The sequence below is a fragment of the Mytilus californianus genome, unplaced genomic scaffold (genome assembly GCF_021869535.1).
Source record: "Mytilus californianus isolate M0D057914Y unplaced genomic scaffold, xbMytCali1.0.p SCAF_7, whole genome shotgun sequence".
NCBI lineage: Eukaryota > Metazoa > Mollusca > Bivalvia > Mytilida > Mytilidae > Mytilus > Mytilus californianus.
The window spans coordinates 35194294-35338472 of record NW_026262723.1 but is presented as its reverse complement, the minus strand read 5'-3'; the positions used below and the strand labels follow the sequence as shown (position 1 = coordinate 35338472).

The following is a 144179-nucleotide window of genomic DNA, read 5'->3' as shown; positions in this document are numbered from 1 at the left end:
CTTAACTTAATAAAGATGTTGTGAATTAAAAAAAAAACTAATCAAAATTGAGGCTTGTATTGAATGTTAATACCGTTTTAATTTTTCATTCCAATTTTTGCACCCACATGATGCTTTCAGATTTACGAGACTGGTAATTGCAAATTCTAAATACATACATCTGATTGATAAAGGTTCCTTTATCTAAGAACAAAGATAAAGGATTAAGGATGTCGAAAATGTTTGCAAAATAACAAAATATATAACAACATAACTTATGATACTATAGGCAGCGGAGTAGGAGATACAAATGTTCCCCTATCAAAGGAGTGAGGAAAACTCTGTTTGAAAACTGTATTTTAAGTCTTAAATGGAAAATAGTTGTCTTAGAATTCCCAAATTATGACAATAATATAAATTTTTTACACTACACATTTAATTATTCTTCCCTACCCCACTCATATTTATTTTCTACCTTTGAACATTGTATGACTCAAGTACCATACGATCCGGGATTACAATGAGCCACAGATCGTAATATTTCATCTAATGTACACCTATCAAACGATTATGTGCAGGATAAACTATTTGGTTGCTAGTGGAATGTATGCTAGGTCCTCTTATGCACTATATACTCGAAGGCTTGGGAAGATTTAGTGTTTGATATATTGTTGAAGACTGTATTGTATATTGCACTATTTTTGTCTTTTGGTTATTTTTGTCGTTGAGCTAAGATGTATACCTCACATCTTCTTTCATTTATATTTTTTAAAGACATAAGTGAAACAATATCGACTTATTATGTATCCACTTGACGATCCATTTCTTATTGCACAAATATACAGTGTAATTTCACAGTTATAGACGTTATGATTACAGTACAATTGCAGGAACTTAATAATTACACAGCGACTTGTAATTTGCACTAATTTTAATAATTGTCTAAAAAAATCTATATGCATTTCCGAATACCATAGAAGAGTAACTAATTCGTGTGATTTACAATTCGGAAATTCCAGAATACAGTTAAATATCAAACACAACCAACACGTTATTATATAACAAAAATTGCATTAAACAAAATCGCTTAATCTTTTGATCATTTCAGATAGACATCTTTTGCAATTGATATTACGTGAACCCATCTATCGGGAGAATGTTTCTCATTGCTTTGATTTCATTTGTAAAGAATGGAAGTTTTGTAGTAAAATGGATTCAGATTGAATATACAGTAAAAGTATATATAAACAAGTAAAATATATGTATTTGCGTTTCTTAAATGAATTATGAGAGACTTTTTAAAAGCATATCTAAACCAATTTATATATAAAATACTACAACGAGCAAATGTATAATGGACGAAATTGGTTGGTTGTGAGATGGGGATTTAGAGTTTATGACCATTTAACAATCTGCATTTTATTTTTATCTGATTTTTTTATTAAATCTCTGGATTTAAAATGATTTTTATTAACACAATGTAAAGTATTTTATACACAGTAAATCTTGTGATAATTGAGAGAGTTAGTTTTAATTGGACTCAAAATTCCAATGCAGTACGAATATGTTTTACATTTATTCAAATGAATCTTTATAATTGGGCATAAAATTCTACTTCTTCAACTCATTTTAATTCATCTTTTCATGTAGAATGTTCTTAATATTCAGAATGTCGTATCCTTGGCTTTTGATTTATCGTCACCACAATATTATAGCTCTCTGTGCTCTCTTGTACTTGGTGACAACGAACACCATCATCATCGACATCATCATTACAGAACTATATGACAAAACTAGATGACTTCTCAATCTTTGCTTCTTTTTTTTTTTAGTCTTTTCTTTCCTTCTTATCTATAGCTTGTATAACATGTATAATATTCAATAAACTGTTTGCTTTACATGCATGCTCATTATATTATTATTGTATATATTCATATTGTATTATAAAGAAGACTTCATAAGTAAGATTTCTTGTGTCTAATCCATTTTGATTTAATTTAGCAAATACAGTATGTTTAAAATAAACTAAAACCACAACATTCTAGATCTTTGTGCTCTTGGTACATGGTCACCATATTATTCTTGATCTCTATGCTCTTTATATTTGGTCAACACAACATTCTAGATCTCTGTGGTCTTGTTTTTTGAATTTGGAATTAGTCTTTTTCAACAAATTTGTCAACATTCCTATTGGAACGAACTGTGCGCCTCTCCTTGTCGACCTCTTATTTTCATATGAGTCGGAGTTCCTTCAGACACCTGTCAAAAACAAGAAGATCAAAGAAGCTAGATCATTTGATTTCACATTTAAATATATTAATGATGTTCTTTCCATTTACAATCCAAACTTTTCTGATTGGGTTCCATTAATATATCCTCCAGAATTAGAAATTAAAGAAACAACTGACACGGCTTCCTCCGCCTCATTTTTAGACTTATATCTCGAATTGATGATAAGCAGTCAACTTATTCAATATCCAAGAATTTGCTCAGACTTCATTAAACGTTGCGAGTGTCTGAGCAGAAAGTTGATGAGCCAGGGTTATGTCAAAGAATGTCTCGTCCTTTTTGTAAAAAAAAATTCATCGGAAGATACCAATACCTTGTTGATAGATATTCCGTATCAACTTCACAAATTATATATGATGGTCTTGAAGTATAGATTCTAGGTACTGATGTTGTTTATCATCTGAATTACGTGTTATAGTGTTCTTTTTATTTGTCTGTGTGTGTTTTTAACCTTTACTGTATAGTCCATTTTTGATAATATCTTTTTATACATGCCGCCATTGTGTTATTGTGCTATGGTCATTTTTTTATATTCTTGTCTTTCATTTTTGCTTATGAGCTTTGTCTATAGAGTGGCTACATTTCATTTTATTTTTCTTTGTGGGCACAGTTGTTTGTTTTTATAGTGATTAAGATTATAACACAATGTTGACTGCTATACTCCAATTTTTTACATTTAACCTCTAATGTCTGTTTGTTTTGCTCACACATTGTTGTCAATATAATGGAATTCTATGCGACTGTCAAACAAGTTAGTGGTTTTGCAAGCTATAAAACCATTTATACTCCACCATTTCCTACATAAGGAAATGCATTGTACCAAGTCAAGAATATGACAATTGTTTTCCATTCGTTTGATGTGTTTGGGATTTTGACTTTGTCGTTTGATAAGGGACTTTTCGTTTTAAATCTTCCTTGGTGTTCGGTATTTTTTGTTTTTTTACTTTTTTGGGGATACATGGTCACCACAATATTCTATATATCTGTGCTCTTGACACTTGGTCACCACAGCATTCTATATCTCTGTGCTCTTGATATATGGTCACCACAGCATTTTAGATAATCGTGCTCTTAATACATGGTCAAAACAGCATTCTTGATCTCTGTGATCTTTAAATATGCACCTGTACCTACTACAATTTCCTAGATAGTCTTGTAATAAATATTAAATCAAGTACAACATATTTCAATATATGTTGATAATCTAACTTTATCAAATTCTCAAAGACAAGGCTTTTAGATATAGACGAATTATAATGCTTCGCTTTATCTACTGTAAAATTAGCCTTATCCTGGCATGTAAATTTCAGTCACAGGCTCCAATCCAAAAATAAAGTAATATATTGTTTCATTTTAAAACTTGCAAGAAGGTATATATAGGAATAAACTAATTTTAAATACAATCTTTATTTGTGAATGAATTTTATTTCTCATTAACTAAAAATTACATAGTTAGAGAGAATATATCTATATATGAACGATTGCATTATATATTAAAGCACATTTGAACAATACAGAGATTACATGTAAGTATTACAATACAGACTAACCTGGAGGAATAACCCTCACGTTTACAATTTTTATAAATCTACACAGTTTTCAAGAACTAATGATTTGTTGAAATTTATATATATTTGGACTGAAAGTACAATAGTGTGGTAACAACTTCTTTCTGTCTTGATCTAGAGCATTGTATGCCATTTTATCTTACCTCCTATACATTTCTAGGAATATGATTGGTTAAAAGCGTCCGCGTGGAGACCGTGTATATTCCATATTAGGTTAGTAGGGAGGCGTGGCTTATGTTATACACGGTTAGTAGTGGTGTTACGTCCCTTTATAAAAACAAAACGGTACTGAGAAAAAATTTTAAAGGTTTCAACAGACGAAGAAATTGATGATGAAGATTGAAATAAATTCATAAAACACATTTAAACCTAAGAAGTTGTTATTGTTGGCATCTGTTTTTGTAGGATCAATGGAAGTAGTTTCTTAATGCTAACGGTATTGAAGACTGGCTCATTTTGATAGGTCACTACTCTAAATTTTACACGTTAAGATTGTCGGTAAGATAAATTCGTTACATAGCGTGCTAGTGACGTAATACGGCTACGTATACGGCTTCGCTCTCACCCCATATGGAATTTACTGACCCCATATATACCGTATTAGGTCACTAGCACACTATGTAACTAATAATATTCATCAGCGACATCACTTGGTAGGCAAAGACGGCGCAGCCTATCATTTCTAGATAATTATGTTGTTCCACTTTCCCGTATCAATAGGTTATCAGTGACTTCCACATCTGAATCAAAAATTGTTTATCAAAAGACAACTTGGAAAAAATAAATTTCTAATTTAACATTAATTTAACATCAATTTTATACCGAAACACCACATGCAACAACAAACCGGATAAAACAAAGATAGTTCGAAATGTGATAGAATAATATAGAATATCACCTGTAATGCATTCGCAATTCTCAGACGTTGTACATGTAACTACTTTCCCCTTTCCATCCAAAAAGAGGGGAATACGGATACAATGTACGTGAGGTCAGCTATTGTATCTTCAAGAAGATGCATGTAAATAGACAATCAACAATAATAATACAACTGATTAATTGTTTATTTGGACTTTAATGCCCCTTTCAGCAACATTGTCTATTTCATGGCGGTCAGCTTTTATTAGCGGAAGACATCGGAGTGCCTGGAGAGAACCACCGACCTTCGTCAGAAAAAAACGGGCAATCTTAGTCAATAGGGATTCGAGTCAAACGCACCAGCAACGTGCGGGTTTCGAACTCACAACATCAGTGTTGACAGGCTAGTGATACAGTACATGAACTACTAAGGCCACTTAATGTGATTTTTTAATTGCTATATATATATGAGACTGGCCACGACTATACATGTAATGGGTATACTGATTGTGATGTGAACATTATTCATAAAAACATATTTGACTTGAAGTGGAATGCAGTGTGATTGGATGGGTTATTATTGTCCAGAGGATATATTACATGCATATCAGAACGAGAACGTGTTAATGTGATATGAATATGAACTTTGATCTAGACCGACACACTGTGTCGGATTTTTAACGTGTTTGTTCACAAGGTGACAGTCCACAGGAAGACACGTCAACCTACAAGGATACATTATTCTGATTTTGATTTCACCGTCATATCCAACTATAGCAGTCATCACGTGACATTGGCGACGTCACACATCACCCGTATCATGCCCAAGTAAAATGTATAGAAATGCACAGGGGCTTTCAGGAATCGATAAAATAAATTACTTTAAGTTCATGATAAAAAAAGTGTGGAAATAAATAGTAATTCCTCATAAATTTAGAAATATATTTATGCCTTTTGGAAAAGTTTAAATTTTGGTCTTCTCCCTTCCAAATGCTTTTGAAAATTTGTCTTGTTGCCTCGATAATTCACACTGTTAAATCATCCAACTCCGATAAATATTGGATTTTCTGTCGTGTTAAACCTAAAATTGCGATTTAAACAAAACAGATGGAAAAATTGTGGAAATATGTGCTTATTACTATATTCATAAATATTTGAAATATCGTACATGCAATAGTTTAATTTTTTATTACGTCCCTTCCAAATTGATTTGAAAATTAGCTATTTTCAGAAAATCCGGTATTATTTTTCAAGATGGCGACCACATTGACAGCGTGGGCCGACTTGGTAAAAATATATTTTGGAAGATTGTTACAATGAAAATCAAATAACTGTTGGATGCTCGCGTTTTCAGTCATTGTCTTACCTTAAAGCAGCATAGAATCAAACATTGGTTCCTTTTGATAAAGCTGATACATGCTGTTGTTTTTTTATAAAAATTTTAAAAAATGGCGACCAAATAATTTTCAAACGTAGACGATGTTCGACACTTATTTTGTCCATGCAAATAATTCAATTTAATTTCACTGTTTATACTGCAATTAAATATGACACGTTATTGTCACTATAATGATAGCCAAGGACATAGCTAGACTAAGGAGATATTAAGTCATAACATCAACATAATCAAAGAAAACAACATGGCACCTAATCACGATGTAAGTTTTGACAATACCTATGTAGATGTATGTTTTGACAATACCTATGTTGATAAGTGTTGTCAGATTCTCAATGAAATTCATTACGATATTATTTTATATTTATAAAAGAAGACCTCGAATGGATATTAACCGAGGTGAAATAACTATATTTTTCAATTTTCTTTAAACCATTCATCGGGTAACTAGTAAAATTTACATAATCCTAATTAAACCAGTAACATGCAGAGTTATCGAACGTAATTATGACTGGAATAGTTGCATATGCTACTCTAACTCCTAAATGCCACGTGTTTAGCGGCGAAGAAGCAAATACCAATTTTGAATTATTTGGCTAGACCCAGGATCAAACCAAGGATCTCCCTCACTCGAGACGAGCACGCTATCACAAGACAGTTCTGGTATGCAAGAATTCGTAGTTATTCTTTTCTGAGTTGAATTTATTTTCCATAATTTGAAGTATTATAATTATGACAGATTAGATAAGATTAGACTTCGTCTCCAAATAGTTATTCATGGCAATATACAGTGTCATGTTTTTCTTTGGTACAATGTATTGATAGAAAATGCAGCTATTTTCTAAACATGTAATGTTAAGCTCAATTACAAAGTGCTCTCAGTTTGCTATTTAAATAATTACCTGACCTATTGTTTCGGGAAAATTAAACGTTAATTTTACCAATTCTATTGTACAGTTTTCTTTGATTGTAACATGCTGAAAGTTGTGTTTGTTTTAGTATTCCTGTTGTAAATAAGTAGAATTGTCTGCATTGGCACTGCAATTTGAATCAGAAAACAATAACAATTGGTTGTTTTGAGGAGAATTTAATTACAAAGTCTGAGCACGCTATTAAACAATCTAATAAAACAGTTGAAAGTATTCCTCAAAAGAACAGTTTGTCTAATTTTCATTTGCATTTGCCGATATTGCACTAGAAAGTCATCAACAAAATTATAGTAGGAAAATGGAATTTATAGTATATATGTACTCCTCGTACATATCTAAAGTAATGTTGCACGAGTTTTAATTTGGAATGAATTGAATTCATTCATCCGGACTACAGAAACAAAGTAAAACAAATCATGGTTTGACGACTAAGTATACTGTATACTAGTATAGGGAAAGACTATAATATCTTCTACACTGAATGGATGGTCATTTCAATCTTCACCAATCTACTGTTTTGGGAAAAGTAACCAATATAACGGTTATTCTATTATTATACATCTATAAACTTCTCATGTAACATGCCTAATGTTCAGTTTTATGATTATTCTCACTGTAAATGAGAAGAAATTGCTACTCTGACATTGCATTTTGGATAAGAAAACAAGAACGATTTAATAACATTGTACAAAAACTAGTTTTACAATAGAACTTAAATTAACTTTATCCCTCAAAAGAGTAGTTTTACCACACACCCTTCCTAACTAAACTTAACTTAATATATCTGTCTTATATTATATAATTATTATATCTTAACTTAATTACCATCAGTTTAAACTTAATATTTCAAACTTGTGAACATCTTTAAGAATAACCTAAGGAAAATCATGTATCATGGGAAGGAAAGGATGGTATAATGACAAAAACTCCTCACATGCACTTTGACAAAGTAAAAAAGCAAAGGAACAGCTCTATAGTGTTGTTCCTCATCGCAAATTCACAACGAGGCTTTTGATGTCAGCTTGACAATGTATCTTTATAGATGAATTAGAAACCACAAAAATCACGATTTCAATATTTTGAACTTATCTTAATTGCTTTTCAATAATAATCTTTAAAAAACGAATTTCTACGGAGTCTTGTTGATCTCATACAGATAAAGAGTCGTTTTTTTTTTTAAGTCATGCGCTGTATATTTAATGTCAAGCTGGAAATGTCTAGCGCTGGAGATGTAAAGTCGATGTAGATCTTAAAGTCCAGCGCTTTACATGTAAAGTCCATCTCTGAAGATTTAAATTCCACTCACTCCTGTTAACGCATACAAAAAGTCGTAAAGTTGTGAAAAATGTGTATAAAATGAAGAAATTGAACTAAACAAACCAAAATAAGCTGTACTTCTGATCAACTTGTTTGGACTTTTAACACGGAGTCAAGTGATATTATTAACTCCATAAACATTTTCATCAGGCTACTTACGCATGCTTTTAAATATTTATTGTCAGGCAAATTGACCTAAACATGTAAATCTTTACAAGCTAATCAACCTTGTATGATTAATATTGAATCTTTACAGAGAACCGAAAAACAATATTTTACTCGAAGCTATAAGTATGAAATTGACTGAATTTTATTACGGTCTGATAATAATTTATAAATTTCCTATTTAACGCCTAGGTGCTTTCGTGGAAATTATTCATTAGGCTTATAGACATTAAATGTGATTTCAGTAGAATTTTTCAAGCATTGCTATGCAGTATGAATATGTCATTTGTCAAGGCAATGAATGTCGAGTATAATAGAAAAAGGTCAGAGAGATTTACAAAAATTTTCCAATCTATATATTTCTAAATATTGTCATCTGTTTTTAAAAAAAGTTAATTTTCGATAACATCCAAATACGTAGATTTATTTGCAAAACTATGAACCGCTACGAGACTGGACAAACAAACTTACACACACACACACATATATATATATGTATATATATACAAGTCTAAATTGAAAACAACGTTCAAACCTATGATTGCGTTGGATAAAAACCGCAATTTTTATACGTGTGCATGCAAAACAAATTTCTTGGTAGAGGGGTCTAAATACAGCACAAACAACATTTTCCAAAAGACCAAATGAGTGAAAAGGTATATTTTAACAAAACGCATTTGACTAGCAGGTCGAACAACTGATGTTCTTAAACCCTGCTGACTGCCATTGGCGATTGCCAAATAAACGGATCACAAGATGTAACACAATAGATCTTACTATTAATTTATTACCAAACAGAAAACAATAAACTTGCGGAAAAGATGGTATCCCGCAAACATGAGGTGCAAAAATTTGTACACCATATCCGGATTTCGACAATTAATGTCTCTTCAGTGATGTCAGGAATCGAAACGGTATTTGGAATATATATATATTACAAGGGAAGATCTAACATTGTTTGGCTGACGTTTAGACGAGTTGTATATATATATTACATATACATTAAGTATATAATATGTATAAATATGCAGGTTTTAAGTTGGGAAGACATCAACCCCTTCATCACCCGACTGTATTTTGTGTGCGCATTGTGCCGATTTGTAAAACCATTTCCAACTGTTTTTAGTCTGTTCTTATGTTGTACTGTTGCACCGCTGTCCCGGGTTAGAGGAGGGTTGAGCGCCCACAAACATGTTTAACCCCGCCAAGTTCTATATGTGCCTGTCCCAAGTCAGGATCCTATAATTCAGTGTCGTTAGTTGCTGTTTGTCATATTTGTTATTAGTTTATTACCGGTATTTTATCATAAATCAGGTCGTTGTATTGTTTTTCAAGACTTTTATAGCTGACTAAACGTTATAGATTCTGCTCATTGTTGAAGACTGTACGGTGACCTATAACTAAACAAATCCTCTTCATTTCGACTCTGTTGGATAGTTGTCTCATTGGCAACTTTACATGTAAATTTAACACAAATTGTATTTCAAACTGCGTGACAATCAATCTTATCGCGAAAATAAACAAGTTTTAACTAGAGCAAAGCAACATTTATCAATTATGAACGGAACTGTGTTGAAGTATCTACTGCATTTGCAAGATTTGTTAAAAGACAAAAGCAAAAACGAAATATGCATTCGACATAAAACTAGCTCAAACATCGCATTCAAAACACGGATGATTGATTCTGAATGTAATATATTGGTAACATTCAGCCTGAATGTACTGAACCGAAACGCTTTCGCACAGGAATTGAATATTATTTCCAGAATGCAAATAATTACAGTGTTATTTGGTGGCCTAGATAAACGCAATATTTATAGAATTAATTTTAGTTAACGACCCGTTAAGCAACATTTCATTAGTATTTCAAAAGAGAGGTTCGAACACTGTGATGTTCAGTTATTGCATGGCGTAAGATTAATAGAGTACGCCCTAATGAACACATTTATCAATTATTAAGTTAGTGATTTCGTTACTATAAATTCCTTAAAAACCTCTAGTCAATTCTTTCATAGATACGCTGATTTGGAACAAAGACCTGTAGAAGATCATTACAATCGGGATATCCCATCCTCATTTGCACGGTGATATTGTTTATAGGACCCTTAAATTTAGTTGCGATACATGTAAACTTACTGATTCTTTGAATTAACATATTTTAAAAGATTATCAATATACTGAAAGAGAGGCGAAGTATACCAAAGGGACACTCAAACTCACAAGTCGAAAACAAACCGACAACGCCATGGCTAAAAAGGACAAACGACAAACAGACAAACAACAGCACACAAAACAACATAGAAACCCAAAGACTGAGCAACACGAACCCCACCAAAAACTTGGTAAAATAATAAAATCTTTAAATATTTCTTTTTATTGTTACTAACATTTCATTTGATATTAACAAATTACAAAAAAAACTAAATATGTATTCTTAAACAGTTATGAAGGTCAATTTTTCTCAGACTGTGTTGACGTCTTTACACTCAATCTATTGGATTTGTACTAATTGATATTTTGGTCAGGGCAGCAGCATCATTCATTTATTATTTATAATTGGCTTTGAACTAACTATCATGCAATAATTGCGAGTATTCTAAGATCAATTATTCTTTGTGTCTGTCTTTTTATTAATTGTGTTTTGTTTCGTTTTTTTTTTTTGTGTATTAATCTGATGTCAAGACTTTTTCAATTGATTTTTTTCAGACAGTTTTTATATTATGTGATATTACTCCATTGTCCCAAGTAAAAGGGATGGTCGAAAACAGGTTAAGCCCCGACACATTCTGTATACATGTATGTCTGTCCCCAGTCAAGATTCTGTAATACAGTGTCGTTGGTTGCTATCTATCATATTTGTTTTTCGTTTATAGTTTTGTACAGAAATCAGGCTGTTGGCTCTTATTGTTGTAGGACTTCAGATGACCTTAAAGGGATTCGATCTACGTCATTTCGGTCTCTTGTTGATAGTTGTTTCATTATCATTCATACATTATAGTCTCTTTTACACAATTACCATTGGCATTCATACATAATAGTCTTTTTTCACAATTACCATTGACATTCATACATCATAGTCTCTTTTACACAATTTCCATAGGCATTCATACATTATAGTCTCTTTTACACAATTACCATTGGCATTCATACATCATAGTCTCATACCATTGGCATTCATACATCATATTGTGTCAGAAAAAGGGTGAAGGTTTGGTACCATTAAAACGTTTACACCCGCTGCAATTGTTTGCACCTGTCCTAAGTCAGGAATCTGATGTTCAGTAGTTGTCGTTTGTTGATGTGGTTCATAAGTGTTTTTCGTTTTTCGTTTTTTATATAGATTAGACCGTTGGTTTTCCCGTTTGAATGGTTTTACACTAGTAATTTTGGGGCCCTTTATAGCTTGTTGTTCGGTGTGAGCCAAGGCTCCGTGTTGAAGATCGTACTTTGACCTATAATGGTTTACTTTTATAAATTTTGACTTGGATGGAGAGTTGTCTCATTGGCACTCATACCACATCTTCTTATATCTATCATAGTCTTTTTTACACAATTACCATTGGCATTCATACATCATAGTCTCTTTTACACAATTACTATTGACATTCATACATTATTGTCTCTTTTACACAATTACCATTTGCATTCATACATCATAGTCTCTTTTACACAATTACCATTGGCATTCATACACCAAAGTCTCTTTTACACAATTACCATTGACATTCATACATTCATTCACATCCACGTTTATTTTCTATTTAGAAATTGCTTTATCTATATATAACATGATACTTATTTATTATAATCATAGTCTCTTTTACACAATTACTATTGACATACATACATTCCATTCTCGATTTTATTATTGTCTCTTTTACACAATTACAATGTACCATTGACATTCATACATCATAGTCTCTTTTACACATATACCATTGGCATTCATACATCATAGTCTCATACTATTGGCATTCATACATCATGGTCTCTTTTACATAATTACTATTGACATTCATACATTATAGTCTCAATTCCCATTGGCATTCATACATTATAGTATATTTTACACAATTACCATTTCCATTCATACATCATAGTCTCCTTTACACAATTACTATTGGCATTCATACATCATATTCTCTTTTACACAATTACCATTGGCATTCATACATCATAGTCTTTTTTACACAATTACCATTGGCATTCATACATTGTAGTTCCTTTTACACATTTACCATTGGCATTCATACATTACAGTTTCTCTTACACAAATACCATTGGCATTCATACATTACAGTTTCTTTTACACAATTACCATTGGCATTCATACATTATAGTCTCTTTTACATATTTATCATTGGTATTCATACATTATAGTCTCTTTTACACATTTACCATTAGCATTCATACATCATAGTCGCTTTTACATATTTATCATTGGCATTCATACATTGTAGTCTCTTTTACACATTTACCATTGGCATTTATACATCATAGTCTCCTTTACACATTTACCATTGGCATTCATACATTACAGTTTCTTTTACACAATTACCATTGGCATTCATACATTACAGTTTCTTTTACACAATTACCATTGGCATTCATACATTATAGTCTCTTTTACATATTTATCATTGGTATTCATACATTATAGTCTCTTTTACACATTTACCATTAGCATTCATACATCATAGTCGCTTTTACATATTTATCATTGGCATTCATACATTGTAGTCTCTTTTACACATTTACCATTGGCATTTATACATCATAGTCTCCTTTACACAATTACCATTGGCATTCATACATCATAGTCTCTTTTACACATTTACTATGGTAAGAGAGTTGAACAGATCTGTGTAGTAGAAAAGAACGATTGGTGGATTACATTCAAAAGTATTTTAAATTGATGGATATAGATTCTAAACATGATCTCTATTACTGAGTTAAGGTGTATCAACCACTGGGTTGATGCTACTGCTTGTGGACGTTTAGTCCTCAATATTATCACCAGCCCATTCCATTAGTCAGCACTTGTTTGTTGTAATGACACATCTTTCTGTAAATTCAATGTTTACATAATACTGAATTATTCGAAAAACTAAGGACTCAATTGTATATATAGCATAAGCCGTATTAGCACAATTTTTCGGAAATGTTGGTTTTCAATACTCACCAACTTCGTATTTGATTTGGCCCTACAATTGTTTTTGTTCGAGTGCCACTTATGAGTCTTATTTAGACGGAACGCCCGCCTGGCTAACCAAATTATAAACTTATCTTGGTGAGTTTTTCGAGGATATACATATGATATAAATCAATATTGCTCCATATAAATGGATAGCACTGTGTATTCATTATTATAGAACTAACTTATCATTTTGTGATTAAAGATTCAATACATCATAGAAAACTGGTGAATAAAAGAACAAATTTCAAAGACTTACAGGCCTTGAAGTACCTTCTATGTACAATCGTATACAGCGTATGTGACTTTTCGGGGCCAATCATATTAAAAAGCATCTGCCTTCTTGCATGAACACATAAAATGTGAACATGATAATGACGATTATATTAAAAAGAAATTCTTATTGTCGTATTAAAATAACATGCTAAACCAAAATAATAATCTTTCTGTCATCACAGAACTGTCACCAATATTTAAGTTTAACTTAGTTGTTTGACTACTACGCGTATTTAACGTAGAAGTCGACGTGTTATCCAATCTTTTTTACTTAAAGTCAGTTTTTCTATCATATTTGTTATTCGTTTATTGTTTTGCACATGAATCGGGCCATTGGTTTTTCTCATTTGAATTGTTTTACATTTTGACATGTTGGGGCCTTTTATAACTTACTATAAGAAATGACTGTAAGCATTATATATAGATCACCTTTCAACAAGGAGTAAAACCCATAGCGTAAAGCAAGCTATAAATATACATTATAAATATATTTTATGGAAGCCATCACGAGTTGGTTGGCCGTTATGGAATATCCGTTTCACAGTTGACAACGGATTGTCAGAACTACAATCCCTTCCCCTTTTCCCCGAATTAGACTTATCACCGGGTTTGTACTAACATGAGCAACACGACGGATGCCACATGTGGGACAGGATCTGCTTACCCTTCCGGAGCACCTGAGATCACCCCATTTTTTGTGTTGTCAGTTTATTTACAGTTGAATTACAGGCTCCTGAATTATGATTGGCACATTCAAAATAAGGATGGGTTATACATGTATTCCCAAAAACATATCGAAGAACTGATCTTATTGTTATAAGTATAGAACCACTAGTTCGGGCTCCTTCAGAAAGAACATAGAAGAAAATAGTGACTATTTTAAATATAGTTCATACGAATTGCTGTAACTTTGTGAATAAATAAAATATTCTGTTAATTTTTGTATCAAATGAAAACTTAAGAACTTGGGATCACTGTAAAACCCTTGTTGAAAGTTTCTCTTGAATAATGAAACACACATATGAAGAGAAAATAGGACATATTTGCCTGTGGCTTGAATCAGATTTACCTGTTTGTACTATCAATCGTCCATTTACCATTATGTTCTAATATGCAATTAATGGTAGCTATGTTGAAATTTTCAGCACAAGTCAGGATATGGTATAGTTTGACATGAAATGGCTTTATATGATCTTTGAACTATGAATGCCTGACATTGCAAACATTGAAAGCAATGGTGCAGTGTTTTTTTTCTTTTATACATATTTTTACTATATTAGGAACCCTTCGCCGGCTTACACTAATGCCCATGCATAAACTAAAGATTTAAATGCAGTCTGACGTAGCATGATACATTAAACCCTAAGATTTCTGTACTCTTAACAGATACATATATAGATTACATAACCAGCATGTTTTTCTCTTGCTACATCCTAACAATTACACCAACAGATAATAACTTTTAAGTTCTTTCAAATATTTGTATAACCTATTAATTTAATTAAACCAGAGGAGCGGATTTCATGGAAAAGATAGCATCAACAAATAGTGTGATAAATTAGAATAGTCAGATGTCAAAACTGATTAACCGCATAGACAAGTACATGTCAATATGGTTCCAGTGTATTCATAAAACGGTGAATTCGATTAGTATACAGTATGACAATGTCGGGGAAATTACAGAACGAAGGTCGACTTGATCATACTCTTGAGAAAAATGGTACTAAGCGACACTGTTCAAAACGTAACAGAAACATTAACTTTCATTCCACTCATTTTAGACCGTTTAGGCATCGTTTAGACTTTATGTCAACAAAACATCAATCTAACTCCCCGAAGACTGTGTTTGCATAATATTATGTCTCAAATATTTAAACTAGTTTATTTTTTTACAGAGGACATACATCTGGATGGAAACAGCTATCCCACACTACAAAAGCTATATAATTTATTGTCCTGTCCTGTATTTTATTCTACTATTCATCAATGTAACAAGCAGACATAACAATCATTAAATAAACAGCAAACTTTTAAGTTTAAAATGACTACAGACATCCACGCAAAAAAATACTTTAAAAAAGTGACACCAAACAACTACGCATCTCAATTGTTAATGTTTCGACAGCTTTTATATAATTTTCAAGGGAACATCAAGGTTTATTTTATGTCGCTACTTTTTATCAAAGTTTCCCTGTATAGAGAATAAGGACATGTAGTATGATTGCCAATGGGACAACTAACCATCAAAGACCAAATCAAGTGGATGTAAGCAACTATAGACAACCGTACGACCTTCAATAATGAACGAATGAATGTTTCGGCAGCTTTTATATAATTTTCAAGGGAACTTCAAGGTTTATAGGGTTCCTGAATTTTGGAAAGCACTATAACATGTAAAAGCGTCAAACTAGAGGAAGTTATTTTAAAACCAAACCCCATTAAATCTCAAACAGCGGAATAACAGAAGATACTCAAAAGAAAAATTACAACAAAAGTAAGAATAGGAAAAACATTTACAGCGTTATGGAATAAAACTGCTAATTCATAGACCTAGTGATTTCAATATTAAATTCTGCAATTGCAAGCATTCATAGCTATTTTGTCTTTAAGTTAGAATAAAGTGACAGTAATTGTATAGTAAAAACTATACATCATATTCTTTGCTTGTGCTAAGTATCACAATATGACTATATAAGACATGTATAATATATAAAATGAAACAACTAAGAGTACATTATTAAATAATAGCTTATGAAAGATAGTCGCCGTTAATGCAAAACCGAAAGGACATTTACCTGCTGCACGAAAAAGTTCTGTACAGTTTTTTATATATATATATATATATATATATATATAAGTCTAAATTGAAAACAACGTTCAAACCTATGATTGCGTTGGATAAAAACTACAATTTTTATACGTGTGCATTCAAAACAATTTCTTGTTAGAGGGGTCTTAATACAGCACAAACAACATTTTCCAAAAGACCAAAAAAGTGAAAAAGAATATTTTAACAAAACGCATTTGACTAACAGGTCGAACAACAAATGTTCTTAAACCCTGCTGACTGCCATTGGCGATTGCCAAATAAACGGATCACCGATGTAATAAATGGATCTTAATTATAAATTTAATACTAAACAGAAAACAATAAATTTGCGGAAAAGATGGTATACCGCAAACAAAAGGTGCAAAGGTTTTTGTACACCATATCCGGATTCTCTCTCTATATATATATATAAATATCAGAATTTATTGACTTTCATCTGAGAACACATGTGGAAAATGTACCATCCTATATACAAGACACAACACATTATCTTAAGAAAATGGAATCTTTGAACCCTCTCCCACCTGAAACGATCCTTGTCTCGCTTGATGTTACCTCCCTCTATACTAACATCCCCCATGACGATGGTATTGAAGCCTGTAGGGAAGTCTGGAACTCTCGTAACACCTGACATCCACCGACTGAATGTCTCATCCAGCTTCTAACTTTGGTATTACAATGCAATAACTTCACATTCAATGGTGAACACTTTCTCCAAGTTAATGGAACAGCAATGGGAACAAAGATGGCCCCGTCTTATGCCAATATTTTTATGGGGAAATTAGAACAGAGAATTCTCAATTCTTCTCTTTATCAACCCCTCTCTTGGTTCCGATTTATCGATGATATTGACATGAAGTGGGATAATACTGAACAAGAACCAAATTTGTTCATTCAACATGCCAACGATGCCCATCCCTCAATAAAATTCACATATGAAATATCTGACTCTAAGATCACATTTCTTGACACTACAACGCAAGTGAGGGATGGAAACATATTTACAGATCTGTATTGCAAGCCCACAGACAAACATCAATATCTATCTCCTTTGAGTTGTCACCCTAAACATTGCACCAAGAGCATTCCCTACAGCCAGGCCATACGAATAAAAAGGATTTGCTCCACCAACGATATTGCAAAAAAAACGACTACAAGAACTTCGTGGTCACCTAAAACATCGGGGCTACAAAAGAAAAGGCATTGATAAAGGTTTTTCTCGTGCTAACAACATCAGCCGAGATGAACTTTTACAATATAAAGTCAAAAAGGTCAACAGGAGGGTGCCTTTTGTGTTGACTTACCATCCAAAATTTGACAATTTATCTCACCTAATCCGCGAAAATTGGAAAGAAATCGAAAAACATCCTAAACTATCCAAGATCTTTCCCGAGCCACCTGTACTGGCTTTCCGTAGGCCCAAAAGCCTTAAAGACTTGCTTGTGAGAGCTGATTTATCCTCTCAAGCAGGCTCTTCGTCTGTGGGCTCTTGCAAGGGTTGCGGAAACAAACGATGTCTGACTTGCAAACAAATACTGGTTACCCAGACTTTTAACAGTCACTCCACTGGTACAGAATACACCATATTGTGCAATGTTAATTGCAAGACTACTAATGTTGTGCATCTCCTACAGTGTAAATGTGGTAAACAGTAAGTTGGCGGGTCAGAACAGCCGTTTCACAAACGAATGAACGGTCATCGTAGCGACTACCAATGCAAGCCAGACCTCCCTCTCAGTCGACATTTGAGATCCCCTGGCCACACTAAGGCAGATCTCAATCGACTGACCATTACAATCATTGACCACAACTCTGCTTGGTCTAGGGAGGATAGACTCACTCGGGAAAGATTTTGGATAAGAAAATTAATAACTTTGGCACCAAATGGGATAAATGAAAAGATGTAGTTCGACTCCATGCAGTGCTTCACATTTGGGTTATATTACTTATTATTACAGTCTCTGTTTCTATTTCTTTACCTTACTCATCTCTAAAATAAATCTGTTGAATATACCAATTTAAATTGCTTAATTTTTTGAGGGATGTAAAAGTACCAAGCCACGTTCAACTATTTAACCTTAGTCAAAATTTATTATTATATTTTAACGGCCGTTTGTTTGCGATGTTTAAATACGCAGACTCTGTTGTAACTACTCTATCGTTGTCAAATTTTAAATATTTACAAATTTAGATCGTTCAGTGCTGTTTATTTGGAATTCTTATTGACGCAATCGTTCTTGTAACATCATAACTGTCGTCATCGTTAAAGCTTTAGAATTGTGCTAGTTCATATCGCACATTGTTATTTTTATTTAAAGCATATATTTGAACTCTCTGTTGTAATTAGTCATATAACCTATGTCGTGTTTAACACATATTTAGAATTGTGCAAGCGTCTTACCTGATGTTCGGTTTGACTTTTTTATTGTATAAATTTCAAGATTGTTATAGTTTAATCTAAGTCGACTGATATATGATTCATTCAACATCACAATCATATTTACTGATGAAGGATATCTGTTATCCGAAATATTTATAAATAATTACATTTATAGTTCCTTTTTTTTTTGTTATTGGTGTTGTTGTGTACACTTTTTAGGCGTTTATATAATTTATTTATTGTGTACATGTATCGTTACTCGTAACGACCCAGCGCCCTCGTGGGAAAAATCGTTGACTATTATTCAGACGTTTTATATATATATTTATATATATGTATAAAAAAACATATATAAGAAAAAAAAACATTAAAAAAAAAACAACAAGAAAATAAACAAACATACAAATACAACAAAGAACATACATTTTGAAGAAAAGGTCGTGTTCAATTGTTCTTCTATGTTTAATTCATAAAACGATGGACTTTGGCTTGTAGCAGCATGTTTCCTTAAGTCAGCGTTAGATGTACCAACAAACAGTGATAAATATGTTCGATAAAAGCCAAGCGACTTCAGAAGATTTTAAGGACAGGTCGATTATTGATGCAATGGTGTTGAATTCAAATGATGTCAATATTTCACATACTAGCATACTTGCTATTCGACCTAAATGAACGACCTTTCTATCCAAGAAGAATAGGAATAGACAGACTAAGTATCGGAATGGGAAACCTGATATTGTTTGCGGACTAAAAGAGGTCCGAAAGATACCAAAGGGACAGTCAAACTCATAGATCGAAAACAAACTGACAACGCCATGGCCAAAAATAAAAAGACAAACAGACAAATAATAGTACAGATGACACAACATAGAAAACTAAAGACTAAGCAACACAAACCCCACCAAAAACTGGGGGTGATCTCAGGTGCTCCGGAAGGGTAAGCAGATCCTGCTCCACATGTGGCATCCTAACTGGCTTTCTTATTTTCGAAACTTATGTGTGCATTTATTTTAGAACAAAATAAATCACTTTAAGCATATGCATTAAATTTTTTGTGGGGTATACTTTAATGAGACAGACACCCAACAATTTAACAGAATTGATAAAGACATCTAGAGGTGTACTGCGTAAAACATGTGACATTATATCCGATGTCATTGGTATAGTAAGTAAGATAATTATTATTTCGACATGTCCACTTCTTGAAGATTCTGTAACTTTTGATTATTATCCTTGTTTAATTATTTGCAATAAATCAATTTAATTAACATACATCCATTTCGCTTGATCACGTCAACGCCCCCAACATATTGAGAGGCCATGACAATATATTACTATTGTAATGTAAAATATTAAGGCGGTAGTGAATGAATATTAAAACAATAGAACGTAGAAAAAAAACTTAACCTAGCATCATCAAAACCGACGCATTCAATCAAAATGACAGATTAAAATATATCTCGTGCTTAATTCAGACATCCATGGACGAGGAATTTCAGAAATTGTACATAATTGGTCTGTACTTTAAGTGAAACAAATTAATAGTATCCTTTTTTTTGTAATAATACGGAAAGATCAGGAGTGTCTTGTATAGATATAAGAGTTGGAATTAAATGTCACATTTAGCTATTAATCACGTGTTAATGATGGACTGTCCGGTATCGTCCACGCAAATTCATACTGATATCTTCACATTGATAGACTATCTTTGCACTGCCCGATATCTTCCTCGCTTCATCATTCTGTTATTATCTAGAGTTATAATTAAATTTTATCATGCCTGTGAAATTGTTTGTTTCCTATTGTCTCGCATGCAGTTCTGCAAGGAAAATCTAAGATGTTGAAAATGATAGAACAATAAGTTCCAGCAGGACAACTCAGAACTATTTTCAAAGATTCTTTTCCCAGAAAGAGACATTGACTGAATCGATTGCTGTAAGACAAATTCTGCCTTAACATTTATTATGGTTTTTTTTCTTTGTGACATTGACATATTTAAATTTTCAATAAACTTTGAGTTCACAGTTGCAGATATAATTGAAACGTCATCGTTTTTGGTGATTACAAGATCGGCTGAAAAACACGAAGATGATGCTCGTAACCAAACGTTTAAAAACAAAATAAACAAAAGGTTTTTGAAGCATGAAACCGGAAATGACATAAACTAAACAGCCAAAAGCAGTCTAAAGTCAAGATAACTTTTATAATTCATAAACTGATTAGCCATCTTATATCGTTTAAAGCATACGAATACCGAATCATTAACTAATGGGCGGATGGTAATTTAGGGGAGGGACAGTTCATCAGCTGCAGTACCGACTTAGTGTAATTAAACATACCTATTATATTGCGCATCACATGTATGTCTCGAACAACCTAAATCATGTGACCTCTGGAATAACCTTCATCAGGCGACCTCTGGAATACCTTCATCGGGAGACCTCGAGGTCAAGCTTATGCAACTGACCCAAATACATTAAATATTAGAGCTTCAAACCAAGATGTTCATATACAAAACAACTAAAACTGGCTACGGTTAGCTTTGCTTTAGAATAGTTTCAAAATTGGCTTTCAGAACGAGGAAAAAAACTATACACATCAATTTAACATTTCAAAATATGATGTTATTAATTAATAATTTCGGGTCAAGAAATTATAGTCTTTTTTGGTTTTCAGTATAAAAGTACTAAAGTAAAAAAACAGTTGACATTTTTTATATAGATTAGACCGTTGGTTTTCCTGTTTGAAAGATTTTACACTAGTCATTTTTGGGGCCCTTTATAGCTTTCTGTTCGGTGTGAGCCAATGCTCCGTGTTCAAGGCCTTACTTTGGCCTATAATGGTTTACTTTTACAAATTGTGACTTGGATGGAGAGTTGTCTCATTGGCACTCATACCACATCTTCTTATATCTATAGCAAGTGTTTTCGCAGTTGTCAGAATGTCTTTTATAGTGGCATTTTGTTCTCAAATTGTCCTTTTTTTGTACTTAAGAAACTAACTTAATCATGACAGGCATGAACTATAACTAATAATATCACAACACTGTTTCCTATGATTATACTTCCCAAACTAATGACTGTTCTGAGTTATTGTTTAAATTTCACATGGCATAGTGAGTTAATTTCATATTTTGTTGAAGGTTTGGTATTTCATATATTTTCAATACAAATTCACTTTCAGTCAACTAAATTGCATAACGTGTGTGTGGTTCGTTCAATATTTGCCAGAATAATATGATTTGCTGATGAGAATTCACAAAACGTTAAAGCTGGAAACTATGAAGATTAAATAGGTTCTCGTAATAAAAATGAAAGATCAGGATAGACGCGGTAATGGCTAATAAATAGCAGACGACTTACACTTAAAAAATTTAGTTAAAAATAGCTTAGCTCTTACACTAAGAAAAGTCGTACAACAAAAATCCGTTTGATTGTTCAACAATCTGATTAAAATTCATATATATAATCAAACTCGGGTGCTCGTATAGCTCATATGAGGTAACGAAATCAGAGATCTATATTTCAATTGATTGATAATATATATCTAACAAGTATTGCAGCAATGGTCTATCCTTCTCTTGTCCTATAGTTAAGTTATTCACGCAACAAGGTACTGAAACATTGAGCTGCATTGATTAAAGGAGACGTGAAGCTGTATTTTTTTTAAAGGCGACGTGAAGCTGCATCGTATTAAGGAGACTTGAAGCTGCATCGTTTAAGGAGACGTGAAGCTGCATCGTTTAAAGGAGACGCGAAGCTGTATCGTTTAAAGAAGACGTGCCGCTGTATCGTTTAAAGGAGACGTGAAGCTGCATCGTTTAAAGGAGACGTGGAGCTGCATCGTTTAAAGGACACGAGAAGCTGCATCGTTTAAAAGAGGCGTGAAGCTGTATCGTGTAAAGGAGATGTGAAACTGCATAGTTTAAAGGAGACGTGAAGCTGCATCGTGTAAAGGAGATGTGAAGCTGCATAGTTTAAAGGAGACGTGAGTCTGTATTGTATAAAGGACACGTCAAAGAAATAGTCAATGAGATATTAACCTAACAACACAAAAACAAAGAGTTCATCATGCGGTTTGGTATTAACAGTTGAATGTTCCACTAATAATTTATTATTTCTGTGTAATAACGTAATTGAAACTCATGAAAATTTTCACTTACCGATATAGGCATATTTTTGTCTTTTTTCCGGAATGCAATTCAACTCATAATGCATTATAAACACCACAGGGCAACAAGATGGGCACAATATCACAGAAAGACACATGGAATGTCCGTTACATTGATTTTTAGCAATCTTTTTTTCTTTTAACATCGTTTAATCCCTGAGGATGTGTTGCTAATTTCATCTTTTTCAGACAGGTTTTGTACGAACACAACTTATGCTGGGATTAAACCAGTCAAACAAATACACAACCCCCTTATTTGCATGTTTAGATCATACATTTTTATATCGTAAAATTAAAACACAATAAAACATGCCAACATGATGACCACCAACTTGAAAACTGAAATGAAAGTCGACACATAATTCGGGAAGCATGGTCAAAATGTTCTTTCTACTACTTTATATATCTAAAAAGTGCCATAATATACATAATAGTTAGACATATTGTGATTATTTACATGATCAGCTACTTTCTAAAACAAATATTCGCAAACGGAAAAAAGTTTCACCATTAATAACTAAGGTATTCTGGTTATAGGGCTATTTTAGATAACCAGTATCAAATAGTTGGTTTCATAAAAAGGTAACACAGAAAAAGACTAACAGAAAACGCCAAAAGATATTGGATAGTACAGCAGACGACACCAACCACCAGCAACCGACTCCTCTGACAAAAAAAGACGAACAAAGACAGACAACAACGAACAACACAACGGTCCAGAAAATTGTAAGTCTCAGGCTTCAGAAGGAATGGTATGGAAGTTTGTGGTAAACCGCACCACTACAGGATCTACAATTAGTTTGATTCTATGAAGATATATATCTTATCTTATCTATATGTCAATAAAGAGTAAACAATTTCCAGATTCCCAGTATTAAGGTATGAAGATTTGAATCTTTTTGGTTCCGGTTGAAATCCTTATATGTAATAACCGATTTATGAATTTAGTGCTTCCGAAGCACATTTCCGGATTTACCTACATCAGGAACGCTCAATCTTTAACATTTAAAAGTCAAGGAGGCGTAAATACGCTACAACTTTATGAGAAGGAGAAATATGATCAAAAAGGGCCTAAACAGATTAACCGAATTCATCTAACGTAACGGTCAACTTATCCCGTGAGAGTTTCTTAATTTTGGTTCAAATTTGCATGTAGAATAACTAATGTGAGTAGAAATTTCAGATTGTATGATAACGATATAATTCTGATATAGTTAGCCATTTTGTGAATATTTACATAATCAGCTACTTTCTAAAACAAATATATTCGCAAACGGAAAAAATTTCACCATTAATAACTAAGGTATTCTGGTTAAAGGGCTATCTGGTTATAGGGCTATTTTAGATAACCAGTATCAAATAGTTGGTTTCATAAATAGGTAACACAGAAAAAGACTAACAGAAAACGCCAAAAGATATTGGATAGTACAGCAGACGACACCAACCACCAGCAACCGACTCCTCTGACAAAAAAAGACGAACAAAGACAGACAACAACGAACAACACAACGGTCCAGAAAATTGTAAGTCTCAGGCTTCAGAAGGAATGGTATGGAAGTTTGTGGTAACCGCACCACTACAGGATCTACAATTAGTTTGATTCTATGAAGATATATATCTTATCTTATCTATATGTCAATAAAGAGTAAACAATTTCCAGATTCCCAGTATTAAGGTATGAAGATTTGAATCTTTTTGGTTCCGGTTGAAATCCTTATATGTAATAACCGATTTATGAATTTAGTGCGTCCGAAGCACATTTCCGGATTTACCTACATCAGGAACGCTCAATCTTTAACATTTAAAAGTCAAGGAGGCGTAAATACGCTACAACTTTATGAGAAGGAGAAATATGATCAAAAAGGGCTTAAACAGATTAACCGAATTCATCTAACGTAATGGTCAACTTATCCCGTGAGAGTTTCTTAATTTTGATTCAAATTTGCATGTAGAATATCTAATGTGAGTAGAAATTTCAGATTGTATCATAATGGTATAATTCTGATATGTTTTGCATATTTATAAATACTTGGATGTGATTACTCCATGAGAAATGTTTTCCTTGGTATTCTCTCCGATAGACCATGTTGCCAAAACTACCTTTGTTTCCTATTCAACACTCAATCACTGTGATATATACATGCGCAATCCTGGGAATCCGCGAAAGATGAAATTTGAAAAAATAAAATTATAAATGTTTTGGTCGAGAGCTATAAAGATCATTGAAACCATTTTGTCTAGAGGTTATTGATGTGTAAACTGTCGTTCGGACTTTTTTCTGTTTGTGAGTGCATTGGTCCAGTCTACAACTAATAAATCTAGGAAAAGATTTGTTTCATCTTATGATAATTGAAATTTTGTATGCTCTAAATCAATTACAACAAGCATGCTATGGAGTTTTTCTGTAAACATCATTACTGAACAGATGGTAAAAAGAAAAAAAGTGGAAGAGAACATACATCAGAAGTTATTATAAAGGCAGTTAAATCCTTCTACATCGATAAAAAAAACTAGTCTACACTGGTTGTATCATTAAATATGTAATTTTATTTCGCTTAAAAACAAATATTATATCAAGTTAATGATTCACTATTTTGTTGAAAGAAATTCGGTTGGTAAATGTGATAAAAAAATGTACTTTTACATTTGATTGTCATTACCCCGAAGTTTCGTAAACTTGTAGATTTTCATTGTAATTTGACAAAAGAGAAAACCATGGATTCTTCTAATATAGGCCGAAAGGTTTTATTTAACAATCGAAAGAGAAAGTGGTTTGATACAGTTTTTTCCTCAGCTACTTGTGTTTTTCAAAGTTAAAGTGACATTAGTTACCAAATGCATGCCCACCGAATTGACTCAAACTCTAAAACATATTATTTTGTATAATAATATCAGGATGAAAAAGTTCCATAGAAAACACTTAACAATACAGAGACCCGTTGTATAGAATTTTGGACTGGATGCTGTCTATCAACCATCGACATGACATCCGAAGAATGCCGATGGGCATCTGACCCCGATTTAATATAAGTACATAAATATAAGTATCGCGTGCAATAGGATAAATTGAATGACGATGTTCCTATTTCTGTTTCATTTTATATCATATATAACATAATCATGTACATCATCGATTAACTCATGTATCTGTAACGCAATACAGGATAATTTTTTTTTGGCGTGCCGAATCTGTTAACGAAATCGGTCTTCCTTTTTTTTCAACTGACATACTTTTCAATAACTGAACATGCTAAGCACATGCGCAATAGATATTAAATTGAGTTCGTAGCATAGTTCGCATGCATATGGATCCAATTAAGGCGATTTATTGTCTTGCAAGACAATAATGGTTTTTTTTACAAAATCTAACCATACTGCCTGTTTGTACGGTATTATTAAATGTTCTGGTCTTTTTGTAAAAGTTTGGAAAAAATAAAAACACCTCCTTTTGCCACGTATACTGTAGAAATTAAAGCTAATGTCACTTTAATCAAAACTTTTAGATCAATTACCACCACAATTTATAAAACAGTAGGATTGATGCTTTGTATAAACGCCAAAAAGTAAATATTTATTGCATAAATATGACGAGCATAATTTAATCTGATATAGCACTGCTTGATACTCATGATCAACTGCCTAGGTAAGATTTCAAAATGCTCACTACCAAACAAATGTTACAGTCCGTAGGAAGATTGCTGAAACTTTACTTAACTCAATGTTACCATTCTGAACTGAATGCGGAAGTCTCCCTTTATCATAAACACGGTGTACTTATCGGAAAAGCAACTGTTACAAATTCTTTGGTTTGAAATACATGACATGTTTCCCTCGAGGAAAAGCACACTACCAAGAGATCACTGAGGAGGGTAAACAAACAAATATTACCTACATTTTGCCATTTGAAAATTGAAAATCGGTTTATTCAAAATTTAAACGTATTTCACTTTATCCCTGAATAGTCTGTGCTTACTTCACTTGCAAATTCGATACAACATTTAAAAATTCTACAACATATATGAACTTAGTGTAAATGGGCGATTCAAAGGTGTTTTAAGAGTATATAGGTACAAAGTTTTGCAATAAGAATAATTAGATAAAATGTTTGATTAAACTTCAAACAGAAGGAGGCCTATTTCAATATTGGCAAAACACGTGTTTTCGTGAATGAAACGTTGATATAAATAAAACTTCAAATATAAGCACATAAATAACAAAAGTATCAGTATCAATATGTTCACATTTATCTAATTAGAAGTAAGCATTACAGCCAAAAAACTAAACATTAAAATAGAAAAATTAAAACAAATTTTCCAGAAATAAAGTACGCAGATATATTGTATGTAGATTCTACCATTGCACTGAGTTGCTTCAAGATAGAATATCTAAAAATATATTGACGAGAGTGTAGGTATATCGTATCGTCTTTACGATTATTTTTTAAAAATAACATTATGTTGAGTTTTCGTTTTCAGATATATATATTTTGACCGCCAAGGTTCCTCAAGATGATGTTCAACAAACATAAAATTTGCTGTTAATATACAACTCAAGTTGAGCAAAAAGTCATTTATTCAAAAATTTGCTCTATTTAAAACTATATTAGTAAGTATTCAACTATGTCGCAAGCAAACGATGTTAATGGATATTTGTTTTGATGAAAAAAAAACGCATACAAGCTTTAAAATTTTTTTTTTATTTGAAATATATATCGTGTCATTACATTAGTCTGGACACAGTTGGTTGACTTGTGTGGTCATTGACTTTCCTTAATTCGCTCAATCCGTCTGCAATTAAAGACTGACAAATGGTAACCGCGCAGTCCAATGTTTTACAATAATTAGAAAATTTAATGTTGATCAAAACCGTCATGAAATAATAATAGAGGATACAGTGTCTAGACTATTGCGTGATTTTAAACTTTTAAAACGGGGAAATATGACACTTCTAATCCAAAGCCAATTCTGTATGTCTCTTTTATTTTTGAAAATTACAATACATATTGAAATTTGATCCCAAGTTGAAAGCAGACGTAATTGCAAATGGCTATTTTGTCGTCCCACATTTGTATTATTTTGTACCATGCCGATTTTTGCATATGATTTTAAATGATGGTTATTAAGTGCTTTTTGAATGCTGATGAAATATGAATAAATCAAAGCTATAAGAATGTTACGTAGTTTTACCAAAATTTCCCTAACAGAATCAAAATTGGGAAGTTGACGAAACCGTTGAATGTGATAAACTCTTCTGAAATCGAATATTTGTAGGTATACATAAATATCTCAAAAGACTTTTCAACAATTTTGTATATGACCTTAAAATCAAAATGTTTTTAACACTAAACATACTTAGCTTTTGTCAGTTTCGAATACAGCTGTGAATTTGAAAATTGTATTTTATTTTGTAAGAATTTGAACTATTACTAAGGAAAAGAATTAATTTGTGGCTGAAGGAAAATACATAGAAAATTTGTGGCTGAAGGAAAATACATAGAAAATGGCGAGGGTTTAGATCTCATTAAAATATTTTAACCCGAGACTATTCATAGTAATGAACCTTGTGGAAAGTTATCTTATAATAAAATGTCATTTCTCATTTTTGCTATTTAGATTGATTGATTGGTGTTAACTTAACGTCCAGTGGCAAATATTTCCTGGTTGTTCAGGACGAATACAAATTAACAATAAATAAAATAGGTAGGTCTTATAATAAGGGTCGACCGGGATAAAACTTGGACTGCCACTGGAAAATGAAACTATATTGAATAAGGACAGAAAATAAGCCTTGCGACAGACCACCTAAGGACCCCTTGAGTTGATGCAATGGTTCTTAGCGTGCAGAGAGCGTGGCAATCTCTCTTCAAGAGGCATCGGATTTAACTTCCACATTCTGATCAGATGTGGCTGCGTATTTATGCATCCCGCACAGTCAAACGGATGCAACACTCTCTAGAGGGTTTGATAAGACTGGTCGGAAGAAGACCAAAAGTGACCATATTTCTATCCTCAATCACCCTTATGTTCTTTTATTAAGATAATTTGGTGTTAGATGGTGGCAGTTCTTTTATAGTATCTGTGTATTTTTGTTTTTTTTTAAATTAGTGGCAGTTCGATAGTCTCTGTTTATTTTTTAGCTCACCTGACCCGAAGGGCCAAGTGAGCTTTTCTCATCACTTGGCGTCCGTCGTCCGTCGTCGTCGTCCGTCGTCGTTAGCTTTTACAAAAATCTTCTCCTCTGAAACCACTAGGCCAAATTTAACCAAACTTGGCCACAATCATCATTAGGGTATCTAGTTTAAAAAATGTGTCCGATGACCCCGCCAACTAACCAAGATGGCCGCCATGGCTAAAAATAGAACATAGGGGTAAAATGTAGATTTTGGCTTATATCTCTGAAACCAGAGTAAATCTGACATATGGTAAAACTGATTATCAGGTCAAGATCTATCTGCCCTGAAATTTTCAGACAAATCTGACCACCCGTTGTTGGGTTGCTGCCCCTGAATTGGCAATTTTAAGGAAACTTTGCAGTTTTTGGTTATTATCTTGAATATTATTATAGATAGAGATAAACTGTAAACAGCAATAATGTTCAGCAAAGTAAGATCTACAAATAAGTCGTCATGACCAAAATTGTCAGTCGACTCCTTTAGGAGTTATTGCCCTCTATAGTAAATTTTTAACTATTTTTCGTAAATTTTTGTAATCTTTTACAAAAATCTTCTTCTCTGAAACTACTGAGACAAATTTAACCATACTTGGCCATAATCATTATTAGGGTATCTAGTTTAAAAAATTTGTCCGATGACCACGCCTTCCAACCATCATGGCCAACATGGTTAAACATAGAACATAGGGGTAAAATGCAGTTTTTGGTTTATTTCTCTGAAACTAAAGCATTTAGAGCAAATCTGACAGGTGGCAAAAATGTTCATCAGAATTAGATTTATCTGCCCTGAAATTTTCAGACGAATCCGACAACCTGTTGTTGGGTTGCTGCCCCTGAGTTAGTTATTTTACAGAAATTTTGCAGTTTTTTGTTATTATCTTAGATATCATTATAATATCTAATATCTAATAATATTAATTATGATTTTAACCTTATTTTACATGATTTCCAAAGCATCAGTAAATACAGGTGAGCGACACAGGCTCTTGAGAGCCTCTGGTTTTATTTGTGGCAGTTCTTTTATTATTTTATTCACAACTCTTTATGATTTATATTTAGAGACATATTGTTCAGATATTTGTCTATTATCTAAGGACATTATGATACAGTAACAGGGGAGGTTATAACGTCACTGACGTAAAATGTTATTTTTCGTGATGTAAAAATGTGACATATTGAAAAAATATGGGCTTGTTTACCACTAATTTTTAACATAAGCTACATTAAAAAGATCAACTATGAATTAAAAAAAACAAAAAAACACGTTTTGTTGCTTCTAAAATCATAAAAATTTAATTAATAGAAATGCATTGCATATTCTTCGTCCAAAAATTACGGTATGATCAAAGCTGTATCATATGCTCTAAAGACTCTAGATGACATTTGGTAATGAACCGTCGTGGTGGTCTCGTGGGCAGCGTGCTCTCCTCGAGTGCGGGAGGTCATGTGTTCTATCTCGTGCCGGTACATATTTGAAAAAGGTCCACTAAACACACGGCATTTATAAGTAAGAGTAGAGACTGATCGACTCCGAATCAGATTGATGTGTCTTTGTAGGATGACTTGTCTTTCTACACACGTTAACCTTGCCCAATGTTACGTTCAAATTCCGATTAAGCGTGTTGGTCTAGTACAGGATATGATAGTTCATATTCATATCACATGTTCCGCCCTGATGAATTTAATATTTTCCTCAGTTGAACACCAATCAATCACCGCCATCATCATTATCATCATCTCTTTCGGTTATTTGAGTCGTTCAGTTGCTGTCTCATTGCAATATACACTTTTTTCATAAGACAAAAATACTGAACTAGGCATTAATTATTTCCATTCTCAATTTTATAAATATAAAGTCCCAAAAATACTGAGGGTTATTTCAGGTACTCAAGAAGGATCAGTATGCATTTTTTGTAAGTATCTTGCATTGTTGTCTATTGTTGATGCTACACTTCCCTTTTTTCTACAACAATAAAAAGAATAATGATATATATCATTCTGCAGCATGAATTTATATCATCTCACTTAACATTTTGTTTGTATACGATCAAAGCAAAAGACTGTTATGAGATTAAACATCATTACAAGATTCAACTTGTATCATTGGCATATACATTGATTTAGAAACAATTTTCTCAATTGAAATTTCAGTTCTTTGAATTTATTGTAAATTTATTTCAACGAAATGAATGAAAGTGTCTTAATGGCTTCTTTGAATGTCTGTCTAGGATTAACCCTAGTAACACATATACGAAATGCAATTAAGTACAGTTACAATATAATTTCATTTTGAATTAGTTAGTGCACTTCACTTTTACTATTTAAATGTTTTACAATATGACATGTTACTTTGATTTAAAAAATAATACACCTTAAATACTTTTGAATGTATGAAATACTTGTTACAGGAAATGACGTTCCCAGTTGATTAAATTATTTGATTAATTTGGAAAGGAGAAGTTATAAGAGGCATCTAGAGGGTACATTTCTGTTGCTTTAAAATGTGCAGATGAATTAATAGTCACTTGGTTAATAAAACGGGGTCCACAGTTCCCTTGTAGCACGCAGCTCTCGTATCTTGAGCACGGATCTGTTCCTCCGGAGCTCGAAGCACAATCAGTGGAACCGGGAGTCCAAGTACTAAACCAGGCACCAATTCAGGGGAGCCTGAGCTAAAAAAAATCGCTCAAATGAACCCCAAAGTCCAAAATGTGGAGCCTGAAGACCAACAAATGAAATGAGACCAAATCTAGTGGTATCCCCAAAGTAACACTCAACTCTCAGAACTGTAGGACATTCCACTGACAAGATGTAGATTCAATTTATTTAAATATCAACTATAGATTTGCAATAAAGATTGTTGTCTCATTGACGTACACCTCACATCTCCTTTTAACCATTAGAGAAAAATAACTATAAATCTTTTTTGTTGCTTTATCCCAACTATGAAATGATTTTTGTTTTTTGATTCAATACCACTGTTTGACGTTAATTCAACAGCTTAACTGATAGACCTATCTGGTTAACAGTGTATACGAAGCGCGGATCCAGATATTGTTCATTTTCACTGTGTTTGTTTTCGTTTTGAAAATACAAAATAATTAATTAGAAGGTGTGTCTAAACAGAATTTCAATAGAATATGACTTTTCAATGTACAATAACATGATTAAAGTCCAAATATGTATTATTGAAGCAACATAATATAGAATATCGATTATTGAAAGCGATTCATGTTAAGGTCAGTCTTTGTAAGAATAAGGCAATTTAGAAGAATTTCAAAACATGACCGAAAAAAACCGACCTAACCATCCTATTTTGAAGTAACCTTCGTCCTGAATTAGAAATGGTAGGTCTTTCGTTTCTGCGTGTCTGGTAATTTGAGAAATCTCTAGATAACTTTTGGTTAGAATGTTAGCAAATTACGGAGTTAGCTCCCCTCAATTGTTAATTTCTAGTTCATTTCAACCAAATTATATCTTGAATTACCAGAACCAGAAAAGGAAACGAACGTTATATTCGTGCACAATTTTACATTTTGAACTGAAATTAATGTATACGCGAGTTAGTTTTTATTTGTTATGTTTTCACCACTGCCTGAATCTTAGACAGATTAATTAGCACTTATAATAAATGCGATCATTATTAATGTAAGTGCGATTATTTCTGATGTGGGATTTTGTGGGGTGCAATGAATGTTCTTTGTGGATGAATGTAAATATTTGACATCCAAGACCTGAAATATTCATTTGATGGCTTTGACATTGATGATACTTAAAATTTAAAAATGCAATCTTAACATACATGCTAAATTGTTTTAAAAAACCCATAAAAACTTGTTAAACTAAACTAAGTTGTATTTTTTAAGATTAGGTATTTGCTTATTTGTAAAAACAATTTATAAGACATTGAAACATAAATTAAGGTGACTCTCATAATATGGAACGCCACAGCTGTCTTATGTGGAACTCTGATATTACGTTATGTTGTTTTATCATTACTTGATGATATTTTGTCTGTACATAATATGGTTTTGACATTACGTAATGATGTTTTGATATAACTCAATATGGAATAGTCATTACTTAATGATATTTCGTCATTACACGATATGGTTTCGTATTGACTTGATAAAGTTTTGTCATTACTTCATATGGTTTTGTCATTACTTGATGTGGTTTCACCATTATTTAATGTGGTTGTGTCATTAGGCAACGTGGTTTTAACAATTTACTTGATGTGTATGTGACTTAACGTAATGTAGTTGTTTCATTACATGATGTGGTTTTGTTATTTCGTAATGATGATTTGCCAATTCTTTAAATGGCTTTAACATTACGTAATGATGTTTCAAAATTTGACGATTTTACACTACATGATGTGTTTGTTTCAGTATTTGATGTGGTCCTGTCATTCTTTGATGTGGTTATCACATTACTTGATGATGTAAAACCACGTGACCAATTCGGAAAAACTAGTTCTATTTTTAAATAGATTTCCATGTTTTATGTGGCCATCCATCGAGTTGGAGTTCAAGTTAAAGTTCGGATTACTGTTCGAGTTAAACTTTGAGTTAGTCTTCGATTTCGAGTTAGAATTCAAGCCATTATTAGAATCAAAGTTCTAGTTAGCATTGAGTTTCGTGTTGAACTTCGAGTTTGAGTCACATTTAAAGGTAGAGTTCGAGTTACAATACGACTTCAACTTTGAATTTGAGTCACCTTTTGAGGTAGAGTTCGAGTTAGACTCGAATTTGAGTCTCATTTAGATTAAGATTTCGAGTTGAAATTAGAGTTATCTAATATGAGTTCGTATTTAAATTTTCTATCGCGGATCAAGGGCTTTTGCTCGGACTTTCGAAAAGAGGGCTCAGGGGTATGCGTACAAAAGATAAACAATGTTACAGTATACAAAACACAACATAGAAATTGAACTAAAGTTAGATGTGATGTGATTGCCAATGAGACAACTATCCACCAGAGTTTAAATGCAGTGGATGAAAGCAATCATAGGCAACCGTACAGCCTTCAACACACCGTATAGTCGGCTACAAAAGGCCACCACGTGAAAATTTAAAACAATTCAAACGAGAAAACTAACGATCTAATTTATAACTAAACAATCTACGAAATACAAATATGACACACATGAAACAACGACAACCGTTGAACTACAGGCACCTGACTTGGGACAGGCACATAAAGAAAGTGCACGTGGCGGAGTTTAACATGTATGTGAGCGCTAAACCCTAACCTAACCTCGGACTGTAGTGTAATAGCACAACATAAGAAAAAATGTAAAAAACAGTTTTAATTGGCTTAACTCAATAGATCGGTATGACTGCGTAATATAAATCCATCGGGAGTAATCTCTGGTGCTCCGGAAGGGTAAGCAGATTCTGCTCAACGTGTGGCACCCGTCGTGTTATTCGTGAAAGTACAAACCCAGTGATTTGGTTTTATTTGGTAGTTCACATTCGAGGAAAAGATGACGGGATTGTGGTTACGACAACTGGAACATATCCGTCGTCACCTGTGAAACAGATATTCCAAAAAGTTTGTTTTTTCAATTAGTGCGAGGTATATCAGAGAATGCAATTTATAAAAATAAAAGATTGATATTCGTACTAGTATATGTTCAAATGATCATTCACGCTAAAAAAAAAAATCGGAGAATTCTTATTTTATAGAATTGATGCTTTGTTGCTTAGTTCGATCCCCCCATTTCCCTGTAACTTTAGTGTGAGTTGATTTAAAGCATCTCATTTGTTGACAATAAAGTACAAGTCTTTTGATTTGTGTCGAGCCTGCGACATTAATGTAGCAGCAGTGAGACACAACAAACCTATAATCCGTCGTCGGTAGTGGCGTCGGCGTCTTCATCATTTAGATCGTTAGGTTTCTCGTTTGAATTGTTTTTACATTTTTCATTTCGGGACCTTTTATAGCTTTTGGGTGGTATGGGTTTTGCTCATACAGTCACATATAGTTGTTAACTTCTACTACGTCATTTGGTATGTGGCTGAGAGTTGTCCCATTGGCAATCATACCACATTTTCTTATTTTTATATAAGGTTTATTTTTGCATTAAATATTACCGAATTAAACTGTTTTGACATCATAAATTTGTAAACCTCCATGAATTGTTATAAAACTTGTATAGGAGTTATTCTTGAAGATCAAGATAAAGCATCTAGAGAAAAACTTATTTTTTTAAATTTTGTTTTTACCGATAAATGTACCGATAAATGTACAGTCAACATTACGCTTTTACACTGACAGCAGCAATATCAGGCGAGACACAGGGTTCCGTGGAATCTTTTACGAATTTATGATAATACTGCTTCCATTTGAGAACTAAAGGAAAAAAACGGCAGGACCAAGTGGTTTGGGGATATCCCCCTTATGTCCGAAATACTGTTAATGTTTTAGTACTTTTTTCTTATTTTTGTCTGCCGTTCCCCGTTTTCATACCAAATAGCTCTGAACAACAACTCGAACTTTAATTTAAACTTTAACTCAATGGATAGCGATACTCATCCAAAACACATTAAACAAACGACATATGGAAATAGGTTTAATAATAGAACATATTTTTTCCGAAATGGTCACGTGGTTTTACCTCATCAAGTAATGTGATAACCACATCAAAGAATGACAGGACCACATCAAATACTGAAACAAACACATCATGTAGTGCAAAATCGTCAAATTTTGAAACATCATTACGTAATGTTAAAGCCATATAAAGAATTGGCAAATCATCATTATGAAATAACAAAACTACATCTTGTCATAAAACAACTACATTACGTTAAGTCACATACACATCAAGTAATGTTAAAACTACATTGCCTAATGACACAACCACATTAAATAATGGTGAAACCACATCGAGTAATGACAAAACCATATTAAGTAATGACAAAACTATATCAAGTCAACACGAAACCATATCATGTAAAATCGGAATATCATTAAGTAATGACTATTCTATATTGAGTTATATCAAAACATCATTACGTAATGTCAAAACCATATTATGTAAAGACAAACTATCATCAAGTAATAATAGAACAACATATCGTAATATCAGAGTTCCACATAAGACAGCTGTGGCATTCTATGTATGCACTGGTAAAGATTCAACGGCCTGTGACATACAAATTATCCAAAGTCATTTACTTACTGATGAAATAGCATCGGTACGTGATGTATGTCACCTTGGATATAAAGAAAAGCTAAAAACGTAACCAGAGACTATAAGAGAGAAATGTAGGATGTTTTGTAAATGCTCTTTATTATCTATGATGCATCCACTAGTGACGTTTCATCAGCATGTGATGTATAGTACCCTAGGTATTTACCGAACCGAAAACTGACTTGGATGTGCTTAACTGTCCAAGATGGATGTATGCAATGATGAAGTGTCATTTGAATGGATTATATTACCCTACATATATATCCGGACGACATTATACAGAAATAGAATTGAATATTAAGTTTCTAAACATAATAGGATAAAGCAAGTACATAATCTTTGATTTGTTCCTGACGTATTTACAAGAATATACATGCTACAAACCTTCATACCTAACACGTCTACTACATGTTTTTATAAAGATATTTATAGGTTGTGGACAACCCGCCAAATGGGGAATAAAGTTACCCAAATGAGTAACTCCCTGAAATGAGGGATACTTTTCCAGTGTTAATACTATTTCTTTAATACATATTTTAAACTTGAAATGGCACATATTCATGAAAAATGCAGCAAATTTTCAAAAAGATTAATAGCCCTAACCTGAAGTTAAAGGCTATGAAAAATTCGAAAAATTTACAGTTTTAAGGCTTCTAACTTACATTGTAAAAATTTTTTGTAAAAAGTTTTTCTATTTCCTATAATTTTGTGCCATGTAGGTAAAATTTGTTTTAGTACTATCAAATGATCATTACTCAATTGAGGGATTGTTACTCATTTGGGGAATAGCTCCCCATTTGGCGGGTTTTCCCCAATCTGTTTAAGGATATGTTTACAGCTATAAGTAAAACAATGCAAAAAGAATCTATTTGAAACTTAGTCTGCATAGAAACTGAATCATCTGAATAGCATTCCATGTCACATAACTAACCCCACTAAGGGAGAAGGCCACAAGGACAAATGTATTCAAAAGCATGTGAAGCAACATAGAATTATGTCTCCAGGACTTGATTACTAGTATTATAAAAAATAAAATAACAAAAATACCGAACTCCAAGGAAAATTAAAATCGGAAAGTCCCTTAAATTATCAAATGGCAAAATCAAAAGCTCAAACACATCAAACGAATGGAAAACAACTGTCATATTCCTGACTTGGTACAGGCATTTCCTTATGTAGAAAATGGTGGATTAAACCTGGTTTTATAGATAGCTAAAACTGGTTTTATAGCTAGCTAGAACTGGTTGTAAAGCTAGCTCAACCTCTCACATGTATGACAGTCGCATAAAATTCCATTATATTGACAACAATATGTGAACAAAACAAACAGACATAATAGGTAAAAATGTCAAAAATAGGGGTACAGGTATTCTTATTAAATTTAGATATTACACATTTGATTCTCGTACAGTAGTTGAAGACATTTCAGCTACGGAATGGATTGGAAGAATTTGTAATTGCAATGGTTTTGCTTCTTAAGTTATCTTGATACATGTACCTGGTATCTTTTTAATTAAATACATTCTGTATAAAAAGTCATTGGTTTTTCAATTAATACGTGTAATTTGTCTGTACTATATCATAAGAGTTGAGAGAGGTTATGAATATACGTCACTTGCAATAAGATAGACGTCACAAACTAGGTGAACCAAATTGATTTTGTCTGGTAACGTCGTTCAGCGTTATTTGTGATACCTGTTAATGCTAATTATCCATTTACTGGTTGACTGTTTATAAACTTACAGCGTACCACAAATAATTAACAGATTATATAACGCCAGAAATCAATAGTTTTAGTAGAAATTGCCAACATCAAATGCCAATATTAACGAAACCTTCATTACTTATCTTTCCAAATGATACTAGATATATCAAATATAAGGTACTGTAACAATCTCCTTCTTGAAATTAAATGCCATAGAGTTTTTTTCTTGAGTTAGAATGTAAATATTTAGTACATGTGCACGTCCTTGTGGTACCTCCACGTAAGGAAATGCCTGTACCAAGTCAGGAATATGACAGTTGTTTTCCATTCGTTAGATTTGTTTGAGCTTTTTATTTTGACATTTGATAAGGAACTTTCCGTTTTGAATTTTCCTTGGAGTTCGATATTTTTGTTATTTTACTTCTTTTTCTTTTGATCTACAAACTTAATGTATAGATGACTGCTAGATTTAAGAATGATGCTAGCTACATGTAGTTGTTTAGGAGTTGACTGCTTTCTCCTCCTTGTTCTCTCGCATAGATGTGGGTTACTTTGCTACGTATTATACCAAGGGTCGATTTTCAATAGCCATGTTTAAGCATAGAAACATGCATAGACATGAACCATTTTCACATTATTTTTTAGCAGGGATTCCCCGGAAATTCCGTTTGGGCATGACATCAAGTAATTAGACACCTATGACAAATACGTACTATTTAATCAATAAAGTTTCCATACAATTTAAGTACGTTTTCCATTATAACTGACAGTACTTCATGGAGGACAAACATGCTTATGAAGATATGATTCGTAGGTCTACAAACTCCGACGCAGACATTGGTCAAAATACCCATTCTTCCAAAATTGTCCCTTTTGTTAAAATGTACGCTCTCGATTACCATTGACTTCTGGTTAAATTCTCAGGACATGGTATGATAAGGGGCTTTTATAAGCCCCCATCTCCATAAGTTAAATTTCATATCTTGGATAGCCTTGTATAGAAACTAGAAAACACTGATTTTTTTTTTATGTTCCGGTGAAAGGAAGGTTGCCTTGCAACGGATTATATTAAGTAGTAAAATAACCACGTATGATTTGCTGTATCTGTACATATAAGTGCAATTGCAAATACAATTTCTATTTTAAAAGAAAACATTGAAGTTACACGTGAAATACCAGCTCAAATTTATTTTATTTTAAAATGCTAACCAACAACCTTGCAACAGACATATTGCCTAGCAACGGTTCAGACATTTGTTCTTTTTTCAATATCTGAATATTGAGTAATCTTTGAACTATATGTCTATATCTATGCTGTTACACTCTAAATATATATACGTAGTCGTCATTGTTTTATTTCGAAGTTCATATTAGACCTACATTGTAGCAACACAAGGGCCTACAGCCAAAAAAGTTTAAATTAAAGATAACTACAAGTGAATTTGTAATATTATTGTACACATAAAAAACAAATTTGGGAAACCCAGATTGTCTGTTAAAGAATAACTAGCTACAAAAAATGAAAAGTCAGTCCAATTTTAGACAACTAAATGCTTTTGAACAACATAGCGACAAGGTTTTTACTTAGCAATGGTTCATTTGGTACTTTTTGTTAAACTTTGTCTTTTATTTTGCTTATTGTACGACATAAAAAATTAGGGAATTCCGTTGTTTATACTACCCATTTTATTTTATTTTTATTGTGTGTTAAACATTATATTTGTCATTAGTATTGTTATTTTTCATTGATGTGCGCACATATACACACATATGCTTGCGCGTATACACTTGGTCTTATCAGGTGAAAAAAGGAAAGACGAAAATAAAAGCAATTGAGCTACATGACTCCGGTTAGAAAGAGTTATACATTTGATAGAAGTATGTTGTTAGATTAGATTTGACAATGTTTTGGTCGAGACCTTTCTACCATCCGTTTTTTTTTTATATAAGATAACAAGTGAGTATTCTCTTTTCGGTAACGGTGCCATATAGGTAATATTTCAACAATTACAACTACTAACGTTCCATGGGTTCAATTTTTAATTTGAAGCTGTTATAAAAGTAGGAACATCAGAAATCTGAAATAGAGATTGGAAAATTAAGACATTCATCAATTTTTGATTGTGTTATTTGACTAATCAGCTTATATTTAGATAAGAGTAACACAACGGATGTTACGAGTGGATCACGAACAACTGACATTACCCCGGTTAATTTCTGGCAGGGTTTGTATTATTCGAATTCTCAGTGTTCTGAGCTGTATTTTCTTGAATGGTGTGCTTTTCATTTTTAGTTATTCTTTTTGGTCATGGTGAATTGTGATTTTCTTTAACTTACTATTTTTGATAATATCCATGTGTCAAGTCTTCTCAATCTCCATGATGCGTATGCAGATCTGTCTAAAACACTTTTTTAAATATATTATAGTTGGACGCAGTTATTTAACTTTTAACACTGGATAGGAATGAACCTTTCTAATATCAAAACTGTTTTACCTTAATCTCTTTATTCAAATTATACTTTTCATGAATTATTAACTGATTTTGTTTACTTTTTGTGCTGAAGTTACCTGCAAAATTAGGCCAATATTGATAAATGTAGATATAGGATATATCTCCAAATAAACATCAACAACAGAAAATAGCTAAAATAAGACAAATGTACAAGTAAACGATAGACATCACTAAGGACTGCAATCCTAAACTGTATATGGTATTATTTTGTCCGTTAATCTTAATAATGGATACCAGTTCTACAAAACATTAGTATGCGTCCGCAGGGCCAATAACAACAATACACAAATCTTATTACGTTAGATCATCTGAGAAAATAAATTTTGTCTCCTATGTAATATGTCATCTCATAAACATAGTCTTTATCGTTGTATATAGTTAGTGTCTATAAAGATATAATATAGTCTATATTGCCTTGAAAATCTCGTTTATAATTAAATATTATACCATATAACTCAGACGCACATGATGTAATATTATGATTTGGAAATTCGTTTATTCCCCTACATTTTGCTCACCCGTCTTTTCTGTGAATTTGTGCAAAATATTTCTAAACTGACCATATACAGACTGGCTAAGAGATGAAGGAAAAGTCAACCAAAAAGAAACCCCTAATCACAATGTTGACGATAAAACGTGTCAAATATCACCATCAAATACACTCTTATTAGAACACTATGTATAGAGCATAACAAAATGTACCAACACCTGTCTCTAGTTTAAGAATGTATGTTAAACTGGCTCTAGATGTATTTTGGTAAGTTTTATTACTAAAAAGGAATCAAATGACTTCATCATCTACACCAACAATAGTTAATTCCACGATATATGCAGAAGCTTTGTCACAACATTGAATCAATACTTCCTTAACGGCAGTAAGAGCCGTAGTCAGAAAAACCGAAATATATGTTGCTAAACATTTACAGGATAAAGAAAAAATAGTCAAAACTTAAGTTTTCTTATGTAATTTGGTAAGCCAATACATAATTGGAGCCCGGAAACAGCTTTAAGTTAAGTCTTACCGACCGAAAAAGCAGCCAACAAGGTTTGAAGCTGCACATTTTCTGCTTGACAACGCTAATCTTAATATGTACATTTCGGCAATACATTTATCGACAAGTTATAGGCACTCTTATAGGCACCAATTGCGCCCCTTTAACAACAGACTTGTTCCTGCATTGTAATGAATGACAGTTTATGGCTAAACTCAGTAAAGATTTAAAAACACTTTCCGTTGAATTGATAATAATTTTGCTTTAAATGATCAATAATTTTCTGCGGAAATTTACCAATGGGAACTTATTCTAAACAAATATAATGCTAACAGCAATATTTGTCCTTTTCTGAATTTGGATATTTCAAAACTATATACAATCATTTATGACAAGCGTTTCCTATCGTCATTTGGGGGGGGGGAGGGGGGGGGGGGAGGGGAAGATAATGCTCCTTTGGCCCTTTTGACCACAAATTGATTATAACTTTTACTAAATTCTTTCATAGAAACAAAGATTTGGTATGAAAATTTGGCTGTATCTGTAAACTTTGATAAAAAAAACGGGATATCACATCCTTAATTTTACGGTGATATTGTTTATAGAGCCCGTTAATTTTGATACGATCCATTTTAACTCGTTGATCCTTTGATACACTTATTCTTAAAGGTAATCAAGTAAACACCGTAATAAAATCTTTTTAAATATTGTTTTTATCGGTACTTCTATGGATTTTGTGTTTGAAGAAACAAAACAAAATTAAAAATATATATGTTAAGTTGTGAACACTCATTATCCTACATCAAGTCGATACTGTATACTCGTATTTACTGTACCATACTAGATATACCAAACATACTCAAAATATTCAATTTGACTGACCAGTATACCAAATACAAATTGACTATACTTCAAAAATAACTCAACTAATTTATGTTGCATTTGCCGTGCGGACAAACTAGCCGACATTTAACATGGTATAATCTGACATTATGTGACGATACATATTTAAACAATACATCAATAGAAAATTATAAATCAGGCTTACAGTTATGCTAATCTAGTAAGATGTAACAAAACAAATGTTAAAGATTCTATTACTTGAATTTTTTTTTACCTTTGTCATTAGTGATGAATGCCACCCAGGAAAAACCATAAAAAATAATTTCATGGAAACCTGTAACTCGGGGTAATGCCGACACCACTAAAAGGAAAAGCATCGAGTCCTGCGCTAAATATCCAAACACAAAAATAATCAGTCACTGGTTAAAACATAAGTATGTATATATATACACTTGAAATATGTGGTTTACTATCGAACGTCCACGACGGCTAGAATGAAGACATTAATATAAATACTTTTGGCGCCAAACCATAAAAAGCTTGACCATTGGTCATTCTAAAACACATGACTACACTTAGTCTTGATGAACCGTGCAATACAATACTTTTTATGCTTTACTACGAAACGCAGAAAAAAATACGTATTAACTGTACCATACTAGATATATACCAAACATACTCAAAATGTTGACTGACCAGTATACCAAATACAAATTGGACTATACTTCAAAATATTTAAATCTAATAATTAACTCAACTAATTTATGTTGCATTTTCTGTGCGGACGAAATCCACAAAGAACGGGCACAGAATAAATAGAAAAATACAGCCTAGAAAAAACTTCCCCAAAAGTGTCAAATACCTAAATGTTTGGTCACTTCTAATCTATGTTCTAATGAGTCTGTGACATATCCGTCCTTGGCCGAGTCACTTTTCCAACGACCATGACGTTTCCAACGCCTGTCGCTGACATTAGAATTAGCTGCTTTTGTAGCACCACTAGCACTCAGTGAATGCAAACCAATATTCAAATTTAAAAAATACTTTTTAAGTAAAAGAAAAGGACATGCTGCGGATTGACCTTTAGCAATAACTACAGTCACCTAATCTGTATTGATCGGTTTTACTCTTTTCTTGACTTATATTTATATGTGAAACAAAACATTTAACATCTTTGTATTTTATATCACTGATTTCACTAAACCGTAAAAAAACAGAGTAACCAAGCTCTATCATAACAAAATCTCTTATTACTCATTGAATGTCCTCACTATTAGTATATTTTTCACATAGCTTAACTATATCAGCTGAGTCAATAATATCTTTCTTTACTTTTGGATTATGCTCTTGTCTTTTTGAGGATTCTAATAAATTTTGTGCTAAATTATCATTTGTTGGATCAAATAAATTGTTTATATTATGCGCCCATTTAATAGCATAAAAAGCAGTTTGTAAAATACTGTGCGAAGAAACATTATCCAAAAGTTTGGTTAAATACAATGCCACGTGAATAGGTTCTGCTGGAATTGCCACACCGCCTTTATAAATGATGAATTTCTCGAATCTCCGAAAAGCACCATGATATAATTTAATTGTATTGTCACTTCTAGAATGTAAAAGAAAATGTACCATTCGATTGGCTAAAGTTGAAATGTTATCTGACGTTACACCAGCAGCTAAAATTTCATCTTCTATTTTTTGTCCTCGTTGAATCCTTGTCAAAATAAATTAAATCGATAAATATCTATTTCAATTCATAAAATAATTTTATTGTTGTAAGTATTTGCATTTGTTTCAGTAGTTATATGTCCTATGCGCATGTGTTTTTAAACATAAAAACTGATTTTTAATGCGATCATGTCAAATTCCAAAAATTCCGTTTTTTCCCTCTTCCTCGCAAAATATGATTTGTGGAAAAGCTTTCCGACTCTAAAATAAAAGTGTTCAGTTTTTCCCAATCAGTCACTAACAATGGCCAAAAGGCTGCTGAGGTCCATTTGGGAATAACTAATGTACATGCAACATGTTCTTGTTTTATCTTTAAAATGCATTTTGCAATCAAACTAGCTAGGAAGTGGAACTATCCAATTGTTCTCTCCTGCCCATGCATATTTAAACGCATCAATTCCTGCGGTGCCTGTGCACCAATGTTTTAAATTAAAACATTTGCATTTTTATTGTAATCTGACGCAAATCTGTCTATTGAATATCTACCCCACTTTTTATCAAAATGGTTAAAAATATATTCTCTGATCTCCCAGTCATCACAATCTGATTTTTTACTGAATAAATCAACCTTTACGTTATCGTTTCTGGGTATCCATTGTAGGCTTAACTGAATGTCTACCCTAGTACATATTTCTGCAATATTTATTGCAATTTTTTGTAGATCTGACTTAACACTGCCTTTATGCAATATGTGTACGACGTTCTGATTGTCAGTTCTCCATAGAACTTTTTGACCTCTCAAGTGATTCAATTTCGACATAAGCATTCTAAAAACTGCCGCAAGTTCACGCCATGTTGAACTTTTCACGCCATGTTGAACTTTTCCCTTGTTCCTGAGGTTTCCATGAACCTATAACTTTGCTTTTTTCGTAATCTACTATATACCCACAGAAGCCTTGTACCAGAGGCATCTGTGTACACCAGACTGGTGCAGATTTTTTCATCTGACAGTTCCTTTCCATTGAGGAACTCTACGTTTTCCTTCCAGAAAACAACTTCATTAAATGCCATTTCTTGAATTAAAACAGGCGAATCCCAACTAGGTTTTTGCATTATGCATTCAGAAAGACTCCTAGTTCTTAATCTGACCAAACAACCCATAGGTGCTTGCATAGAAATTATATGACCTACTAATGAAGCCACTTACCTAGCTTTAAATAAACAGTTTCCTGATGATATTTTCTCGAAGAAGAGTTTTAAAAGATTTCTCAGTTTATCTAAATGTTCTGGAGACGCATAAATCTTACCAACACACATATCCCATATTAACCCTAACCATTTAACTGTCTGAGAAGGTTGCCAGTTGCATTTTTGTTCTGCTATAAGAAAACCAAACATTTGCAATTATGTGTGCACTTGATTACTTATCTCTAATGCATTCTCATAACTTTACGCTCCACCTATGCCATCATTAGAATGACCATTGGTCATTCTAAAACACATGACTACACTTAATCTTGATGAACCGTGCAATGCAATATTTTTCTGCTATACTACGAAACGCAGAAAAAGATACATATTTAGCATTGCACTAGGTCATGCGTTTCTCATACTGTTTATTAGGCTTTTACACTTAATCCGTTGGATGCATACTGATTGATACTTTAGTCTGAGAGAACACGATTTATTTATTAGTTGTAATTGGCTTTGAACTACTAGCTTTCAGTAATTGCGAGAACTCTTACATCGGTGCTTTGTGTCTATTGTTTTAACGACAGTTGTTTGTTGTGAACCTACACTATTTTTTTCTTTAGAAGTTGTACATGTAGGTACATGTATTAATGTATTTTGTTCTGAGAATATCAGTATGCTACTTACGTTAAACAACGAAAACGCTTTTGGTTGTATTGTGATTAATTTTGGTAAAAACTAAATAAAACAAAAAAACGTTTATGAAAGTATTCTAAAGTTACATGAAACAAGTTTCTTGCCTGAAATTATAATGCTAAGGAAAGTATTGAACCAATTTATGTATATATATACTAAACTAAATCCTTTCTACACGAGTTTTGTTTTCATTTATTACGAATCTATAACGTAAAATCGACAACAATGTTTCATTCAGTGAAAAATGTGCGTCCTATATGTAATTACCTTTCGTGTTTTAGTACCGAAGTTTGCCGATCGTGACCTTTTATTAAACATTGAACACAGAATCATGGAGAACGTGAAAAAGCAGTGAGGTAATAGACATTTTCAACTGATTTTTATAGTTTGTTCTTATGTTGTACTGGTACACCATTGTGATTGTGCCAGGTGAGGGGGGGCGCCTTCAAACTAGTATAACCCCGCAAAATTCTGTATGTTCCTTGTCTGTGTAGCATATATGTTTTTCGTTCATTATTTTGTACCTAAATTATGCCGTTAGTTTTATCGTTTGAATTGTTTTATATGTCATTTTGGGGCCTTTTATGGATGATTATGTGGTATAGGCTTTGCTCATTGTCGAAGGCCGTACGTTGACCTATAGTTGTTAATTTCTTTGTCATTTGGTATCTTGAGTAGAGTTCTCTCAGCGGCAATCATACCACATCTTCTTATTTTTATATGCAATAGAGCGATGTTTTTATTTAATATATTTTCAATGCGTTTCCATTAGTACACTTTGTCATTACATTTGTTAAATGATTTGGTGTATTAAAATGTTTCTTTTATAATCAATTAACACTATCTTACCTCCACGTTTGTTCGCCTTTTCTTCTATCCTGGTTTTACCCTAGCACTTGCGCTGTGTAGTTGTTTAAGTACTAACGAGAGGTTTCGTGGTTAAGGTCAGTGCATACGGAAAAGCTATCGGCGAATTAGAGTACGGGAAGACAATAATTCAATAGCAGTACCTTTCTGAAGATTTTGATAAAATGAATGATTTTCCTTTTAAAGAAAGTGTTTTGCAGTTAAACTTAGCCATTCAAAAGTATAACTTATATTTATCTTATTTTTTAATTTGAAGTATCAAATGACTTTGATTTTTTTATGTCATTTTTACAAGATTCCATTAGTATTCTAATAAATTGCAAGTATTTTTTTCTGAGTTTATAACAAACGAAGTAATACGAACGTGTATTACACGCATAAGTAAAAGCAAATAGTTCATCTCATGATAAAAACAGGATGAGAAAAATAAATGCATGTACATATGTCAAAAACAAGGAAAGTACTAGACTAAGTTGTGACTTGGATGGAGAGTTGTCTCAATTGCACTCATACCACATCTTCTTATATCTAAGTAAATACCCAAATATTGAAAAATAAACAGCGATTTCAACAAGATTACTGATCTTTGAAGAGGGAGACTCTGTCGCCAAGTGGTCTAAGTAGTTCAACTACTGAATCACTAACCTGCCAACACTGAGTTTGTGAGTTCGAGTTCCGCACGCGGCCTGACTTCATTGACTAAGATTGTAAGTTTTCCTACCGAAGGTCGATGATTCTCTCCGGGCACTCCGGCATCCTCCACCAATAAAAACTGGCCGCCACAAAATAGCCATCAGTGCTTAAACATGTTAAAGTGGGGTTAAACAGCAATCAATCAATCAATCAATCATCTTTGCAGTTACGAGGAGTTCTTTAACGGCTGTCTTTGAATGTCAATCAATGAATTGTTTAAACAATAAGTTTTTGCCGAATGACTAAAAAAGCTACATCACCATCAAGGCAGCTACTATTCACTGATCATAGTTCTGTATAACATCTAAGCTTGTATTACCTCTTCCTTTTAAACCGAAGATTAACCTTAAATGAATATCCTTTCATTTAAATGTTAACGCTTATCCTATTTATTTTCACAGCTTTTCGTTGTATAGTTTCATGAATTCTAATTATTTCTCGCCATGTTAATATCAGTTAACAGACGCATTTCCGTTTTCGTATATAAACACATAATTGTTCTTGTTTTGATAAAATTGTAGATGCAGGCAAATTAGAGGTTGTAATGTTGTATAGCCTTACACGTATGGATGGTGTTGGCTACCCGTCAACGACAGTAATGCAGTTATTGAATCCATACTGAAATATAGTCTTATACTGAATATTTATATACAAGTTATGTCGTCTTAAAAAATGAACACTCTTAAGTTTGTTTAACTCTATATTATTGCTTATTTTTAATATAACAAGAAAAGTTCTGAAAAATGCTTCATTGTGTAATGACTGAAGTAAACATGTGTACATAATACTAAAATTACGTTTATGATCATGCTGAAAATGTTACGGATGGACATAATTGATTGATTGATTGGTGTATAACGCCACTTTCATCACTATTGGCTATTTCGTTGTGGTCAGTTTTTTATTGATGGAGGAAGCCGGAGAGAACCACCAACTTTCGGCAGAAAAACTAACAAACCATGTCAATTAAGATTGGAGTCGACAACACCTGCCACGTACGTGTGGGGTTCGAACTAAGAACACTATTGATATGTCGTCCTTTGATTTGACAGTGCACTCTATATAATTTACATCTGCTACGAAAATGTCTAAAGGAGAAGAAAGTCGACCTTATGTTCTGCAATAAACTTACAGATAGAATGAATAAAAGAATGAATAATACAATTTATAGAATAAAATAAAGGAATGAAAGAATGCATAAAAGAATGAATAATAAAATTTATAGAATAAAATGAATGAATAAGAGAATGAATAATAAGATTTAAAGAACAAAATAAATGAATAGATCAAAAAAGTTTAGGCTCTCCAGACGTGTTCACCTACCACATAGTTATGATTTTAATTAGCATGGAAACGGTTGAAAAGTTATTTATCATCTCTGAATAATTAAAGACTCTAAGCAGTAATTAACAATCCTGAATATTGCATGAATGAAAAAGTCAATGAAACTATTGCTGTCAAAATAAGACAATGAAAAATAATAATAACATGTGAACGTAAATCCATCACAAAGACAAGAAAATTGACTTAATTAATCTATAATGATGGATAGGTCAGACTATTTGTCTTTCGTGTTATGGTGACATATTTTCTTTCGAAACTCCTCTATATTTTACATTTTGAAAAAATCAAGCACAGGACACGGCATTGTCACATGATATCGACAATAAGCCTTCACATTATATGTACACATGGTATTTTTAAGAAACGTTAGTGGTCTCATCCAACCTCTCCTTCCTGCATTTCACACTAAGAATAATCTTTACTTGCTTGTCCGTTTTAGACGTTTACCATTATTTTTAAAGTCTGGATGCGACTTTACATTCAGATTTGCGATTTTCATTTTTGAATATTTGTCATAAATTTCTTTGTAAAATACAGTGCCGAACTTTAAAGTCCTGGTCATCGGGCAGTATTTTCTTTATCTAAGGAAATGGCCCCTCAATCAACATATATAGAGTGACTCCCCGTGCTTAAAGTGTATGCTCTTATAATATAAAAGATAATGAGTGTGTGTCCGAGCGAGAACTTACTGGGCTGTTTTCTGCTCTTTGGTTGGGTTGTTGTCTCTGTGACATATTCCCCGTTTCCATTCTCTATTCTATTTTTCACAGAGTTTGTCTTTTGTGCTGTTTGGAGACAGTAGAGTGTATCACTGTGCTTAAGGCGTATGGTTTTACAATGTGCAAGATGATGAAGTGTGTGTCCGGGCGAGAACTTCTCTATTGGACTGTTTTCTGCTCTTTGGTTGAGTTGTCTCTTTGACAGATTCCCCGTTTCCATTCTCTATTCTATAAATATGGTTTATTGGTTATAAAGTAATAAATATTTTTACAAATTTCATTCTTTCTTATGTGTTTATTACTACCAATAACTAGATGTGGTATGATTGCGAATGAGACGACTGTCCACCAGAGACTAGTATCTAAAAAAAAAAATCCCAACTGCAAAAATTAGAAAAACCCTTTTGTTGCAAAGTTTCGTTCTTAGATTTTACTTACAATCAATTCTAGCTCCATATCAATCTATGACGAAGGCAAACATCAATCTACTGAACATGTTAGGGGTTAACGTTTAGTGGTATATCCAGTACAGACAATGTAGACATGTATTATTGTCTTTGAAGTTAACATGACCCAGTAATTCGCAGATACTTTCAACAAATTTGAAATCATAAATTAAACCATAATAATATTTCTTATTTATTTTGAAATGACAATGTGATATTGAAAGACAAGTGTATAATAAATAATAAATGTATAAATACGACCTATCACATAATTAGCAAGTACTGTTTACACTGCTATAAATGTCAAAACATCAATAAGATATATACACATACATGGAACTCCCTTTTTGAGTCATAGTTATGTGTTCAGAAAGTGCAAAGTGTAAAACTTTCAAATGATTGTAAAATTAAAGTTACGCAAACATATAATTGACTTCTTATGATTTTAAAACAAATCATTAACTCATTACTATTACATATGTTGCCCTACATTTCATATTGGATTAAACTACAATCATAACAGTTCATTTCAATAAACTACAACGAGAAAATACTTCAGCAAATTCGACAGTGAGTGTTAAAAAATGGGAGGTTTGAGATATTAAAAAAAATAGTTTAACCCCGTTCACGACCTTGTACCAAGTCAAGTGTGACGTAGTGTGTATTCGTTGTTCAATGCATCTGGTCATATTATGTAAAAATGTACACAAATAGGAAATATTGGAACAAAACAAAAGGAAAATAATGTAATCGGAAGCAACGAACAATCCCCTAGACCCTGTGAGATGTTAAAATTACATGTAGTTTCAATGCATTATAGATTACAAATATGTGAACAGATCGCGTTTTGAGTACAGTTTAGGTGTGAAAATTTCTTACCTAAAATAATTGAAACAAAGAGTTAAAATGGCCGACAAATTTGCAAAGTGAATTTCAGGTTAATTCACTATCAACCATATGAAAGCAGAACATTCCCAATTAAGTACAGTATTTATAACCAGTTCAAGCTTTTTTTTTTTTTATAGCAATCAATTAAAATTGAAAAAGAAAGTGGTTTCCTACTCTGTTTTTGAGAATGCCTTAAATTTCGAATTACATGTAATGATACGGAAACCAGTTTAGATAACACCCTATGTATTTTTTTGCACCACTGACTCAAAATTGTACTGTCGAATATATACCTCTATATATGAATAAAACCAAGTTAGGGAAACGAGACAGAAGTTCAAATCAGCACAATACACAAAATAGACAGTTGGAGGTCACCATATAGTATTTAACGACAGGCAACGTATGGGACGCTTGAAAATATCTAAAACTATGTTTTCATGACTAGTTTTGGTGTAATACAAGACGTCTTAAACATTATAAGATACATAGAAATATACAAAACATTACGTTTTTGCTTTTGAAAATTCCTGTCCTAACATATTGGAACTTTATTGGCACTGTATCTCTTATTGATATTCTGACATCTTTTTATTACGATACACACACATAACACTAATACATACATATATAGAAGCAAATAGGTTAATCTTTCAGACGCATCTTCTCTAAATTTTCAATTTGTGTTTCTTCTGAAACAGCTGTATAAGTTGTATTGTTCAGTTCATACCCACCGACAGTGCCTCGTCTTGATTGAGAAGATCGGGAAATTTCGGAAAACGAAGATCCACGGAACACTCTTGAGAAAAATTTCATAAGGTTCTTTCGGAATTTTCGACCAACGGCAGTGTAGATCAAAAAGTTCACAGATGAATTTGTAACGAAAAGAAAGTTGCTGACAGCTAAATATTTAATCATCACAATTGGATCAAACAAAGTATCAAATTGTGCTAACAAGCCAGGCGTCTGACAAAGCAAAAAGACAACAACAATTAATACAAGAACTAGACTAAGGTTTGCTTCATTATCTTCCTGTATATTTAAACCAGCACGACGTCTGCGCATACGCATGAGTTCATTAATAATCAACAGATTCAAGACAAGCAGTGAACACAGAGGTATCACATATATAAGAAAAGTATACAGATATAGTTGGTAAAAGTGATAAAAATTACTGCCACCAAATTCAGTTGTCATGAGAACAAAACACTCGCCATTTGACTGACCCTCCACACACGGAGTTTTTGTTTTGAATGCTAAACAGCGTGGAATGTTATAAATAATCGAAACAATTGTTATGATGGATAATGATATTTTCGTTTTCTTTTTTGAAATCCACTTTGATGCTTTGAATGGATGACAAATTGAAACATACCGTTCTACGGATGTTGCTACTGTTATCCACACGTTACATTGTTGTATCGTCATGACTAGAAATGTACAAGGCATATATATATTGGGATAAATGACGTTTTTAAAATACTTTAGTTCCGGATGATAGAACGCAAGTGTATATGGTGTCATTGCTACACACGCTACAATTATAATTCCAGTATCTGTCACTACCAACCCTCTCATTAAAATTATTGTCGATGAATGCATCTCACGACGCCATAGAACCACCATTGTTAAGGCATTACCCAGAATTCCAACCACGGCTAAGATGGGCAACAATATTCCATTAAACACATACTGAAGATATATGGCGTCCCAACAAGCAGAAGTGTTACACGAATCTTGTAAGTATTCACCATTGTTATATGACAAATTCAATGCAAAGTTTATCTCATGGACTCCCATATTGAAAGTACCTTGACCTTGTCGATCATTTCATTTTTCTCTCCTTATTCTTCATCTCTATATCCTGAAAAGGAAGACATATTAGTACTTTAAATTTCAAAAATTTTCAAACAATTCTTAACTATGAAATGAAAATAACACTATATTTTGATGCGTCTGAAGGGCTTTCCAGGATGTACCTCCATCACAAATTTGAAAGCCGAGGTCGAATAAATACCAAATACACAAGGAGCTATATGATAAAACGGACTTAAGGATGTACTTAGGTCAGGTTTAGGAATTTTTGTCAGATGTCGGACTCCTTGGTTTTTTTCCCACAATACAAGGTAAAATATTTTGCCCAATAACACCCATTTTTCTTTTCATATAAGACTTCAATAGCTCATAAAAGGTCATTTACCAAAATTTAAGCAGATTTTAGATTTCTTTTCTTTCGATTTGAGATCCAAATGATACCAATGCAAATATAAGGTAAAAGCCCGAGTCAGCCTTTTCCCGCCATTTTTTAAAGATTAAATATCGCGAAAAGGAGCTCCATAGCCTATCGATATTTATAGCTTATTTTGTTTGTTCCTTAACTAATGCGTATCAATTTTAAATTCTAGATTTTTTTAATTTCACCTAAGTACAGCCTTAAATATAACTCATCGTAAATAAAATATAGCCAAATTAATACAAGATCAACTTTGTCTGAGGGAGCTGAACCTTATTTTTACACTAATTTCATTAACGAAGAATGTTAAAACAGTATTTCTTAATCATGTCAGTACTGAATGGACATGTGTAACGACTTACAAATATGAACCAAACTAAACAGGTTTCAATTTAAATAATTGAAAACATCGATTTATAGCTCGGTTTTGTACACAATATAAAACTATGTATACAAAATATTCCGTTATTGTCGATCAATTTCCGTAGAATTTCAAGGAAATCAATTTATATATGTGTTTTTTAAAAAGAAAATTGAGATATCATTAAAAGTGAAAGAAGAATATAATATTTTCAACTTGACAATTAAGTTCATTAAAACCGGTATCTGTAACATGTTTATTAAAAAAGTATATATTGTACTTTAATCTCACTGGAACCCTTAATCTAAGAACTTCCGTGGTCTAGTTGCAATACATTGCTCTATAGATATAATCTAATGGAGATGTAAATTGTGCGTCAATAAGACAGCAATTCATGGACACCAGTATCTAGATCACATCTATCTATAGGTCAACATATAGTCTTAAAAATAAGCCTCTTTAACATTGTCAAGCTCTAAATGGCCACGAATTTAGACAAGAAGTTAAAAATATAACAGACACCGCCAAAAATATGCCAACAACTTAAACTTCTTAAATGCATAAGAGCATTAACAGATGTGACAAAAACCAACCACTGACGAGGTTCCTGACTTACAGATTGATGTAATTTTCTCCACCTTTCATAACCTAATGCGTTACCTAATAAGATTACAGATGCTATCCTATTGCATCGTTTAAAAGTACATATGATATACAACACGTTGTGGGGTTAAACAATTTTCAGTGTTTTTAATAAAGTTATATTACTTATGTTGGTGTATATATTTCCGAGTAGAATTAACTTTGCTAGTGCAGTCAAAGTCCTACGAAGGGTAACATTCAGGGATATTACTCCTCAACTTTAAGACAAAACTTTGAACATGGCAAAACACCGATGTTTACCCACAGTCGAGGTAGTCATTTTGGGTCCTTGATGCTTTTCCACTTCGTACATTATTTGGCCTATTTAACTTTTTTTGATTCGAGTCTTTTGTAGACGAAACGCGTGACTGGCGTACAAAATTTAAATCCTGGTATCTATGATGAGTTTATTTCTAGCAAAATACACTGTATTCCATGTAAACATTTTGGTTTTGTTCTACATAGAATATTACAATATTCTCATACAATACTTATTATGCATGCTATTGATCACGATATCTTGAATTATCCGAATTCACGACAACATATGTAGTGTATTGAATAATTAGAGTTTTATCTTTTTGTTCATAGTTTTTCAAATTTTAAAAGTATTGAGTTTTTAGTAAAATCTGCAGGTAATTGTGCAAATATCGAGAATTTTAATTCTATATTTCAGTTTTTGTTTTTGATGCTTTCACACGTTTTATGTATTTAGCTTCTCAATTCTTTGTATCTTATACAGGTATTTTCATCCTGCATTAGTATGATTACGGGTAATCGTCCGTAGAAACTATGTTTTCATGACTAGTTTTGGTGTAATATTGTCAGATTTAAATTAATTTCGATTCGATTCGTAATTGGTTGGTTATATCAGTTAAACAAATTCATTGGTAAAAAAATTGTCTATTTTTAATCGATTTACGAGATTTTAACATCGCTAAACTACTGTCTTGTTAATTTCCAAAATACTAGTCGGTGTGTACTTTAACAATTGCTCAGACGCTTATGATTACGGGCAGTGGCATCGTTATGATAGGTTTATATATACATTTGTATTTGGTTTAGCATGCAAACCTGTCTTCTGAAATATTTGCCCGAGAAATTTCCTATATTAAATCAAATAAAGTGTATTTCACATACACTTTGATACTACATCAAAAAATTCTATCAGCATTTCATCAGGATAAACGTCAAAGGATAGTGTTAATTTACTGTCTGACTGTTATGTAAACGATGCGCAAATAAAATGTTGCGTTGAATCAATGACCGTCTCGGGACGCTATCGGCAACTTATAAGATAATAAATCCGATGATATTAATGTAATTTTCTCCACCTTTCATAACTTAATTCGTTACTTAATAAGATTACAGATTCTATCCTGTTGCTTCGTATATTAGTATATATTACTATATACTTTACAGTTAACGAAACTAGTTAATTTCCATTAGGGTGAAAATTTGATAATGAATTGCATTCCGTGACAACAGACGCTCCAAAAACATGAAGGTACTTATTTCTTTTTACAATAATGCTTTTATTTAACGATGATCATCACTCGGAATCTATTGACATGTTCAACTGTAATTGAAACCTAAATATTATTGGACCTTTTCATGGTTTATTTGACATTTCGTTTATATCTGTTTTACGCCTTGGTTACGAATTTACAGACATCATAAACATGTCTGCATTAGTCTGATTACGGTTTATCATCGGTGGAAGCTATGTTTTTGATGACTGATTTTGGTGTAATATTTTCAGACTAAGATAACCCTTCGCTGCGATTGCTTCATCAGTTACTTTTATGTGAATTCACTGGTAAAATAACAACGCAATTGCACGGTTTTACTATATTATCTATAAAATGACAGTGAAAACCGAATGATCCGAGCCATGTATAAACCAGGAACCTGTCTAAACTGGAACCCTTTATCAGATATAGTCTGAATATTGATAGTTATTCAACATGTGGAAAGCGTATACCTGTCTAATCAGAACAAATCGTCAATCGTAAATGAATTCGGTTGATTTAGGGCGGTTTTACTGAATTAAACTTTTGAACAAATCTGTCATTGTCTCTACATTTTTTAAACTCAATTCGTCACACAGTATATTTACAAATGTTGTCCTATATGACCACATTTTTATATATGCAAAATTAAAAGTTCTTTATTTCCAATCACCTTTTTTTTTAAAATTACATTTCCAAGTGAATTCCTTAAAACAAAAATTAGAAGTTAATATTGAAGGCGGGCACAATGCATGTATGCAGGGTCGTCGTAAATAAACAATAAGGACAAAAATAAAATGAAACGAAAATAAAAGAACAGAATTCCAATGTCCCCCGTTTTGCACATATTTTATCTATCAAAGGTACACTGGCAATAACTAAATAACACTTTTTTTGTTCTTTAAAACAATTAATAAATATCTTAGAGAAATGACAGCTTCAGAGCAAATGCAATTTTCCATGTAAACAATATTTCTAAGGGGAATAGCTCTTTTAAAAATAATTGATCGGCACTGATTTTCGAACTCTTAAAAAACATTAATGATATAAACCTATAATATAAATTTCATAAAAATCTGGCAAGAATCGTACACATTAGAGCGCTCATCAGGCAACTATCCATATAATTAATATTTCTCAGGGCATAACTCCTTTAAAAATAATTGATCGGTACTGATTTTCGAACTAGTCAAAGACATTGCTGATAGAAACCTATGATATAAGTTTCATAAAATTCTGGCAAGAATTGTACACACGAGAGCGCTAACGATGTAATTTTCCATATAATTAATGTTTCTAAGGGGCATAACTCTTTTAAAGATAATGGATCGGCACTGTTTTCGAACTCACCCAAGACATTGCTAATATAAACCTATGCTATAAGTTTCATAAAAATCTGGCAAGAATTGTACACATGAGAGCGCTAACGATGCAATTTTCCATATAATTAATGATTCCAAGGGAAATAACTCTTTTTAAAAATAATTGATCGGCACTGATTTTCTAACTCGTCCAAGACATTGCTGATATAGACATGGAATCTGATGTTCAGTAGTTGTCGTTTGTTAATGTGGTTCATAAGTGTTTCTCGTTTCTCGTTTTTTATATAGATTAGACCGTTGGTTTTCCCGTTTGAATGGTTTTACACTAGTAATTTTCGGGACCCTTTATAGCTTGCTGTGCGGTGTGAGCCAATGTTCCGTGTTGAAGACCGTACTTTGACCTATAATGGTTTATTTTTATAAATTGTGACTTGGATGGAGAGTTGTCTCATTATCACTCATACCACATCTTCTTATATCTATATATGATCTAAGTTTCATTAAAATCTGGCAAGAACTGAACACGAAAGAGCGCTACCAAGACCAGAAAGACCGACGGACGGACGCCCAGTACTTCTATGTCCCCCGCAACGCGTTGCGCGGGGGACAAAAAATAGACAGATTTCAATAAATATGTCAAGCTTGAAATAAATTTTGATAACATTGGTGAATATATTCTGAAAAGTCAAGTTAAAACAAAACCAAAAGCCTCTGTTAAATTGTGGTCTCTATGTGAATGTGAATATTCATCAAACAAAAATTACGAAAACAATCACTTCTATAAAATTTCTGAATAGAAAGCGTTATATTAAGTTAACATTACCACAATTAATCTCTGAAGACTCATTTTCAATATTAGCTTCTTGTTCAATTCATAGGATTTTGATTGAAAAAAACGCTGTCTAGATATTGGAAGATAATATCCAATTTAAACGTATACGATGTCATGTTTATCGATATATAGCTAATATAACTATGTTACAGATGTTAATTAAATATATCAAATCATCAAATCTATTTTCCTGTCCATTATTTCACACGCGTCTGGCTGAGGAAAGACACAGTGAATTCAAAAAATGTCATATTGACATTAGAAATGATCTACATGCCAGTGTTTTCTCTTACGTTATTGTTGCTAAACAGGGAATTGATGGCTTGTTCAGTAGTTTTTAATATGTCGTCTAAGATCTGCAAAAGATAAATCTTTGCTGTACTTGCTCGTAAAATGCTTTCATCAATGAAAGATAATAGTTTTTCTAATATTAGGGGCAGATTTAAACATTCATTTTAAACTAATAAAAGCTAAGACAACACAGTAGTGACACGCGATTCAAAATGACGCCACATAGATAATGAATAAAGTGTAGATATTCAAATACCAAACCTTTTTCTTTTATTTATCACATTGTTCGCAAATAGATTTAGATTTGTCATCGGTTTTTATATTTCTTATTATTCAAAGACATTTTATATAAGAAGAATCACTCGACAAATCAACTGGGCAGGTGCACAAGACTAGACTATCTACCAAAATTAGGCGGAGTATACGAAAGGGACATCCAAAACTCACAAGTCGAAAAGAAATGAAAAACAATGACAAACAACAGTCTACAAAACACTGCATAAAAAACTGAAGACTGGGTAAACCGAATCCATCCAAATCCGGCGATGGTCTCTAACATGTGTTTGTTCTGGCGATATACCAACAAAAAAGATTATGAAGTTAAGACTTTTATTATGATTAGTTTACCATGATACTGTCCCACTCACAGGTTCATAATTGTAAACTTGATAAAACATGGTGAAGTTTCAAAATGAAGCAGTCGAAATGACGAAATGACAGCTTTTAAGATTAGTTTGTTTCCATGTATTCATATGATACTAATGTTATAAAGCCCTTTGCCTACCTGATGTAAACAATTTTGATATAACTTTAAACAATTTGCATGTTTTAGCAAAATTTTGAATCGAAGGACATCCTTTACAAAAATCTATATGATATGAAAGAAAATGCATCCCGTAATTTCAAGAGACTTTCGTTTTTTGTTAAGATTGTCCTTAGTATTATTTATTTTTATTAATGATCCCAATCTTACAAAATTAATCGAAATGTTGTTTCGAAATATAATTAAGTATAAAGAATATATTTAGTATCCTGAACATTTTTAAAAAAAACCAGAAGTCTATCCTCAAACCTTTTTTTCATTATCAACGATTGAGTTTGATATATAAATGTATAACCTGATATCAGACGATTTGTTTTCCAATATAGAAGTTGAAGATACCAAAGACATATTTAAACTCGAAAGTCGAAAACGAATTGACAATGCCATGGCAAAACCGAGAAACGAACTAAAGACAAACACCAGTCTACAAAAGATAACATAGAAAACTAAAAACTGGGCAACATGAAACCCTCCAAAAACCGGATAATACATATTCTTTTATACATGTTAGACAATAGACAATATACTGTTTTATGTACGTTTCGTATCAATATTTTTTAGGGGGAACCTTAGTCAGGTACGCTTAAGAACAAAAGTTAAATACATAAACACTTTTAAAAAGATATGCTTCTTTCGTCACTGCGCTTATTGGTAAACAGTAAACAGTCCGTTTTGCACCAATCATGTATTAATCTAAATAATTCTCATGATAAACATCTAAATAAACAGGAATTCAGATCATTTACATCCCATTTCAATACAATTACTACATAATTAGATAATAAATGGCACAAGTGCGGAGAAGATAAGGTTCTTTGGAAATGAAATTGATTTTAATCCCGCTGAGAAAACCGCTTAGCATAATAAGGTGGCAAACTGGACAATATGGTTATAGAATAATCCTATTATGTTATTTTGACAGGGAATTGTATCAATATCTCAGTTTCAATCATATGAGCATTAGAAAACAATATGATTCCCACTGTGTCCAAATTACTTCACAACAGGAAGAAATCGATTCATCTCTCTCAGTAAGAACTTCATTGACGAGCATAAGTAAGAACAAATCCGCTTAAAGTCATACTCTATTGTCTATTGTCGGTTAATGCTGTTAGATAAATTATTTCTAATAAGTTTATAGTCATTCCGGAAAGGTAGACGTCTTTGGTCCAGCTGTTAGTACAATTTTATTTTAAAGATAAACGATATCAAAACCATTCAGGTGGCACGGTAGTATTTACATTCCGGAATTTAGGTTGCTCTTTTGTGTACCCTACTTAAGTCAATGTATCTGAACAGTGTGATTGGACAAAAAATACAGTATCTACTGAACATACTTTCCCAAACTGAGATGGATCAGGTGTAAAAAGATATGAAATAATTTTTGAGAATTTAAAAAATTTTGTATTCACTGCATGATAAAAGACATAAAAGCACTAGTGGCCTAAGGTTTATAAAGATAGCAAAAAAAAAAAAACCGGTCATAATACATATTCAAATTCATTTCTGCATATTATAATGAAAGTACTTCAGTTTACTTTGTATGTAGAATTTTGGGCAGTGTTAGAAAGTGGTGAAAATTCTAAAAAGGCTATCATTATCCCTATGGGCCAGGAAATACTACCGTGCCACCTTCAGATGAAGACATCCGTATTTTTCGATCATTTTTGAACCAACAGAGTATTTTAGAAATAAAAATGTATTTCCTTCTAAAGATACTGTTTTGAGTATGAACCTTTCATTCTCAAACACAGAACATATTCTTTTTTTTTAATGTAAAGTGGTAATGCACATCGTGTATATCAACATGAAAACACATTCCTGCAAACCAACTACTTTTCGTGATTTTCGCTAGTATAAAATAACCTGAATTTATATCGTGGGCAGTATGTCAAACTTGGATTTTTCTATTATATGAATACATTCACAAATTTGAAAATCTCGACGTCAACTAAAAATGACTAAACGCGGAAAAGGATATACTAAAATAAATTAGTTGACAGTATATATGTACCAACGACTGTTTCAAACACTAGTTTTTAATTACCTTCGTTTCCTTCAAAGTACATTTACTTTTTTTAGTAAATTGCTTTACTTTGACTATTAATTGATATTTAATGGCCTATTTACAAACAAACAAAAGAATATATTACAACTAAAATCAATTAAAATAAACAAATTTGGGTCAAACTTGTCTGATGGTGACAATCTTACTTCCTGACTGATAATAAAACTATTTGGTAATTATCAATCATACTGATGGTTTGTTTACTATAAATATTAAATCTATAATTGTTGACAAGTAATGTTTAGTTTTTACTGTTATCAACGTGATCGACCATGGTACTGTTTTAGACTTTCGTCTGATAATTTACTTTCAACGATGTTGGATCTTCCGTTCCAGAAATCACAATCGTGTTGTAATTATATGGGGCTTTCTCTGTATGATTCATTTACAATTAGTCTATAGTTTGGAGACTGTAAATTAAGGCAAGATTAGTTTGTCGATGTTTAAATCTCGTAAATCGACTCAGAAGACAAATCAAGGATAAAAAACGTAAAACTGAGGGAATTGAATGAGCCCCAAAAGTCGTGAAACCGGGTACGTCGAAAGGATAAGCGTCTCCAACAAAGTTCGATCCGCCCTGCGAATGTAAAGCTCGTCGAACAGTGCTTTGATGCCATTTATACGTCTAGTTTTAGTAACGTAGTATTGGCAGGAATTTTGTATTATATTCTTGTCTGAATAACGATAGAAAATATTTAAGTCATTATGAAATGGCAACCAAGCAAAAACTTATTGTATAACAAGAAATGCACGATTATCCTATAAAATGGGAACATATTCGGTAAAAATGGCCAGCAAAAACGTCCGACCATAATATATTATGTCAGGAAAGGATTTCAGTTTTTTTATAGTATAAATGTATATTAAACAACTTAAAAAAAGTAATTAAATTTCAAAGGTTCATCACTTTTGTACGTATAAAATCTTTTTTAGATTAGAGACTTGCGTATGTTTGTGCAGAAGACAATTCAACAAAGGTATTTGAACCTGCATTAATAACACATTTTTTAAATGCTAATATTTCAGTGCACGATGGGGGAAATCATTTTAAAAATACGACGTATAGGAGGACTGTCATGATTATAATTTATGGTTACATAATTCTAAATTATTGATTTCAAGTTACATCGTGTTGATTAACATTCGGTCTTGATCAGATTGATCCTTATATTTCAATGTTTTAACGAGGCCAAAATAAGTTGGGATATTACTATTAATACAAAATATTTTTTTTGGCAAATCACATTATAAATTACAAAATTGTGACCCCTTAGGTATGCATTATTGTTGTTGTTACCACAGTTTTGGTCTAATTTTTCGATACTTTATAACATTATTTAGCATAATGTTCTTTGGTCGCAAACCATGACCCAAAAAAAGTTTGGTGCTTAGTAATTGGATATAGCTCTTGGCACCTTTTGGTTACAGAACATTTTAGATTGTATGTTCAGAACAAGGTTTTTGCCCAAGTCTTTTAGATAAAAAAAAAGGCACAAAAGTATAAATAAAAGCCTTTTTGAAACTTTATTATAAAGTTGAAATTAAAGGCCATATTTTGCCGTAGAAATTTAATTCCAAAAATTCAATATTTCATTTTTTTTTAACAGGACATTAAATGAATGCTGCATCTAATATTTTTGGTCATTGTCTTTTCCAAATTCAAGGGCTCGACCAAAATCTCTAGCCAGATATGATCAAATGTGGAGTCTACATCAAATCGTACGTATAGTTATAAGTATTATGTAACAATTAATATACTTGTCTTTCTATTTTCTATGCACAATAACTTTATATGTCACTTCACTTTCACAAGTGACTCTCGTACTGTATGAAAATAGCAACATCATTATGAAAGTGTTCGACTGAATATTCAGGAACGAGATCGGGTACACGAGATTAAATATATAGATTGAAACATGTTTAAAAAACTTATAAAATATTTTACTTATATAAGTATTAGTTATATTTCCTTTCTGATATAACAAATATGATATACAATTAATGCGGAATATTAACCGCTTAAGAGTTGTTGTAAGTAATCGACTTATGATTCATTGCGTTGTCTAACTATATTTGACTATATGCATGGTATTGTAACTTTTACTCAAGAATATTATTTATGCATTTTTTTAAACTTGCGTTTGTTTTTTTTTTGTGGGTTAATTTTCTAAAAGTGAATTTCTCTTTTCGTAAATAGTAAAAAATAACACGTCATATGTGGATGTCCTTTATAAAGATTAAATTAATTAACCATTCATAAGCTTGCCATTTGTGTTTGGGATTGTAATGCCTACATAGCCGATATTCCGATAGGTACAACATATGTAACCCTGCAAGCCGACATGATCTTACAATGACAAGAAACAGAATGAAAAGCAAAAATAGAAAACTCCTTTAGCATCAATAGATACTTATTTGTACTCGTTTGTCATGTGATACGTGCATAAAAGAAGCTGTTTACCTTGTCGACAACCCTGTTTTTTAAAGTTCATTTGATAACCATTGCTGCTACTCCAATTTAGCTTGTACGAAGAAAAACGAGTATGGCGTACACAATTTTAAAACTGGCATCGTTTTTGAGTTTGTACATACCAAAACTTATTTCGATATAACCAATAGACCAACAATTCCTTTGTACTCGATAATCGTTATTCAAGTGAACATTTTAAAATCTTATCTACACCCCAATTACCATGAAACTCTGGACACTATATAGCGACGAAGTCGGCTTCTCATCTTGATCTATTTTAGGAGGCAGGTACTGATTGACGACTTAAAACGAGAATCTATGACAAACATGATGGTCCTAGTTTTCCTGTTGTTTTCTTTCTATTTTTGAATATAAACATATTATCTGATCCGCCTTTGGCGCTTATGTATCTATATAGATTCGATATGTCAGAGATTTGTTTTATAGGAAATATTTGACAAAAAGAGATATACTTCTCAACTAAAATAACTCAATTGGATCTAGATGATGAGAGACTGGTACATGTATCATCAATTCACAAAAATTGTGTAGTCGACATCACGAATCTGTTGATCGTTTCCCTGTCATAGCATTTCAAATTACTTTTAATATGTTTGTAAAGATTCATGTTTACTCTGTTATAAATATCGCGTGTCAACTATTGCCATCCGTCATTATTAGTCATAATTAACGGTTTTGTTATGCAACTGACCAGACACTAACTACTTGATACGACTTTGGAATCGCATTTCGAGTGATTCATCTTTTCTCTGCAATAGATCCAACCAGTCTATTTACTTTCAATTAATGTTTTTTTTTCTTAACTAACTTAAAACATTTTACCTTTTATCAACGAACTACATTCATATTTAATGTGGTTTTACTCTATTTGATATCTAATGATATTTCTTAAACCATTTGTGTTTGAGCATCCCTGAAGAGACATTACTTGTCGAAACGCACATCTGGTGCAGTAAAATTGGTATCGTTAATGTTATTATGAATCCCATGCTTTTACTTTTGTGCCATAAATCTCCATGTTACTATATCGACGCATCCGGTCTCGCTCCGTTTTTGTGTTAATGCAATTGACTCAGGTTTTATCTCTTGGATTGTGCATTGAAAATGGATTTACGAGTTATGAGCATCGATAACCTTATGTTCCCTTTTATTCTCAACCAAAATTGTAACGATACGTTTAACTTTGCTGCACAAAAATAATATTATACAAATGATGAAATAAAATACAGTTACTGTTTAACCCCGTCGCATTTTTGCGCCTGTCCCAAGTCAGGAGCCTCTGGTCTTTGTTAGTCTTGTATGATTTTTAATTTTAGTTCATTTATATGTTTTGGAGTTTAGTATGATGTCCATTTTCACTGAACTAGTGCACATTGTTGTTTAGGGGCCAGCTGAAGCCCGCCTCCAGGTGCGGGATTTTCTCGCTGTGTTGAAGTCCCATTGGTGGCCTTCGGCTGTTTTCTGCTCTTTGGTCGGGTTGTTGTCCCTTTGATATATTCCCCATTTCCATTCTCAATTTTACTATTATATTATTCTTGATCATTTAATCCATTCAGTAATATATAGACTATATATTGTTAAAAACGCAAATTAAAAATCCGCAAGAAGCTTTATTTTGCAATTAGATTAAACATTTCTTTACACATCTTAAAAAAGGATTGTTATAATAATCACAGTACTTACTATTTTGTATACATGTTTCTATTTGAGTGTCCTTGGGAGTTCAGTGAGTATTCCGTAAATCACGTAATCTGTAAGAGATACGAAAGGATCTGGTTATAAATGCCTATACAAAAGTTAAACTACAACGCTATTGTATTAATAATAAAATATATTTGATAAATTAGCTGAAATATGCATTTCACCCTTATCAATGAAAATATGAAAATAGTTTACCACGATTAAATTTATTTCCTGTTCATACATTAATTAGTTGGATCCACCTTTAAATATATGTTTTAAACAAAAAAGGGTAAAAGGTTATTGAGATAATATCAAAAGACAGCTAATTAATCAATTGCGTGATTAGGTGAAACATATGTATCAATATTTCAAAATATCAGGTTGAATTGACCTTGGTATATTGTTTATACTCTCGTGGCGTTGTGGTGATAAGATATAATCTTTAAATGATAATAATAATAATAATAAAAATAATATTAATAATAATAATAATAATAATAAAAACAAAATAGGAAAAAATGTATGTGTTTGTCATTTCAATTGTTTGGAACATTAAATTTTCATATTTTTGTACAATCGACACATTTTAAACTTATTTACAGATTTATATCATTTCTATGCGAAATATGGTCTCTTGATTGTTTAAATTTGCGCAATACATGCATGAGGTATGAATTATTACGATCCTCTTTCATGTAGCCAGATCGTAGAACTTTCAGCTTAATAAGATGATTGTCAATACACTTACCGACTCGTTTGTATTTCCTTTCGGTATATCAGATATATGCAAATGTAGATTTCCATTATGAGTATGAATCACTAAAGTTTACATATCGTAATCACTTTGTCTAAATCAAGTTTAAGTGTTTAAGATAACTTTTTCTTTTTCTCTCTTAAATTGAAAAAATATTTTTTTCATCTAATGAAAGCATTAAACATTCATTCTTTCATCATTTCTAGTATTTCGTTTTACTTTCGGTAATCAATACGAAACAGACAATAAAGTTTTTGTTTTGATTTTATGTATATCAGTGCTTTACTATAAATGGTAAGAGAACATCCCGTTTCCATCCAATACTATTAACACAATGAAGAATTTGAAATCCGCTTGATAACCAATCGATTCCTTAGAGATTTTTACTCCGATTTAGTATCCTTGATATTAAAGAAGCTTATAGCTCCAATAAACTATTTTGACCATTTATTAGCCAGAACGATGACGTCTTTGTCGTACTATACCAATGAAATATTGCCCCTGATTTAATTCAGATGATATAGAATCCATTCGTTTACTGCCTGACAATTGCCTACATATTGGCTATACGGTTAAAATAACTGAGATGAAATTACATTTAAGAATAAATATTCTTCTTCTTTAACTTCTACTTCAAGATATTTAACAGTTTGGTTGTCCTTTAATACATATATACATGTATATATATATGCCGAGAAAACATTGCACGTTTTACTTATGAACTTCACGAACTCATTTAAATTCTTCATGTACGCTAAAATTTTACAAAACCAGAGGAGGAACCAAGGCACAAGTACTACAAAATTCAATGTTCAAGTAAAGTTAAGGAGATGATTCATTTCATTATAAGATGCTTATACAAGTGTTGATCACTTGTGATCACTTGTGTCGATTGTACTTCTGTAAAATACTCAAGGAAATTCCTTTATCACTTCTTAAGTTATTAAAACGTTCAATTTAATTCATACAAGTTTGATTTTTTAATGATTTTTTTTCCTAAAACGTTTTTTTGGGGTAATAAAAAAATGTTCAAATGTTTGTTTTGTGTGATGTCTTTCCCCCATTCCATTCAATTTAATTTCAATTCAAAGTTTCATTTATGGTCGATAAGTAGTAAACTACATCAACACATCATTGAATTTTTGGGTTGTGCATTTTTTTTATCATCTACTTGACTTTGCATTTTAACACAGCTCCGGGCCTTTTCTGAAAGTCTTCCTGTGTACGTATTTTGACGTTGTACACATTGTTGTATACTTAGTTTATCTGTTTAAAAGAAAAACAGGGGCATATCGTAGCTACTAGAACAAAAAAATCACAAATAATTCATCAGACAATACAAATCTGACTCGCTGCTCATGTCAGGATCCCATGCTATACAAATCATACAGAATCGGGAAAATGAACTGGTCAATGTTTCTAAACTTTGTTTCCTCGATGCATACTTTGAATTGATATTAGATTTGAATGTCCCTTTGGTCATGTTGGTATCTTGCGCCTCCCTTTTGCCTATACAATAAAGTTTTTCATTATAAACATTTTTTTGTATTTACAGCACTACAATTTTAGTCAATAACATAAAATGCCTCAAAGGTAAGTAGTAAAACTCTAAAAGTTTTAAACATATAGATATTGTAGACAATAATGATGTTGTTGGAGAAGTCAAAATATAATCGGCATTATATACTTGGAAGAATAACTACAGCTAAATATTTTTGACATTTTGACATTAAGATAATTGTGTAACTTTCCTAAATAGTTCATTGTTTGATTGCAATTATCATAGTACATCTTTACTCTGCAATGTACTCTGTCAACCGCTATGATCTATGATATTTTAAAGGAACCAACTATATTATCGCATTATATAATTGGAAGAATGGTATTAAATATCAAAGATATAATTACATTTAACTAATCTTATATATAGAAAATAACTTTTTTTCAGTTTCCATTTTAGATTGTGCAAATCATAGAATGTAAAAAGTAAAATAAAAAAAAAAAAAAAAAAAAAAAAAAAACAAACTCCAAGGAAAATTCAAAACGGAAAGTCCCTTATCAAATGGCAAAATCAATAGCTCAAAGATATATATTCTTAAAGATATATACTCACGACAAAAACATTGTCTTAATTGATAGGTACGACAATGATAAACAAGGTACATGTAACAATAGTTTACGATGTACAAATCTTCTTAATCCACTCTTACGATACAAACCAGGAAAAAAGGGCGACTCGCATGAACTCCAAACGCAGTGAGACCTAGTGGGGTTGAACGATTAAGCATATCTATAAAACTGTCAGTTTACAGTATGTTAAAGTGGTAGAAGCTGCGGGAACAAATTCTACTCATTGATCTTTTTTAAAAATATATAAATATACAACCATAGCCTTGCAGATGATGGTCGAGTTCAGTTGTGTTTCATACCTTATTTTTTTCCGGCTCGTCTTAATAGGCTAACATTACCTGATGATATTATCGATATAAGTAACTTGTAATATATTTCTGAAAAGTTGAGTACTAGTGTTTTAATAAATTTCTGAGAAATATATTTTTTATCTTGACGCTGTTTAAAAAAAAACATCAATAGAATAGAGATGACCATTTGATTTTCTGCGAGTTGGTATCACATGAGTTTTAATTTTTCTGAATAGCATTATTTATTTCGATCAATGCCTATTCTAGATTGTTTCTTAACATATTACCAAACTTGGTTCAAATCGCATTTTATGGTATCTGGCAAAATTACTTTATAGACATTAACGGTTTAATGCGTTTTTTTGGTTGTAATATTAACTTGTCACTTGATGAAAATAATAATAATGCTTTGAGATTAACCGTTCTGTTCGTATGACATTCACTTACATATATACAATCCACATAACATATACTCTTGACATTATTTGATAACACCTTTTTATGTAGCATTTGTTACGAATGCGTTGCGGTTTGTACATTTTCAATGGATCATATGCATTCAGGTAGTGCAAACAACCGTTATATTTAACACTATATCCCTTTATACCAGAGTAAAAACTTGTATTAACATTTCATTACGTTACATAATAAGTCATCTAGAACTATTTCCATTGAATTTAACATGCAATTTATAAACATGAACACTGTTTAGCGTTGAAGAAAGGTTTCACTATTGGTATTCAATATATGTATAGTGAAAATGTTAGAGCGTGGAAATGACATCAGAGATCTTAGAAAAGGCTATGAGTTTAAATCTAATTTCGGGTATATTTATATATTGTTTCCTTTCAACCTTTTTATTTAAATTTACGGACGAAAATAAACTGCACATAATTGGAACAAAATCATATAATGACATGATATTCCTGAGTTCGAAAGAGCATGTACAGACGTTTTTCCTTTAATAAAGTGGGTTAATCCTATTGTTTTATTGACTTAACAGTTTTGGATCAATTGAACTGTTTTGAAACAAAACATTACACATAGTCCATCAAATTTATCTAGCAAACAGAAATCAAACTGATTTATCTAACCGCACAAAGTTTAAAATAATAACATGAAGTGTATATGATTAGGCATAGCCTGCAAACATGTAAAAGGATGTTTTGATAATTATGTACAACCAAAAAGGAGACTGTGTCAGAATGCAAGCTTTTTAATCAGTTATTTACAGCCTTAAAGTAAAGATTTTAGCTGCATGCCATGTTCTATAACAAAAACATCTATATAAATTGAACAACACGACGGGTGGCACTTGTGTAGCAGGGACAGCACACCTTCCGGTGAAATGTTGTCTGTCTGTTGATTATGTTAATTTTTCTTTCTGCGACTTATTTTTTTTCTTACATCCTAGGTACCATTTCCCCTTTTTCCAGTTATGATGCATATTCAGTATGAACAATAGAAGATTTATGAAAATATGGATTTTGAAATGCCCGAAGCTGCTTTGTTTCATACTTCACCAGGAGCGGCCAGAACTAAAAATTTGAAAAAAAATAACAATGAGAAATTAAGTTAATCAAAACTGAAGTGTTCGTAGAAACAAATAAATCTTGCACTACGTAGGACACAAATTAGTGAAATTCGATGATCAGTACAAATGTTTATGTCAGGCAGTTTTGATAGAAAAACAAATTTTGATTGATTAATGCTCACGATTAACAATATTTTGGAGATCATTTACGCTGAGACAATGAAAAATTGTGCAATCTTCTGTTGTGTTTTTCTAATGAAAGTCATCTCAAGAATTGTTCAATTTGCAAATATTAATCTAAATTTAAAAAAAAACTCTTGATGGAAATGGTTTCAATACAATTCAATTTGTAAAGGTCACAATATCTAGATAATCCACTCACTGCTTGTTTCCTGTCTTATTAATGGTTTTAAACTAATGTGTACTTCTCACAGAAATAATTCATTAGCTCTAAACAAGAACTCTTAGAGAATAAAAACAATGACATTGTTGACATACAGGATTTCTGTAGCAGCACTTGGTATTTTTACAGATCATAATTACTCCTTTAAAATCAAATTGCATATCATTAAAGACGTTAAACATTTCGCTTTTAGGTAAACGTTTATGTCGAAAACTATAATATACGATAGGTTGATTAGGTGCATACTACACACAAATAGAGGCTTACAGGAAGAGACTGACAGGGCATGATTGTTAGAAAACAAAACAATAAAAGCCTGACAGGGCATGATTATTAGAAAACGAAAGAAGAAAAGCCTGAGAGGGTATGATTGTTAGAAAAGGAAACAAGAAAATCCTAAGAGGGCATGATTGTTAGAAAACGAAACAAGAAAAACCTGACAGGGCATGGTTGTTAGAAAACGAAACAAGAAAAGCCTGACAGGATATGATTATTAGAAAACGAAACAAGAAAAGCCTGACAGGGCATGATTATTAGAAAACAAAACAAGAAAAGCCTGTCAGGGAATGATTATAAGAAAATTAAACAAAAAAGCTTGACATTGCATGATTGTTCGAAAACGAACAAAGCACGACAGGATAATATGATTGTTAGAAAACGAAATGTGTTGCTATCAACTTAACGTATGATGTTGTTATATGGAACTGTTCACAACCAAATATTTGTTCTCTTTCTTTTATGTATCACAATTTATTTCTAAATTTCATATTATATTTTTATAGACCCTAAGAAACACCACTTGATAGATAGTTTTAGCAAATATATAATTCATAGTTGAGTGGATTGAACAAGAAAGAGATAAAACACAAAAAATATCCGTTCGAGTATAATTTGATCCGTATGTTCGACACAATTTCTGCGCTCGTTCGCTACGATCCACCAAATAAGGAAGCTTCATATATATTTTGATTGGCCCCCTTGGTGCCTTTCCACCTTTTTCAAGATCATCGTCTCCTTCCTTAGCATTTTGATAAAATGTTGCATGTGACGACAATAAAACTTCTCCGTTACGGCGTGCAAAACTATAAGAAAGTGGTTTCGTTTTTAAATCCAAACCCTAGTTCGTTTTAGATTGACAGTGTAGTAAAAGTTTCGTTTCCGTTATGCATAACGAGTTTAGGACAGTGACAAGGTTTCTTTTGTGCACTGGTATTTCATTCATACTAATTACAAAGAAGAATGACAGATTATTAACCTTTGAGAATGAAATGTACAAGACAGCTGACTTACGGTACTGATTGACTTTTTACATGAAAATTACAACACTAAGTGTCTCGATCATTACGCAACGTATGTCAAATTCCCAAATTATAAGCATCACGAAGCCGTTCATTTAAACTGCTTAGGCATTTTAAAATTAAATTAAAGTGGGTGACTATTTCAAGAATTTTAAAAGTTACACATGTTGACAGTTGAATTAGTTTACCGTTTTAGTAAATGTTTTTAATAAATGATTCGAAACAGATATTCGACATCAATACTAAATTGCAGCATCGACTATCTGTCTCCTGGTAGCATGTTCGTCTCAAGTCTGTGAGGTTGGTGACTAAGTCAATAACAGACGTTAAATTCGAATTTGCTCTTCCTCGACAATTAGAAGTGAGCATAAGTATTGATCGGAATTTGTCAGGATAGAGTGACATATCTTTCAGGGAACTGTTACCATTGGACCGAGTATTTAGTATCCGGCTTCCGTCTGGTACAAATCAGAGCCCGTGCATGGTCATATATCACATTTAGACGTTATCGCCATGGGTATGCATGTGATACTTGCCGATCGACATTGATCCGCCATCAATCAATGTTAAAAAATTTTCTTTTAACAAATGTCAAACACACAAAATACTTTAAATTTTTTTTAAATAAATTAAATGACAAGGCATCTTGGTGTCTGATGTATTTGTTCTTCAATTGAAATTTCAAATTAAAATAGAAACTTCTGCCACGTGTCTTGTAAAGATGCAGTGCCCAATTTATATTTTTTGTTAACGATGCAAAACAATAGCAAAATCGGAACCGTAACAACATTTGTTGTATTTGTATTCCTGATAAAACACGCAGGATTGACTCAAAGGTTTCTATCTCATCAGATAAAATAATAAACAGTTGATTAAAGAAGATACAAGACGTTTCTCTCAGTTTTTACATACTGATAACAGTACTGATTCGATTACATATAGGCTGTTTGATAACGTTTTTTACACATTCATGAAGCTTGAAACAAGAAGATATATAATATAGGGTTAACTTGCTAACAGTATATTTGAGGTTAATCTTGTCGACAATATATATTAAATGTTAATCGTGTCGACATGAATATAGTGTTAATCATGATCGCAGTATATTCGGATTCAGCAGTAATCTTTTTATATAAGAATGTGTTAAACGGTATGAAATCTTTCACTGAAATTACAGAATTTTCCATATGAAAACTTAGTGAGAGTGTGTGCAACATATTTTAGTATTGCAAAAGTCAACTCTTTAATTTCCTTTGTACAATTTACAAACTTTACCTATTAAAACGCTTTCTCGTTTAATCATAGCGTAGTTAAACGGTATGAAATCTTTCACTGAAATTACAGAATTTTCCATATGAAAACTTAGTAAGAGTGTGTGCAACATATTTTAGTATTGCAAAAGTCAACTCTTTAATTTCCTTTGTCCAATTTACAAACTTTACCTATTAAAACGCTTTCTCGTTTAATCATAGCGTAAGTCAGGCGTGATAAATTGAGGTAACTTATATGTTGTCGAATTATAACATACAAAACATTTGTCGTATTGTAGCCTTAAAACAATCTTGTTTATCTTTTCATAGGAACAAGACAAAGCAAACAAAGGTTATAAAACAATTGTTGTATTGTAGCCTTAAAAACAATCATGTTTATCTTTTTCAAAGAAACAAGACAAAGCAAATCAAAAACAAAAAAAAACTATGGAGAGAATTTTTGTTTACATCGACATTAAAATGTAAATTTATACCAATAGAGCGTCATTAATTTCGATGCACTAGTATAAATTATTGTTTAGGGGCCATCTGAAGCTTGCCTCCAGGTGCAGGATCTTCTCGCTGCATTGAAGACACATTGTTGGACTTTGGTTGTTTTTCTGCTCTTTGGTCGGGTTTTTGTTTCTTTGGCACATTCCCCGTTTCCATTCTCTATTCTACCTTTTGAAAATATTGTAGGTATGGCCCGTTCTCTCAAACATGGAACAACATCTTAAATGAGGTAATTCGGAGTGATGAAAAAATATGACAGAAATATCTGGTAGTTTGCCGAAATGTAACCATTTCACACAATATCAAACATTTATAATACAAAGTCCATGGCATCGGGCTTGTTTTTAAACTACGGGTTGTGCAAACTCTTTAATTCCATACAGATTATTTAGGAAAAACACCATCTCATGCTTAAAGAACAATAGATCGTAGAATTTTAAAATAAAGTATGAGGAAATAATTGTCATTCAATACTTCCAGAAAATATAAAGAAAAGTTTGGGCAGTCGATCTTGTTTTCTTGTTACGTAACAAAAAGTGTATATCCACAGTACTATTCATATAAATTTAAAGAATCATGAGGTGAAATCTGCCTTGCCCTTGGTGCTTGTCTTGAACTCAATTAAATATTACACAGCTTTTTCATTTCATCTGATAAAAACTGTAAGAAGATTAATGGGTATTCGTTTATCAATCTCTCACGAAGACAATGATGGTGATAAGATTTGTTTGTCATATAAGTCTGGAAAACAGTTACCTTAGGACTGTACTTCTTTCAATCTTGAATTTAGCTCAGTTTGTACTAATAAATGTAATTACTGGTAAATGGAGATTGTATAAAGCCAGTATTGATGTGTAGAAAAAAAAATCCATCGAATATGACTGGGTTCAAGTTTCACTCTATTAATAATTTACTCTTACAGACTAGACTACAGAGACAGTAGAAAACCACGAAGCAATATAAACAAAAAAGAAGTGGAGAAATAGTCATCCAACGACATCCACAAACACCAAAGATATTCAGAGGTCAACGTACGGTATTTTACAATATAAAACAAGTGTGTTTATACTCCATATAAAATTGAGAATGGAAATGGGGAATGTGTCAAAGAGACAACAACCAGACCAAAAGAGCAGAAAACAGCCGACGGCCACCAATGTGTTTAGTTCTTAGTTTAGTTTCAAAACTGTCAACTGAAAAGACAAATGATTAAGATGTGTCAACAACACGAAATATTAAGATTAATTTTATTTCCTTTTGGTAATGTATACTTGAAAGACAAAAGATATGCATCAGACTTTTTCACTTTTCATACAATGAATATACAATAACAACGATTAATTTGTGGGAAGTGGCAATTCTCTAAGGAATATGATCCTACAGCACGAGAAAAGTGAGAGAGATCTCATGGGTAAGGAAATTAATTGTTTGGGGTTGCAGTTCTATGAGGAATACGATTCTATAGCACGAGAGAAGTGAGAGTGACCTCATGGGTATGGGTATTAATTGTTTGGGGTGACAATTCTCTGAGAAATACGATTCTATAGCACGAGAGAAGTGAGAGAGATCTCATGGGTAGAGGGTTTAATTGTCTTGGGTTGCAATTCTCTGAGGAATACGATTCTGTAGCACGAGAGAAGTGAGAGAGATCTCATGGGTAGAGGGTTTAATTGTCTTGGGTTGCAATTCTCTGAGGAATACGATTCTATAGCACGAGAGAAGTCGGAGAAATCATATGAATAGGATTCATATTGCGTTTCATTTTAAATTGGCCAATTGTGTGCTTTGCATTGATAATTCTAAGTGAATTATATAATTGTCAAACTGTTCACCTGCACGAGTCTAGCTCAGATTTGAATGAAAATTAATTACTGTGGATTCATTATTATTCGTGGATTTTGTGGGTAAAGGTCAACTAAATTTAAATGTCTAACGAAATATAAATTTTCTCTAGACTTGTATGCAACTTTTGCCAAAACCACCAATAAAATATGTACGAAAATACAATTTTTCCTCAATCCAGAAAAATTATACCAACGAAAATAAATGAATCCACAGTATACATACATATATAAACGGTGCTTGTGAAAATCATACAATTTTGATTTTCAAAGAAATTTAAATTTAAAAGTTTAATAAGTAAATCTATAAATGGGAAATACCCAGTTGAACATAAGAGGGTCTGGATTTGGGATGGGGGAGGGTTTGGTCCTTCATTTCTGTACTCTTTATTGTTTATGCCATTTTTCTCTATTCTTTATAAATTTCCCATTATTCTCTAATATTTATCTTTTTACGCTATTTGTCTCTATTCTTTATGTTTTGGACCCTTTATTCTGCACTTTTTGCACATTATTCCCTATTCTGTAAACCCCTTCCACATCCTCATATAATCGTATCTGAGTTTATACCATCGCCCTTGAGTTTTGATTTAGTCTTTAATTTTCCCTGATATGATGTAATGCATTATCGCCTCTGTATTTGATAAAGAGAGAAATCATTCAATCTTGATGCAAATTTTAAATAAGTTGTGGGAGACCGCGCAATTGAATATATTACCACCCTATATTATCACTCTATCAAACTGATACACGATATCTTCCCGGTTCATTTGAACTTTTATATTGAGCTGGAACTTTCAGCTCAAGCATAAATATATACTTGTAATAATAGGGAGATTTGAGATTACATAAAGTCCTAATCATTGTTAATCAATCGTCGAAAGTATGTTTGAATGTTGTCATCAAAATACGAAACGTGACATTAAAAACTTTGATTACTAATTAAATCGGCTTGTGTCAGGAAAAATAAAAGTATTTTATGTGAAAATGCAAATAAGTAAACCTTGACTAATGTTTATCGGAATGACATTATTTACTCATCTAAAACTAGTAAATCGTGTGGATCAATTGAAAAGATAGAATTATGTATGCAGTTAGACGGTGTTTTCTTTTAAACAAAGGTTTTGTTTCAATACCCATCAATGGAAATGAAACCAGTTACTTCCGGTTAGCAGGATCAAACAATTCTGTAAACAACAGTGTCATCTTTAGAACGGTGCCTGAGAAAAATTGAAATATATTTTGTTTCTACAAATTTAGCATTTTCTGTTGAATTTCATGAAAATGGCGCACAAATGTTTTCTGGCTATTTTTTTTTTCATATCGATGATAACGGTTATTTCAAGATATGTATGCAAGTTCATTGACGCCTTTACAGTGTTATCTAATTCTATCATTAATATTCCTTTCACTGGAAGGAAGTCTTTAAGAATTCTTTTCCGGCATTTTCTGTCAACCAAAACATCTGAATATGACATTAATTACAAGAATAAATTTACACATATTATTAATTAGGTTTTGCAATTGTAAATATGTTCGGATAATAGATATATGAAAAATATCACAGAAAATCAAAATCAATTATGTAAGACACTAGGTCATATATATATATGTATATATATATATATACCACATCAATCACCAGAGCCCAACCCGCTAAAGAAATGAAAAAAATAAAAAATAGACAATTTACAAAAAGTAAAGACATATGAGAACATGGGCTAATTAATTTGCTTGACTCGGTACATGCATACCTTGTAGTGTATTTCTCAGTCTTAAATCACCTGGACAATGTGTCATGAAAAGGGGAAGAAGATACCAAGGCTCAACCAAAAACAAAGGTAGAATTAGAATAGACAAAAAAAAAAAAAAAAAAACGACAAGAATATTTTTTGTCCACAAAACATTAGACAGAAAACACAAAATAAAGCAACACAAACCCCAACAAAATTACTACTCGGGTAGAACGCATGTGCGTTTTCAAGACAAGCAGATACTATCAGGGTAGAACTCGTGTGCATTTACAGGACAAGCAGATACAACCAGGGTAGAACTCATGTGCGTTCACAGGACAAGCAGATACTACACGGGTAGAACTCATGTGCGTTTACAGGACAAGTAGACGAACGGGCATGTATACAGAATGGACAGTCAGTTAGACAGGCAGGGAGGCAAGTAGACGAACGGGCATGTATACAGAATGGACAGTCAGTTAGACAGACAGGCAGGCAAGTAGACGAACGGGTATGTATACAGAATGGGCAGTCAGTTAGACAGACAGGCAGGCAAGTAGACGAACGGGCATGTATACAGAATGGACAGTCCGTTAGACAGACAGGCAGGCAAGTAGACGAACGGGCATGTATACAGAATGAACAGTCCGTTAGACAGACAGGCAGGCAAGTAGACGAACGGACATGTATACAGAATGGACAGTCAGTTAGACAGACAGGCAGGCAAGTAGACGAACGGGCATGTATACAGAATGAACAGTCCGTTAGACAGACAGGCAGGCAAGTAGACGAACGGACATGTATACAGAATGGACAGTCAGTTAGACAGACAGGCAGGCAAGTAGACGAACGGGCATGTATACAGAATGGACAGTCAGTTAGACAGACAGGCAGGCAAGTATACGAACGGGCATGTATACAGAATGGACAGTCAGTTAGACAGACAGGCAGACAAGTAGACGAACGGGCATGTATACAGAATGGACAGTCAGTTAGACAGACAGGCAGGCATATAGACGAACGGGCATGTATACAGAATGGACAGTCAGTTAGACAGACAGGCAGGCAATCAAATTAATAATCAGAACAGGGTAACTGTATATTTCATGCAATAATTACAAAAGCTTTTGACTGAAGATAATCAATTGATATTAAAATCTACTTTACTTGCCAATTATTAGATTTTGTAGTGACTTATACAATTATATATATATATATTTAACATAAATCAGAGTTTGATTTGCTTCCAAAGTTTCAGAATTTATTAAGACATGTATTGTAAATTAATCAATCATTTCAAAATGACACATTCCCGTGTTTACCTATTTCACAAACATGCTTTGTGACTCTAATCAATTGACATGGAATTCAAAGTGGACCAAAATAGTTCAATTCATCATTACAATATTTTCGGCATGTTATCATGACTGATAGCGAAGTTCGGTACAGTCTCAATGTTTTCCTAAAATGCCGAGGCGATACAAACTTTTGACTACAATTATATCATTATCATATATGATAATTTGAAGGCTTATTTATGCCTAGAATAACAAAGCAAATCTTTAGAGAGTCATTCATATATATATATATATATATATATATAAAACCCCACTAGCATTGACGTGGGTATAAATACCAAGAACTATATAGTCAAGTCCGAATGTATGGTCACTATTTGCTGATGATATTTACATTCTAACGGTCAAATAATATCAGATGCCAATTGAAACAAAGATTTAATCTCTTCGGACTCGTTATATATGTTATTTGACTGGCAACGCTATTACATATCCACTTTCAGACAAGTTATTATCAGTTTGGTGCACAAAAGATATATCATGGTGACAGTTCAATTCCGATGTCTAAGAAAACAAATATGAAAACAAGTATGTAGGTCCTTAAACTACATTTAAGACACTCTCTATAAACAAAAGTATGCTGATGAAGCCATTCTAAAACTGTTAAAATATTTTAGTTTAAACGGTTAAAGTTAAGAGACAGATTTGAAAATAAAAAAAAGTAACATTTTTGAATACCAAATGAAATTAGAAGGGGTGGATGGGGTTGGGGGATTAAGAATCGAATTTTCCATATGTACTTGCTACCTACCTACTGTATATAAATGAAATGAGACTTTGGGTCATGGAACGTCAATAAGACAGCAACCTATCAATCAGAGGATTAACGCTTTTACTGATGTTCTTCATTTCAAATTCATAGTGAAGTTATTTCCGAAACACCTGTTAGTCGCCTAAGAGAAGTTGGTATTTTACATTGTTAAGCCTCAATATAAGATTAAAATAAGAGCCTAATTTTCATTCTTCCACTAAAAATAATCTGTATTTCGAAACTCAAATAATTATGACTTGTGTATATAGAGGTAATTATTTTTGGGATGGTCACAGTATTGTTATTTTTTATTGGATTTTCGAAGGTAATTGATTTTTTCCTGGCAAATTAGCGCTTCAGTACCGTTCTGTTCTTTATATTATGATAGATATGTACTGTTGTGATAAGGAAAAGTTCAAAAAAGATTTACCATGCATGTATAAGAAAGTATATTCTAAGTAGGTTAATGGTATATTGAGAATTTATATCTATATTTTACAAATATTTTACGAGAATATATTAATGAAAAAGTTGTGTAATCCATGAATCATTCAGGGAAGAGCCGTGTATCATAAATCAAATTTCCTTGTTAAATATAGGGCGTTGAGCAAAAAAAAAAAAAAAACAAACAATCACGAAAACAAAATTATTTTTTGTTTTGCGCTAAATAATTTCTATAATATTAACAGCAATGTCACATCGAAAATTATATTGTATCTTTAATGAACATCTGTAGTTACATGTACTGATTTAATAGACAATAAAGCCCAACAGCGATTCTTCCGAATGAAGTTTGTTTCCTTCACTAACATGAGCAGAGTACATAGTCCTTCAATATGTTTAAATCGTCGGAAAGAAGTTGAACGGATACATGGATGGATTTGTGTCCAGTGGCAAATACTACAAACGAAATTAATATGAACATTGATTTGTACTAGACCGACAGCCTGAGTCAGGGCTCATATGCATAAAACTACTTAAGTTAAAGATTTGTTCCGAACGGCCGGATTTTGCTACATATCCTACGATAAATAAGTACTACGATTGGATATTTTAACTTAAGTGGTTTTATGCATATCAGCCCAGATTTTTAACGTACTAATGCATAAGGTATCAGTTCAGGAAAACATGTTATCCTACACGGACTTATTCTGACTTCGATCTGACCTGTCATTTCTCTTACTCTTTAATGCTACGTGCCAAGCGGAGAAGCAGCAAATGTCTTTGACTTGATCCAACCGTTGATCGTACCCGAAATTAGGTTTAATACCAAAAAGGTATCGAAGCGGTTAGAAGTCATCAAAATGCCAATGTTTAAAGGGTCAATACGAGACTGACACGATCTAAAAAGGGACAAAAATAGCAGGCAATAAAAGGCATGAAAACGAAAGAAGAAGACTTGTAAAAATACTAGTATATAATATAATTTTCAGAGTAGTTTTTGCTTGAATGCTTTTGTTACAAAGTATGAATTATCCCATGTGTCCAATTGGTGCTTTGTATATTTAATAAAAGGGAACAGGAATCTGATGTTCAGTAGTTGTCGTTTGTTGATGTGGTTCATAAGTGTTTCTCGTTTCTCGTTTTGTATATAGATTAGACCGTTGGTTTTCCCGTTTGAATGGTTTTACACTAGTAATACTTTGGGGGCCTTTTATAGCTTACTGTTCGGTGTGAGCCAAGGCTCCGTGTTGAAGACCGTACTGTGACCTATAATGGTTTACTTTTATAAATTTTGACTTGGATGGAGAGTTTTCTCATTGGCACTCATACCACATCTTCTTATATCTATGGTATGTTTTATGTGGGAAATTTTTCGGAACGAAATATGACAAATACAAATTACGGATGCTATTAAAATAGTTCAAGACATATTTATGACATGTCGATAAATAGTGCCAAAAAAGTAAAATGGGGTTACATTTAAAGATTTGGTCAGCGTTGAATCATCTTTAAATCTACCACCGACATAAGTAGGCGTAAGAGATTGGATAATATAACAATTCTCAACAATTTTATGTCATTTTTATAGCTATATACCATTATTGTATTTGTATTGATAAACATAATAATGATTTAATACTTCTTTAATATAGCAAAGGTCGGAAGGACACAACTGATACAATATATACTAGTAAAGCTACGATAATATCATTCATATGATGAAAGAGAAATTTGATGTTACAGTTATTATATAACCGTAAAATATCTTTATAGGTTTGATAAAGTTTTGTCTTATTTGTAAATTATTAATGCACATTATGATGCATTATGTTTGGAGAAATGATATAGCGTCGTGCAGATATAACCAATAAGCATCCAAATCGAAGCCCAAACATGTATGCGTTTCAAATATTTGGTATACTTCTTACTAATCGGTACCTTAAAATATCTAATAAATTACAAGAACTAATCGGTACCCAAAAGTAATTGGTACATTACTATTAAATAGATACCAAAATATTACTAATCGGTACAATGCACCTAACAATGTTAGGTATGGCACCAATCGGTACCAAAAATGTTTGTTATGTTACTCAAAAATGTTTGGTATACTACTTATCGGCACATAAAGGTAAGAAACCATGCAAGTGACAGATTACAAAGGATTTATGTGTTCCAATATTGAAACCGGACTGCAGGAGTTATGACATGCTTAAACGTATTTTGCGCATCAAAACAATTTTGCGTCTTATTGTGGCAAAAGGAAGTTATTTCTACATGTATATCTACACGTACGTGTAAAATGAATTATTCTAACGAATTGTTTTGGACTTTGAAGGAAAGAAAAAAAAACGATTATGTGTCTTGATGTATGAGGCTAACATGGGTTCATGTCCAAGTGCAGAAAAGGGAAACAGGTAATAGACAACTTTCAAAATAGATTTATAACACTTTAACGTAACAGACGAAGCTGGCATTTCAACAGAATTCAATTGGTATTCTCCCCCTTTTTTACAAGAAGTTCAAAGAAGACCCTTGCATATTCAAACATTTGTATTGGATATACTATACGTTGTGACATACATAATACAAGTATAAACATTGTTATATCCCCATGGTAATTAGTTCATACCTTCGTAGACGAACTAAACTTTTAAATATTACTTTTTTGACACTAAAACATAGTGACCGCGTTATCATGATACACGTAAATGATGTTAATGACTGTTATAACATGAAAAGATTTGTTAAACAGTTTGACATATTGTCATGACATGTAAAATGACGTAATAAATCAAGTTAGTTGCATGCTTTCCAGATTATACTGTTGTTGAAGGGTATTCAAGAACAGGTGTCGTTTAAAGTCCGTTTTCTATCACAAGTGTTTTGGCAACTCTGCTTGTGGATTCTTAGTCCCCCAGGATTTCCAAAGCTCAGTACAACAACTTGCTTTTAGAATGAATTTAAAAGAAGGTTATATAAATTGAGAAGAAATGATCATCTCCCACAGCTGATTCCTAAGTTGGGTATATATGTTGGTCTTAAAGGTGACAACAGTTATAATGCGACTAATTATCGGATTTTACCTGAAATTGACAGCACAACGGTTGACACTAATGGAGCAGACACTGTTTACCCTTCCAAAGCACCTTTGTTTATCCAGTTTTTGTGGTTCGTCTCGTGTTGTTTTGTGATCTGTTGTTTGCTAGCTCGTTTTTTTTTTGTCGTGATTTTGTCGGTCTTCCCTTGACTTATAGTTTTTGATTACTCCCCCCCCCCCCCTTTTAGTGTCTATTCCTTTTTATACGTTTGGGTTATATGATTCGGAAATATATCGATGTCTAACATAATGAAATGTATCTATTATTTGTAAATTCGGGCATTTGGTGTACATGAACGGTAACGTTTTACGTGTGGACTAGTAATGCAAAGGAAATTCGCTCGTCACTTGTAATTTATGATCTATATTCGTACGTTCACAACAATCCGTTGTTTCTAGAAATGTCAGATGTTGCTCGTAAACTATATATAAATTGAGCTTAATGTTTCAAAATTATAGATACACCTACTATCATTTCTTTAGGAATTCTTTACCTTATCAAGAATTGAAAGGAAAAACATTTCATACTCATAATCAGAGACATGTACTGTAGTACAAAATTGTATTATACGTCTCTGTTATAATGTATATCTTTTTTTAATTAGATTTCAAAAGTTTTTTACTTATCAAAGCACTCTTATATAGGACCAAAATGTAATGGTGCGATAATCAAGTATACGATTACAGAAAAGTTCTTTCATGATAGAATAATGGTAATAAAATATAAAAATACTCAGACTATATAAATAAAACAACGAGTGTTTTTCTATAATTTCCTATGATTTTCCGATATATTCGTTTTAAGAGGAAAGATAATAAATCTATCGAATGCTTAAGGCTTCTCTTTTATGACTAAACACAAATTAAACAACCACCATAACATAAAAAGCACATAAAGTTGCAAAAGTTACGTAAGTTTAGAAATAACATACCGTTAAAGCAACTCCAGTTAAGATACGGTCTTAAGTGTTAGAAATCCATGTAATTACAGCGATTATGGAGTGATTGAATGAATTTTTCTATTCACATATCCATTTGTATTGATAAAGTAACGTATTTTCTATCAGTGTTTCCCGAACAGTAATGTAAATATGGTTTGATTGAGTTGACAGAAAAACATGATTAATTAAATCATTAACCTACGAATCTACAGGTATATTATCAGGTATAGCGTAGGACTACTTAGTATTATTTAATGATATGTAAATGAGATGATGTTTATGTCAATCAGTCAACGCTAAAGGGTTCGGCAGTAGTTAACTGATAAAAACTTTGCCCTGAAACTAATGGTTACTTAATTAAGTAATTTTTCAATTGCAACAAAAAATTATGGGATAAGATTTATGTACTTCCAATATCTATTTATACCTGATTACAAATATATCAATTTCTCTGTCTAGCATAAAATTTTACCCATGTAACTCATGCAAAGAAACAGTTCCTATTACAAAGAAACAGTTCATATCTTGTCGATATAATCAGTTACTGATGTTTCTTTCATTCTAACTTGCTTTGCAATTTCTAATATGTACACAAAAAATTATCCAAACTTTAAAAAACAGCAAGCAAATCAAATATATACGCCCAATGTACATGTTGTTTTAATCAGTTAATGTTCGCACGCTAGTTTTTTTGTTGTTGTTGATTTATTAATTGCCGATTTAACCATAACTCTTCAAAATCATTATTATATTGAAACATCTTTTCAAAGAACATAACAAATCAGTATTTGGCTGTTGGATATTCCAAAAGAAAACTAGTTTATATACTCTCATTCAAGTAGGATTTTGAAATTTGTTTGAATTTGAAGAATCTGAGCATGGAGGTAATATTTAAATATTACTTCCATGATCTGAGAAAACAAATTAACAAACATATTTTAAAATTCTTTAAATTTGCCAATAACAGTGATGCATGGATATTGTCATCGAGTAGGTTCAGTTAAGGACATATAGTCACATAGGAAAACAGATAATGATATGTGTATGTCCGGCAAATGACCGCAGGGGAATCGAATCATTTATGCATTAACACGTCTGACTGTTGATATTAAAGATCATAAGGCAATGATTGTGATAACGAATATACATTAGTTGTTACACGTATTTATTAATTCAATTGCAATATGTAAACAAACACAGATAAACTGAGGAAAACGTAAATACAGCACAGCGCATGTGTAAATAAACAACTGGTTTTCTGATTCAGAGGCATATCATAATTTACATATAAGTGTTATCATTTATCAGCAAAAAGTTCAGATTTTGGCAATTAAACCAGTAAAAGGCACGATAGAACAGAGATTCATATTGCCAAACAAAGCAGTGATAAGGTATCAAATTGATGACAGAAAAATACACGCAATTAACATTTCATTTCAAATTTTTAACTACAAAAAACCTTCTAAAAGTGTTACTCCATCTGGAAAATTTGAGAAAATAACATTTCCCCGTTTATCAAAACTAACTGCCCTTTTAGAAAATATTTATTTATTACTTCTATGTAAATCAGATGTAATCCTCTCATATCTTCGGGGCTGACAGAGTCGTTGTATAAACCATGGAAGTGTTATATTGTCAACATAAACTTATCAGGAACATTGTAAGTCGTTGTTTTTTTTCCCCCATTTTACATTCGGAAGTTGGGGGGGGGGGGGGGGGGGTTCAGAATATTTATTTTTTACCTGTCTTATATGCAGCGTTATATTATTGACATATATATATTCAGCTCTTACCAGGTCAAAGTATTCATTTTCAAAATCTTCCACCCCTCGCAGAAAATAAAATAATCGTTCCCTTAGTACTTTGAGAATTTAGTGTTGATTGTAGATTTTTGATATTATATACATGTATTTGATTCATTTACAACTTTTATTGAGCTAGACATATTGTACAGTCACCTTTTACGAAGTGCATGCAAGTCGTGGATTTTTGAGTAAATATGCATTACCGATGAAAAATACAGTAACAAACTTTAAAAAGATTTGACGCGCGGGACAACACTTTAACATTTAAAACAAATGTGTTTGACAAAACAGACTCCTTCTATCATCTACACCAATCTGGTAAGCATGCCAACTATTATATTACGTAATATATGGTGACGGCTACATGTTTTGTTATATAGATACAATGGATAAGCGTGGATTCTTGAAAAAGAAACCATGAGCCCGGAGGGCGAATGGTTTGTTTTTCATGAATCTACGCTTATCCATTGTATCTATAACTTAAACTATTGTGTTAATTTCTTTTCAAAATTAAAGCCTTTTCTTAATTAGAAGGTATTGTAAGTGACTTTAAATAACCATGTTATCGTGTTCAACGATGCATTGATAAATCTCAGATCACAATTAATTGGTTAACAGGTTAACAAAATACAAAATTAATATAACACTTCTACCTTTAAAGATCTTTATATTACCAGGCATATGAATATTATCTGTTTATACAAAATAAGACATATTCGAAATTATTTCTAATAAAATTGAAAATGGGAAATGGGGAACGTGTCAAAGAGACAACAACCCGACCAAAAAGCATATATAAAGTATATATAATAAGTATGTTATCGAAATTTGTCTACCACTCTAGGCACATCACGATTTTCTCGCATAGGAATTTGCGAACAAACCTTTGTAAAATTATGTAGCAAAACAGATGAAATCATACTATATTTATAAAACAAAAATTGACAAATAGAATGTAATCATTTTTGTTTCAAACATGTGAAATAGCCAATACTAATAAAAAAAAACGGTAAAACTCGCTATTATTACAAAAATATCCACTATAACATGCAAATTTAGAAAAAAAACAGGATAACTTAAGAATTCGAACAACAGAGAGAATACAGGGATTCGAACCTAAACCGACAAATCCCTATCTTTAACTCATTGATTTTAACCATGCTAACCTCGCGGCTACCAACTCATACTATACGACTGCCTATTTTGTCTATATAAAGGTACAAGCCCTGTGTTTCCGATGAACCAATGTATATCAGATGTTCATTTAAATATATAAAATAGACAACCATAGTGTAACCCATTGGTAGCCGAGAGGTTTCGTCGATGTGTTGATGTCAGTCACACATAACAGATTTCAAGGAAGGGTACGATTCCCAGTGAAGGCATATAAAAATTACAAAAATTAAAGGTAAGTTTTTAAATTAATTCCATTAGTGAACAGAAATCAGTAAATTAGTCAATTCAAACTTAATGAAATTAGGCACACAAAGGAAACAATTGAATATAATTTAGTGAGTCAATTTCAGAGGCAGATTTAGGACGCGTTGATTCTAGAAAAAGAATCCACGGTAAATGAATAGGCTGACGTCACCACAATGGTTTAAGTATATTTAATTTCAATTAGTTGTTGGTTGGCTGTCAAATTGACCTTTTCCATTTCCCACATCTCCTGTACAATATTTACCGCAAACAATAAAAATGCATTTAATTGTTAGTTTGTTGTCTTATTGTAATGTTACCTTTTCACATCTCCCTTGCCACTTTCACTGCATAACAATTATTTCTGTATGCAACTGTGAAGGAGCATAAAAGACAATACCATGAGGTATATTGCTTCATTTACTATTTATATGAAGTAGGAAACAACCTTATCAAGGGAAAACGAAAAAAACCCAGCTATAATTATCTTTAAAATATTAATTTTTGAAGTTGGGATCGTAATGGACAATAAACAAACTTGAATTTTCCTTGCATCGTGCTTACGCAGCCGGATCTTTGAGGTTGTACCGTGCCCATATATGTACAATACGATAAGTATTTATTTACAAAAATGTAGGACAAGATAAATTAGCCACACTAAAAACAAAATGATGAATGACTGCATATACTCATTAAGTAACCTTTTTCTTATATTACGTAAAATAAATGACTGAAAACTGACATAACCACAGTTTATTACATGTGTATTCGCCAAATATCCGACTTCCGTACGCTGGACGAAATCGGCAAAAACGATAAAATATTATTTCCTTAAAATGGCGCAATAAGCAAAAAATATAAAGTATTATAAGGAATGATTGATCCGATACAAAACTCTTCAGGGAAACATAAAACTATATCAGTTATGGAAAATAAAGATATACTGAATATGACATATCTATTACAAAATTCAATTATAACAGAATATCTGGGAGTAAAATGGTAGTCTCGGTGACATCGTTCTTGTCAAGGCAGATATTATAGAGCAGTGATTGAACCATTTGTTCGTAATTGCTAATGTTAGCAAGCGTCCGAGACGGACATTTTCACTGGTTATGGGGAAGTACAGATATTAACTCATATGAGGAGGTAGAGGACAACAGACGCCGTCAGAGAAGTATATAGGTTTTATTTAACTTTAAAGACGGTGAGCATCTATCATATAGGTCAAAGGCAGCGGTCAGCAATGAGAATACTCACATACTTCCTTAATCTGTTAGAATAAATGACAAATTCACATATGAAGATGGATATTAAATTATACAAATCTTAAAGCATTTATATTTCTGTGATATACATATATTTATAATTTATTGAAATAATGCACTATTATACCCCAATGGGGTTGATGGCATACATGAAAATTAACAAAATAACACATTACATAATACATCACAAAATTAATAAAACACAAGACATGAATTTGTATATGTACATACCATGCAGTTGTTGAATCCATGCAAGCATCGGAAAATAAGGTCCTATGCGTTTAAATACCAGTAATAATTCATTAACTATTGATGTTGCCTATTGACATTTCGATGCCTTTAGAATTATGTAGCAAAACATTTTAAATTTGTTTTTTTTAAGAATGCGTCTTACCTTTTATAATATTCCGGCTCCTGCATGTATGACTTAACGCAAATGCAACATGTACGATTTTTATCAGATACATGGAGTACTCACATTTAGTATCAGAACTTTTCTACGCACATAGACTCAGTGGTAAATTTGCACATAGCCAAAACAAAAATATTATTCATATCTATATAAACAGGTTTATCTATTTTAATATGTAAATAAATAATTTTATCAGTATGCACAAGCACAGACAGACAACGATGAGCACATAAGAGGGCGATAATGACGAGAAAAATGTACACGAGGGGCAATGTATTAGTTCATGAATAAGTCAAGAACCTTTCATATACAAATGTACATGTAGGAAATGCAACCTTATCAAGAACGATGAACTCCTTATACATGACTATCTCTTGAATGATTAATTTACATAAAGTAATAGTACAAAAAGTACAAAAGTAACTTTAGTATTATTTGAAACAAGTTTTAGTGATTAGTAGGCGCTGATCCAGGGTTTAATGTTTAAAGGGCGTGCTGGGCGCTCCTGAGAATTAAGAGTTAGAGGACAATATTTTGACCAAAAAAATGGCAGTAATTTTATCCATAAATTACATTTATTGTATTTTATGGGGGCTACCTCCGTCTGAATCCGCGCCTGTTCAGCCTGGTAAAGTTGAACTTTGTAGGCTCATGTGACATTTTGGAGAGAAAAAATATTCGCGTCAACTTTTGAAAGAAATGAATGTTAATTCTTCGTTTTTGGATTTTATCTTATTTATTTCATGAACATTTTAAAACCCTTCGTCCTTAAAATAATATAAGAAAACTTACAGTTGATATCTATATATAGATTATACTACACCACCTCGTTCATTACGAAATCCCCCGAGCTAGTTCAATTTCAAACATTAAAATACGAGGTTTACCGAGCATGTTCAATTTTGGATATTGAACTTTCAAGAGTGGACAAATATCCTTTTCAGCGGGATAACGAGGTAGAATATGTTTCCCTAATGGTTAAAGGATAAAGGCTGAGTGAAATGCTTCTAAGGGATTAGGCGGAAATTTACACGAAACAAATTAATAAAAAACAATTTTCAAACTGGCCTCAACTGGTTTAGATGCTTGTCAAATCAGAGAATTATTCATACATAATTCTCAATTTTGAATTACTTGAAATATCAAACAATGCTCTTTCTGTTTCTTTTTATATTATTTAAATATTTCAATACTTTTCACGCTGAGAAACTTTCAATCATAATACGTTTTACAGACAATATCTGTGTTTCAGCAATTATGTCAAACTGACAGTTGTCGGCTGCTTGCACTCAAAAAGTTTAATAATCGCCACGATTTATCATTGTTCTACGAAATCCAATGGGTTTTTTTTACATTTTTTTTTTTTGCTTACATAATATCATTTTTTCACGAAATCAATAAAAATTCGCTTTATCCAACTGGAAAACCAAACTCCCGGTGTGATAAAATTCTACAATGCATTAATAATATCTCATTTTAGTTATTATTTCATTGATATACATCATAACAATCAAACTACTTCGTTTATTTTGAAAAATCAATGTCACGTGATGTCTTCCGGCAAAACGAGACACTGTCGAGGAAAATTTAAATTTCTTTTGTAAGTCAAAATGTTTTCCAACAACCTTACTGAAAACAGTTTAGATTTATAAAAAGCAGATTCGCATTGTTCTAAGGTCAATAACTGTTTTCTTCGGAAAAAATATTTAACAAATGACTGTGTCCTCGTACTAAATGCTTGTGGTTTGATGTAAATGTACAAAAAAGACAACTAATGTTGATTAAATAATTATGCTTATTATGTGCCTGCTGGTAAAACAAATAAAATAAATGGATATTAGATATTGGAATAAATTATCGCATAATTGTTTTATTTTTTCATTTTTTTTTCACAGATTAATAACTAAAGGGTTACATGTAATATTGAAGTAGCAAAACAGTGACTTTAGTATGGAGTAAAGGAAAATAAGCATATTAAAACTCGACATAACGTTTACAAATAAAAAGGGCAGTTTATTTTATAACTAATTTGTTAAAAAAAAAAAAGGAAGGAGCGCCATAAATGCCTGTACCAAGTCAGGAATATGACAGTTGTTTTCCATTTGTTTGATGTGTTGAGCTTTTGATTTTGCCATTTGATAAGGGACTTTCGTTTTGAATTTTCCTTGGAGTTCGGTATTTTTGTTATTTTACTTTTTATAGTAAAGGTTACATGTACATTTGTTCAAACCTTACTGTATAAGCTTTCTAATAAAAAAAAATAATTTGAACCCTGTATCACCCCATCAGGTTTCCAACACTATTTTATTTTGAGTGCCATTTTGGAGTAAAAATGTTGCCGGTAAATGCAAATAAATAATTGCGCTATTGTAACCTTTGCATACACAATGAAAACTACAGAATTGACGTCCTCATGGCGCTTTCCTGGACCATTTCACAATCAACGCTAAGATTTAAATTTGCCAAATAATATAATGGATTGCGAAAAAAAGAATTTTCAATCTGTTTGAGATTATCTTTGCCTGATTAGGATTATTTTTGGTAATTTTGTGAGTAGCTGTATTAATGTATCAGTATGAAAAAGCACCAGCTAGCAAAAAAAGAAAAAACAAAAGAAAAAAGAAAAAAAAACAGTCAGCTTAGTATGATGGCATAGGCAGATAAAAATGTCATTTATTATTTCAAGAAATAGATGCACATCTGACATAACAGCATGAGAAATGTGCTCGTTTGATATTATTTTTTTAAATAACCAAATCAATAAAGATATCATCTTTAAACAGACAGGTAATTTGTTCATATCTCTTAAACGTGTCAGCTCATCTTTCACTACTCAATAAATTATAAGTTGTAATTAGAGGGATTAAAACTCATCTTTTCATCTTATTTTTTTCTGAAATGCCGTGATTTATTTTCATTTCCCTTGTCTGAAAGTCTGTGAAAATATTTTTGTTTAACTAATCCAATTTTTAATTTATCCATTGCAACTGTAAGGCAGCTGTGGATATTGACTTGGCATCCAAGATAAGTCATGTTTTAGTGACAGTTTTTTTCAAACCGAGTTTTACCCTTCTTTACTACTTCTTCATGTTTGATTGACTGGTCCTAATCATGGCAATGTGAGGACCTACCATGAATGAGCGAAAAAAATGCAACTTTCACTACAACCGAGGCAAAATATATTCATATTCTAGGAATGGGGGCTACATTGCATTCATCTCGTCGGCTAATTCGTCCGTCCGTTTGTCCAACAGTGATTTCCGTCACATTTTCTCAAGTAATTGAGCGAATCAAAAGAATGACTTTATATTTGTTCATCAGTTTGATGACGTGTGAGTGCTTCTCGGGTCTATCAGACACGTACAAATGTACGTCCTGTTTGCCGATACTAAAAATTTGTCAACATGTTAAATATTCTTCAATTTTGCGTCACACTTTACTCAAAAAGTACTATAATTAACTCAATATTTAATCAGCAGCTTGGCAGTCGAGTGTTGTAATGTGTATTCGCTAGTCATGTGTTAAATATAACTTACTTCCTGTTTGTATGCCCCCGCCGCTAGGCAAAGGGGGCATTAAGTGTTACTTTTGACTGTCCGTTCTTCCGTCTGTCATAAAAGTATTTTCACATATTATAAACAAGCTTGAGCGGGGGCATTCATGTCCTCGGACACATTCTTCTTTTATTTATACTTTGAATTACGAGTGGGGTATGCTTAGCACGACAGAAAGAACCGGCAAAAATGTTCATTTCTATGTCACAAAAAGCAAAAAAAAAAAAATTGTACAATGTATTTTTAAGTTTCGGTAGACAATGATTTCATGAAGCAATCAGCTATTAAGTCAACATCAAAGGTGCAGATTTCTTGTCAGAAAAATGTTTCTCAAAGTGTTTTAAAAAGACTTAGTTTTCTCAATTGTATGTTTCATATGTTTCCATGTCGGGGCCTCTTATAGCCGAATATACGGTATGGGTTTTTCTCATTGTTGAAGGCCGTACGGTTGCCTATAACTGCTTACATCCACTTTATTTGAACTTGGTGGATAGTTGTATCATTGACAATCATACCACATCTCCTTATTTTTATATTGTGAGATGACTGGTGATGAGCCGATTGTTATATCTATAAAAACTAAAATACAAAATACAAAATACAGCGTTTTACATTTTTTCACCACACACTGTTATAAACAGTTTTACCTCACGCTCAAAGAGAAGATAATTCTTTGAAGTAGGAAAACACAACACGCAAAATTATCAATAGTACTCGATAGGTTTATGACCGAGGAAGTTAAATGGAAAATAAATGTAAATTTAATTGTTGAATTTTAGGCATCAGTCAATTTTTGATTACTTTATATTTAATAACACTTTTAATTCTCGCAATGATTCCAGTGATTTATATGCGATAAATTTGATCTAAATGAGTTTTGTTCGCATATTTCATATCAAAGGGTCTACTAATTTACATACTTGGTATCCAATTCCCAGGATTACAAGACATTTACGTAAAATTGAGCTTTTACACGTCATATTGATAGCGTCATTAGCGGATGCAAAAACAAATCAAATCTAATTATCATTGCCAGTTATATAAACATATTTCTAGTTCATCTGCCTTTGAATGAAATAGAACAGTTTCATATATTTTTAAGCGTTACAATAGAAAACAGTTGACGTCGAAGTTAAGAAGAATGATTAATTTGCAAACGTCACATAGACAATCAAGAAAATTAGGTCAACCAAGGCAAAAATTAGGTCAATCGTCGTTGTAAAGTTCCGGATTTCGACATTGTAATCTTTTAGTTAGACTCCATAATACATTTTTTCTTTTTGAAAAAATCATGCCTTAGTTGCAGCGAGGTCATGGAAATATGAATTTCAATAAACGATATCTGTTTGCACATTCGTCAATACTTTTCAGAAATATCAATGAAAGGAAACGATACGATTCAATTTAGTTTCCAATATAAAAATCCGCTCAAGTTTTTTATTAATTTTCTATAGATATGCTTTTGCAATCTCGAACGCCTTCAAAGATATTTCAAATTTAAAGCTGAATCCAGAAAAGCTCTTCGAACGCATGAAATTTATCAAATTTAGTTTTCATTTTTGAAAGCACTGGGTCGATACCGCTGCTGGTGGACTATCAGTCCCCGAGGCTATCATCAGCTCAGCAACAAATCTTTCTTAAACTGTCCGTTTATAAATCAAGAAATTATTAAAAATACAAAGGTTTCAACTCCCTCAGGCAAAGTTGACTTTAGATGGATTTGGCTAAATTTTTAGGTCCTTTTGACATATATCTCTTCAACTGTTTTGGTTCTTATACATCTTTGGCTTTCAAATATTCAGATTTCTGCGTTTCTAATGAAATTAAACGCAGAAAAATTCTTCGGACACCTGAAATTTAAGACGTGTACTTTTTGTGATTAAAAAAGAAATTCTTGATCACACACTTCTGGTTATCAAGGCAGTGAATCCTAATAATACTAACTACATTATGTACACCAAGATAAATGAAATTGGATACCCTGCATTTGTCATGCTTTTCATTAACATATGGCAAAAACGCCCTCAAGGTGTATCTTAAACATACAAACCAAAAATATGACTCTTTTTTTATTTCAATAAGAAAAGTGCGTCCTTTCAGGAAACCATGTATTAAATTCGAAGTCGCAAACAGATATCAAAATCTCTGTTATATCTTCCGCTTAAAATGAATAAGTTAACTGAAGACCTTCTTTGAACGATAAGATTTCAACTTCAAGATGTCAACGCCCAAAGAATTATCTTGATATAAGAAAAAAATCAGGTGCTTAAACCTGAAAGCTATACGATTTTGGTGGATTCGGTTTATTTTCGTAAACCGCACATCATCAACGAATGCGAAACTAACGTCGTCAAGCAGGTGGAATTGAACAGGAGTTTATATATCTGTTCATAATTTACTGCGTTTTGATAATTACTGATGCGTATTTATGTCTAATGTTTTTACCATAGACACTACCTACAGCGATACGAAATTAATGAGCAAGAACAATGTACCTTAAGCTGTGAGAACCAATATACATCTAAATTGTAGATTCCAGACTTTTAAATCAAACAATGATAACCTACAGCAATACAAGAGATGTTTGAATGTGCGATGCTACAAAAACTTGAACCACGGGTAAAAACTGATTTAATAACGCCATAAATACGTCGAGGATGATCTCTTGTGGACATTTATATTTTCTTTTAGACTTTTAAAGAGTTGTTATTACAATGGAGCCTTTAGAATATTTGTCATGATAATGGATATAAATCAAAGTTTTTTTATAATTCATACTAATCCTGCTTTTGATTGTAATTGTTTACATTTGTGAATTGTCTTTATAAATAAACTTTTGTTAACTCTGCACCTGCAGACAAAAAAAAACACCTCCTCTTCTTAGAGTTGTGAGGAATAGTGTCAAAACATTTCATCAAGTTACTGACATTGTGCCTTTTAAGTATGGAACATGAAATAAGGGTTATATATCAGTGAGAGTTGATAATTATCTCGAAACTATTGCTGAGACATGTTCAGTAGGGTTAGGTAAATGGTCTAAAGAATTGGATAAAAAGCGCAACGACGACATATTCAATATCGATATACTGTACCAAAGTATACCAATGATTCATTCCCGAAATAAATATTATTGCAACCATCATGAATTTGAAGAGGAAAAAATTGACGTCTGATTATGTAACAAATTTTAGATAAAAATAAACGATATTTGACATCTAATTATATAACAAAATAAAACCATTATTCATTACCAAAATATTTACTTTATATGCAACATGCTTATAAGAATTGTATTCGCAACTTGCTAAATCTTCTACCAGAAGAGCAGAAGACCGTTTCCACAGCAAACAGTATTGACATAGCAACACAACAGGCAGTACTAACTGAAGCTTGACAACATCATATTTGACGATAAAAGCAGCTGGTATACATATCAAAATTATATAAATCTTGGCCAAACCCATGCTTCATTGTTCCGATTCAATGCCTAATCATTGTTTATCCCTTAAAACTTTGGCATCAATTTCTGTATTTATAATGACATTTTGGTCTTTATTTGACATAAAATCAAATTATCTAATTGTTGATAGTTTTTAATGGTATATATATGTCGCTGCCAAAATTGTATTAAAATGATAAAGTTAAATTTTATTATTTTCTCACAAATCTGCCGTTGTAATGTAATCAACGATAAAAAGTTTCCTGTGTGTAATTTTTCTGTTCTACCATTTCCTACTTTAACATGTCCACAAAAGGTAGTTGATAATAAAGATATTTTTCAATCAGCAAATCTATTTTGAAATTGTATTGCAATGTTACAAGAGAGCTAATTGCTACATAAAAAGGATAGAATATTGGCAGGAATTACCACAAAGAATGGATATTACCACAACAATCACCGACATCCGACTCTTAAAAAAAATAGATGTACAAAGACAAACAACAACGAACATGGTACAAAAAAATGTTGTCTATACAAGTAACTGTGTTTTCTAGACGAGAGGAAGGATTTATAGAGACACATCTCCTTTTGAAGGTGAGTACAAGAAGGCCAAGTTAAATATACTTAATGGCACCATGGACTATATCTATGTAACATATTATTTACCGACATTAACTTGTGAGCTTAATAATATATGATATATATATCCGATTGAAATAAATTAATCAAAAGGAATCATTTATTTTCATCACAGCTGGAACAGTTAAGAACAAAAAGTTATTTAGCTGTTAGATAAGACAAAATGATTGAATTTAAAAGCAAAACTTTATCTGTTTCAAAGAACTACAAATTAATACACATTTCCTAAATAAAAGGAAATAAAATATAAATAATTCAAAGAGAAAACTACCTATTATCAATAATTCTACATTTATATCCCGACCAGATAGATGACATACGTGTATTATTGAAACAAATGTTTGAACAGTAATAAATATTCAACAATATTAAAAATGAGAATGCGTAGCTCCACAATTGAAACCTACTTTGAACGTGTTAGAAAACAACAAACAATTTTCTAAAGATACCAGGCTGATAATGTTGTAAGACAGACGCACAATTACTCAGCACAAGACTATCAAGTGGCGCTGGAAATGAAACAGTTGTTGTAAAACCAAATCGATTACGAAGTTAAAAATGGCTGGTGGTAGAAAACCGTAGTGTTTCGAATGATTTTAACAAATAATGAATATCACATTTACAATTATATATAAACAATTTTAACGACTTGTCATGTCAGCACAGGAGCGCTTACTACTGGGGTATTGTTACACTCGGAGACGAAACGTCTATAAACAGTGGCATCAACTCAGTTATTGCCAAACTTATCAAAGGTTAACAGCCTTTAATATAGAATGGCATACACGCCCATCATTTCTTCAAGATTAACCAGTGGCGTTTGAGGCAAAACTAAGGGTACCCAAGAAGCGGTAAGCAAGAAAATCACACAACAGCTTCATTGTATAACGGTATAAATGAATTCGCTCTTACTTTTTAACATTATAGTTTAACTAATTAAATATTTTTGAAATGCCATCCAATATGGAGGTTCTTATGCAAAATTTAAATGGTCATGAGTTAAATCTTTTGACATCCTGCAGAAACAGCCGATGTTAGATATTTTGTTCCGTCTCTAAACATACCTGGATGTTATTCATAAAAGACATTCAGGGAACGTTCATTATATATTGCAAAATCCCTTTGCATTATTGGAGTAAACACTAGAGAACACGGCTCATATTGTGTATACTAATGCAATTGTTTGCACCTGTCCTAAGTCAGGAATCTGATGTTCAGTAGTTGTCGTTTGTTGGTGTGGTTCATAAGTGTTTCTCGTTTCTCGTTTTTTATATAGATTAGACCGTTGGTTTTCCCGTTTCAATTGTTTTACACTAGTAATTTTTGGGGCCCTTTATAGCTTGCTGTTCGGTGTGAGCCAAGGCTCCGTGTTGAAGACCGTACTTTGACCTATAATGGTTTACTTTTATAAATTTTGACTTGGATGGAGGGTTGTCTCATTGGCACTCATACCACATCTTCTTATATCTACTAACACAATTACTCAAGAACAGTGAGGATTTTGTTCAAAATATAAATTGTTCAAATTTCTATTGTTTGTTGTGGTATTTTTTACCAACCATTTCTGCGCAGATGAGACTGAATACTAGTAATTGCATTTCAGTTGAATGCAAGTGTCATTATTGATTTTACGCTCTATAGACGGGACAAGTATACCCTTTTTTCCGACAACTGGCATAACAATAAGTTCCTCCCATAAAAATACTCATAAACGTGGAAAAGAGGAATAACAACGGACAAGAGAAAACAAATTGATATAAAATCCTTGGTTTTCTTTACAAGTAATTAAGCGATCTGGAAAACATTACAATTATATAAAATGATTTTATTGCAATTGATCTGAAAATCTGCCTGTTTGAAGAGTTGCCTAATGAACCATGAATAACCATAACAATAACACTGTATGAAAAAAACACATCATTATTTGCCTGGAAACGACAACAATGTACCATAAACACTGTTAATTTCAACACCTGATATAGTAAAATGATAACCGTGAGCTGACATACTTTATATTCTGTTCAAAATTTGTTAAAATCCACATTATCATTACAGTTGAGTTAACGATTAATTAATCATAAAAGTTTTAAAACGATTTATGTGACGAGTTTTATTTATGCAGTGCATGCATTTTAATGGCAATAAATGGATAATTGAAGAATTGAACGATAAAGGTCTTGCATCAATGCCACGTTCATACTTTATATGAACTGGTATTGTTTACTTTTTAAAACTGCAGGAAATGAAATCGTTATTCAACATGCCATTCTAACTGTGACCATTGATAAGAGTAAACGATCACTTAATTCGATGCGAGGTACAAATGTACCATCTTGAAGTATTGAAAGATACTTATGTACATTTTAACCGATGTAAAATAAACCGCGTTCAGAAATACCATTAACATTCATTGTTTGCCTGCGGTTGCACTTGTTGCCATGAGTGTATTGGCAAATAATCTCAAATTTCTTTCGACTACAAGAGATTGACAGTTAGGTAATCAAGTTCGATTTCACGTGATTAGTTAAACAAATTGAAACTCAACAAAGATTGGAATCAACAATTGGATTAGAAACGACTTGGCTCGATAAAACATCTTGGCAATCAACAAAGACAAAGTTGATGATGCTGATTTGTTTTATCACTTCCAGTGGCAAATATGACAAACACTCCAGAACGATATGTTAATGTAATATGAATATGAACCCAGTTTTGTACTAGACAGATTCGCTGAGCTGAATTTTTAACGTGCTGATTCAGAAAGTACATGTTTTCGGACACATTATTCTGATTCCAATCTGATCTGGTTGTTTTTTTTTCTGAATGCCGTAGAAGCAGAAGATAAAAACTTCCAATTCTTATGAACGACCCGACCTGCATCGAACCCGCAACCTCACTCAGCATTCCAAGAGAGCGCGCTGCTACGTGACTACTGATGAAGTACGAAACAATGAACCTGAGTTATAAAATCAACGGAACCAATTTTATTGCGCTTTTCGACAAAATATGTTAATTTTCTTTGATGATGCTCGAGGTAAAAACATTTGAAAAACCAAATCTTATATAAACGTTGACGAGAGAGTTTATCTATGTATGCTGGTTTTGAATCTCACTAAAGCATGGATGGCATAGAAACGAGACCAATTTCCCTCTTCACATATTTGATAAGCATATTTAAATTAACTAATTCAGCATTTGGCAGCTAGTGATTTTTTTTTTAAATTTGTTATCATTTGTTTGGAAAACTTTTTCAAGTTCTTACCTCTTATATTCGTACGGTAAAACTGATGAAAGAGAATAAAGAAAATGTCACTTGTAATTTTTTTGTATGACGTATCTTACTCTTTCATCTATATAAGTACATAAGGTCAATTTCGTTCAATAATGGATACCTTTGTTCCTTGTGGATAAGATTTATTTACAAACAAAACAACAAGTTTGATCAAAACGATTTTGTTTCAATAAATAAATTAAAAAAAACATCAAAACAAACAATACCAAATCATCGTTTAATTCATTGTATGGTAGCGTGAATGTTATTCAATTCAAAGATGTAGCATTACAGTAATAATAGATGTTTACAAATAATTTCATCCACAGCATTAAAGGTGATACACTGGCTAATGTATACCAAAGTATGTATGTTGCATCTAAATGTACGTCTATATAATTCGTCTCATATTTAGCCCAACAATGTTAGACCTGCAAATTTGCGTTATCAAATTTCTTTTCTTCTCTCAGCGAGACTCGAACTCTTGCTTCTTTGACATCGTGGCAACAATGCCTGCAGTAGACCACTCGACCAACTAGGCTATATAGAAATTTAGCTTTCTATGTCGATTTCTGCCTTTCCTCGTCTTTTCCATGCCCGATAAATCATATTGGCAATTAACAAAGATGAGAAACAACTAAGCTCCATAAAAAATATTGGTAATCAATAACGATTAGAAACGACCTGGCTCGATCAAACATATTGGCAATCAAAAACAAAGATTATAAACGACCTAGCTCGATAAAACATATTGGCAATCAACAACAAAGATTATAAACGACCTAGCTCGATCAAACATATTGGCAATCAACAACGAAGATTATAAACGACCTAGCTCGATCAAACATATTGGCAATCAACAAAGAAGATTATAAACGACCTAGCTCGATCAAACATATTGGCAATCAACAACAAAGATTATAAGCGACCTAACTCGATCAAACATATTGGCAATCAACAACAAAGATTATAAACGACCTAGCTCGATTAAACATATTGGTAATCAACAACAAATTTTAAGATTATAAACGACCTAGCTGAATAGAATATTTTGGCAATCAACAAAAAAGAATATAAATGATCAAGCTCGATAAAACATCTTTGCAAACAAAAAAGATTAGAAACGTGACAAAACAAAGACGATGTGCATAATGATCTGGTGCTAATATCAAGTGACAAATACTATATGCATAATGATCTGGTGCTAATATCAAGTGACAAATACTATATGCATATCAGGACGAGAACATGTTATAGTGATATGAATATAAAACATATTTTGAACTAGACATACTTGCTGCGTTGGATTTTGTTACGTAATAGTTCACAATGTATATATACGCAGGAAGACATATCTTCCTACCAGGACACATTACTCGGAGTCCGAGCTAACAAGTTTTTGATTTTACTCCTTCAGGCCGCGTGCATAGTAAAGAAACAGCAAATACCAATGTTAGTTGAACCTGTCCGGGATCGAACCAAATAGACGACGCCCCGCAGTACTCGAGGCAAGCGGTACTACGAGTCCATCGAGAAAATATGAAACAATGAACAAGATCACAAATCAGTTGATGCTGAGTTTAAATTTTACTTACATAGATCACATACTATGATAGAACATTGGTGAATATTGAAAAAAAATCAAAACTTTTGTTAATTTGTTTTGATTAACTTTACAAAGTGACTTACCTCTAAGCTTTGTACGACCAAACTGCTGAAACAGAGTAAAGAAATGTCACACGCATTATTTATCAAATAACGTATCTTATTCCTTCATCTATATAAATACATATGATTAATTTAATTCAATAATGAACTCCATTGTTCCCTGGGGATAAGATTTTTATCCAAACAAACCCACGAGTTTGATCAATATGATTTTGTTTCCCTAAATTGAATAAAATCAACACTACAAACAATACCAAATCGTGTAATTCATTGTATGGTAGTGTCTATGTTATTAAATTCAAAGTTGTTGTATTTCAGTCATTATAGATGTTTACGGATAATTAATATATTATATTCTTACCCCCAACATTAAAGGTGATACACAAGCTTATTTATACCATAGTATGTATAATATGTCTCTGGTAAGTGCGTTGCACCTATATTAAAAAATGAAAAGGTTCTTTTTTTTTATCTTTATATTTATAGGTGCAAAAACGTTGTCATTTCTTAAACATATATGCTGCTATCTGAATCTTCTTTCCAGTTTCACGTCAAGAACAATATTAACTTTTGCCAATAAAGAAAATCTTATCTTTTAATATATTACCTATAGAAAGATTAAAGTTTCAAATGTTCTATCAATTTAATATTTTATTATTAAGGAATACAAAGCGTTTGACAGGAATTATGTAGAAAATGGCCCCTTCCGACCTTTTCTCATTGCTTCATTTTCTTTTTTGTTGTCTTTTTAAAGCTTTTTGTCTTTTTTTCAAATAAGTAAACAATTATATAAAATTTGTTAATTTCTTTTCGATATTTGATTTGTTTGCGTACGTTTATGATATTTGTTTATGTGTTCGTTGCCTCATGCAAGTGTTTTATAATATACAGCTAATAAATGGAGACGTCTTGTGCAAGTTTGGATAACTTGTGTCACCTTCTTTTATAAATTATCTAATATTTTGATATCTGCTACTTTCATAAAATAACAAGAATTGTCGAAACAACTGCCCTAAACTATATGTTACTGGCGTGAATTTTCGTTTTATACTGTTATGTTAGATAATATCTGTTCTATTATACACAGATACTAAATAGAGATGCATCTTGATAAAGAGTTGATACTTCAAGCAAGGTTAGAGTCCACTTTAAACGTCTGCAGTTTGTTCATTTAGAAATGCAATCTTCATACTACGTGTGCATTTGTAAGTGTTTTTGTGATATAGTTTTTAAAATAGAATATTTAGATCCATTTGCATTGAATTTGTAAAAGGCAATTATTTCTTTGATGGAAATGTGTACCTTGATTGACTACAATGTGTTTGAAAATACCATTGAAAGTGCATTATCAAATATATATCAGTACTTTAAATTTTATTTTTTAAACGTTTGATTTCTTGAATAATAAAAACACAAAATGACAAATTATCATAAATATAGGACAGTACAACAGACCACAACAAAACCCGAATCCTTTAAATTAAAAAAAAATAGACGTACAAACAAAAACAAAAAAACAAAAAAACCCCAAAACACCGAACTCTATACGTATACATGTTCACTACACTAGCGTGATACAATCATCTGTAGTGCACATGTTATGTCCACATCATATTTAATAATATTTTGTTATTTAGATTAAATCTTGTAATAAAAACAATAATTCATAAGATATTTGAATATTTGTATCTTAAAGACAATCGAACTTTTTCTAAAATTACGACATTTGGTTTGGTTCCTTCTTCTTACATGTATCAATACTCGTTTTTGCTAATTCTATAAAAAATACAGTTTCGAATCTTTTATTAGCATTGACAATTGTATTTTATAATCAAGAATAGTATAACACAATATTGTCAGACACTCAAGAACAGACACGAAGCCGTGCCAGATTGTCATGTGCAGAAATTCGAATACTTTTCGAAAACGACAAAGCTGGTGAAATGCGAAGGAATTAAATTGATCTTAAGTCTTTGGAAGCTTTGCTAATCGTATGACGTATTAAAACACGAATCCATCATTCGTCTTCAACACAAGAATCAGCTGCTTCTAAATAATTTATGTGTATTCCATATATCATCATTCGATGAATATTCGAGTAAGTCAAAGTACCTGTTTCTGGTATCGTTTCAGCTATATGATAAGATTTCCCTAAGTCAACATCTGTGAATTTTGCTATTCATTTGAAAACATATATATGTGGTTGGAATGCCCATGAGACAACTCGCCCCAGTAACACAAAAGAAGAGGATGAGACAACTCGCCCGTGTAACACAAAGGACGAGGGTGTAAATGGAGCAACCAAAAATATAGAGTTCAGTCTCTTATCACGGCTTTTGTCAAAACTATCATTAGTGTAGTGATCGACGTAAAGACGATATTAAACAGAACAAACACAGGGCAATTACAGAAAATACAAGAAGTCTTAGTAGGGCAAAACTAATAAACTGTGATAATTTTTATAAAATAGAATACATAATGAGAATTAAGGGGGGAAATCTCTCATAAACGTAAAAAATAATGGCATACACCGCAAGCACGGGGAAATATTCTACTGTATCCATACATCACGACAGACAAACCCTGTCACCAATATAAAAATAAGGGTTAATATAAATGTTCTGTATGTCTGTACACCAGTCTCGTTACATTTTTGTACTTCGGTTTGTCTCGTTTGTTGTAAGACAATCAGGGAAAGTTCTTCAGATTGAAAGTCAAAGTTTTTACTATTTTGATAAGCAAAGTTTATACACTTTCAAATAAAAAAACATATATGAGTCAATTTATTTCAATAATAACTACCATTGTTCCCTGGGGGATAATATTTTAAACCAGATGAAATCACAATTTTGATCAAATTGTATTTTGTTTCAGTTAATTAAGTACAATGTGAACTTTACAAAGTACAAATGAATATAATATTCATTTCATATATAATACATTGTTTATTTTCATTGATTTGTGCATTTGTTGGATGGCAGACTTAATCAAATTAATTTTGCTCGAATTATGCCATAAAAGAGGACACAAATGACAATATTGGCCGTCAGAGAGACATGATGACCGTAATGAATTTCGAATATTAAATAAATGGGCAAAGACGGAAAGGCAATACAATTCCATAAATAACTTAAGCACTGTTTTATATCACACATAAGTGTCAATCTGCTCTCGTTTTGTCATCTTCGTTTTGCTTTTCTACGTAGGTAACTCGAAAGATTCTGCGCCCTCTATCGGTCAATGCCCGCTAGAGGCGAATGTAGCGATAGTGAGTCGGAAAATAACGACTGGAATAGTCGGATAACAACGAAAGTCGTTATTATAGTGAACGATTCAAAACTATCATGTCAAAATTATTTCGTATTAAAACATACATACCTAGAGTCTGTTTAATGCAGGTAAATGCACAAAGTAGGATAAATATAGACATATATATATATATATATACATGTTTAATCTCATAAATCTCAAGAAGGAGAAACAACTCTCTCTGGTCTCAAGAAAATAAACAACTAACATATTTGATAGGTATCGGATCGTCTTGATATATATATATATATATATATATATATATATATATATATATATATATATATATCGATAGTTCGAATCTGACTCGTCTATATTAGGGACGCCTAACATTACAGATATTCTCTAATATTACATTAATTAATCTTAAAGGTTTGAATGCATTGGCATAACACATTATTGACAGCAGCTTGATTAGGACAGCATTTTTTTTCAAACTTGCTACAGAAAAACTTTAATCAAGACCACATTATAAATATTTTAAATAAATATATATGTAACATGTTGAGGAATATACTGTTATATGTATATATACATGTATATGAAATTATACACGTTATTTAACGTTTAAACGAACTGAAGTCATTGATTCATTTTTTTTTCAACGAAATACTGCATAACACTAGGGACCATTAAAATACAATCAATACATGTAAGAAACATCTGTCAGTTTAACTGTTTTGAAATACGAGGCTAGAAGGAAGGGATTGACACGCACATGTTATTTTGTATTCTTAACTCGCCAATTGAAACAATTATTATAAACATCCTACTGACCAGCTTTTTAAAATGTCGACTTGTTTTCACTGAGCTTCTTTACACGTTTTATGCGAAAATGACTGCATACTTGATTTGTGAATCGTTTCTTTTTCTAATAAAGATTGTTTTTGTCACTAACTGCATCAATTTCAACAATCTTTGTTGTCACACTAGTGTCCGAAAAGTGAATGAGCTTCAGTAATTGTATATCATTTTCATTTTAACTAAATAAGTGATAAAGTAGATAATTTTTGTTACAATAAGTTGATAATAATCTAAGTAAATATTGTGTTACAGTATGCTGATAAAAATCTTTAAAAATAATTTGTGTTACAGTTCTTCATTCTTTGTTATTTTCAAAACTTTTAACGTTAATTTAGAAAAATTAAGAAGTTAAGAATCCATGTCACATCATTGCCCTCTTTAATGGAGTCATATATATAATATCTACGAAATGTCATTCTAGTTAGGAAATTTGGACTGATTTTTTTATTTCGGAACCGGAATCTAAAATACAGTTTTTGTACTTGTATAAAAGACCTGAGATACGTTTTTTTAAGATTTGTATAACATAAAAAATATTCATCAAGAAATACTTTCTTCAATGAATTTTGTTCTTCCTATCATAATCAATTCAGAATAAATAATGACCATGCCTTTTCCTATTTCATATATTTTCCATGATTCAGAAGAAGTTGTTGCAATATAACCGCAATACGTAGGTCAGAGGTCAAGATCAGGATAGCCTAAAGTAGTAAAAGTGCCTTAGGAAAATATTGAAATTACTACATATAACTTGCCTCTTACGTCCGATTTTCATCACTGATGCACTGACAGGTGATTTTCATTTCTGATGCACAGGTTTCAAATAAAAAGAATGAAAATGTCAGGGTACTTATGAACACATGTATTCAAAGTAAATGGGATTGCAAGGTTTTCTCCACGCTGCATCTCTTCTTCTTATATGATATATATTTGTTTAAGTCACCCCTTTACTGACCGCATCATGATTTGGTTGACGGTTATAGAGATACTAGATTAAAGATGGCAGTGGATGTGTTCTAATAGGCGTAATCACAATCCCGTCCTCTTTTCCTCAATTATGATATCCCCGAATGCGGTTTGTCACCAAATATCTTCTTGTTATGAGCAACACCTAGGATGCCACCAGTGGAGCAGAATCTGTTTACCCTAGCTCCCGGAGCAAATGAGATCACTCTCTGGTTTCTGGTAGGGTTCGTGCTCGCAGTCTTTAATTTTTTGCTGTTTGGTGTTTGTAGACGTTGTCTTCTCGTCATTTTTCGTTATGGTTATGGTGTTGTCTGCTTTTCTTCAACTTATATTTTCATATTGTTCCATTTTTATCTTCTGTCTTTTTTAGCTCACCTGCCCATAGGGCCAAGTGAGCTTTTCTCATCACTTGGCGTCCGTCGTCCGTTGTTCGTCGTCGTCTGTTGACTTTTACAAAAATATTCTCCTCTGAAACTACTAGGCCAAATTTAACTAAACTTGGTCACAACTATCATTGGGGTATCTAGTTTAAAAAACTTATCCGATTACCCAGCATGACAATCAAGATGGCCGACACGGCTAAAAATAGAACATAGCTTGGGTAAAATACAACTTTTGTCTATTATCTTGAAAACCGTTATAAATAGAGAAAATCTGACAGAAACAGATAAGTTCAGAATGTTGAGCTCTACCAATTGTCCATACACGTCGAAACTGTCAGACGACTTCTTATAGGATTTATTGCCCTTAAATGGCAAATGTTACCACTTTTTTCATGTTTGCTATTATCTTGAAAACTATAGTAGATAGAGAGTAACTTTGAATTGCAAAAATAATCAGCAAGACAAGTTCTACAAATAAGTATACAAATGGTCGAAATCGTCAGTCGATTCTTTACTAGAGTAATTGCCTTTTTATCACGATTTTTACCATTTTTTTTTGCGTCTTAAAAATTATGATAGATAGATAGAAACTTAAATAAGCAAAAAACATCAGCAAGACAAGATCTACAATTAAGATAATATGAAGGAAATTGTCCGACAACTCCTTATTGGAGATATTGCGCTGTGATGACGATTTTCACCATTTGTTTTTGCATTTTGCCTTATATGTTAAAAATTATAATAGATAAGTTAACACTTTAATTCACAAAAATGATCACCAAGGCAAGATCTACTAGCAAGTCAATTTTTTCCAATATAGTTAGTAGACTGTCACTCTTTATAGGAGTGATTGCCTTTAAATGATGATTTTTTTTTACCCTCTTTTGTGTTTTGAGCAAAAACTAAAGAAGATAGAGAGAAACCAAACAGATTAAATGATCAGTAATACAAGATCAACAAAACAGAGATTTTTGTCATGAATTCTATTCTCGTCTACAATGTTGGAGAGTGTCATTTGATGAATATGCACATAGACCATGGTGAGCGACACCGGCTCTTTAGAGCCTCTAGTTTTATAAACCGATAAACCGTAAGAAGTGTATAAAGTAATTTTGTTAATGTAATACGCATTGAACGCACAAGCAGGTGTTTTAGAATATTAATTGGCTGTAAACGAAATGGCAGCTCGACACATCTCCCTCTGTATCCTCATTAAACGTGACAACATTTTTATTTATTTATTATTATTTCAAATTCCATTGGGAGGAATAATCCGATCCCGAAAAGATAATGTGTAGAAATGATCATGATGAATAAATCAGAGCTTTACTAATTACGTGGTGTGATTTACAAAGATCTAAATTGTTTTACAAGGCACAGTGACCTCAAAAGAAACGCAATTTGTGCAACTGTGTGTGCATGTACGGAACGACTTTCTTAATTATGCAATACACAAAGACGATAAATGACTATAACACGTGGTTATTTATTCAAATTTCGTGTTTCGTTTTAATTATGCTATTCTTGCATGCACCTCTAACGCAACGAGAACCAGTAATTATTACAACAAAGATATGTGCAATTCATTTGTTATGCATCTAACAAACAGCTCTTGGATAGGTTGAAGTATAAATTTTCACAATAATCTGTTTGCCAAAAGAAGAACTTGGAGTCCGACCGTGAAATGTTTCTATTGTTTCAAACGAAAACAGTTTGTATATTCTATAAAGAATTAAATGAGTATCCCATGACTTGTCACGATTGAAAAGAAAAAGAGCTTTCAAATTGGTTAATTCTATTTCTGCAGAAGGCCAAGTTTCCCTCCGCTTTAATTGAAGGCATTTACACACATTGCATGCAATATGATAGCCGGAATTAGCACATGTTGATAGGAAAAGGTGCAGATATGGCAACAATTAACACTGATATCTTGTAGAAATTCGCAAATCTTATTTTTATACGACAGCAAAAAATTTGCGTTCGTATACTGCTATCATGTCGTCGTCGTCGTCGTCGTCCGAAGACATTTGGTTTCCGGACAATCACTTTGGTATAAGTGAATGGATCTCTATGAAATCAAAAACTGAATTCTTGTGGTTCTATGATATGCTGAATCTAACTGTGCATTCAGATTTTTAATTTTGGGCCCTGTTTTCAAATTAGTCCATATTAAGGTCCAAAGGGTCCAAAATTAAAATTTGTTTGAATTCATGTTTTTTTATATGCTGAATCTAACCATGGAATTAAGATTTTGGATATTGGACCATTAAGTAGATTAAATTCCCATTTCAAATTTTTAAGTTATCTGACCATATTTATTTTGTGTCAGAAATATATAATGTGTAAAATATTTAATCACTATCCAAATTCAGAGCTGTATCAAGCTTGAATATTGTGTCCATACTTGCCCCAACTGTTCAGAGTTCGACCTCTGCGGTCGTATCCAGCTACTCCAGACGGAGTATTTTTGCATTTAGTATAATAATAAGATATTTACTACATAGCCTGTTTATACAAATGTAGGAGAATACAAACATGCCTATAATATTAATAATATAGCATGCATGTATATCAACAAGGTTTTTAATTAGTTTTAGAGGTAAAGTTTCGGCGAAATATATTTGGCTTTTATTGAGGAGGTATTATCTATTTTATTGCTTCTTGTCACTAGAATTACTCCAACACATCCTTCTAAGCATAACATATCTACATTTATATTATTTCTTTAAAATGAAATAAAACAAATATGCTACAAACAAACGTATAAAAACAAGACCAATATGTGAGCTTGGACTACATCTTTATTGCACTGTGTATTTTTTTCTTATAAATCATCTGGCGTAAAAACACAGCCAACAAAGTTCATTTATTATGAGCCTGATCCAACAACAAGAACAAAACAAATCGCAAAACATAATAAATCATGATTAAAATATTTACTGGTTCAATCACATAACATTCAACTTCAAAAAATATTTCCGAGCAGGAAGCCAACATTATCATTACAAAAAAAAAATTACACCACTGAAAATTAGTATATCAGCAGCATGTAGATAAGTGTTAATTTATTATGCAACAATGCAATTAACTGGTACGAAAATAAAAATATTCCAAAAAATATCCACATGATACGTCTATGAGCAGTATCTAAAACAATCAAGAAATAAAATAGATAAGAAGTGTGGTGCGTCTATAAGCAGTATCTAAATTAAATACGATCAAGCAATGAATTAGATAGGAAGTATGATACCTATCAATAAGGTTTAATTATTCTAAGCTATTATTTATTATTTTATATCATAATAAGTTCTTCATAATGTTTATATAGCACATATATCTACGATCTCGACAAACCTAACATTTTACAGAAACTGCTAGTAAAGAGTTAGACATATGAGATCCAACAGTTAATTTGATGCTCTAATTTCGAAAAATCATTTTTCGTTAGTGGTACTCGAAATAGATTGTATTGAGTCTCCTCATGATGATTTTAGGATACAAAATATATAGTCCTATTTGCTCATGTTTGCTTATATTGTTGACACATTGTTCTGGTATGAGAAACTCCCAAATAATCAATCAGAACGAAAAAGGTGCAGAGAAAAGCTAGGTAGTGCTCACTGCTACCAATTAAGATTTATGAAGGTTTCAAAAACATTAAGTCAATGTTTTAGAAAGAGTCTTCAGACTAAATACACAATGTGAACGGACGGACGAACTGACGAATAAAACACAATTATCATCAGATGGATCTCCCGCATTGATGGCGGTGTATAGATATGCCTAAATTACATTAGTTTAACTATACCAATATTAATTAATAATGATTACGTAATTTACGTCTGAATTACAACATTAACAACACCAGATATAACTGAAGGTAAATGCAATTATTATTTATAACAAAGTAATTATTACTGTAAATTTTTTTTATCTTTAATTATTACTGTAATTAAGAAAATTGCATAATCACAAATCAGAAACATGTAACTGCAATATGTAATAAGTGTAAGCATGGAAGTACAGTACTTACACGGTGTAATTAACTTTATCTTTGCAGTGTGAAGGCGCACTGTCTTTTCAATTAAGCAATTAACTAATTGGAAAGAAGCATTCTACCTAACGCAAATATTGTCTGATAATTTGATTTATTTGTTTACAATGTTTTATTAAATGTTAAGTTGTTTACAAACCAAAATAAATATGGCAAATAATGAACGTGTCGAACTTAACTTAAATGTATCAATATATCGATATGAAGAAGACAGTATTTACAACACGTTGAAAGAAGATATTTTTTTCAAAAATGCTGAAAATGTGAGTATTAAGTACAAAAGATAATATAATTTACAGTATGACAAGTATTATTAATAATCTGAATATTTCTGCACCAAATAAAAAGCAATACATCAATTTCAGAATGAAGACTAGTTTGATTTTATATGTCAGGTCATTCACCAGTAATTGCACTTTATAAATTGTCTGCCGAAGCACTGACCATACTGAGCTGATGGTACGCTCGGGGACTAACATTCCACCAACAGTGGTACCGACCCTGTGCTAATATATTTTATCCTTTTCAAAAACAGATATTTAAAACGAAATGATACCTTACGTTATGATTGTATAAGCCAGAAAGCCTAAAACGATAGAATAGACTGTTCACACGTTACAGTTAGGTCGAGAGGTCCCGTAGGCAAACAGTGTCGACTTCAGCAGTCCTTTCAGATATTCAATGATTCGACCCTTATTTTCTCTTTTCCTCCTTGTCAATACGAAAATGGACAACAGGCAACGGTAAGGGGTTAATAAAAGAAAGCAAATGTTCAGAATGTACATGAGCACCTTGTGAGATTCATAAGTATAAATAAAAATGTTTACATGCATTTCGGGAGAATTTTTCGCCCTGTTTTGTTGGGCATAGGGCATTTGAGCGAAAATAAAAAATGCACATACTGTAGGGTCATTTGAGCGCCGACATCATATTAGGACATTTTAGCGCCGGAATATTAACCTTACCTGGATTTTCAAATAGGACGTTTGAGCGAAATTTCCTGTGATACTTTTATATGAATTAAGAAAATATTTTCGAAAGTAAGAAAAAATAGTAAGTTTTTAAACCCTACTTCCACCTTCCCGTGGTGAGCAGGAGTGACAGATTATATATATATCTGGCGAACGGAAGAGATACTCCTACATCATTCTTCATTTTTTTGCTCAAATGTCCTATGCTTATTTTTTATTTCCGCTCAGATGTCCCAAAATTTGGGCTCTAAAATGTCCTTACTTTGGCGCTCAAACGTCCTTTTTTATCGCTAAAATATCAATTGCCGGTTTTGTTATTCTTAGGTTCGTGTTGTTTAATCTTGTTTTTTTACAATATTAGTTTAGCCTTTTCGTCATTATAATTTGAAGAAAGAAAATAACAGAGTGAGTGCTGGAAAGTTGTCTTACCTTTAGATGTTAGTTTACTCTTCAATATTTCATGACAAAACGCTCTGTTTACAAATCCATTAACAGCAATAGTCAGCATTTGTCGTTTGTTAAATGTTAATCACAAAACAAAAACAACGCATAATGGTGCTATTGTTCATATAACTTCTGTTATTAATCAATTCAAATTTTCTATATTTTGAAAAATATGACTTCTCGTGTAAAATTGTTGGTACATTTCACTTGTTATATTTAATGTAACGTGTACTTGAAAATTAACTAAATGAATCAAGTCAACGATATGGTGGTTATCAGTCGTAAGCAATACACACCACATTTTATGAGAAATTGTTCATTGGCAATTAAAACCGACATTTCCTTTCTGAAAATTGAACCATGGTAATTTCAATTATCCTATGTGTAGTTGATGTATTTACAACTGCAGTTTTAAAATATAATTTATTAATATTGACATTATATAATAAGTTAGTAGCTGTTGTTTTCCTACATGTATAACAATAGGTCAAACAGATACATTTGCCATGAGAACGTTGTAACCTTAAGAGATTTGTATATTAGTTTTTATATTTGGTATCATTTTAAACTATTTGTTTTATAAGTCATTCGCTTTATTTTAGTTTGTTTACACTTGCCGAGATCAGCGTCAGTTATGAATTGACAATTTGTTCATTGATTCATTTGATAAAATCAAAGTTTGCTGCAATGATGGGAGAAACAAAACAAAGGAAAAAATCTTAATGTAGGATCATAATCTCGAGCTAGCTTGAAGTAGAGATTGATTGAACATGTAACATCTGCGTAACAGTAACAGTATTGAGATGTGAATAATCTGGCGGGAATTGACAGAAGTCACAGCAAAGGGCGATCAAACAAAATGGTTCTGTGTCACCAACACGTTTTGATTGACCGATACAATGTGTCTGCTTCTAAACTCGCATGAGACATGGTTTCGCAGTACTTAGATCTTTCGATACCAGAAAAGTCGTCTGATCTGTGTAATTATATGCTTGTGTTCTTTTCAATGATATGACATTTTAAGTGAAGGTGAATTCCCCTGGCGGATGATGCATACATTGTAAAAGACACAAATTCGACGGTTTTTCGAAGTTTTGTTCTTTGTTCTTTATACCTTATGCAATTCCTTCGGGTTTTGTTAGTCTCTTGATTTGTATATAATTCTAAATGGATATTTAGATGTGTACATTGGCTATCTTATATTTCTCTAATTTTATTACATTTTCACAAAGAGGAATTTCCTTTACTAAGTGGATTCCTAGATTTTCTGCGCAATTGTACTGCACACGGAAATAGATGATATATTTTCTTTCTATTAACAGTAAATTCGATTTCTGTATTCTTTTCTTAGAATAATTATGTGTCATTATCTATATATTTTGGCTCTTAAATGAAACTATATTTGTTTACCTTGGTTAACCACCTACAGTTGTTTATCTCTTCATCATCTATACATACATATATTTATTTTATTCGTTAATATCTTCGGCTGTGATATAAGTTCAAACTTACTTATAGATATACATTTGTGTAATATCATTTGAAAGTGTTTATTGAGGGTTTGTAAATTAGCTTTTTATTATGCAATAAAGACAAAAAAAATATTCATTATATAACAGGTATTGTTCGTTTCTTTCATTTTACCTGCAGCAGTAATAATGAAGCTTTTATACACGAAAAACATGCAATGAATTATTTGTAAATCTACACAGTTAAAATTGATTTTTACATAAAGAACTAAAGAGATAACAACAAAATTGGGTGTGTGCGATTTTTTTTTAATAATCTTATTATAGATTTGAAGGATCGATGGGGTATTTGTAATCATTCCGAAAGAGAATAGGTCGAAATGTGTACATCATTATCTTCGATTTCATGACTAAGGGTGGGGGTTATGTAAAAAAAAAAGAATAATAGCAAAGAAAATATTCGTAAAAACCTTTAGTTAAATTATTCTATGTTGCAATTAAGATGGTCTCTAATGTCAGAATAAGACCGAAACATTTCGATTATCTTCATGAATGGCGATTCGCTCAAAGCGTTGACTTAGACATAGAAAGATTTGTACCGTCTGGCAATCAAAACCTTACGAAAGTGGGTGGTCAGTTTAACTGTGCGTTATGAATCATTACACAGCCTAGTCTGATCGAAATTGGGAAGTTTTAAAAATCCGTTGTCCAGTGTAGGGATAGTGCCTCTGTATATAAACATTAAAGAACCATTAGCCTAGACTGATCGGAATTGGGAAGTTAAATCCGTTGTCCAGTGTAGGGATAGTGCCACGGTATATAAACGTTAAAGAATCATTAGCCTAGATTGATTGGAATTGGAAAGTTAAATCCGTAGTCCAGTGCAGGGATAGTGCCACTGTATATAAACATTAAAGAACCATTAGCCTAGACTGATCGTAATTGGAAAGTTAAATCCGTTGTCCAGTGTAGGGATAGTGCCACTGTATATAAACGTTAAAGAACCATTAGCCTAGACTGATCGTAATTGGGTGGTTAAATCCGTTGTCCAGTGTAGGAATAGTGCCACTGTATATAAACGTTAAAGGACCATTGAAATTCTCTGATGGGTTGGAAGATGGCCTGAAGATCTAATATACACACTTTTATAGCGACAACCCAAATTTCCTTCCCTTCATCCAGGGCGACCTTCATTTTCGAACCTACCTATATCATTTATTATTATTATGTTCTTGTTGATTTGTGCTGAACATGCATGTAATAATGGTTAAACGAGCATCAATCAATCATAGTAACCAAATTATGGAAGTTTAGCAACAATCATGTATATTTATTTACACATAAACTGCATCTGCCATAAAATTCAGATGCAGCTTGTATATATTCATCTCCTAATTGACTGTTATTCCACTGTAAAATGCTGATGGCGTGGAAATTTCACGAGGTTAATAAATAACATGCTCATTGTTTTTCGTGCGTATTCTCTGTGTAAATAAGTAAATGCAAGTTGACTGTGGACAACATATTTTATCTTAATTATAATAAAAGAACAGAGTGCCAATGTCTCCCGCGTTGCACATATCTTATCTATCCAAGGTACAAAGGCAATTACCGAAAAAAACCATTTCTTTTTGGTTCTTTAAAACTTTTTATAAATATCTTAGAGATATGAAGGCTTCAGAGCAAATGCAATGCGATTTCCGTTATAATTAATATTTCCAAGAATTGTACACATGAGAGCACTTACAATGCAATTTTCTATATAATCAATATTTCCAAGGGGCATGATTGATCAGCACTGATTTTCGAATTTGTCCGAGACATTGATGATTTATACCTATAATATAAATTTCATAAAAATCTGGCAAGAACTGTACAAATGAGAGCATAAACGATGCAATTTTCCTTATAATTAATATTTCCAAGGGGCATAAGTCTTTGAAAAAAAAATGATCGACACTGATTTTAATTAATTTCGAACTTGTCCAAGACATTGCTGATATAAACCTATGATATATATTTCATAAACATCTGGCAAGAATTGTACAAATGCATATCCAACTATAGCAGTCATCACGTGACATTGGCGACGTCACACATCACCCGTATCATGCCCAAGTAAAATGTATAGAAATGCACAGGGGCTTTCAGGAATCGATAAAATAAATTACTTTAAGTTCATGCAGGAACATATATATTGACGGGACTTGACACTACCTGATTGTAGTAGATTTTATCGTCGTGCCATAGTTGATAAAGATACGATACAGAAACGGACAAGTGTTAAAAACGGACTCGCTATTATCCTAATAATTTCTGATATTATCAAAAAAATGTCATTCAAACTAGTTTTATAGTGATGCTGGTGTATCAGACTTGTATTCTGTCACTTCAAATTTGTTAAAATCGCAAGCATTTCATCACAGAATTGTGCAGAATGCAAACCAGGTAATAAAAAAATGGCGGCCATTGACACGATGATTTACAAATTCCCAAACTATTATAAAACACTTCACATCAAATAAATCAAACTTATTTTGGTAATTTTATATGACAAAATGTATCTACTAAATGATAAAACTTGTATTTATTTACAATTAGAGTTATGTGGTTTATTTGTTGAGCAGTTCTGATAGTTTTTCAGTCAGACGCTACCAAAATCCGTAAATCTCGGGAAGTCTCGGGGAATCCGAGATTTTATCAATTTTATACTGAAAAGCGTATCAGATTCATTTCCCGTTAGATATACTGTTCCCAGGTTCATGATAAAAAAAAGTGTGGAAATATATAGTAATTCCTCATATATTTAGAAATATATTTATGCCTTTTGGAAAAGTTTAAATTTTGGTCTTCTCCTTTCCAAATGCTTTTGAAAATTTGTCTTGTTGCCTCGATAATTCACACTGTTAAATCATCCAACTCCGATAAATATTGGATTTTCTGTCGTGTTAAACCTAAAATTGCGATTTAAACAAAACAGATGGAAAAATTGTGGAAATATGTGCTTATTACTATATTTATAAATATTTGAAATATCGTACATGCAATAGTTTAATTTTTTATTACGTCCCTTCCAAATTGATTTGAAAATTAGCTATTTTCAGAAAATCGGGTATTATTTTTCAAGATGGCGACCACATTGACAGCGTGGGCCGACTTGGTAAAAATATATATTTTGTAAGATTGTTACAATGAAAATCAAATAACTGTTGGATGCTCGCGTTTTCAATCATTGTCTTACCTTAAAGCAGCATAGAATCAAACATTGGTTCCTTTTGATAAAGCTGATACATGCTGTTGTTTTTTTATAAAAATTTTAAAAAATGGCGACCAAATAATTTTCAAACGTAGACGATATTCGACACTTATTTTGTCCATGCAAATAATTCAATTTAATTTCACTGTTTATATTGCAATTAAATATGACACGTTATTGTCACTATAATGATAGCCAAGGACATAGCTAGATTAAGGAGATATTAAGTCATAACATCAACGTAATCAAAGAAAACAAACATGGCACCTAATCACGATGTAAGTTTGTAGATGTATGTTTTGACAATACCTATGTTGATTAGTGTTGTCAGATTCTCAATGAAATTCATTACGATATTATTTTATATTTATAAAAGAAGACCTCGAATGGATATTAACCGAGGTGAAATAACTATATTTTTCAATTTTCTTTAAACCATTCATCGGGTAACTAGTAAATTTTACATAATCCTAATTAAACCAGTAACATGCAGAGTTATCGAACGTAATTATGACTGGAATAGTTGCATATGAGAGTGCAAACGATGCAATTTTCCATATAATTAATGTTTCCAAAGGGCATAACTCTTTTAAAATTAATTGATCGGCAAGTACTGGATACACATCACAAAATACTCATCCTTTCTTTTATATTTGTCACGTTTTTTTATGTTCTGATTTTATATTCAGTGTTTATTTACAATTAAGTGTTAATAAAACACATATATAATAAGAGTTTTACTCCATTTTCAAAGTAAACTTCATGCAATGTGAATCACATGAATAGATTCAAAGAAACATTTATCACACGTTCTGGTATTTTCCTCGTTTGATTTCTTAAAATTATCATTAACTACACAAAAATAATTGTCTAAAATCGCCTTTAGAGTTATTGCCCTTAATCTAGTTCAACTCGGAATAGGTCACTGAAGTACATGACGGTAATCATAGTATAATTGGATAAAATTATTCAGTCACGATATTAAAGTAACAAATAGATATGTTTTACGGAGATGTGAAAATACGAAAGAAATCATTTTGTGGGTTTAATATAAACAAAGCCGATTTGATATTTAAAGTGGTGGGGATGGGGGTGGGGTGGGGTGTTCCTTAGAATTAGGAGTGAAAGGACCCTATATGACAACAACAATGCTGTAATTTTACAAGTAAACTGCATTTTTTAAAATTTTTTTTAGAAGAGGAGGGGCTCCGGGTTGCGCCCCCTTTGTAAACCGAGCATGAAAGCTATTAATTGAAAAAAAACTTACGTATGATTTTGATTATCTCCTCATTTTAATTTTTAAGTTCTGATACTAGTAGATATTTTGAATTGAGTCATTTTAGGTCTTTCCACTTTTCCGTGGTAGTGTTTGTGGAGATTACTCTTACAACGTAAAGTCTTCGGTTAAACGGTGTCAGTTTTAAAAGCGTATAAACTGTTCGATATCATATACCAAATATCTAAGCGACATCTTGCGAAACAACAATACTGCGCAAGAACAAAAAATAAGCGGAAGAAAAAAATAAATTAATAAAAACCAATTTTTCAGAGAACAATTGAAGGTCTTTCCACTTCTCACGATTTATTTTCTTATGATAGCTGATTGTTTGCTGATTCCAAAAATATACGGTTTCTATACATTTTTCTTTGAAATAAGGGAGGTAATTTGTCACTTCCGGTCTGAAAATGTCAATTCTAGTATTATTAATTTTGATGGTTTATTTGACACTGCTTCCAAAAATATATTGTTCTATATACTTTTACATAAGATAAGTATAAAAAATAGCCACTTCCAGTTTACAAAAGGTCACTTCCGGTTTGCTTTTTTCACTTTATAACCTAATGCACAAAGTCCTATGGCTTTATTGTGTATAAATATGAATTAAAAGCAATGGTCAAAATCTAGAACGTCAAATTTACCTATGACCTTGACCTCATTTTCGAGGTCTTAAACTAAGGACCTCAACTTAAAAGACCCTATGTCTTTAATATGTACGGTAAACGAGTTTTATCACTTTACGCATAATTCTAAAAATCAGAGGGGCAAAAACTCCCATTTAACGCTACGCATCATTTCAAACAAAATTTATGAGTAACGTCATATTGCAACTAGCGTAAAATCAGCGTACATTTGACACTCGAAATGACATTTTAAACCGTATTTTGATATTTTCATATCAAAATGAATCGTAAGAACTGGAAAGACCTTCAATTGTTCTCTGAACAATTGGTTTTTAATTCTAATTAGGATCCTTCCGTGTGAAACAGACACTAACACCGAAATTGTAAATAGCCTGGAACATAATATATTGTTAGTATAATAGTCCCAGTAATAACCCAAATAAGCATTATTATTGTTTAATAAATTAACAGTTGAAACTTACATTTATATTATTTAATCTAATGATAGCCTTGTTGCACAGTAAAGTTTCAACTGCAATTTTAAAGTTAATAAATATATGATATTAAACACGTCATTCGATTTATTTTGCAATAATTTAAACAATTAGACTCTGAACATGTATATTGGTGTTAAAAATAGCATTCTATACACGCGTCTGGAATTTATTTGTATACATATCAATAAAAGAATCAATGAGGTAAAGATCAAAGAGAGAACAAGACAGATTAATATTTATAAAAAGACATGTATGAGGGTCTTGATTGAGATTCCTTCATTTTTGTATTCTTTTTTTTTCCTTTTATTCTTTATTCTTTATTTTTCGGCATCATCATTATCTTTTCTTTATATTTTTGGCGAATTTTTCTCTATTTTTGATATTCTTGGCAGTTATTCTTCTCTTTGCGTCCATTATATTCTATTCTGTAAACCCAATCCAAACCCTCATGTAGAGATCTGGTTTGTAATCTTGCGCATGTTTTTAACGCACCTAATTAATAGAGTATATTTCTTGCAACGGTAAACACAGAAACAAGGACTATTTGAATGTTTTAAACCTTAAATCTCGCTTTGAAAATAAAGATGATGAATATCATCATGATGATGGAATAGTGTTTAACGTCCAGTGGCAAATATTACTTACACGTCTTGACGAGAATATGCTAATGAAGTGTGAATATGAATCTTCTTTTATACAAGACCGACCCGCTAAACCGGAAGATGAAGTGTCGCCCTGTCTGGAATTATATTATTCCCACTTCAAGCAGACCGGTCTTTGCTCTGACTCCTAAATGCCTGGCGCTTAGAGGAGAAATTTTCAAATCATTTGTTTGCCCGACCTTTGATCGAACTCATAGCCTCCCGAGATAAAGAGGACGATCGAAAATCATAGGTCAAAGAAGGATTAATAATGAAATTTAAAGGAGACAAAATGACGAACAATAGTAGTCAACATGTTACACAGACAACGAAAGATCCAGGAACAGGAACCACAACAAAAAAACGACTTAACTAATATGCTCCAAAATAATTCGCATTTCGAACAACATTTTTTCTATTAATCTTTAGCTCCGGGAATCTCACTCAAAAGAGTGACGAAAGATACCAAGGGGACATTCAAACTCATAAGTCAAAAATAAACTGACAACGTCAAGGCAAAAAAAAAAGACAAAAAGAAAAAGACAAAAAGACAAACAACAGTATGCAAAACACAACATAGAAAACTAAAGACTGATGAGCAACACGCACCTCACCAAAAACCGGGGGGATCTCAGGTGCTTCGTAAAAGTACAGATCCTGCTCCACATGTGGCACACGCACTTCACCAAAAACCGGGGTGATCTCAGGTGCTTCGGAAAGGTAAACAGATCCTGCTCCACATGTGGCACCCGTCAATTAAGGAAAACGATATTTTCTATTTCCACATGATTGCTCTTCTATATCAGTTGTGTCGACTGTTTTAAGAGATATTTCCCAAAAATTAAAAGGGTAAAACGTGATTAAAACAAAGATTTGAAAATAGAGGGTATTTTACGTATATGTTTATATTTGATCGACATGCATATGTTTTCAAAATTGTGTTATCTTGTTATACGGAGCTCCGCCTTTCTAGGTTATGTAGTGATCAAAAGTGAGCGTAATAAAAAGACTGTATTATTCGTGTTAGGGCATACATGTACTACAATTTTTAACCAAATATCTTTATAATATGAAATTGTAGTTTTTGTGAAGTATAAGCCTTAAAGGTTTAATGACTCTGTAATTTGAGGAGCTTCAATAAAGATTAAGTTTTCAAAATTTCATATTTGGTTTGTAACATGTGAGATATTATATGCTAATACAATCTGACGTATCATTGGCTCACACTGACTAAAATGTTATTACTTGGAAATGATAGTGTAACAGCTTGGTAAGAATCCCGGCAACCATAATGCTTAGGAAAGATTGAAACATAGATTTATATCATTTATTTCAGATAATATAATATGAGTATATGGACCCTGTAAAAATAAGTTACAGAAAAATTTAATTAGATTATCAAAATATTTGCTTCAATACATACATTGTTAATGCATACTTTGGCAAAATTTTAAAACATCTGACTTTCCAACAGAAATGCTCAGTTTATAACGAAACCAGACGTCTAATTAAAATGTTTTAGATACTGAAGAATGTTATGTTTTTTTCTCTCAGTTTATACAAGAAAAAAATACCTAGAAACTATTTGAACAAGCGTTTTTTTCGTTATTGAAAAGATGAAATTGAATGATTTCCTTCACATTTTCGATAAACAATTAGTTTCATAAATTGTATTATGCTGAAGTGAAATTGAATAATTTAAGAAGTGTCGTTAAATCATGCATGCATGTGGTAATTTTACGGCAATAAATAAAATATGAATGCGTTTATTTAATGAATACTGAAAGTAATGATCACGCTATTGTTAAACTTTATAATGCATTTTGACACTTAGTCTACTGGAATGTGCCAACATTTCTTCTTCGTGTATCTTCAAAAATCATTTCGGAAAGCCTGAATTGGACTATAAATTATTATTTGATACGAGTAATTCCCAGCCCTTGGAGGTATAACCCTTACTCGCTGCAAAGAAGAGTATAGTTTAGAATCTCATAAGAAATAGTTAATTGCTTTGATATGTAAATATAACTTAATTTTTGTAAGAAGTATGAGATAGACCTGAAATCGTTTAATTTTAATTTAAATCAACAGAGTCGTTATCAATTTAGATACTACTTAGGAGTGCTCGCTCCTTTCGTGAAAGGGGAGTAACTCGTCTCCAATTATAACAGACGTCCAATATGAATATAAGACGGCAAAATAAAAAGAAGGTTACTGGGATTTAAGGAAGAAAAGCATCTATTTACCATTAAACATTTCCGCATGAACGAGTGCATATCAGAAAGATTTCTGGTAAAAAAAGTGAGCATTTAAGGGCTTGTATCTGACAATTTGCTGCATATACAAGATAAGATAAGATAAGATAAGTTTTATTTTCCAAATTAGGCCCCCAGGGGGGCATATACACATAACATATATAATTGATACAACATACAGTATTTTACATATAATGTGTATTTAGTTTTGTTGAAGGATTTAATTTTCAACTAAACTATTGGAATTGCGGTTTAAATACTTCAATGAAAAACCAACTGGCTATGGTTTTGTATTTTTTTTTAAAGATTCATTTAACAATTCAACTTGTAGGCCACTATTAAAGGATGCACAGGATATTGAGGTAAATGATCTCTCCCAAACACTGTATACTTATTGATTATAATGGCAGATCAAAAGATGGTAAATTATCATAGAAAGGTCAATACCCTAAGACAGGAAACTGACATGTACAAAAGGAGATTAAATTAATTATGCCCGACAGAGTTTCATTTAGGATAAAGATAGCCAATATTTTTGTGATAATATATCTAACTAGTTTAGCTAGTCATTTGGGAAATAAACATCCATCCCGTGTAGGATGAAATCTAGACCCCATGCACGTTAAAGAACCCTTTCAACAACTCTCTGAAGTGGTCCGTATTCGACCTGTTGGTTGGAAAATATTTGGTCCATCTCGAGCATACCAAAATTTTCCAGTGGCAGTCCAAATTTACCGCCCTTCCTACTTTACATAGGCTACATGTACCTTTTGTACTAATTGTAAATTTGTTCTCGTCCTGAAAATGCATTAAATGTTTGCCACTGGACTTAAAGTGTACAACATGATGGTGTAACTGAAATTCGGAGCTTAGAAAACAGTCTTGCAAAACACAAACTATCGCAATGACATGCAAAATTTAGGTACATCGGACAAAGTATTTAGAAAAAAAGGCTCTGATTAAAAGAGAACAAACAGATCTTAAATTGAAAACAATTAATCTAATTAAAATACAGACCTCTGATTTCGTTATACTAATTTTCGATAGATCGATACTTTAATTAGATTGGAAAACAATATCAACACGTAAAGCCACACGATGATTCATAATGAAAAATCGGTTTGACGAAACCGCCACACAAGACAATACACTGTGATCTTTTTTTAGAATAATTGGATGTTGCGTCTCCGTTCAAATATCACTGAAACTACATGTATTTATAACAATGCGGAAAAATTCAAAAGGAAGTAAGGCCAGGTGCACCGAATTCATTTGAATTTCCTTTTGACGTAAACATTTATAACTTGAAAACCTTCCTTATTCTGTGGTTCATCATGTACCTGGGGAATCAATTACAGATGTTTGTTTGGGTTCTTGTAACTTTGATAATAGTGTTTATATTGGCACTATGATCAGCATCTTCAATTCAACTATTGAAAATATTCAAGCAAATGCTTGCTTTGATCATAATACGTGTGAACAATGCAGTAAAGTATTTAAATGATCCTAAAAAGAAACTTTGCAAATAAAAGAAATAACAGATGATCTTAGAAACAGGTCTGCGATACTGTACATGCAGTTCAAAGATAACATAATTCTTTAAATCAGCAAATAAATTGCATAATAGAGAGATAAAACGATAAATTCCTTCCGATTGATAGTGCATATACAATGAAAGCGATTTAATTTTGAATTGTAATTTTGCTGCAGTGCGTGTACAAAATAAGATACACACATAGCAAGTGCGAAGAGGTTATCATGAAAAGAAAACATCAAAGATGTAAGCAATTTAGTTTTGAAGAATGATATCTTTTTTTAATGCTTTGTCAAAATAAAAATGTCGCAATATTAAAACAAATTGCTTTCTTTAAAAAATAGAAAAGCAATACGTGGACCCAATACCGCTGACCAAAAAATTGTTGCTGAATTTTTGTTTGCTTTTGAATTGAAACAATTGACTGTGAATAGAATAAGCACTCAGTTTGCCTTATTATCCGGATGCATTTATTTTATTTATCTTATCTTCATATTATGTTTTCTGGATGCCTTCAATTATTCTTAACTCGTTATTTAAGCTGTCTGTACTCATGGTAGATGTATGTAGATAAATCTAAAGTCCAATTTCCATGTGAAGTGAAACCATGTGGCATGCAACTTATAAGAAGGTTTCGTATATTTTTTGAGAGATACACACCAGCTTCATTGGGTCCTCTTAGATAGGGACTTATTTTGGTCTCATAAAACATCTCAAATTCTAAGGATTTCCTGATTTTACTTAAATCAATCCAAATATTCTACAGGAAAACTTGGTTTTGAAGAATATCTTATTTTCAAAAGTTTTATGAATACCTGAACATACTCTCAAAAGAACGAATTTATATAAAAAGATATGTAGATATAAAAAGATACCATGATTAAAATGTTGTACGCCAGACGCGAGTTAAGTCTAGAAAGAAACATCAGTGACGCTTGAATAAAAAAAGTTAAAAAGGCAAAATTAAGTTCGAAGTTGAAAGGAATTCAGGACCCAAAATTTCGAAACCAAGGTTTTGCTGAATACATCTAAAGTAATCTATTCCTGGGGTAGAAAATTCTTAGCATTTCGAAAATGTCAAAGTTTATAATAGGACAGTGACTCAAAAAAGAAAAGAAAAGAGAAACAGCTAGAGGTCAGAATACCGAAAGTAATGATGACCGTGCTTGAAAGTCACATGTCAAGATCTTTCGGCCTTGTCCTGAATTTAGATAATAATAGTTCACGAGCGAAATTAATATTAATGCATGCACATGGTATTTTTTGCGCAAGAAATAGTAAATAGAAAGCATACGCACTGATACTCTGGATAAGAATATGCATTTGCGTCATCACATATATATATATAAGTTTATTGTTTTCTGTTTGGTAATAAATTAATAATAAGATCTATTTTGTTACATCTTGTGATCCGTTTATTTGGCAATCGCCAATGGCAGTCAGCAGCTAGGGTTTAAGAACATCAGTTGTTCGACCTGCTAGTCAAATGCGTTTAGTTAAAATATACTTTTTCACTCATTTGGTTTTTTGGAAAATGTTGTTTGTGCTGTATTTAGACCCCTCTACCAAGAAATTTATTTTGCATGCACACGTATAAAAAATGCGGGTTTTATCCAACGCAATCATTGGTTTGAACGTTGTTTTCAATTCAGACTTGTTTATATTTTTTCGTTTGGGCTTGTATTATATTTGCCTTCGGGTTTATATGATCCGTTCATCCTATTTTGACTCTTTCAAAATTTAAGAGTCTATCCTAAATTGAGGTAAATTATATGGCCTTCCAAATACCGTTTCGATTCCTAACATCACTGAAGAGACATTAATTGTCGAAATCCGGATATGGTGTACAAATTGTTGCACCTCATGTTTGCGGTATACCACTTTTTCCGCAAGTTTATTGTTTTCTGTTTGGTAATGAATTAATAATAAGATCTATTTTGTTACATCTTGTGATCCGTTTATGTGGCAATCGCCAATGGCAGTCAGCAGGGTTTAAGAACATCAGTTGTTCGACCTGCTAGTCAAATGCGTTTAGTTAAAATATACTTTTTCACTCATTTGGTTTTTTGGAAAATGTTGTTTGTGCTGTATTTAGACCCCTCTACCAAGAAATTTGTTTTGCATGCACACGTATAAAAATTGCGGTTTTTATCCAACGCAATCATAGGTTTGAACGTTGTTTCAATTTAGACTTGTATATATGCAATGATTATTGAAACTGTCATTATCTTATATTAATTTTCTTATATATATATATATATATATACAAAATTAGTATATAAAAGTCTAAATTGAAAACAACGTTCAAACCTAAGATTGCGTTGGATAAAAACCGCAATTTTTATACGTGTATACGTGTGCATGTAAAACAAATTTCTTGGTAGAGGGGTCTAAATACAGCACAAACAACAATTTCCAAAAGACCATAAAAAGTGAAAAAGTCTATTTTAACAAAGCGCATTTGACTAACAGGTCGAACAACTGATGTTCTTAAACCCTGCTGACTGCCATTGGCGATTGCCAAATAAATTGATCACCAGATCTAACAAAATGGATCTTAATATTAATTTGATACCAAACAGAAAACAATAAACTTGTAGAAAAGATGGTATACCACAAACATAAGGTGCAAAAATTTGTACACCATATCCGGATTTCGACAATTAATGTCTCTTCAGTGATGTTAGGGATCGAAACGGTATTTGGAAGGCCATATAATTTACCTCAATTTAGGAAAGACTCTTGAATTTTAAAGAGTCGAAATAGGATGAACGGATCATATAAACCCGACAAGTATATAATTTATTGTTTTCTGTTTGGTTTTAAATTTATAGTTAAGATCCATTCATTACACCTTGTGATCCGTTTATTTGGCAATCGCCAATGGCAGTCAGCAGGGTTTAAGAACATTTGTTGTTCGACCTGTTAGTCAAATGCGTTTTGTTAAAATATTCTTTTTCACTTTTTTGGTCTTTTGGAAAATGTTGTTTGTGCTGTATTTAGACCCCTCTAACAAGAAATGTTTTTTGCATGCACACGTATAAAAATTGCGGTTTTTATCCAACGCAATCATAGGTTTGAACGTTGTTTTCAATTTAGACTTGTATATATATATATATATATATATTGTTTATATATATATATATACAACTCGTCTAAACATCAGCCCAACAATGTTAGATCTGTAAATTTGCTTTCGCAAATTTTTTGTTCTTCCCTCGCCGGGATTCGAACTCATGCTACTGAGATATCGTGACACCAAATCGCCTGCACTGTATCCGACGCGCTAGACCACACGACCACCTAGGCTTCACAATAATAAAGCTTTCGGTGGCCGGGTGTTGCCTTTCCTCGTCAGTTTTAATCTAGCGTCGTAATACAGTACATGATATATTAGGCATGAAGATGGAATTGAAATGGCTTAAATCGATCAAAGACATTTAAACAAAAACAAGTAAACATAAACTGAACGAATAAGAAGTATGACACAATATAAATATGTATGGTTGCCAATGAGACAACTCTCCACCAGAGATCAAATTACGTAAAAGTGTAAGCAAGTAAGTCTTGTTTTCTTGTAGTCTAACGTCATTTGCAACCAGATTGATGATTGATCGATTGGTATTTAACGCCACTTTCAGCACTTTTGTGCTATTTCGTGGCTGTCACTTTTTATTGGTGAAGGAAGTCGTAGTGCCCGGAGAGAACAACTGACCTTCGATAGGAAAACTTATATTTGCTACTGATATCATAACCGTATTAAGATATGATGAATAAATTTTATATTAAAAGCAGTAAAACAAAACTGCAAACTGAACTAGAGGCTCTAAAGAGCCTGTGTCGCTCACCTTGGTCTATGTGAATATTAAATAAAGGACGCAGATGGATTCATGACAAAATTGTGTTTTGGTGATGGTGATGTGTTTGTACATCTTAATTTACTGAACATTTTTCCTGCTTACAATTATCTCTATCTATAATTAACTTGGCCCAGTAGTTTCAGAGGAGAAGATTTTTGTAAAAGATTACTAAGATTTACGAAAAAATGGTTAAAAATTGACTATAAAGGGCAATAACTCCTAAAGGGGTCAACTGACAATTTCGGTCATGTTGACTTATTTGTAGATCTTACTTTGCCGACATTTATTGTTTTTTACAGTTTATCTCTATCTATAATAATATTCAAGATAATAACCAAAAACAGCAAAATTACCTTAAAATTACCAATTCAAAGGCAGCAACCCAACAACGGGTTGTCCGATTCATCTGAAAATTTCAGGGCAGATAGATCTTGACCTGATAAACAATTTTACTTCATGTCAGATTTGCTTTAAATGCTTTGGTTTTTGAGTTAAAAGCCAAAAACTGAATTTTACCCCTATGTTCTATTTTTAGCTGTGGCGGCCATCTTGGTTGGTTGACCAGGTCACGCCACACATTTTTAAAACTAGATAACCAAAGATGATTGTGGTCAAGTTTGGTTTAATTTGGCCACGTAGTTTCAGAGGAGAAGATTTTTGTAAAAGATTACTAAGATTTACAAAAAATTGTTAAAAATTGACTATAAAGGGCAATAACTCCTAAAGGGGTCAACTGACCATTTCAGTCATGTTGACTTATTTGTTAATCTTACTTTGCTGAACATTATTGCTGTTTACAGTTTATCTCTATCTATAATAATATTCAAGATAATAACCAAAAACAGCAAAATTTCCTTAAAATTACCAATTCAGGGGCAGCAACCCAACAACAGGTTGTTCGATTCATCTGAAAATTTCAGGGCAGATAGATCTTGACCTGATAAACAATTTTACTTCATGTCAGATCTGCTCTAAATGCTTTGGTTTTTGAGTTATAAGCCAAAAACTGCATTTTACCCCTATGTTTTACTTTTAGCTGTGGCCGCCATCTTGGTTGGTTGGCCGGGTCACGCCACACATTTTTTAAACTAGATACCCCAATGATGATTGTGGCCAAGTTTGGTTTAGTTTGGCCCAGTTGTTTCAGAGGAGAAGATTTTTGTAAAAGATAACTAAGATTTACGAAAAATGGTTAAAAATTGACTATAAAGGGCAATTACTCCTAAAGGGGTCAACTGACCATTTCGGTTATATTGACTTATTTGTAAATCTTACTTTGCTGAACATTATTGCTGTTTACAGTTTATCTCTATCTATAATAATATTCAAGATAATAACCAAAAACAGCAAAATTTCCTTAAAATTACCAATTCAGGGGCAGCAATTCAATAACGGGTTGTCCGATTCATCTGAAAATTTCAGGGCAGATAGATCTTGACCTGATGAACAATTTTACCCCTGTCAGATTTGCTCTTAATGCTTTGGTTTTTGAGTTATAAGCTAAAAACTGCATTTTACCCCTATGTTCTATTTTTAGCCGTGGTGGCCATCTTGGTTGGTTGACCAGGTCACGCCACACATTTTTAAAACTAGATAACCAAATGATGATTGTGGCCAAGTTTGGTTTAATTTGGCCACGTAGTTTCAGAGGAGAAGATTTTTGTAAAAGATTACTAAGATTTACGAAAAATTGTTAAAAATTGACTATAAAGGGCAATAACTCCTAAAGGGGTCAACTGACCATTTCAGTCATGTTGACTTATTTGTAAATCTTACTTTGCTGAACATTATTGCTGTTTACAGTTTATCTCTATCTATAATAATATTCAAGATAATAACCAAAAACAGAAAAATTTCCTTAAAATTACCAATTCAGGGGCAGCAACCCAATAACGGGTTGTCCGATTCATCTGAAAATTTCAGGGCAGATAGATCTTGACCTGATGAACAATTTTACCCCTGTCAGATTTGCTCTTAATGCTTTGGTTTTTGAGTTATAAGCTAAAAACTGCATTTTACCCCTATGTTCTATTTTTAGCCATGGCGGCCATCTTGGTTGGTTGACCAGGTCACGCCACACATTTTTAAAACTAGATACCCCAATGATGATTGTGGCCAAGTTTGGTTAAATTTGGCCCAGTAGTTTCAGAGGAGAAGATTTTTGTAAAAGTTTACGGACGACGGACGACGGACGACGGACGACGGACGACGGACGCAAAGTGATGAGAAAAGCTCACTTGACCTTTCAGGTCAGGTGAGCTAATAAAAGGAGATGTACAGTATACGCCAATGGTACAACAACTAAACTACACAAAAAGAGTAAAAGAAAAAAGAAACAACATATAGAGATGAAAAAGTCCTTTTCTATAAGTGTACGCAAGTAAGTCTTGTTTTCTTGTAATCTAACGTCATCTGCAATGATTATTGATCGATTGGTGTTTAACGCCATTTTCAGCACTATTGTGCTATTTCGTGGCAGTCAGTTTTTATTGGTGGAGGAAGTCGGAGTGCCCGGAGAGAACAACTGACCCTTCGGTAGGAAAACTGACTTGGCCCGAGAACACAGTTATTTCGTAGTGCATTTCTTTTAGACAATAAATTCAAATTAAAAAAATCGCACCTGCTCTATTTCAAAAAGATTTTTACAGTGTAGTGTACTACTATTGATACAAATAATATCAAAATTATAGAAACTTCTACCAGCTCTAACTCAAAATATTGACAATTCTGTGTTAAGGGGGCTAAAATTCAGTTTGACAGCTTCAGACATTCTAATTTTTGACCTTTTTTAACTGGACCAAATCACTACTTAACATAAAGATTCAGCACCAAAATTTTTTTAACTTGTAATTTCATCCCCTTACTTAATATTTCATGCATAAAATATCAAGAAATAAATTGGGAAAGTGTATCAAAAAAAAAATGCAAGTTATACACTGTTCACACTAGGGACTATATTTGTAGAGGACGATAACTGTGTCCTTGGACCACATATGTACACTTCTACATCATTTTTATAATATTTATACAATTTATAGATGTCTTAATCGTCTGAGAACAGAATTAGTTGTGTAAGAATAAAGAGGAACTATAAAGATATGCCATTGACGCCTACAATGGAATGCCTCAAAATGATAAAAATACATAGACCTACAAGATAAAACAAATAACGTTCCCGATTTGGAAAAGGCTCAAAAAAGTTTGACGAGGTAATTTAATCTCGCTTTTTGGAGATCTCAACCCCTTGCATGATCTATGGAATAAAAAGCTTCAAGGGTACATATAATTAAGTCATTGAAAATGCAAACGGAGTTACAACAATATTAAGATTAGATACTATGGATTTACGTTAATACAAAGAAAATGCATTTTCATATTAGTGTTTACTATCTTTTGCATCTTATCAGAAGTTGTCCCCACATTTTATTTCAAATTAAAGATTTTCTCTGACTCAAATTACAGGTAGCAAATTGGCTCGATTTTAGTGATACCAACCAAACAGCGTCAGTCGAGGCGTCAGTTGACCTTATATTTCATTACCGTATAATTGGTAAATATTTGCGTGAAAATAATTTCTTTGACATAAATTCTATGTTAATTGTTGAAAGAAAGGAAATGTCGTGTGATAAATATAAATACTTTGAAATTATAATTATGATTTTGAAATTTTCCATTAATATTTTTATCAAAAACTTGATGACGGCAGATGTAAAAAAATATTTTTATGTCTAAAATCATGATTTACATATTCACTACATTTATTATTGTTCTGATGAATACCAAGAAAACATCTACACTCTAAGACATAAGTCTACGCATACCCTCAATATTTATGTTTTGTCCAATACTGCATGTGTGATGAACATAACCTCAAATACTATGACGGCCGTCTTGCAACAGAAACGGTCGGTTCAGAATTCACATGCCAGACTGAAAGCTACTTAAAATCTAAAAGTAGTCCATGGGGGAGCTGAAATATCTTTAATGATATATATAAAACGATACCGCATATCAATGACCTTGCATTAATATTCATCGTACAGAGGTTATGAAATAAAACATCCTTGAACTCAACTCGTATGCCTATAACTGCCTCATCAACAATTTGTGATCCAATCCAGAACACATTACATTAATAGTTTAAATATATGTATATCTATATTGGATCAGTACGAGTTACTATGATCGCCACATGACATTGGATAGCGAATTCGTCTTAAAGTGACTTTTAGTAATGAATCTATAGTATGATACGTTCAATCACTTCATATCACTACGATTAAAACTATTACATCGGACAAAATCATAAATAAAACCAGTTGTTGAGTCAAAAAGATATACGTAAACTTTAAAAAACGACTGTTCAAATCAATAAAACAAATATTTTGTAAAGCTAAGTGCATTTATAATGGTTACTAGTATCAGGGGGAAATAAATCAAATGATTACGATCTTGTCCGACACTTCTACAAAAACGCAATAGATAAAAGATCACATTTTGGTAGCCTCTGATAACGCAAACAAACACAACTATGTTTGCAAGTTTACCTAGACTTACTCTTTCTTATTCAATATCTATGAACTTTTGTATGTCCCGTCCATGTCTGTCATTATATCTGTGCATCCTTCCAACAGTTACTCGAACTTTTTATCGGTATGTCTGAAGATAGCGAGCCAATAATGCATTTAAAAGATTGAGGTTGTGTTACTATTTCGATTCGAATTAACTACTTTTCATGGGGCTATGAAAGGTGAAAGGCCAAAGGCGGGGACATGCGTGTCGTCCTGAGTCATCTAACTATTTTGTAGTCTATAATTTTAAAATTCAATGGCAGATCAATGATTTTTATAAGTGGTAGGATAGGCAATTGTGGACATTTTGTTTTAAGAAACGCAGTTAAAGCCGATTTTTTTTTAATGTCGCCATTTCAAAGGCCGAACATGTTCGCCAGGTTTTCTTTTTGCGTTTCCATTATCCCTGATTTTTTAGTTAAAGAAAACTTGGTCAAAGACAACTTGGTCAAAGAAAACTTGTCTAAAGTCATCTTTTGTCGTTATCAAAGTTTTTCATCAAAACTTTGGTCAAAGAAATGAAAAGAGTTCATTTTTTACAAAGAGAACAATGGTCCTAATAAACCTCTCACACAATGACTGCATTACACTTTCACTGTGTATTATATGTATTACCATTTTAAGAAATCCTATACAAGTGTAAGGAGAAAGGGGACAATAAACTGGTGTAAGTAGATAACAAAGAAGTACCTCTAATATTCTCCTTTAAGAACTTCACGGGAGGACTAGGTCGAATTGATGAATATTTTTTTAGAATGCTCACATTATACCTGCTTCTTGGTAACATTGAACCACTGATCGAAATAAGTTCAATGCATTTGTCTATCATTTTATTCCTTCATAGCAATTTCCTTAAACTCTTACTGGATCTCATCTCACACTATGATTGGTTAATTCTCGTCAAAGTTTTTGATCAACGTTTTTCTTGTAGGGCTGTCACTATCAAAAACCCTTCAAAAATTGAACGAGTTTCCTTTGTCAAAGAAAGCTTTGATAGTGGCAATGGATATTCAATGATCAAAGTTGCACGAGGGGACATTTTCGCAACTTTATCTTAATCGCAAAATTAGCCCACTTAAGCATCTCGCTATTATTTCTCGGTTTAGCGTGTTTCTGAGTAATCTTCTTGAGATTTTCTCATATGTAAAAACATGATTTAAGCTAATAGATGCAATGCAGTCTGATAAAGTACATGTATAATATAAGAAGGTATTTGTCAAATTGTTTACTCTTGATATTTTCTTAACGAAGATTAATTGTTGTTTATCAACATTTTATACCTACGATCAATTAGCCGAGAATCTTTAATTACTGAACTCTACAGTAATTCTGAATAAATTGTATGTTAGTCGCGTCTCGTTGGTTCAAGGACATTATTACATATAAAATATTTAAGATTATTACTTTTATCAGATAGAAATGTCAATGTTTTCTTGAGCACAGAGTGTTTAGAACATTTTTCTTATGGGACGACCATTTCGTATTCAGGGGGGGGGGGGGGGGGGGATTTCAGGAGGATTTTTTCCCCGAATTGATAATTTATTTTCATCTGTTGCTACGCATGCTTATCTATTTTCAATTTTGTACACATTTGTAGCCTGCATTTTGTGTTGCAGAATATCTTCATTTTCAAATCCTCCTGCCCCCTCTAGAAACTCAAATGGTCGTCCCCTAACCATCGGAATAAAAATTTTATTCCCTTTGTATTAACGAATTTCAGGAAAGAATTGATGTATCCATGGTGTTACATGTTACAAAATTAGTGATTGGAAAAATGTGTGTTGTTATTATCATTTCTAACGTAAGCTTTCAACAATATTGTTACGTTAAATGTAGTTCACATATTGAGGACGACCTCAGATTCAATCACAAAAAAGCAAACAGGGTTCAAATCAAATGTGGTTACATATATGATATCGTTGTCGCTATCAAACTTTTTTTCTCGCCCTCCTCATGGTGCCAATTTAAGCACTCTTAGATTTTGGTATAGCGTCTTTATAATGTATCTCTTTTACGTTGATTGATATCTCTGCTGAAATTGCAATTTGTCTTTGTTGCCACAACTCAATATAAAGATAATTAATTCTTAACTGACTTAATATACTTCAAAGATAATATAAAATATTCAATTTTACGCCCTTAACATGCTTAACTTTCCTATGATCATTGTGAATATTCTACCGTAAGCCGCTAACTACGGCGAGGGCTTAGTTTTATTCTACTGCATAGGTCTGAAAGTATCTTTTAAAAGCATGTTTCAGTCTGTAGAATGGAACAGGTTAAAACAAAAACTGTCAGATTCAAAAATGAGTTATAAAACTAAAAGGAATAAAATAAATATGAGAATATGTGATAAATATATATTCCCTTCTTTCTGTATAGAGAAAGCGAAATTGTAAATTCTTTTTGTATCCAGTTTTTTCGTCACATACTTGCAATTGAATGAGATGAATCAAGTTAAGTGTCTATATTGTTTATATACACTAAACAAGCAATCATTATTACAGATGTATAATCAATTAATAACATTGTTTTGTATATCATTTCATATATCAGTGTGACAGCGATTATCGAATTGCTGCCTTCAAGTTATTTCATGAAGTCCTACGAGATATATATTAATATTTGAAAAGTAGATAATATCTTGATGAAATTGTTATTTTCCTGATCTACTTTTTCGGTCGGATCATTATTTATAACGGTATGGAGACCCTCTCAATGTAGATATCTTGTATGACAGGTTCAAATTTTTCTAACATAGTCGGAACAATACAAGAGCATAAAATGGGTGGTCAAACACGCAATATCTTATCATAGCGCGGTAATCAAGATACATTATGTCAAACTGTGTCAGCTACAAGGAAATCTACATGAAAAGTCAAGTTTAAAATGTACAAATAAAAGCAATTGTAAATAAAAAAAAAATCTTACCGTAGTTTTATCGTTACAGCTTTAAATTCTTCAAAACGGAGAATCATAAATATCCATTGTTTTAAAACACAGTTTAGATTGTCCCATTTGAATAGTATTTCGCAGTGATACTACGTTTGCCTTAGGTCTCATTCATTTACATTTATTTGTATTATTGACCCATGATTTTACAGATCAAAAATCATATAGGAGATGATTAGTTACAGTTTTCAGTAATTTTACACGTTAACACAAATACTAATATAACTTTCGTTTGATCAGCGATATAATATGAAACTAAGCTATGTTACAAATAAAATATTGCGTGTCGAAGTTTGTGTGTTATGAGGAAGCCGTTTAGTATGTTTTACTATTTCTACTATTCATCATGTTAATTTGACATGCACGGCATTTTTGATTGGTTGTTTCAGAATATTTATCTCGTTTCAAAAATGCATTTCTACATTGAATGAGTGTTGCAAATCGATGGGTAGTTATATTTGAATATAAAAGCTGTCAGATTTATGAATTTACGTACTTCATGCAACATTAAATTATTTATCGCCTTTTTCTATACAATAATTGAAAAATTATAAATAATAAATAAAACTAAATCTTTGTAGTGACAGGTTCTGCTATAGTACTATGACTTCCCCTAGTACCTGTACATCAAAAAACAATTGAAGGGTAAGGACTATATTTCAATGTGTTTTTTTTTATAACTTTTGATAACTACTAATGATTTGTGGATGACTTGTATTTAGGATATTATTTGTTGATCTTTCATCACCTGGTTATGCCTTGTATTTAGGATATTATTTGTTGATCTTTCATCACCTGGTTATGCCTTAAATTTTGTTCAGAAGAATTCTCTTTTGGAATTGCTTGCGACCATGAATCTGGTTCTAGTAATACATTTTTACGCATATAATTCCTGTGGTTTATTAAACATGTCAAACGTAGATTTTCTCTTTTTTAAATATTATTTGAATATAAGGTTTCCAGATCACTATTCATATCATAGCAACAAATTCCCTGATAAACGTTAGCTTATTATGCCACACAGTTCTTTGATATGCATTATATCATATGTGGTATTTGGTATAAGTTATATCCATCATGTACAAAAAAACCTGTAATTACTACATCGAATACTTGAAATACATTTCTTGTAGGTTGTATATATATGAGACGAATTATATATTATATAATATAGACATACAAAGCTATATCATCATAACCCTAACATGCAATCCGTTCCTATATCCCCGCCCTGAAAATGTTTGACAAAATACTATGAGATAAAACATCAATCTGTCTGTTTCTTTTTGCAGTCAGATTTATTTGACACTAAATGTTATCTGTTATTTTACAATCCTTCACATTACACATTTGCATATAGTCCCTCTAAAATATTTCCCATGAACCGTTAATATGTTTTGAAATAAAAAATATACAAATAATTATCATCTACGAAATAAGCATAAGTTTGAGAAACTCCATTACTCACACCGGTTGTCGGGCTATAAGTAAATGATATTTTTCATTTTGGGAGTCCAACAATTCCCGAAATGGAATGTATAAAAAAAGTTCAAAATAAACAATACATGTAAATCATATTAATCTTGTCGGGTTTGAAGCTTACACGAATTCTTTTATGCTTCAGAATTAAGGCGGCTAGATAGCAATTCGAAGCTTGAGATATCAATGATAAGGAATTATGTAAATATCGTCAGTAGTTGTCCTTTGTTATATCTTAGTCCTCATTGTCATTTGGAGGAACTAGGCGTTTATGGTAAAAGTCTTTCATTGACGCTGTGGTTGTCTTTTCTCAACTTGTTTATAGTAGGGGCGATTTACAGCTTGTCATATTGTATGGACGCTTTTCTGATTTTTAAGACCGTATGTTTATGTTTCTTGTTATTTTTTGCTTCGTTTGGATGCTGTTTCTCTTTATGCTTACCACAATAGCTACTTCATTTCGGTTTTTTTTTGTCACTGTTTGAAGTTTTGTATCTACCTTCCAATTTAAATGGTTACAAACGCATATTTCCGATTTTTAGTGCGCATGACAAGTATGTCGGTTAAATATCTTCTCTAGGTACGGTACGATATCAAAATTTATAATCACTTAAATCGTGAATCAGAATTGAGGTAGTGGTTGCTGGGTGGATGCAACGTTTTGGTGTCTAGACTGTTAGTACTTCAGTATGAGTACCGATTCAATGTTAATATAATGACTTATGTAATGTCCACCATGATTATCTTCTATTCTTATGTGACAAAAGCTTTTAACTTTAATATTTCAACATTGAATTAATATTTATCTGTTGCCTTATATCAATTTAAATGACATCATTCGTTAATCTAAAAGGAAATGATCGGAAAATTGTAGTCATATCAAATGTGGAGGATTTCTAGGAACGCGTTTTCAAAAGAATGATACAAATGAAATCACGACAATAATAAATAAATTAAACTCTAAACAATGTACGATTTTATCTGCTATAATAGATTATTTACTAAAAATGATTCAAAATTACAGTTTTCCATTTATCATATAAGATGATATGCCAATGCAATTAAAAGATAAAATTGCGTCGCAACGACAACTGCCTACACTCTCATCTATATTCTGACATGTTCAGCCAATTTATTGTAATGCTGTAATTAATCCTACTCTCGTTGAATAAATGTTTGAAACAAATATGCTAAAAAAATCTAATATATGAAACGACCGGTAATGGAATAAAAAAAGGAAGATATTTGCTCCGATAAACTGCAGATATCCATTAAATTTTTGGATCCGTAGTTAAAATAATATAACCCTCTGCAGCTCCTCAACCACACATGAAACTGTTTGCTTCCTTTATGTATTGTAGTAGGTATCCTAGGATGGTCAAATATACAGAAATTTGGCTGAACATGTAAGTATATCTTATAACGAAACACTTGTCAATAATACAAGGCTTTAAATTAAGTATGCCAGATACCGGTTCGTCTACATAAAACTTACCAATAGCATCCGAATAAAACAACTTGAAGGTCAACTCTATTATGAACTTGAAGAGCATTGTACACAAAACAAAATAATAAAAATGGCCAAACCTGACTAAGGCTTACCTTAGTAATTCCAAGGATCTTAAAATTTAATAAATATTTATAGAAAATCCAAGTATTAAAATTATATTTCATGTCAATACACATGGAATATAGCATCCTATTTTTTTTTATAAATTTCGTACATTTAGATAAAATCCATGTAAAGTTATTATTCATTTGAATAAGCTTATCAATTTAACATTGAAATAAGGTCTTTGAATATTGTCATTATCTGCACTGACATTAGTTTTGTTTTACTTTTTATAATACTTTCAAACTACTGCGGTTTCAGAAAAGAGAAACTAGCAAAATGGTAATGCTTTGAAAACAGTAGACGTTATAGAAAAATGTTCAGCCAAACGTTTGTTCACAATTTTGCGTCTGGCGTAAAAAGTTATAAGCCTGGTATTTTTTTTTACCACTACAAAGGAAATATAAAAGTCTGCTCCATACATAAATCATAATTTTTCACTCCCAAAGTCTTGGAATTTTATCACTCAAGTTTAATTAGAAAATGCCAAATCAACCTATGGTTTAGCTCTTAGTTTTCTGTTCTCATAATTAGATAACGGAAGAAGATAAAAGTTCATTCCGTTTTAAAATGTACATATTTTCGTTTTTGAAACATCGATGCATAATTGAAGAAAATTCACTTTTTAAGCTGACAATTACTTACTCTCGTTTCAAGTAATACACTGAAATTATACATAATTAATGTCGAGCCTTTCAATTAATGTTTATGAAATGTACACGTGCAACGCTACTCACTTGATTGTTTATAGAACAAATTTTTGTCCAAGGCAATTTTGAAAATTCCTGTTAACACTAAATAATCTAAGAATAAACTTTTTGATAGTTCTTTTAATATAATCTTTTGTTTGTCAGAAAGGAATTCTATACACCTGACTCTGCATTACCATATATTTTAATCCTGTTCTTAAACACAGGCAACGCAACGTTATAGTTTCAGAGAAACATTTTTTTCTAATATACTTGTGGTAAGCGGTATTAATGAATATATATTTGGCAACTTAGGAGCTTAGTGAACTAAATCATAAGCTAGCTAGTTTCAGTTTGAAATAGCCATTTTGATCTCAATACCAACGGAATGGCAGATCATCAAAATTGTAATTGCTAGTAGAAGTTGTTATTTCTCATGTATTTTCAAAGCGATCGACCCAGCACTTTCGAACATTTCCTTGCAGTCAACATGGTACATTTTACTTCGTTCACTGTTCAGACATTATTTACAAAAGTGTATATCAGCTACAATAATTGAACAATCAGAAATATCAATAGATCTAAATGATTTTAATTGACCGCAAGCAACATGTCCAAACAATGGAATTAACTTCAATAATAATGTCAGAATATTCTCTCAACATGATCTACTTAATTGGTAATGCAGTCTTTTATTGAATTACGATCATAATGTTCGTTTTAGTTCAACTTTTTTACTAGCGATTTTCATAATATAAGAATTGTTACTGAGTTCCTGACAGTACCATGGCATATTTTAATAAAAAAAAACCGAAAACAGGTCGAATATGTCAGAACGTATTTGTGACCATTGTTTAATTATTTGCTCTTAGTTTGTAATGAAAAGGTCTTTGTGTAATGGTAACCATTATGTGAGTGTATTTAACCATATACAATCTTCTATTTGGTATTAAAAAAAAGTTTTATCTTCAATGTGCTGGTAATTAAGTAGTACGATCGCCGTTTCATCTTTCGTTTGTTTAAATCTTTCTGAACTGTCTGTGCACAACAAATCCGGAACAAGTTGATTAGTTATAAGTAATCGCTTTCCCCCCTTATACTCAGAATATTTGGGGAATCCAATAGCAAAACCTCATTAAATTTGATGAGACTACCACCTACAACTCCCAAAGAAGTGTATGCCTGTCACTAAACTCATCGCAAATATATGCATCTTAATAAACTTTACTCATCGCAAATATAATTGTGCACATTTTGTTCTAGTGTTAAATCAAAAACAAACTGACAACGCCATAACAAAAAACGGTCTACAGTCCACAAAACACAACATAGAAAACTAAAGTCTGAGCAAAACTAACTCAGCCAGAAAACCGGGGGTGATCTTGGCTGCCCCGGAAGGGTAAGTAGATCTTGCTGCACATGTGACAGTAAGTGAATCGAACTACAAAATATTTTCTTGTGCTGTGATGTACCGTTTGCTACAAGCATGTTGATTGATTTCATGCGATATTTTAGAACTCAGTTAGTCTTATATATACGATTTCCCCAGAATTTTAATTTGTCACAAAAAATGCATTTCGTCTAAATTTAGGGAAAGCAACCCATGGCCTCGTCACCTTTATTCTGATTTAATCGGATCAATTGTGAATGCGTTATCTTGGGAAGTATTTAATGTTATGATAAAGGTATTTGACAGGAATGAAATTAGCCTTGTAAACATTTCATTACTGTGCTTATACTGAAGGCTTTGGCCTATTATTATACCAATTGCTCAAATAGTTTACCAAACTGCAGTTTGAATCTATCTCCACAAACTGATGAACTGGTAAAATATTTCATGTAATTGCTTCAATGATAGGTTGTTAGTTTGAAGTGAGTGCCCTGAAAAAAGTTATACTTACCATTTATCTTCAGTCAATTATTGTCTGTGTCATGAAATTCAAACAAAATAAAGACTTAATACAATATGAGGCACTGGTTTAAAAAGGTCTAACTTTGACATGAAAACTTCTATCCTAAATACATTTTATAGATAATTAGTTTAAAACATTGCTTTGTTGGGCAATAATCTATAGCTTTGTTTTCTACCAGGAATATATTACGTAATTGTGATTTGGATATTTTTTTAAATCAATTACTAATCTGCTATTAATAAAGGGAAATAATTTACATTATAATCAGCAAAATTTTGTTCAGTCAACTATCAACTTCCTTCATATTGACATTTTATAAGTAATTTGTTCTAAACATTATTTCAATGATTATTAAACTATTATCCTCTGTTCTTAAAAGAACCCTGAAATCTATTTTTAAGATGATTAAAATTTTGAAGAAAAAAAAGTTGAAAATATTTTATGGGACACATTCAAAGCTGTATAAATCATACAGATTCCTCTGTAAATTAAGCATGTTAAGAGGGTATCACCAGCCCAGTAGTCAGCAATTCTGTGTTGACATGAATTATCATTCATAAGGTCAAAATTATAAATTAACTGTTTTGCAAAAATTTTAATTGTTCAATATACTAAGGATTTCGTCCCCCTGAGGATTAGATTACAGAAAAGCGCTTCGGACGCATGAAATTTATAATGTGTTGTTTTCATTTTTTATAAGCAATATTTGGCAAAACCTTTCGGAATTTTGTTTCCTCAATGCTCTTCAACTTCATACTTAATTTGGCATTTTAATTTTTTTTATTTGAGCCTCACTGATGAGTCTTCTGTAGACAAAACTTGCGTCTGGCATACAAAATGATCTGGAATCTTTGATTATTTGGTTTTTTTTTTGCAATGACTAGATAACAATTATTTCCCTTTAATTCCAGCAGATCAGTTATAGTTATAGAAAATTTATCCAAATTACAATTACACAATAACTTCATGTTAGTAAACAAAACAATAAATTATTAACTAATCAAACAAAAGTAAGAACTAATAATCTATAAAATGTCATTAGGATAGAAGTTTTCAAGTCAAAGTCAGACCTTTTTTAATCAGTACCTTATATTATAGTAGGTGATTTTTTTACTTTACTTTTATTACACAAATATTAAATAACTGAAGTTGATTGGTAAGCATTAATTTTATTTCACTGCACTTACTTCATACTAACAATCTTTCACTGAAGCAATTAGCTAAAATATTTTACCAGTTGATCAGTTTGTATAGATGAATTCAAACTGCATTTTGGTAAATTATTTGTGCAATTGGTATTGTGATAGGCCAAAGCCTTCAGGATGAGCACAGTAATACTTTTTAGTTAAAGAAGATTATAAATACGAATGCAATTAGCAATCAGGGGTTTATGCTGCATTTAATACCATTGTATCGCAAATAAACAAAAGGATTGGAAAAAGATATTCCAACCATATACATCAATGTTCCAGCGTAAATAAGTCCTCTCCATTTATTTCTAACAAACACATTAAGAACAAGTGAAACTGCGAGCTACTGCTCACTGATGATACCCCAGTCGCAAGTGGATAATTATAAAAGTGTAAAAATATGTAAGTGTTCGGTAAACAGGAAGTTGTTGGGTGCTGAATCTGAAAACGCATCACACAGTATTGCTGACTTATATAAACCCCGAAACCAAATTTCAGAAATCCTTGTGATGTAGTTCCTGAGAAAAATGCAACGAAAAATATTCATGGGACGGACAGACGGACGGACGGTTGGACGGACGGACGGACGGACGGACGGACGAACAGACAGAGGTAAAACAGTATACCCCCACTTTTTAAAGCGGAGGTATAAAAAGCAACACAACAGCAAACACACAAATAATAAGAATGAATGATTTAATAAACCATATTTAGAGGTAATAATAATTTGCTGACAATAACATAGTCGACGATAAACAAACATTATCTAATATTGTACAGACAAAACGATAAGTCGATAATAGAAATTTTATACGTCATAATGTTTATCATGGTTGTGGTATGTTTCTATATTTCTTGCTTGGAGAGATATTTATCGTATATCACATGGCACGGAGTTTGATACGAAAAAGTGAGACGAAAAATGCATTAATTTGACTAGATTATCCAGCATCATGAAACAATATTATGGGGCATTTCCATTAGCGATTCGTTAGGGCAGGAATGACTTTCTAAGGTCAAAAGGATTTACATTTCCTCCGTGGCAATGCAGATATATGATTTCTTCAATAAGATACAAAACTCTTACAATTTTCACCTGAAAACCTTATTTTTGTCAAATTTTATTACATTCTGAAGCGTACAACAAGTTTTCAAATGTGTGATGCTAAAGTTTGAAGCCGGAACAGGGATATGATGTCATACTGGTATGTGCAAAAGACTTGTCTTTGTGGTATTTAATTTAGATGTTTTACTCATTTGTGAACTCTGAACAGAAAGAAAAGTAGATAAAAACATAAAAAGTGTGCAAAATGTGCTGTTTTAATGGTCAAAGTCTAACAGTCCGTACGAAGCAAGTGAAATGTGAGGTTCTATGCACATAAAAGTTGAATTCCTTTAAACAGATTTCACTGAATCTGTATCAAAAGCACTTATTACTGGTTGTTTTACCTTGTCTGTTTCACAGACTACCTTTAATTTCTTCTGTTGGATAGCTAGTGGTTAAAATATTGGCCTTTTGAGGCTGAAATTTCATGCAGGTTTTAAACAGTAAAGTGAATAAAATTTGCATCAGACCATACTGTCTACACATATAGTTGAAAGCAACAGTCTTGTTACATCCAGGCTTCATGTTTCATCATATCTAAGCAAGGATTTGGGCAAAAAGAAGCATATTTCCATCTCTCATATCATTTATATGCTTTTTAATATGTAAATATGGGGAACGGCCTAAATTGACAACTTGTTTTTTTAAGCTTGACATTGCTAAAGATCATGTCATCCTCATGTGTTATGCTATTTGAAACTTATATTTCCATGAAAAGTACATTTATGATATGTTGAAGGTTTTTTTTTAACTTAACAACTTCAGAAAATTGTTGTATGTGGAAAATATTACATTTCATATAAGGCCTCGCTTCATTTGAAAACCTCTATTTTTTGGCACAGGCTCATATAAAATTAACTTTTTGCCAATTTTTACAAGTCTGATACATTCAGTATGCTATCTACTACTTTAAATAGATAATATCTTATACACAGAGACATTAAAAAGTGCACATTTTTGTAT

At 32.2% G+C, this 144179-nt stretch overlaps 1 protein-coding gene across 7 annotated transcripts; it reads right to left on the bottom strand.

Annotated features, from left to right (window-relative positions):
• Window positions 1–50577: 50577 nt before the first annotated feature.
• Window positions 50578–135520, bottom strand: LOC127710089 (FMRFamide receptor-like). Of its 7 annotated transcripts, XM_052215838.1 has the most exons (5): window positions 135208–135520; window positions 101382–101403; window positions 65543–65610; window positions 58480–58542; window positions 50578–53149 (listed from the first exon to the last, which is right to left on the bottom strand). In XM_052215838.1, the coding sequence occupies exon 5, from the start codon at window positions 53083–53085 to the stop codon at window positions 51931–51933; it is 1155 nt and encodes a 384-aa protein (XP_052071798.1). In that variant the 5' UTR covers window positions 53086–53149; window positions 58480–58542; window positions 65543–65610; window positions 101382–101403; window positions 135208–135520; the 3' UTR covers window positions 50578–51930. The 7 variants fall into 7 exon arrangements, with proteins under 7 accessions (XP_052071798.1, XP_052071797.1, XP_052071803.1 ...); XM_052215837.1 differs by lacking the exon at window positions 58480–58542; XM_052215843.1 differs by lacking the exon at window positions 101382–101403.
• Window positions 135521–144179: the final 8659 nt, after the last annotated feature.

Bases quoted from the DNA above. Each gene is read 5' to 3' on its own strand.
- LOC127710089 (XM_052215838.1), bottom strand. From the start codon at position 53,085: ATGGGAGTCCATGAGATAAACTTTGCATTGAATTTGTCATATAACAAT.